The 144,179-nt window shown below is 36.5% G+C and overlaps 1 protein-coding gene across 2 annotated transcripts; it reads right to left on the bottom strand.

Moving 5' to 3' along the window:
* Positions 1 to 69,136: 69,136 nt before the first annotated feature.
* Positions 69,137 to 112,611, bottom strand: LOC6035632 (homeobox protein B-H2). 2 transcript variants are annotated; one of them, XM_038248568.1, is made up of 4 exons: positions 111,115 to 112,611; positions 72,114 to 72,292; positions 71,570 to 71,637; positions 71,095 to 71,217 (listed from the first exon to the last, which is right to left on the bottom strand). In XM_038248568.1, the coding sequence occupies exons 1-4, from the start codon at positions 111,980 to 111,982 to the stop codon at positions 71,211 to 71,213; spliced, it is 1,122 nt and encodes a 373-aa protein (XP_038104496.1). In that variant the 5' UTR covers positions 111,983 to 112,611; the 3' UTR covers positions 71,095 to 71,210. The 2 variants fall into 2 exon arrangements, with proteins under 2 accessions (XP_038104495.1, XP_038104496.1); XM_038248567.1 differs by lacking the exon at positions 71,570 to 71,637 and having other exon boundaries at positions 69,137 to 71,217.
* Positions 112,612 to 144,179: the final 31,568 nt, after the last annotated feature.

The following is a 144,179-nucleotide window of genomic DNA, read 5'->3' as shown; positions in this document are numbered from 1 at the left end:
ATTTTAAAAGTTAGTAGAAACCCTATTTAATTTTAAAAACAGACTAATTTTGTTGTAAATAATTTTGGGATGAATGAAAAATCATAACGATGGGTGTAACAGGCATCTTGGTGAAAAAAGCTCTGGTTGATGTCTAGACTTTTTAAAAAAGGTCCTATAAGCTTCTGTGTTTCATTTGTTAAAAGACCTTTAAAAAACTCTAGATGTTCTCCGATAATATGTGAGTTTTTATAAGGTGCTATCAAGGTGCAATCACGTATAATTTTTGAGGATTTTTTCCTTAAGAAAATTTAATTATTTTGTGAAGAATTCATTGATATTTACGTATAATCAGCTGATTTAGAAATAATTTTAGGTGCATTTCCCTAAGTTATGAATCATCTTTAAAATGTTTGAGTTAATTTCAAAATATCTTGAGTTGCGACTTTTATTTTTTTTTTCGTCTAAATAATATTTTCTTTAAAACATAGATTGTTTGAAAACTGCTGACTGATTTTCCATGCCTTTTTGAATTGAAATGTTGGAATTCTTGCTTGTAAATTATTTTTTAATTTTTTTTATCTTCTTCGAACTTTGACTGCCAATTCAATTCAACGTAAAATTTGATATTGGAGAATGTATTTGCTTAATTTTTTAGGAAAATAACTATTTCTTCAAATGTTTTTACCTTAATAGCAAAAGTATCAAATTGAATTTAAATGAATCACTTAGACACTTTAAAAAGTCCTTAAATATCATTGTCAATTTATATTTGTTTTCTATGAAAACTTTATAGAAAATTTTCTTGTTTTTTTTATTTGTTTCAGAAAAAACGTACTAATGGCTTGCAATTTTTTTTAAAATAATATCACTATATCTTTAAAACAAATGTAATTTGTAATTTCTTTAACGCTCAGAAGAAGACATATAAAAAAACGGAAATCTCAGAAAATGGATTTAATAAATGTTCCCTTTATTTTAATTGGGTTTATCACATCACCTTTTTGACTCTATCATTTTAACGCCATATCATTAATGAAACTACCCACAACTACATGGAGACATATATGAAAAACCAATTAAATGACTTTTTTGCTCATAGGGAAGCTTTTTGATAGTAAACTTCAAATGCCATGAAAACGGAACATTTCGTCATGAAATTCGGAACATTATTTTTTTTAATATATTCAGAAGATTATATAGCTTTTTTAATTAAAAAAATGTGTTGAATAGACAAATATTTCAAAAAAAAAAAAATACTGAAAGAGATGATTTGAAATAATTCAGAACCACCAAACATATTCATCAGCTTACCATCAATAACGCTTACCATACCTAACGCTTGTAGTTCCTCATGTTGAAACACAGAGCGAAGTGCACATTCTCGATTTTCTCCTCCCCTTCGAAACGTTACTCTTAGTGTGCTTGAAAAGTGAACCCTCTAGCAGAGACAACAACCCGGTGATTGAATGTGCTCAGTTTGGTTTATTTGAACTGCGTTGCGTTGAAGCCTTTTCGAGGAGCAGTTCAAAATTCGAGCATTATTTATCCAGTAGCTGGTGTAGTCCAATATTCGAGTGGAAATATTTATGTTTTCCAAATTTTTACTTGGTGGAAATATTTGTTGTATTTTTTTTAATTTCGAATAAAAATATTTTTTTGAAAATGTATCGATGTTTGATCGATGAATTTTGGCAGCAATATGACAATAATTATCTAGTATAACTTTTTTTTATCAAAATGAGAACAGCTGAATTATTCATTTTGAAAATAGAAAAAAAAATTGCAATTATTTTGATTGATACCGTCATAAGGGCCGACAATACCCAGTAAAATTATGCAAATATTGCATCCGGGAAATTTGACAGATTTTTCATGAAAAAAAAAAACTTGTAAATTTACATCAAGAACTGCCGGAACTCGAACCTGTATCTATTGATCTTCACATTTTTACACATTATTTGAGTTAAATTACTCAAAAAGAGACAACATTCAACCAACCAAATTTCTCCCTTCCAAAATAAACTTTTTGTTTCTGTGTAAGTCTGAGGGGTTGAGACTGAGTAAACATGAGTTTTTACGGATTTGTCATTTCTCAGATTCTTATCAATGAAACTTTATTTTGTTTGAAAAGCTGTGATGAGGATAGTTTAAGGAACCTTGCTTAAAAAACACGTTCCTAGAAAAATAATCTGTCATTACGACGAGTGCAGAAAAATCGAGTTTTGCAGGATTTGCATTTGATACAGTTTAATGTTCTATGAAAATGATGATTTGATTTTAAAGTAAAACTTTTGATACACTTCCCGAATAGACGTTAATGACTAAATTCATGCCATTTCGATAACAAATACTGTTAAAATAACAGAAAGTGTTATGGAATATTCTTGCAAAATCCATTTTTGCATAAGAGTTTAATAACAGTTTATGTTACCATAACAAAATTTGTTATTGGTTCGATATTGATTGAAAGCCAAAACAACTATATAATAACATTTTTTGTTATAGAAGAATACCTCCAACTGTTATTGGGATGATCGGATTAATTGTTAAAATAACAAAAAATAATAACAAAGATTTGTTCCAAGTATAACTAAAAATGGTATTATTTTGTTATTACAATAACAATCCAATAACAAAAAAAAAATCATTACGTATATAACAATTCTTGTTATAAAAAACATAATATGTTATTGGTATAGTATTTTCAAAAATCAAAAAACGTTATTCCCACGTTATTTCCGTCTGCTCGGGTTGTGTTTTAATGTCAAAAATAAGGTTTTTTACTCACTTTAATATTTTCAAAATCCCCTCCCACTAACATTTACACACAAGATCCTCTGTAATTATTAAGTCAAATGTAATTACAAAAACCGACTCGGTCATAACCAGGTCCCAGTACCAAAAAGGACCTAATAAAAATAATTTTATGAAAAAAAAAATATTTTCAAAATCATCGATTTGGGAGCCAATTTTAAGGTACGGCGATGCTTATCTAAAATATTTTTTTCAATTTTTTTTAAATACGAGGGTAAAAAGTGCAATTCAAAACATCAAACGGATGAAAGTCGATTTTGCGCTCAATTTGTCAAGTAATTACAACAGTTTTAAAAATAACACAAACAAATCTTAATCTCAAAACCCTGTTTTCAACGACCAAAACAACCAATAACAACCAGCACACGTGGCAGGGCTGATCTGGTTCACCAGCTTTCGTTCGATAATTAATTTCCCTCATTTTCACGATACGGCGCGGGCCCCGTTTTGTTCGGCGGTTGTTTGGCGGACGGATATGTTTACGATGTGGTGATTCGCATAAATTTCTCACTCCTTTGAAGTCATGTTCGACCCGTCGTCGTCGTCGACTTTATCGAAACCCGGGGCTGCTAAGGTTTTTGCCCACTTTATGCACATGGTTTTACGACTTTGGCATCCCCCTCTAAATGCAGTTTATAGTGGAGGCTTATATACTTTGTAGCATTTCTTTTTGCTTTTTTTTTCGAGATCCAGGAGGTCCGAACCGAAAGTAAAACCAGAGTCAGCTTGACTCGCAAAATGGTGATTGAATTTGAAGTTTATTTGCACTATAAATTGATTTTTATGAGCTCTCACCACCACCTCCAGATTGGATCCGAATCGGACCGTTTTACGACATCTGCGAAAAACCACACCGCACCAGCGGCTATACAAGCTGAGCAAACATAACCTCACAATGTAGCGAGCCCAAAATTTAGGGGCCAAGAGCATACACAATGCACATTTTAATTAACTTTTCTTTTCCCCCTAAACCTGGGCTAGGCAGCACAAACTAGGTGTTGTCGGCGTTGTCAACCACCATGTTCCGGGGTTTTTCGTGTAGCAGAACAACCGGGGAAACCAGTGACAGCCATTGGTCACGCTTCTCAGGAAGTGCTGAACTAGAAAGAAAATAACCGAGGGGAGAAGGGACAAAACGGTTTGTGTTTGTGAGAAGATGGGTGCCTGAATGAGTGTCATTTGTTGGTTTTGTGGAAATGGGCGCGAACAGGAATGGTTCAGTTTGAGGGAATAATACACAAAATATTGTGTCAAAACGATTTCTTACTTTAGCTTGACCAGAAAAAGTTGATTTAAATTTTGCACTTTTTTGTGCACGACTCAAGTGGAATTACCCATATTTTAAATGATAAATCTGAAGTAGTAAAATTGCCTTTTTAATTGAAAGCAACACGAGTCAATGTTGCCAAACCCGAGCTTTTGACAATATCGGTAAAAAAAATTCCGTTTTTCAGCCCAATTTTTAAAAGAAATATCGCTTCTCGAATTAGTGACTGAAATGTTTGGTTGACTTTCCAGAAAATTGCAAAATTAAAGGTGGTGCTTCAAGATTGAGCCAAGAAGTTGGTGAAACTTTTTGCAAGCGCTCATGTTCAATTTAAATATTTTTGTTTATATTATCACATTAAAAATGTACAAAAATTCAAACAAACAGCTAAGTTGTTGTCATCTACCCATTAGCACCCCTGGAATTGAAGAGGGTCCTTTTATGGTGGATTACAAATCTGCACATTTACGAACTACAAAAGAAAGACGAAGTAACAGTTTTGGAAAAAGTCCGAAAGATTGTTAAAAGGGTAGTTTTTGTAAGAAAATCCATCATGTCTCATTTTTTTTTAAGAAAGGCATTTTTAATATCTTCTCATTGAGCTCAAATTATTGATGATCTTATAATGCTATCAAAAAGGTAAGAATAGAAACAAGCTAAATAATTATTTTTTCAGTCGGAAAAAGCTGTGAACTTGATTTTTAAATTAATACAAAAATCACGTTGAATGTGATAAAATCAGCAATTTAATTTTAGTATTGTCCCCCTCTCTGTTTTTATCTCTTATAATTATTTTGTACTATCACTTAATAATTATTTTTTTTTTTTTGAAATTTTGCTGAAAGTGATTGAAATTATTTAAAAGATTCATTAAAAAACATGTAAAACATGTCATAGTAAACAATTTAAAATACATATATAACGTATCATAAATGTCATAATATATGAAGGCGTTATCCATAAAGTACGTCACACTCTATGGTTGGAGGAGAGAGGGGTGGTCGCAAGCGTGACAAAGTTTGACAAGGGGGGGAGGGGGGGGGGTCCGTGAGAACGTGACGTCACGCTGAACGTACTGAAAATTTAGTCAAAGAATATGTTGAATCATTAGATTCGAACCCAAGCCGACTGGGTGAGAGTCAACCACGCTTACCCCTACACCACGGTTCCCGGCCTATTTATAAATTATGTAATAATTATTCAAAAAATCAATATGGTGGGGGGAGGTGGGTCAACAGAATGTGACGTACTTTTCGAAGGGGGGTTGGAGCGAGCGTGAAAAAGAGTGACATAGGGGAGGGAGGGGGTAATTTTGGGCAATTTTAGCGTGACATACTTTATGGATGATGCCAAAGCATTTTGTGATAGCAAACAACCAAAGCAGGCATACTATCACACACAAAATAGCGAGTTTGTTTGTATGTTTGTTTGTGTGCTGTAGTGTAATAGCTCCTTAATAATTTGGGACCATCCATAAACCACGTGTACACTTTTTTAGGATTTCTCACCCCCTCCCCCTCGAGGACAATTTCCATAATTTTGACAAAGGACTTTGTCTTAAAGCTCTATCTGCGGTGTCAATGCAAAATTTTTCGAAAATGTAGCGTTACCGTCGCATGCCCTCGGTGTGACATTTTGTTTCTGTTGCGTGGATGCCGTGCCAACTATTTAAGCTAAAAGTTAGCCTCTGGAGGATTTAGTGTCCATCAGACTTTCATCAAAGACGGACCTTACGTTGGGAATTTTATTGCTTACACACACACACACGCACACGTTGAAAGAAACAGGTGGTGCACGAACTTGAGAGGAACCATACAAATTTGGGCAATATGGGTATCAAAATTCATGGTTTTTGATACTGGTGATGAAAATGGCCATTTTGGCAGGACTGGCCACACCCGGAGTGGCCATTACCCTGCGGAAGGTTCTTCCGGGAGGACATTTACGGAACCATACAAATTTGGGCAATATGGGTATCAAAATTCATGGTTTTTGATACTGGTGATGAAAATGGCCATTTTGGCAGGACTGGCCACACCCGGAGTGGCCATTACCCTGCGGAAGGTTCTTCCGGGAGGACATTTACGGAACCATACAAATTTGGGCAATATGGGTATCAAAATTCATGGTTTTTGATACTGGTGATGAAAATGGCCATTTTGGCAGGATTGGCCACACCCGGAGTGGCCATTGCCCTGTGGAAGGTTCTTCCGGGAGGACATTTACGGAACCATACAAATTTGGGCAATATGGGTATCAAAATTCATGGTTTTTGAGACTGGTGATGAAAATGGCCATTTTGGCAGGATTGGCCACACCCGGAGTGGCCATTGCCCTGCGGAAGGTTCTTCAGGGAGGACATTTACGGAACCATACAAATTTGGGCAATATGGGTACCAAAATTCATGGTTTTCGATACTGGTGATGAAAATGGCCATTTTGGCAGGATTGGCCACACCCGGAGTGGCCATTGCCCTGCGGAAGGTTCTTCAGGGAGGACATTTACGGAACCATACAAATTTGGGCAATATGGGTATCAAAATTCATGGTTTTTGATACTGGTGATGAAAATGGCCATTTTGGCAGGACTGGCCACACCCGGAGTGGCCATTACCCTGCGGAAGGTTCTTCCGGGAGGACATTTACGGAACCATACAAATTTGGGCAATATGGGTATCAAAATTCATGGTTTTCGATACTGGTGATGAAAATGGCCATTTTGGCAGGATTGGCCACACCCGGAGTGGCCAGTGCCCTGTGGAAGGTTCTTCCGGGAGGACATTTACGGAACCATACAAATTGGGGCAATATGGGTATCAAAATTCATGGTTTTTGATACTGGTGATGAAAATGGCCATTTTGGCAGGACTGGCCACACCCGGAGTGGCCATTACCCTGCGGAAGGTTCTTCCGGGAGGACATTTACGGAACCATACAAATTTGGGCAATATGGGTATCAAAATTCATGGTTTTCGATACTGGTGATGAAAATGGCCATTTTGGCAGGATTGGCCACACCCGGAGTGGCCAGTGCCCTGTGGAAGGTTCTTCCGGGAGGACATTTACGGAACCATACAAATTGGGGCAATATGGGTATCAAAATTCATGGTTTTTGATACTGGTGATGAAAATGGCCATTTTGGCAGGACTGGCCACACCCGGAGTGGCCATTACCCTGCGGAAGGTTCTTCCGGGAGGACATTTACGGAACCATACAAATTTGGGCAATATGGGTATCAAAATTCATGGTTTTCGATACTGGTGATGAAAATGGCCATTTTGGCAGGATTGGCCACACCCGGAGTGGCCAGTGCCCTGTGGAAGGTTCTTCCGAGAGGACATTTACGGAACCATACAAATTGGGGCAATATGGGTATCAAAATTCATGGTTTTTGATACTGGTGATGAAAATGGCCATTTTGGCAGGACTGGCCACACCCGGAGTGGCCATTACCCTGCGGAAGGTTCTTCCGGGAGGACATTTACGGAACCATACAAATTTGGGCAATATGGGTATCAAAATTCATGGTTTTTGATACTGGTGATGAAAATGGCCATTTTGGCAGGATTGGCCACACCCGGAGTGGCCATTGCCCTGCGGAAGGTTCTTCCGGGAGGACATTTACGGAACCATACAAATTTGGACAATATGGGTATCAAAATTCATGGTTTTCGATACTGGTGATGAAAATGGCCATTTTGGCTGGATTGGCCACACCGGAGTGGCCATTGCCCTGCGGAAGGTTCTTCCGGGAGGACATTTACGGAACCATACAAATTTGGGCAATATGGGTATCAAAATTCATGGTTTTTGATACTGGTGATGAAAATGGCCATTTTGGCAGGATTGGCCACACCCGGAGTGGCCATTGCCCTGCGGAAGGTTCTTCAGGGAGGACATTTACGGAACCATACAAATTTGGGCAATATGGGTATCAAAATTCATGGTTTTTGATACTGGTGATGAAAATGGCCATTTTGGCAGGATTGGCCACACCCAGAGTGGCCATTGCACTGCGGAAGGTTCTTTCGGGAGGACATTTACGGAACCATACAAATTTGGGCAATATGGGTATCAAAATTCATGGTTTTCGATAAAGGTGATGAAAATGGCCATTTTGGCAGGATTGGCCACACCCGGAGTGGCCATTGCCCTGCGGAAGGTTCTTTCGGGAGGACATTTACGGAACCATACAAATTTGGGCAATATGGGTATCAAAATTCATGGTTTTTGATACTGGTGATGAAAATGGCCATTTTGGCAAGATTGGCAACACCCGGAGTGGCCATTGCCCTGAGGAAGGTTCTTCCGGGAGGACATTTACGGAACCATACAAATTTGGGCAATATGGGTATCAAAATTCATGGTTTTCGATACTGGTGATGAAAATGGCCATTTTGGCTGGATTGGCCACACCCGGAGTGGCCATTGCCCTGCGGAAGGTTCTTCCGGGAGGACATTTACGGAACCATACAAATTTGGGCAATATGGGTATCAAAATTCATGGTTTTCGATACTGGTGATGAAAATGGCCATTTTGGCTGGATTGGCCACACCCGGAGTGGCCATTGCCCTGCGGAAGGTTCTTCCGGGAGGACATTTACGGAACCATACAAATTTGGGCAATATGGGTATCAAAATTCATGGTTTTTGATACTGGTGATGAAAATGGCCATTTTGGCAGGATTGGCCACACCCGGAGTGGCCATTGCCCTGCGGAAGGTTTTTCAGGGAGGACATTTACGGAACCATACAAATTTGGGCAATATGGGTATCAAAATTCATGGTTTTTGATACTGGTGATGAAAATGGCCATTTTGGCAGGATTGGCCACACCCAGAGTGGCCATTGCACTGCGGAAGGTTCTTTCGGGAGGACATTTACGGAACCATACAAATTTGGGCAATATGGGTATCAAAATTCATGGTTTTCGATACTGGTGATGAAAATGGCCATTTTGGCAGAATTGGCCACACCCGGAGTGGCCATTGCCCTGCGGAAGGTTCTTCCGGGAGGACATTTACGGAACCATACAAATTTGGGCAATATGGGTATCAAAATTCATGGTTTTTGATACTGGTGATGAAAATGACCATTTTGGCAGGATTGGCAACACCCGGAGTGGCCATTGCCCTGAGGAAGGTTCTTCCGGGAGGACATTTACGGAACCATACAAATTTGGGCAATATGGGTATCAAAATTCATGGTTTTTGATACTGGTGATGAAAATGGCCATTTTGGCAGGATTGGCCACACCCGGAGTGGCCATTGCCCTGCGGAAGGTTCTTCCGGGAGGACATTTACGGAACCATACAAATTTGGGCAATATGGGTATCAAAATTCATGGTTTTGATACTGGTGATGAAAATGGCCATTTTGGCAGGACTGGCCACACCCGGAGTGGCCATTGCCCTGCGGAAGGTTCTTCCGGGAGGACATTTACGGAACCATACAAATTTGGGCAATATGGGTATCAAAATTCATGGTTTTTGATACTGGTGATGAAAATGGCCATTTTGGCAGGATTGGCAACACCCGGAGTGGCCATTGCCCTGAGGAAGGTTCTTACGGGAGGACATTTACGGAACCATACAAATTTGGGCAATATGGGTATCAAAATTCATGGTTTTTGAGACTGGTGATGAAAATTGCCATTTTGGCAGGATTGGCCACACCCGGAGTGGCCATTGCCCTGCGGAAGGTTCTTCCGGGAGGACATTTACGGAACCATACAAATTTGGGCAATATGGGTATCACAATTCATGGGTTTTGATACTAGTAATAAAAATGGCCATTTTGGCAGGATTGGCCACACCCGGAGTAGCCATTGCCCTGAGGGAAGGTTCTACAGGGAGGACATTTACGGAACCATATAAATTGGGGCAAAATGGGCATCAAAATTCATGGTTTTTGAAACTGGAAATGAAATTTTGAAAATGGCCATTTTTGCAGGATTGGTCACACCTGGAGTGGCTATTGCCCTGGGGGAAGGTTCTGAAGAAGTTCCTACCGGACAACCACTTCGGGTGTGGCCAATCCAGTCAAAATTGACATTTGCATTACCAGTATCAAAAACAATGAATTTTGATACCCATATTGTCCCAATTTGTATGGTTCCATAAATGTCCTCCCGGAAGAACCTTCCCTCAGGGCAATGGCCACTCCGGGTTTGGCCAATCCTGTCAAAATGGCCATTTTCTTTACCATTATCAAAAAACATGAATTTTGATACCCATATTGCCCCAATTTGTATGGTTCCATAAATGTCCTCCCGGGAGAAACTTTCCCAGCGCACTGGCCACTCCGGGTGTGGCCAATCCAGCCAAAATGGCAATTTTCATTACCAGTATCAAAAACCATGAATTTTGATACCCATATTGCTCCAATTTGTATGGTTCCGTAAATGTCCTCCCGGAAGAACCTTCCCTCAGGGCAATGGCCACTCCGGGTTTGGCCAATCCTGCCAAAATGGCCATTTTTATTACTAGTATCAAAACCCATGAATTGTGATACCCATATTGCCCAAATTTGTATGGTTCCGTAAATGTCCTCCCGGAAGAACCTTCCGCAGGGCAATGGCCACTCCGGGTGTGGCCAATATCCTAAATGTTTGGTTCCAACCCCATTGCCCCAAATCATTCTGGTTTTCGGGTGACCGTCGTATTAATCTTCATTAGAACAGAATTCCTCCCAAGTTGGTGCACAACCTGTGTCTTTCCATGTGTGCATGTGTGTGTGTGTAAGCAATAAAATTACCACCGTCGATCCGTCTCTGACGGATTTTCAGTCAAAACTAAAATTTCAGAGGCTATCTGTTAGCTTATATAGTTCGCATGAAATGCGGCAACATGGCGCAAATTTTGCCTCGTCTCCTGTTTTCTTGGAACTGTCACGCGAGAATGTTGCACCACTGTTGCCACATTTCATGCGAACTATATAAGCTAACAGATAGCCTCAGAAAATTTCAGTGCTTATTAAGGTTTCATCAAAGACGGATCCACGGTGGTAATTTATTGCTCACACACACACACATGCACACATGGAAAGACACAGGTTGTGCACCAACTTGGGAGGAATTCTGTTCTAATGAAGATTAATAAGACGGTCACCCGAAAACCAGAATGCTTTGGGGCAATGGGGTTGGGACCAAACTGGTAGGATATTGGCCACACCCGGAGTGGCCATTGCCCTGGAGAAGGTTCTTCCGGGAGGACATTCACGGAACCATACAAATTTGGGCAATATGGGTATCAAAATTCATGGTTTTTGATACTGGTGATGAAAATGGCCATTTTGGCTGGATTGGCCACACCCGGAGTGGCCATTGCCCTGCGGAAGGTTCTTCCGGGAGGACATTTACGGAACCATACAAATTTGAGCAATGTGGGTATCAAAATTCATAGGTTTTTGATACTGGTGATGAAAATGGCCATTTTGACAGAATTGGCCACACCCGGAGTGGCCATTGCCCTGAGGGAAGGTTCTACCGGGAGTACATTTTCGGAGCCATACAAATTTGGGCAATATGGGTATCACAATTCATGGGTTTTGATACTAGTAATAAAAATGGCCATTTTGGCAGGATTGGCCACACCCGGAGTGGCCAGTGCCTTGGGAAAGGTTCTCCAGGGAGGACATTTATGGAACCATACAAATTGGGCAATATGGGTATCAAAATTCATGGTTTTTGATACTGGTAATGAAAATGGCCATTTTGACAGGATTGGCCACACCTGGAGTGGCCATTGCCCTGAGGGAAGGTTCTCCCGGGAGGACATTTATGGAACCATACAAATTTGGGCAATATGGGTATCAAAATTCATGGTTTTTGATACTGGTGATGAAAATGGCCATTTTGGCAGGATTGGCCACACCCGGAGTGGCCATTGCCCTGCGGAAGGTTCTTCCGGGAGGACATTTACGGAACCATACAAATTTGGGCAATATGGGTATCAAACTTCATGGTTTTTGATACTGGTGATGAAAATGGCCATTTTGGCAGAATTGGCCACACCCGGAGTGGCCATTGCCCTGAGGGAAGGTTCTCCCGGGAGGGCATTTACGGAACCATTCAAATTGGGCCAATAAGGGTATCAAAATTCATGGTTTTTGATACTGGTAATGAAAATGGCCATTTTGACAGGATTGGCCACACCCGGAGTTTTCCGAACCATACTTGATTTGGCGATATTTTCGTTTTTTGGTAATTTATTTTCACAGAGGTGCCAGTTATTAAAAACATTAAATTAGAATTAATTATTTATGATTAAATAAATCGGCAAAGAATTAAAAATATATATAAAAATGGATTTACTTTTTAGAGTTTTGTACAAAGTTCTTTGTCATATTGGTCATGTAGAACATAACCCCCTGCACCTTTTTTTTGTATGGAGCGTGGACAATCACCATAGAATAACCAATAAAAGACAACAAATAAAATTATGTTAAATCTTAAATAAGTTAAGACATTCATGTTATATAAAAAGAATATTTGAAAAATTCTCTTAAAGTCACTACCACCAACTGAGGGAAAATAGGGACCACAGTCTAAATACGTACAGAAGATAGATTTTAGATCAATCAATTTGAAGATCGGTGAATTAGTTGTTTTCTTCTGTTCCTGTTTTAACCGAAATCCATCAAAAAATCAAAACATTATGCGAAAAAATGACTAAACAGGTATCTTGATTCGATACATTCGTCTTGAATTGCCAAAGATCTTTTATGAACAATATTTTAAAATGATATTATTTTTTAATTTAAAATCATGAATAATAAGTCTTTTCAAAAATTTATAAAATTAACAAGAAAATATTTAAAGCACTTGGCATTTTACGGATTGATACATTTTTAAAAAATTTTCTTTATTAAGTCAAATTAATGCTGAGTTTTTTTATTAATAGGTCCTATAAACAAATGAAACACAATAACTTATAAGACTTTTTAAGAACCCTGGATGTATGCTTAAAATTTTATTTTTATTTTTCTATCGTTGTTCATATATTTCCACAACAAACCCTGAGTTTCCAGATCAAAATTTGATATTTTTTTCCCAATTTTGGGAATTCCGAGTTTTGGAAAAATCCCGGAAATTTCGTCCCGGGAATTCCCGGGATGAATGCACTATCAAAAACAGCTGTCCCTATTAAGACTGTAGTCTCTTGCATGCAGTATTTACGTTTTGGTTTTCAATTCCTTGAGATTGGAATCGTGATTTCGGGATCTGTGAAGGTCAAGGTGATGGTCCGAAACTCAATTTAGCCCGAAATTCACCTGTGACAAGACAGCACAATTATGACGTTATGTTTGCATTTTTGAAGTCGATGTCAGTAAAAGATTCTATTTTGTCATGGTACGATAGATTTGAGCACTCTAAACACGCTCCAATCGACATAGTTGAATTTTATTGAATTCTTTCTCCCTGCCAATAAATATAATTGTAAATTTTGGTATAAATGGTATGGAATCATCTTAAGACACCATGCGCACCCACTTGGTTAGCAACCTAACAAGATAAACGTGAGTCAGCATGGTTGCTTAAGATGATTCCATACCATTTATACAAAAATTTAAATTCAATATATTTATTAACAGGCATTTCTGCATAGATTATATTTTTGGTCCTATTTTGACAGAAATACTATTTTTATATGATTTTGTAAACTTCAAAAATTAGATCAAAATGGCCCAAAACTGACTTTTCCCAATAACTTTCACAAACTCAATTTTTTTTTCACTTTATTTTTATATATACATTAAATTGACCCTAAGACAAGTCGAAACCACATATATGAGCTTTTTTAGGTTGAAAATAAGTATCGCCCATGACTGACTGACATCAACTTCAAGTCGAGTTGTGCTATTTTAAATAAATGTTTTTTCTCCCAGGGTCATTAACCTGTCTGTGATCCTTGCAACACCTGTCCTACAAATCCGGACAAAGTCCTTCCCGATATATCCTCAAATATTTTCGGAGAAATGCTTGCAAGGTGCATTCTGACCAGCACTCGGAAGTGTCGAATATTAATGGTTTCAAGGTGCCAATTTCGCCGCTCCTGGTCGGTTGGTCTTCCAGACATTCAAATAGCTATTAGGTTCCCCCGTGGCCGCGCGATCGCGGCAAAAGGTCACAAAGTGTGTAAACAAAAAGGTTGAAATGCAAGCAGTTGCATAGTATTTTACGTTTTACAAATTGGACTAATTTTATTAGTCTGGAAAATATGGTCAGCGGAATAGAGCAAACGAAATGTTCTTTCAGGATAGTATGTTATTAAAAGTGGCTCTGTTCTAGTCTGTAAGCTGAGGGCAGGGCGCAGCACCACTGATAAGGATCTAGAAATGAGTTCCGAAATTTGAATCAGATATAAAGTTGCAACTGAAAAAAGAACCCAACAAAAGAAGGAAATTAATTTGTTTCTACACCATTTCTATCTCTTCCGAAAAAGGGCAAAATTCGCCCGAGCTCTTCATCATCGTCCTCCTCCCAAGTGTATATTTAAGCTAATTTGTTATGGTATCGCGCCCTCGTGAGTTTTTCCCCGTTTTTCCTCGTCCCCCTTCGATGGATGGATGAACGAATGTCTAAAAGTGAGGTTTAGGTTAGGTTTTAGGTGCCGGGTGGTTGTGTTGAATATTACCATTATTAGTGCGATGATAGTGGGTTGTTTGCTTAAAAGGCGTCTGCTTTATTACGGCCACGAAGGTGCCGCCGCGCCAGCAGCAGCGGTTGATGAACGACACTTGGACGTTGTAGGTGCTTCTTCCTTGCTCAAGCTGCTTGGGTGGTGGAGGAACACCACCTTGGTGAAGAGTCTCTTGACTGGGTTCAGCTCTTTAGTACTACAGACTGGGCTCTGGCTCGAGGAAGTACTACAATGAAACTAAGTGTTTTGCTGCTATACCTTTCCATTTTAAAGTTATTTTCTTTCACATTCTTTTGTTCAACCTTCAACCTTCAATCTACAACTATTTACAGTTTTTAATACAATATCTAATTTAACCTGGGATGAAATGATTTGGTAAAAAAATACTGTTGCACGAACTCAACTAAAACACAGAGGTTTCACATTCACCCCAAAACTAGCACCAATCTGTCAACATTGTCATTACCAACGTTATTTCCCGCCACTAAAATTCGTCCCATTTTTTCACTCCAACGTATCGGATGACAAATCAATCAACACAGCCAAACTCTGGGCAGAATGGAGCAAAAACAACTGTGCAACTTTGCGTAAATATGGGCTAAAATTATGTACTAAAAGAGAACCTATGCAAATTTGCCACGGCTGACCGCATCGGCAGATGATTAAAACATGTATATTAGCATAAGCACGAGCAGAGAGTGGTGAGTGATGTGAGGACGAGCCAGTAATTGGTATCATTCGGAGGGGAATGATGTCGTCGTTATTTGTGTATGAGGATGACAATTATGTTGTGATGAGAAGCTGAAACATTGTAACAGCGTGACATAATTTTGAACAGTTTTATTATGAGTTTTGAGTATTTATAACTAATATCATTACTCCTTTGTTAAATTCTGTTCATCATCTATTTTTTGTAAAATTAAGGCCTCTGCATATATTTTTTGTAGTTTTCAAGTTTATGTCGCCCCCCTCATAATAGACCCAAACAATCAGGGGGCAAGAATTTTTGTTCAAAAATCTTCATAATTGTAATGGAAGTAGAAGTAGTCAACTGAAATTAGTTAAAGTGCATTTGCTTGCGCTGATAATCATATTTATCATGTTTGAGTTCGAGTTTATTTCATGTTTTGACAACAAATGATTGCAAAGCAACTGAGCTGGTGCAAAATGCAGAACGTGGCATGTAAAATCAATGTTTGTATTTTTTGAATACCGTGAATAATGTGGATCCAAATTTCACAAATATATGAAATTTTAAGTTACAAAACACAGGTCAGGTAACGAATCCGTTTTTTTTTTTTGTTTCTCGCATTATTTTAAGAGATATTTTAAAGGTTGCATTATTAAAAAATAGAATGTAGCAATAAATTGACAGTAAAAAATATATTCAAATATTACTAAAACTACACTTTACAGCTCAACCCATGACAAGACAAGCTTCCATAAAAAAATCCATTTTGCAACTATTTGATAGTTTTTAAAGAGCATATTAAGAACATTTTTTGTTTGGAGTTGTATTATATATAAGGTCACATTGCTACACAGAAAAAAATCAAATCCCGTAATCGTGAATTAAGTTCACGAATGTGAGATCCACGAAGGAATTTATTTATGAGTATGGTGCATTTGCACCATAAACGTGAATATATTCCTTAGTGGTTCTCATCATCTTTTTTTCTTAAATTTTAGTTTTTGTATTTTTTAATCCGACTGAAACTTTTTTGGTGCCTTCGGTATGCCCAAAGAAGCCATTTTGCATCATTAGTTTGTCCATATAATTTTCCATACAAATTTGGCAGCTAACCATACAAAAATGATGTATGAAAATTCAAAAATCTGTATCTTTTGAAGGAATTTTTTGATTGATTTGGTGTCTTCGGCAAAGTTGTAGGTATGGATATGGACTACTAATCTAATCTAATCTAATCTAACACAAACGCAGCCAGTCTGATGAAAGCATGCTGGAAAGTCTTGTGATTAGATTACGCCCCAAGCACTTTTCTTGTCATTATTAATAATTACAGTACATCCGAGAACACCCGAAAATGTATTGCAAAAATTAAAGCGGCCAGCCCTACTACGTTGTGTTTACCGCAGAGAGGATTCTGAGAACGGATCACATTTCACAGAATCTACAGGGGAGGAAGGATGCGTGGACATACCGTACCAAACGCTCCTGTTTACAGTTTCATATGTATTTTGTAAAATGTGTTAAGTGTAAAGTATAGTGTGGTTATATAATCAAATAAATATAATAATGCAATATAATGATCATTTAATAAAATCCCTTCACCTATATATAATAACCACGCACCCAAGCACACAAACATCGACACAAAAGAAATGAAAATGAGCATGCAAAAACAAGACAGCGCGTCCCCGTGGTCAGCGCAATAATCAAGTTGTAGGTATGGATATGAACTACACTAAAAAAAATGATACGCGGTAAAAAAAATTTGGTGATTTTTTATTTAACTTTTTGTCACTAAATTTTGATTTGCAAAAAAAACGCTATTATTAATTTTTTTATTTTTTTATATGTTTTAGAGGACATCAAATGCAAACTTTTCAGAAATTTCCTGGTTGTGCAAAAAAACTTTGAGCGAGTTATGAATTTTTGAATCAATTCTGACTTTTTCAAAAATCGAAAAATTGATCGCAAAAAAATTTTAACTACATTTTACGATATAAAATCAAATTTGCAATCAAAAAGTACTTTTGTGAAATTTTGATAAAGTGCACCGTTTTCAAGTTAAATCCATTTTACGGTGACTTTTTTGAAAATAGTCGAAGTTTTTCATTTTTTTTAAGTTGGTGCACATGTTTGCCCACTATTGATAAAAATATGTTTGAAAAGCTGAGAAAATTCTCTATATTTTGCTTCTAGGATTTTTGTTGATACGACCCTTAGTTGCTGAGAAATTGCCATGCAAAGGTTTAAGAACAGGAAAATTTATGTTTTCTCAGTCCCACCCAAACAAAACACCATTTTCTAATGTCGATATCTCAGCAACTAATGGTCCGATTTTCAATGTTAAAATATGAAACATTCGTGAAATTTTCCGATCTTTTCGAAAAAAATATTTAATTTAATTTTTTAATTTTTTAAACCAACACTAACATTTCAAAAGGGCCAAACATTCAATACTACGCCCTTTTAAAATGATAGTCTTGGTTTAAAAAAATTGAAAATATTTTTTTCGAAAAGATCGGAAAATTTCACGGATGTTTCATAGTTTAACATTGAAAATCGGACCATTAGTTGCTGAGATATCGACATTAGAAAATGGTGTGTTGTTTGGGTGAGACTTAGAAAACATCAATTTTCCTGTTTTTAAACCTTTGCATGGCAATATCTCAGCAACTAAGGGTCGTATCAACAACGTTCTTAAAAGCAAAATATAGAAAATTTTCTCAGCTTTTCAAAAAAAAATAATTTTTTTTTGAAAGTGGGCAAACATGTGCGCTAATTTTAAAAAATGAAAAACTTCGACTATTTAAAAAAAATCACCTAAAATGGATTTAACTTGAAAACGGTGCACTTTATCAAAATTTCACTAAAGTACTTTTTGATTGCAAATTTGATTTTACATCGTGAAATGAAGTTGAAAAATTTTTGCAACCGATTTTTGGACTTTTTGAAAAAAACAGTATTGATTCAAAAATTCATAACTCGCTCGAAGATTTTTTGCACAACCTGGAAATTTTTCAAAAGACATCAAATCTTCTAAAAAATATTAAAAAATTAAAAAAATAAAAATAGTTTTTTTTTTGCAAATCAAGTTTTAGTGACAAAACGTTAAATAAAAAATTACCAAAAAAATTTTACCGTGTATTATTTTTTCCAGTGTAGTCCATATCCATACCTACAACTTTGCCGAAGACACCAAATCGATCAAAAAATTCCTTCAAAAGATACAGATTTTTGAATTTTCATACATCATTTTTGTATGGCCAGCTGCTAAATTTGTATGGAAAATTATATGGACAAACTTATGATGCAAAATGGCTTCTTTGGACATACCGAAGGCACCAAAAAAGTTTCAGTCGGATTGAAAAATACAAAAATTAAAATTTAAGAAAAAAGACCGATTTCGTAGAGAATTGCTCAACTATTTGATAGTTTTTAAATAGCATATTGAGAATATTTTTTGTTTGCAGTTGCATTATGTATAAGGTCCCATTGCTAATATTATAAATATGAAGTATTTTTTATGGCACTGAGAAAATGAAAAGCTAATGATAAAAAGAAAAAGGACAATTGGAATGATAAACTAAATATAATGATTGGATTCGTAGTATAAGCCTTAAATCATCAAAACAAAAATAATCAATTCAGGCCGATGCAAATATTATTCAAAAATTTTGGCCGTGGTGGGCCGTGGTCGAGAGGGGGCAACAAATTTTGAAATTACAAACCAGAAATTCTCCATTTCAATGGAAAAATCGATAGACGTTGATATGCAATCATTATTTTGCAAAAAATAGTGTGTAAGGAATAGAAAGTTTGGGAAAAAACACGTTTTGTGGATTTTTACATTGAGGGGAATGCATTTTGAATTGATTTCAGTTGATTTTACTTAAATTTTCATTGAAAATTTTATCTTTTTTGATTTTTTTTTCTTCTGGGAGGGACAAAAACTTTAAATGCAATTTGTACCAGCTTTCACTGAGATAAATAAATTAAGACAAACAAGGAATAAAAGATATTTTTTCGTTTTTAAATACCTGGGCAAAAAGTAAGTTTGATCCACGAGAACAAATATTACGAAAGTCCATACATTTTTGGCAGGTTGCTCAAACGAAACCATAACAACGTTTTTGCCTAGGTATTTAAAAACGTGGGTTTTATAGAAACCCTAGATGTTTTGGTATCAAAAGATCGGAAATTTTATGCCCTTTCCGATGCCACTCAGGTTGACTTGTGAACAGTGGAACGGTTCGGATGCCGGCGGATTTTCCGGCGACGTAATTCCGGGTTGGTACGAAATTCCAACGAGAATCTATTCTAGCGTTACAAAGACCCCCAAAACGGTATTATACCCACTCCAGAATGTTTATTTAGCAATTCTATGGTAATATATTGACCTTTATTTGAATTAAAAGTTTGCAAAATTATGTTTGGATAAGTTTTATACAAAATTTCCAGAGTTATGTAAACTTTTATACTAAGTAATTAGTTAACTTTATATTCAATCCAAATTTTTTTTAATCAGTTGAGGATGCCTATTTGGAGTAGGGAGACTGGATTTATGGTCATTTGTCAACAAATAACATTATTTATGTTAATTTTTCGTAAGGTGTACATACTTTTTTGCACCTTTTTTGATTTCTGTAATAGTATTTGTTATATAACTTTTTTGTGGAAATCATCTTTTCATGAGCTTATTATAGCAAAATGTACGGCATGAGTTTCTGAATAAAACATAGTACTAGGTTTCTGTCAAACTTTAAATTGTTTACATGTTTCATTACACAATATGTGCACAGTGCCCAAGGGGTGTAAATACTTTGTTTACATACTGTATGTATCTATTATTCCTAAAATCATCACAAGTTGAAAAAACTCGAACATAATATTAGTTTTTATTCTCTCAATGGTTTTAAAAAAAATCACGAAGTCCAACGACTGTTGCTTAGAAGTCATTGATTTAGTACTTAGTGCTTTTAAGGACAAAATTTGCGTTTTTTTAAAACTTCCAAATTTTCATGGAAGTACAAGTCTTAATCATTAATAACAATTCATATTGCATTTTCCAGGGTTGTTCAGCTCATTTGAACGAACATTTTTTTTTTGATACCTTATTTTATATTGTTAAGCTTAAGTATTACCCCTGAACTGATTTAGAATTTGTTAAACCAAGATGGCGTCAAATTTGACTAAAGTGAGGTCGCTGAACTCAAATTTGATGTTACAGCAAAAAAAAACGATTTTTTTCATATCTCAATCATCCGGAGTACCATACAAACCTTCGGATAATCGAATTTCGGATAATGGACACTTCGAATAATCGGGGCTTGGGATAATCGAGTCTGGACTTTAAATGTTTGATTTATAAATGTTTAGACACATATGATTTGGAACAGAAATTGCTTCAGTACCTTCAAGAAGAATACAACTGACATATAAAGAATAATTCTGGTGCAGAAGTTTGTAGAACAATTCTATTCATCAAATTTCTGCATCAAAATTATTTATTATATGCCAGTTGTACCCTTCTTGAAGATACTAAAGTGTTTTTTGTTCCAAATCATAGAGAACATTTTAAAGGGATAATCAGTACTCTTTCAAAATGGATGATCGCTTTCACCTTAACAATGGGTTCAACCGAGTAATAAATTCAAGAATCCTGTTTCAAGAGGTCCTATCAACATAGGTAACCCATGGCGTAAAGGACATTTGAAAGGAAATCTTGAGTTGACTCTTTTAGCTTGTCATTTTAAATTTAACACCAAACGCTGAACAAAGCAATCTCAAAAAACGTCTCATTAAATTATGCTTGTCACCCAACAATAAGAAAACGAGCTCACACTTTGACTAACTGTGCACAATAAATATCGCTTTAATTTTAATTGAAAATCAGTTCCCTTGTTCCCATAAAGTGAATGTGCATGACTTCCATCTCTTTCCATCGCAGCAAAACCCATTAAGCAAACTTTATTGCGCCCAAATTGAAGACCTTTCCGCGAGAACATCCGCTCCCTGCGCTAATCTGATCGCAGAGTGGAAAATTGTTTTCTTAGCCACTTTTTCCACCGTCATAAAGCGACTTGACTGTCGATTTTTTCCATCCTCTTTTGCCACCCTCTTCATCTCTATAGCTCGCTCTCACCAACACCACCAAAGCGCAGGCAATTGTTTAGCCGCGAGCGAAGGCGTGGCCTGCTTCGGTTCACCAATCGTGACCCTTTTCTCTTTCGTTCTTTTGTTTCGCTTCCCTCGCTCCGCTTCCGCTGCTGTTTTCCACTTAGCGCGCGCGAGAGCAATTATCTTTCTTTCTTTTTTTCCTCTCTCCCTTTTTCGCTCTTCGTTAGCGCGCTCTCAGCGCGAACACAAAATCACACACACACACAAAGGAGAGTGTGATTAAAGCGCCTTCGTCGGTCGCGGTACAAATCAAAGGGTAATTCGTTGAAAGTTGCTGGTAATTGATGAGGGCGCGCACACGGCCAACTTTGCTTTTCTTGTGGTGTTGGTGGAGTGTGGAGCGAAGGAAGAAAAAGACCACCGGCAAAGGTTAAGATTTTCACGCGCACTAATTTTGCGTTTCTCCGTGTGCGTTTGCGGTGGAATTTTCTAGATTAGGAAGGAAAACCCATTCAAATTCTGTGTAAATTTTACCGTGATTTTTTTAATCATGTAATTTAATGTTTTATTTCGTAGATTTAATGAATAAATTAAAAAAAAAACAAAAAAAAATATTATTTTTTCAAGCAACCCAAATTTTCATCTGTGAGGGGAGCAACCATAATTAAAGCAATTTCGGTGAAGGGGGGCGGCCACCAGATTCGATTGGTGATTTCGGACGCCCGCTTTTTGGAACAAAACACCAACGAAACACATTTTCGATGGAGGTAAGAATTGGGATTGATTTTTCCTTTTGATGAATAAAGGCGAAGCGTGGCACGGGAATTGTGGGTTGAAATGGCGGAAATTGATTTGGCAGTGGGCGCCGCTAACTTGGCCAGCAGAAGAGAACCAGTGTGGGAACCAGGGTGATTTGGGTTAAAAATTGGATTGCTAAGCTGTGAAATTTTCAGTGATAGGTTTTATGGAAGATCGATATTGATTATGCTTTAGTTATGCGTCCAAGCAAATATTTTCGTGATGCTATAAAAAATAAAGAAAGATTAACAAATTAAATTTAATTCTTGCTTTAAACATATCACAAATAAAATAGAAATTTTATGGGAATTAAAATTTAAAAGTTGTTTTTTGAAAATATAAGCAAAAAGAAAAATTAAATTTCCTTTTATAAAATGTTTTTCTGTTTTGAAATTTCAGACAAAGGATCCGCAAAAGACATAAAAGATTAAAAAAAACAATAGGGTCCCAAATGTTTGTGAATATCGATAAAAGGCACTTCCAAAAATTATTTCTGACCACAATTTTTTTTAGGTGCAAAATTGGAAATAACCAATTTAAAAATGATTTTTTGTGGTTGTGGTCATTGCACTTGAATTCTTCAATCTTTAGACATTGTGTGTCAACTTGTATGCAAAGCAAGGTACAAATCAAAAAAAATCAAACCATCCACATTAGAGACCCCGGGGTCTTTTGTGGTCTCTATTGCAAGTTTCTGCTCGAACCTAGGAGTCCGAAGGCTTGAATGGGGAGAGCACCCAAACCTCTTTTTACTCCAAGGAACCTTCCACCCCAGTGTTTGAACTGACGACCTTTGGATTGCGAGTCCAACCGCCGCCAGCGATTCCACCGGAGTAGGCTTGGTTTGGTGTGTTGTTTGTACTTATGGCATGGAGACGACTCCTACACCTGGAATGACTTAACGGCCTAACAACCAAGGCCGGGACCGACATTTTACTTCCTCATCCGATGGAAGGTTGCAGCAGATGGGAATCTGCAAGCAAGGTACATTGCACTCGAAAAACTAAAATGAAATCAAAAACTCGAATTTTCTTTAAAAAATAGTAATTTCAGCTGACAAAATGCTCATGCGCCCTTATCAAATGTTGCTCCGGGAATTAGTGACGCCACTTCAACCCCATTGATTTCACTTGGTATCGTGCTATTGAAAGCTGTCAACCAAATTATTTTCTATCAAAAAAAGAAGGCGATACATAGTTTTTAAATTTCATTTCATTGTCAATTTTAATCTTTAGGAAAACGTACAAAGCGTCATTAAGCTCAGAAAAATAAGCTTGATTGTTTTGAGTAAAAAAATAGCAATCTTAGCTCTTTTTAAAGACTTTGGCAACCAAGAAATTTTGAAATATTCAAAAAAAATGTTATATTTCGTTTCAAATTATGACTGCCATGAACGAGTATTTTAGATAACCTTTTCTATTTTTTATTTTTTTTTTTTTTTTCATTAAACAAATTTCAAATGTTTTTTTTCAAATTTACTGGAAATCTCGAGGGGGTCGTATCAATACCACACTCAAAATTTTAAGTATTCAAGAACTTAAAGTTTTAGAGAATTTGTTTAGGAATATAAGACATGTTTCAAAATGAAACAAACTTAGACTTCAATAAAAAAAATCTAGCCTGATATTTATAAAATAACAATTACTTAATAGGCATTTGCATAAAATAAATCCAAACATTCAAATAGTATTGTGTACAGAATTATCAAGAAAAACTGAAGAATACTCGAAGAAATGGATTAAAACAAAAAAATATCTAAAAAATATATTATTGCAATTACGTTTCAAAACTATTTACTTGCCCTGACAGTGATAAAATGGGCTACTTATCGTCACCAAAAAATAACCAAAAATAAATAATGTTAAAAATAAAATATAAAATATTAAAACTCAAGCTACGGCATTAAGATTTAAATTTAAAAAAAGTGTTTTAAAATGCATTTTTTGCAATTCCGTCGTGAAACAACTAACTTTTCCTGTCATTCTTGAACGACAAAATAGCCTACTTTTCTGTACCAAAAATAACTGAATCGAATAGCAACACTTTTCAGCACTAGTTTCGAAAAGTAACACTTTTCAACATTTTTTTATTTTATTTAAGAGCAACTCTTTACGAAACCGGCCAATTTCAACCATTTTTTGATTTTTTTTTATTTATTTCGAAAAGATCGTAGAATTTAACGAATTTTTCATGTTTTTACATTGAAAATCGGACCATTAGTTGCTGAGATATCGACATTAGAAATTGGTGGGTTGTTTTGGTGTGATTTAGAAAACTTCAATTTTCGTGTTTCTTTTTCTTAAAGCGGTTCTATCTCAGTATCCCGAGGTCCAATCTTCAATGTCTCTTAGACAATTTTATAGCAAATTTTCTGAACTTTTCAAAAACAATATTTTCAGAAATGGTTACTCATGGTCACTATTTTTAAAAATCGAAAAACTGCAAATATTGGTGAAACTTTTGGTGACTTTTGGTGACTATATCTTGAAAACAGAGCCCTTTATCAAAAATTCTGTAAAGTTCTTTTCAATTGCAAATTTAATTTTGCATTAAAAAATAACGTCATATTTGTTTTTGCATGAAATTTCGACATTTTTCAAAAATCACTATTTTTTCAAAAATTCATAACTCGGCGGCAGATTTTTTGACTATGTTTCTCTATGGCTCAAAAGTTGCTGATTTTTGTCCCCTAAAACATATCAAAAAATCTTGAAAATCAAAAAATATGTATTTTGGGAAATTGAGTTTTAGTAAAAAAATAGCTGGTTAAAAAATCTGAAAAAAATAATATTTCCGTGTACCTATTTTTTCTCAATAGTCCTCAACAATACCTACAACAACTTTGCCGAAGACACCAAATTGATCAGAAAGTTCACTCAAATGTTACAGTTGTTTGAATATTTACATACCATTTTTGTATGGACAGCTGCCAAAATTGTATGGAGACTTGTACGGGTGAACCAATGACACAAAATAGCTTATTTGGTCATAGGGAAGACTCTCACAAAGTTTGAGTCGAATAAAAAAATACAAATAAAATCCATTTAATGAACCATCATTCTGTCACAATTCCCTTTCATGAGTTTTTAACGACTTTTGGGCAGTAGTTGTGAACACGCCGTTTGCCACCATGTCATTCAGTTGACAGACTCTAAAAGGGGGCACCTACTACAACTTGGGAAAACAACTAAACGAATGCACCTGCCTGACACAGCCCAGTGCAGCGCAGTGTTCCCGACCATAATTAACGACCCTGGGCCATGATGTTTATGAGAATCGCTCCTCGTCCGCGTCCTCCACGCGTGTTACAGTTTTTTTTTTGACGAATGCAAAGTAGGATCCCATCGCACTGTCAAACCATTAGCCATGCCTGCGGAGTTTGGGTTTTTTAAACGAACTCGACCGCCATTAAGTAATGCGAACAAATGACGAGCGATTCATTCCGGATTCAAGGTTAATTTAGCTTGAATTGCAGCCCTGAAACCATTTTCGGGTGTGTTTTTCGGAAGAAAGAGTGAACTGCACCACGTATTTCATTTTCGGTTGTGAGATTCGAGCTGAGAGATAACAAACATAAAACTGACACTTGCTCCGATGCTGTCACTTTGGCTGTGAGGTGTGGGACCTTAACGCGCAGGTGGTACCTTAAGTGATTGGTGGCTTTTGGACGCAAAGAAGGGAATTAAAATCGTATTTAGCATAAGTGACCAATGAGTTGTACGTTCACCAAAACTGTCGAAGCTTGTAGACACAATTTAAGAGCCAGCGAGCCGGGGCCTGTAACTAAATTCAATTACTGTTATTAGCGATCATTACGTGCAGGCGATCCGTACTACCGAAGGTCTCTTCAAAGTGCGCTGTAAAATGGCGGTATCCATTACCTTATCCTGACTGACTGTCTCAGTTCGCAACTGATGACTGCAAAAGTGCAGCAAGTGCGCACGTTAAGGTCCGGCTAATTGCCGATGCAAGCAAATATCTTGTTCAATGCGTCTTGCTGTTTTTTTTTTATTTTTCATTCATTTATTTATTCACAACTCTCAACTGCACTGGAACAAACAGGCTGGCCATTTTCCTAGCCCACACAAACACACCACACCCAGTAATTACCTGGTTGAGAAGAACGCGATATTGGTTCGCTTCTCGGTTACAATTATTTAATTAGCATTTAATGAGTTGCCGATAATTGCACCGATGGCGAACCTTCTTATCAGCGCTAAGGTTTCAGGTGTAAAAACGGCATAGGAAACGAGCCTCCTTCACGCATCGGTTGAGGGATTAAATGTCTTAATTTGAGCGAAATTACAGACGGAAGATGTCTCGCTGAATGGCGTTTTTCTTATCTTGGAACAAATCAGGCTTGTTTGTAGTTGATTTCAATTGGAGTTTTGTTATTTAAGGGGCAAAGGGCCCTGAAATAAGTTTATTTGGTTTAGAGTAAAAAGAAGCACTTCTTTGCATTCGCAAGCAAGAGTCTTGGTGGCTCAAAATCAACGCAAAAAAATCGCCGAAGAGATACATCTTTTATAATATCAGAATAAATATGTAATTTTACCTCTGAAAATGTGTAATTTTCAGAGGTAAAATTTCTGGTGTAATGTCAATTTTTTCAGTATATATTGAGGCGAAATTACATCATAAAACGATGATTTTTTCAGCAAGAGTCGTATATATCCAACGAGGTTCAACGAGTTCCAAACAACATTTTTTGCAATTCCGAAAAACACACTTTGAATGGAATTGTATGTCAAATGTTCATGAATTTAGGCAATCCCAGGTTCAAAACAAAACATTGTTGAAAAGTATTAAGTTCAAGTAGAACTTTTCAGCATTTGTTTTGAAAAGTGCTTCTTTTCGATTCTGTTTTTTTTGGTAGAGAAAAGTTGACGTTCGAGAATGACAAGAAAAGTAGGCAGTTTCACGACGAAATGGGAAATAGTTTTGCAACGAGTTTCATACAACATCTTTATGCAATTCCAAAAAACACACACTGAGTGAAATTTTATGTCAATTTTTTATTTTTTTTTTTGTCAATAAATAGTTTAAATCGAAAAAATGTTGAAAAGTGTTATTTTTCAAAACAAGTGCTGAAAAGTTCAACTTTTCAGCATTTATTTTGAAAAGTGTTGTTATTCGATTCTGTTATTTTTGGCACAGAAAAGTAGGCTATTTCGTCGTTCAAGAATGACAGGAAAAGTAAGTAGTTTCACGACGGAATTGCAAAAAAATATTTTTTCAATCTTGGGCAAACATACCAGAACAACCAGACTTGATCAACCATACCAAAAATATTCCCGAAAAATCAAACTTTGCCTCGAAAAGACGCTATTTAAATTTAATTCTGTGAGGTACCGTAAACCGGGGTGACTTTGATAGATGACTTTAAATTTGTTTTTTGGAATATTTTCCAACAGGTAAGGTTTTCTCAGGACTACTATTTTTAAAACATGTACTGGGGTAGGCCACACAAAGTCCATGCACTATTTCGGAAATTTTTTTTTTAATAGTGTTTAGAAAAATAAAAACGAGTGTTAACTGCAAAAAAACAAAAAGTACATGACAGAAAATTCGATACAGAACTCCATTTTCAAGATGTATCCACTTAAAGTTAGATTTTTGTGATTTATTTTTCAATTTTTTCGGTCTGAGACATATAAAATTAGAAAAATCATAGATTTCTGAGAACCGCGTTTTTCCAAAAGCAAACCATAAACCATTCAAAAATATTCTTGAAAATGCTGATTTCTGGGACCATGGCTCTTTTGTTACATATATTAGTAATATTAAGCATAAAACAACAATAAACCAACTTCATCACCCTCACTCGTCGCCACCAGCCATGTTCTGCCTGAGTGACAGTTTTAATAGGATCCCATCGCGTCGACACCGCACCTCCCCTCACTTCTTCTACCCAAACCTTACCCCTTTTAATTGTTGCTGTCAAAATTTACCAACCGCGCACGGCGCTCGCGCGATGACAACCAACAATACCAATTGCCATCGCAACTGCTGAGTGCTGAGTGGCCGAGCGCGGTCGTGATTTATATTTTTCAATTAATTCTCGTTTCGTGCACCATGGTTAATGAATTTTCAGCTTACTTTTTTGTTATTATTTCGCGCTGACGATCTGCTTTGTTTGCATCGAGAGCACAGATTAAAATTGATTGAATTTCAAAACAATAAATTTTAACTATTTTGTTCACAAATTTCATGAAAATTTAAATAAAATTATTTGAAATGTTTGTGCAAAATCAAAATGATTTTTATTTCCTAAAATTTTGACAGTGTTCGTCATCAACAACAGAGAGACTAATGTGCGAAGAGTGGTTTCGAAAATAGACTCGTCGTCGTCACCTTCAATAAAGAGCAACAGTTAGGAACCCTATTAGTTAATTTTGTACGGGAATCATAAGCAGAGTGAGGCGAAAATATCATGCTCACCATGAAATCGCACTCTCGAAACTCTTGAAAGCAACCGCAGTGCGAATATCATCTCTCGCTCTGTCTTGCTGTCAATCCGTACAGTGCTGGTTCGATACCCGCCGATCATCAGAATTGGTAAATCGGTCAAAGGCGGCGGCACCCTGCCGAGGACCAGAGGATGAAAAAAGGGGAAAACACCTGTAAACAAATAATTAAGATAGAAATCTTTAATTAACATTACTTTAAAATGGGAAATATGTTTTCGCTTCAGATTTTATCCCCTTCTTCCCTACCCTGCCATCACTTTTTTGAACAGTGTTGGCAGATTTAGTAGATTTATTTGACGGTTACATAAAAGTTAAAAATATGTTGTTTTTTTATTCTTTGGAATTTAATAATCTTATAAATCTAAACTATCAAAAGAATGAAGTTTTACTGTTCAGTAACTGAGATATTGCATTAACTGAAAATATCCCGTTGACAAATACCTTATTGAGCTATGATAAACGTATTTATTGTTAAGTTTCCAAATTGTTGTCCAAGATAAAAAAGAATCGAAATCAAAAAGAATCTCTAACAAATTTTCGAATAAAAACTACATCCAAGGATCTGTGTTCAGGGTTAGAACGAAATTCAAACGAAGTCAATTCTATCGGTTCAAGGGCTGCTTCCAAGTTTTAGGTTCTATTTTGAAATTTACTCAATTGAAAATTCGGCAAACGAAGTTCAAATATATTATACAGATAAAGGATGGCCTGGGATGGTAAAAATTAAATTCACAACCATGGAAATATTACATCTGGGAATGAGAACATTTATTATGTTAGAAAAATATGCGCACTACCTTTTAAAAATGTTAAAATTTACCATCTATTTCGTTGTGAAACATTTTCAGTTTAAATTGGGTTAATGTTACATAATTAAAGTCAAATTTAAACTTAATAATTTACAAATTTTTTACTGTGTGTCTAAACTTGTTTAAATCGTTTAAAAATTTTAAAAGATTTTCTAAGGTACGTCTTATATTTAGAACTAACTATTTTTAAGTATGATAGGCAAGATATACTCAACAAAAAGCGTTAAAAGTTTAAGATTTATTTTTTGTTTGTTGCTGGTTCAACCATTTTGCAACATTTTGCAATGCTTTTTATAAGAAATAATATTTTAAATTATACAAACACATGAAAAAAGTTAAACACAATGTTATTCACAATAGTATTGAAAATAGAATTATAGTTTTTGAAATTTATTTCTTTTCAAATAGAAAAATCTCATAAAGGTATTTTGAGATTTTACAATTTTAATTGGGTTTTCTTTTATTTTTCGTATTAAATTAACATTTGAGAGCAGTTATTTTTTAAAGTTTTAAGTAAATTCCATCCAAAAAGGGCCATAACGTTTTTCGAAAAACATCAGAAATCATCTGCATGAAAAAATATTTATCTAAACACTTATGTTTCAAAACAAAAAATATTCCATTTTTGGACCTTTAAAGTGTTATTCTTGATAAGAAAAAAATCAAATTAGTTTTTTTTTCTTCGAAGAAATCAGCAAATTCCACGAATGATTTTTTTACATAGAAAATCGAACCGTTAGTATCGGAAATATAGGCATTTAAAAATGGAGTGTAATTATGATTATACTTAAAAAACTTTATTTGTATTGTTCATTTATATGTGAGTGGCTCGCAACCAATTTGGAACGAAAAGACCAACCTTCAGTATCCCTGTTACGATTTTATAGGACTTTTACTATTAATAATAAAATAATTTCTGTTGTGAATTCGACTTTACATCAAAAAGTTTATTTGCTTTTGCATAAAATTCGATTTTTTCTTCAGTTCACTATTTTTATTTGCAAAAACTCCTAGCTCGATGGCAGAACTACTGCCCAGTGCCCATACTTTTTTAAGGGTCATAAGATGCATTTGTTGATTCCCCAAATAATATAAAAACAATCAAATATCTTAAAATACCTATAACGAGAATTCAGTTTTCAGTAGTAAAAAATTAATTAAAAAAATGAGTAAGTTTTTGGTCAGTGAATCTATTTTTTGTGAGTAGTACTAATCAATACCTTCAAAAACCAAATCTATCCAAAGATTCCTTCCAAAGATACAGATCGGAATAAAATCGGCCGACTAAGAGGAGAATTGCTCATTTGACCACAATTTAGATTATTTTTAAGATTTTAGTCTGATTATTATGCTTTCTAAATAATACATCTTGATAAAACATATATTTTAATGATTTCCTAATTTAACAAATGATTTACTAATTTTGAGCCATTGCAAAAATTTTCAATTGTAATTTTTGGCTACGACTCAGATTTTTTTCATGTAATGATTGCAAACCTGAGAAACTTGCAACACTGCTGCCAGTCGCGCGGTAAGTCGCGCACGCTGGAACCAAATGTGATTAAGCACGAATGCAGCTGCGACGACGGTGGTAGCGGCAACTTGTTGTCCGGGGATAAATGTCGGAAAACAGTATTAATAGAGAAGAAGCAAGATATTGGCCCCTCTTGAGAAAAGATGAAATAAAGAAACGATTTTCCCCTGGTTTTCCATGGCGCGCCCCCGACAGAAAGAGGTTAGAAGCTGTGCAGAAGCCAGCTCAACCGCCGAAGCAACGAGAGAGAGAGGAAGCAGCTCACTTATAGATATACATGCGATATATTTTTCTCATCCATCAAAAATATGGTTCCCGATGGTGGTTGGAGTCGATTCAGGAAGGAATCCGTTGGAATCAAACAGCTGCTTCGTGGTTTTTCAAGAGTTGGTTGTTTGGTCGGCAAATCAGAAAGCTACGCACACACGCAGCCTGTAAATTAACGCTAAATGAGAGATTTAGTGGGCCGATTTGAGGAACTTAAAGGGGGGAAGACCACCTGCAAAGAGCCCAAGGAGTAGCGCGGTAGAGTTTACCCAGTCAAATCAATCCGAATTCTGAAACGGAATCTAATTAGAATCGTATACAAATTCCGTTTCAAACGCAACAACCGGTTCGAACACGGAACCGGTTGTTGCGTTTGAAACGGAATTTGTGTACGATTCTAATTAGATTCCGTTTCAGAATTCCGATTGAGTTGACTGGGTATGGTTTCACATAGAGGTATAGAGGAGCTTTGCGTGAAACTGGCATGGCGGCAGTAGGCTGGGAAAACGGAAGTTTTATTAGATCTAGCCATGTCCAAGTGGGCCGTGATTTATAAGTGATAAAGCTGGTTTCTACTACTAATTTGATTTATTCGGGCAGATTTATGAGCCTGTAATTGAGATTGAAACGAGAGAACAGGCCAATTTGAATATACAAAAATTAAAATAAACATTAAATTTAGCAGTCGCACTCCTTTTAGTTTTAGGTAAATGATTTCAAATCAATAATCCATTTCACACAGACTGTTTAAAATCAGTGAACATTTGCTGATGGCTTAAACTTTTTGTTCAACATTTCAAATAATTCAAAACTTAACAAAAACCAGGCAAAATATCAAAGTCATCATCATTTTGCTTGTATTTTTACAGTTTAAGAGTTTTTTGAATAAATACAAAGTAGGATTTCGCCTCGTTTGATACCCATATTGCGATTTATAAAAAAAATGAGTATATTCGAGAAAATACGGTATTTTGTGAAAATTTTGAAAAAACGGTATTTTGTCAAAAATTTGAGTACTTCATTAAAAAAAACTCTATGACAGTTAAAATACATGCAAAATTTCGAGTCGTTTGATACCCATATTGCGAATTTAAAAATTTGAATATTTCTGAGAAAATACCGTATTTTGTGAAAATTTAAGCATTTCATTCAAAACCAAGAAGGTGCTGTGTCCTATCCCTCGCCTAGACCAGACCAAAATCCATGATAAAGCTGTCAGACCAAATCTGTCAGACCAAGACTGTCAGACCGAAGAGCAAAAAGTAAACAATCTTGGTCTTCGACGTAGGTGCACACAAATCAAGAAAAGAAACTTTGAAAAAGAATTTTATTTTTCCAATTCAATGACTGGTTTTGGACTGCAAAATTGAACGAACGCCAGAAAATGATTAAACAGTGAGGCGTCCTTCACACCGACAATTAAATAAGCAGTTTAAAGCCTTATTCTTCCAATTTAATTTTGGATAACGTTTTCGGTTTACACCTGAACAATCTTGAAATTACTTTTGCGGATTTGTGATTCCTCTCGTTCCCATCATTCCCTTGTTCAAAACACTTTAAGAGCGAGTCCACGAGCAAAGCATACCCATCTCGCATCGACCTCACCAATCTGCCTGAAATTTTCAGTGGTTGTTTGTACAAATAAACTAGCATCTGGCCAAAATATGAGCACTCTAGATCAAAGGGAAGTGGGGCAAATCGGGACATAAAGTTTAAAGGTTCAAAAACGTCAAAAATCTAAAAAATGCTGTAACTACACTAAAATTTAATTTAATTTCATAATTCAAAGTGCATCTGAAAGGGCTTGAAAAATGCAACAAAATGCCATTTTTTGAACGGTTAAAATGGATGAAAACACATTTTTATGCTTGTTTCTAAAGTGAAATTGTCTCAGGTACACGAATATGATGAAATTATCACCGGAAAATTTGATCTAAGGGGTCCCCCGAGCAAAAATTTACAACCGAAAAATTCACTAATAGTAAAAGTGTCTATTTAATATGTTAAACTGCCTTACCCAAAGCGTTCTCAAACTCAGATGGTAGTCACAGATGTCCCACAGACAAACAGACGTGACTCTCCATACAATTTTTTTTGAAATCCATCGTCCTTCATCAAACCACCATATTACGACGACGCCAGCGCTGTCTGGTGAGCTGATGCCGAAGCGCAGCCCAAACATACCAATACATACCCATTACTGTCATGTGTCATGTCAATGTATGCGTGAGACAATCAAGCCCTAACGATTGTAAACATCAACAGCTGATTGAAATAATTTTATTGTTGCTGATCGTCAGTACTCGATGGAATGGAAACAAAAATTAACACCGACGGCCGAAGATGACGGTGGGTCGGTTCCGTTTTCAATGGCAGAACCTCATGAGCCAAATCATGCGGCAGCACAAGCAACGACGCACCAGAACCGCAACGACAGATACCAAACCACTGGTCCTCTCCGTTGCTTCCAAGTTCTTTCCAATATTCCTTCTCCACTGAAACCTCGAACCATTACACCTGGCACTATCTTCAAGAAGAGGTCACGGAAATACCAGTAGTGGCCGCCGAAATAGAAAAATCCAATTCAAATCTACCGGAATTGATCCCCACGATGGGCGTTTGGAAACATCCGCGTGGAGCGCGTCCACGGCGCAGTTAAGTTGCGCCAAACAAAAATCAAAAAGCGGCAAATGAGGCGAGAAAAGTCGCAAAGATTCCAAAAAACTTTGCCGAAATATTTACTTCGAAACAGTTCAACAGAAACTGAACTGTGAAAGAAGATTGTGGTCGCAACATCGCCAAAAGGCCAAACGAGGCCAGACGACCAGCAGCATCAATCTGAGCAGCAGTCCACGAAGGATAAGCAGGTTGCTCCGAAGGAGATGACTCCACCACAGGATCCGTCTTCCTCCGCAGTAGCGGGCGCCTCAACAGCAGCCTCGACATCGGTAGCCCTACCGGGTTAATAGTTGGGCAAAAGCGGAAAAAGGTATGTCCTCACTAGTCAGCCACTCATCTGACCCTGACCGAGACTGCCCCAATCTTGTCCCGCAAAGCAAAGATTGTGGGCCACCGTTAAAATTACTGAATTCCATCATATCTGTTTTGACTTCATTTGCTGCCACGTGCTCACGCTCAAATTTACAACAATAAAAACACATTACACACACTGAGGAAAGACGGACGAGCTGTCACGACAGCAGCGCCATCAGCACCGGGTGAGTGGATGCCGAAGCTAAAATGCATTTGAAATAACCGTTTTTGGCTCGGTTATTGAAGGACGATGGTTCCGCACTCGAGTGTCCCGTCTGTTTGTCTGTGGATGTCCCCTACAAGCTGCAAGTCGAAATGAGTTGATATCTGGATGGAACACTTTTTTATTTGATTTTGAAAATTATGCTATTTTTTCACTAAAATGCCAATAACTCCCGTTAAATTTAACCAATTGGGATGCTCAACCCTGCATTTTGTTGCATTTTTCAAGCCCTTCCAGATGCATTTTGAATTTTGAAATTATATTTTTTCACGTTTTTGAACTTTTAAACTTTGTGTCCCGATTTGCCCCACTTCCCGTTGACCTAGAGTGCTCATATTTTGGCCAGATGCTAGTTTCATGTGTACAAACAACCCCTGAAAATTTCAGGCAGATTGGTGAGGTCCAAACGACATCCCATACAAAGGGGTCTGCCCTGTTCGTGGAATCGCTCTTAAAACAGTGAAAATGCATGCAAAATTTTAAATCGTTTGATACCCATATTACAAATTATAAAAATTACCATACCTTACCATATTATCAAAAAAATATTTACTAAAAAGAGGAAGAGCAGCGTCGATTTAAGAAATACAGTCCAGACTCGATTATCCGAAGGTTTGTATGGGACTTCGGATAATGGAATCACGAACAAAAAAAACCTATTTTTTCATTTTCATGTTTTCAACAAACAATTTGAGTTCTACGACCCCATTTCAGTCAAATTTGAGTTGTTGATTGCTTTAAAAAATTGTATTTTTTTCAATATTACATCACCGCCATTTTGGCCGCCATCTTGGATTTAAAAATTCTTAATCATTTTAGCGTAGTTAGGGGGTCATACCTAAGCTTGACAGTCAAAAATTAGACAACGTAAATTTTTTTTTTCGTGATTCGATTATCCGAAGAAAAATTTTTCCGAGGCCATCGGATAATCGAGTTTGGACTGTATTTTAAATATCGTCAATAAAATATCGCCGATAAAATTATCGGAATGACGATAACGGTAGATTATCGTTATCGTCCCATACGATAACCATTATCGTTATCGTTAGACGATAATATTATCGATGATAATTCTATCGATTAACAACCTTGAGTGATACCATTCACAGCCACATAGAACACCGCTCGAGATGGGTGAGAGAATTATTCCCTCGAGGTTCATCTGCAAAAAAAAGTTCATCCATCAAAACAAAAAAAAGACCAAAACCGTCGACTCCGGGAATCGAACCAAAGATCTTTGGCACCATGCGTCTCCATTTCGGTTTTGATAGAAACACATTTTATGGAGACCTATGGTGTTTTCTGAAATTAAAATAAAAGAGGTTTTTTTTTCATTTCGTGTCATTGAAAACATTTCTAATCCAAAAATTAAAATTGTACCTAGCATCTCTATAAGAAAACATAGCTGGAAAAAGAGTTAACCTGGTATTTAGATGTTACATTATTTGCAGTTGTTTGTTTGGAAAAAAGATTTTTCCTCAGTATTCACCAAAATGCATCTTCGGAAAATCGAATAGTTAATAGTTTGTTACAAAATTAAAAGCTCTCATCCAGGGCTGAACTCCAGGTCAGCGTTCATTCCAGCATCCACCAAAGCAAAATCCACGAGGCAAATGTAACGCCAAGTGATTCACTTTATTCCCTCTCCAGAAGAAAAAGAAGTGGAATAACGCCAATGCGAAGTAACTCTCCACGGAGAGGAAGAATTGAAGGTGCTGCTGCTGATGCTGCAAGGAGGAAGAAAACGATCAAATTAAAGCCCAGCGAGCTCAGCGAGTTCCCGCTTTAAGACCTCACCTCCACCACCCCCCCATTTGAGACCCCTCACGCGCAATTGGCCGCCCCGAAGTCGTGGTCCACGCGGGGCCTCCGACTCCTCCGGTTGGTCGTTTTTAAGTGGTCAAAAGAAGCCGCGGCCTTAGGTGTCGGTTAAGCTAATTGGTAGAAGATCAAAGGAGCCGCCGATGTGTTTAAGTATAAGTATGTATGAATACCCGGGTGATAAAGGTGCCGCCGCGGCCGCCTCCGTGGCCATGGAGAAGAAATGGAGCCCCCCTCCCCGTAAAAGAGGGAATGGGGGGGGGGGGAGCCCCTTCCAAAGCACGGTGGTCCAAGGTGCGAAGGAGGCGAGGAAAGGTCTGGTATGAAAAGATTGGCCCGCGGAGATCAATGCTTGTAATAACTCTATCTTCAATATGGGAGGCCTCGGACCGCGTCGGTCGTTCGGTTTCGGTCAGTGTCGGGTCCGGTCGGTAATTTGGCGAACTCTCTGGTGATGATGAGAAGGCGAATGAGGGTGAAAAAAAGGTTTTAATAGTGAGAGAGGCTTGGAAATGTAATGCGCGGAAAGTACGAGAATGGAGTGCACTGAGGGAGTATAACTTTAGGGGTTAGTTTTTAACAAAGTGAACGAATGATGGCGTGCTCGTGAATGATTTTTTTAGTGTTTTGAATAGAGTCCAAAATTTATAATCCGAAGCCTCGATTATCCGAAATTCGATTATGTTAAGATCTTCCAACCAATAGTTTGGGATCATTCAAGGTGTCTGTGATTAAAATTAAAATCTGGAGTTTTTTTAAAGGTCTAATAAACAATATTTTAAAAATTTACTTTTTGAGTGTTTTTGAATCCGCCTTGAGTCAGAGGTATTCAAAAACACCCAAAAAGCAAAAAAAAATGTTTGTAGAACCTTTTAAAAACAAACTCTAGAAAAACATCTTGATTGAAAGAAAACTTGTTCAATGACATTGACAAAATTGACAGATTTGACAGAATTTGCAGATATGACAGAATTGACAAAATTGACAGGCACACCCAACAGCACCTCTGGATCGCTCGAACTCAACCGGAAGCAGGAATTCAATTTCCAAGAAATCTTCCGCTCATTTTGACACTCACCCCAGCGATTGCTAAGATCCTGCCAGCAGAATCTTTAACAACCATCGTAAAACGTCCAAAAGCCACACGGGGCCACGCTATAAAACCCAAAATCTCTCATCGTGGTTTCCGCCATTCCAGCTCAAATGTCACTTTCCGTAGCCGTCCTCGTTGCCGTTTTGTCGTTTCACACTTTTGCAGACTCCGGAATTGGACCTGTCTGCTCGGTGTCCTAGCAAAGAAAAAAAATGGGAGGAAGGAATTTATCAATCTTCGAAATTATGTCCCCTTCGTGTGCCGCCTTTTCGAGGGTGCTTCTCGGCCAAAGTTACGACCGGGGTCTCTCCTACTACTTACCAACAGCGCCCTGGAAAGGGCCGGTTGGCAGAAGTTGATTTTCCGAGTGAGTTACTTTGCGTTCCCATTTAGGATAACCAATTTTTCACCAGTCACCAACTTGTTTCACGCGGGCCGCGTGCTTGGATGACTTTTGAGTGTGAGTGTGAGAGTTTTGGGCGAGAACTTTACGAGGCAAAGTGACACTTGGTCGTGGCCACCGAGAGAAAGAGAGGAGAGTGTGTCATTAAATCGAGTGATGATTTGACACTTTGAGCTGGGAGCTTGGCTTCGTTTGTTGTGTTTGTTGAAATGACACTTCCATGGAAAGGGAGGAAGTTTGTCAAGCTGAAAATTGATTGCCGCTAAGAGGAAAATTGGATTTGGGTGATAAAATGTGTGGCGAAGAAAAATTGTGTATTGTACCTTGGGGGAAAATATCCTAAGCTATAAAGCCTAAAAAGTGACTTCCTCCTTTCACATAACCTCATACTTTCTTCCCAAGAGAGAAAAAAAAGCCAGAGAAAGAGCTTGTCGGCATTGGCCCTTTGATCTGCTGGTCGCCGAAACAAATTAGCGCAATTAATTTGCACTATTTTTCACTTTTCCGAAACGGTGGGGCCCCAAATTATGAGTGGCGCGCGGACGGGCCCTTTCATTAAATCACCGCGTGTGCGCACCAGTTGCGAAAAAAGGGTCGTAATCACCCCACACACACACACACACGCATCATTGGTCCGAACTGTCCGGACCGACCTTTAATTATCTACTTATGCGGTGGCAGAGCAAGACACGGCATCGGTTTCGGTTTCGGCGGCATTTGGTCAAATGAGAGAAAGATTGGATTGTGATGGCTACTCGACTTCAAATCTGAATGGGACGACGACTGGGAGTGAGTAAATGAATGAGTGAGGTATCGATCCATTCATTTGTGCGGCCAATTAGCTTCGAAGCCATCCGCCATTTTTGCACCGGTTCAGGTCAAGAAGATTAAGAAAACCACAAATTTGTTAATTGACAGCAGAGTTTATTGAAGACGGGATCAACCTGACTTTGACTTACAGGGAAGTTCGAAATTTGAGAAGATATTTGCTCGATTAGCTGCAGCGTTTTGCGTTTCTCACTGAGGAAAGGATATAAAATCACTCAAAATATTAAACTCTCAAGTCTGGAGCAACATTTGGCCTCCGCAACAACCTTTCAACACTGCGAATTTTGTTAATTAGTTGCCTGTTGTCTTGGAATTGGAAAAATAGTTCCAGCTGTTGTGATGCTTATGCACTAGAGTGTAACAAAAATGACTTTTTGGTGGGCATTAAGGGGCTTGTTTCGGTGGGCGTACTGAGCCCAAATCTCAAATATGAGCACTTCAATTTCAAATGGGATTCAACCCGTAAAACAGATGTTTTCAAAAATGTCAATTATTGAGGCCACGATTGAGGCACTTTGTCCAAAAACATCACTGGCGTGTAGGCCAGATCCTTGCGCATTAGGGCATACCATAAAAAATGAAAAGTTGTCAAATTTTTGGTGCTCACCCCTACAATGAAAAATAAGGAACTCAGGAACAATGTTTTCATAAAACAAAAAAAATCCCAAAAATGGTTTACAACATACATTGAATATTAAAAAAAAGCAAAATGATCTCCGTAAAATTTCCTACCTATAAGCTGTATGTATTAGTATGGCTGCAAAATTTTTTGGCTCGTTTTGGGGAGTGGTTTCTGAAATTTTTTAGCTAAAAAATACATTTTTTCTCCCTAAAAAGGCCCTGCCATGCTCAAACACAAGCTTCAATGGATCATGTCTGTACAGGAATTTGTTCAAGGGACATTAAACTATAACTAGAAGCCCAAGGCTACCAAATTTTAATGACTTTAGTATGATTGTTACGCGCATTACTGAAAAATACTCGAAAAATGCACTTTTTTCATTCAAGCACCGCGCGCGAGTTTTAAACCATTTTTGGGAATTTTTTGTTGTATGAAAACATTGTTCCTGACATCCCAATCTATCATTCTAGGGGTGAGCAAATGATCAGGATTTTTTCATAAATTTCGAAGGTTTTAACACACTTTCATTAAAACTCAAAATGTTCACAAAACTTTGTATTTTCGATAAAATACGAAAAAATTTCAGTTTTATTTCAATATGGGTATCAAATGATCGCGATTTCTTATGCATTCGAATGTTAAAACACTTTTTTTTAAATAAATGATCGGGATTATTCATACATTTCAAATGTAGGGGAGAGTGGGGAGACTTGATCCCCGGGGAGACTTGATCCCAAGCCTGTATCTCGTCAGCATGTGGGTAAAACAATTAGCTTTGTTCTAGAAAGTTGTGCGAAATTGACTAAAACTCATTGTAGAAAACATAGAAAAAAAATTAAAAATGTTCAAATTGAGTTACACACATTTTTCTAAAAAGTGCTGCAAAAAACTTCCAAGAGATCTTTTTTCTTTGTTTTGATAAGTATAGAAAACACTCAAAAATTATTCAAAAAAATATTTTTTATACATGAATTGTTTGATAAACATATCAACTCCAAAACCCTTACGCATTTGACGTTAAATTTATCGTCATACTATTTTTACAATCAATTGTTTAAAAAAGTGCGTTGAGGGAGACATGATCCCTGCATTTTTACAGTCACTGGAATCAGCCTCAAGATTAATTAATTGAGCTGGATTTTCATACATAGTTTCCTTTAGTATAGTTGTACATAACTAACTGCAGTTTGAACCATTTTCAAATGTTTTGTAAACAAAAATTACCAGCTTTTGTAAACATGCTCAATTTTGGTTTAAAAAAGAAAATTTTAAGTTTTTAAATATTTTACATGCTAAACTTGTTATATTTTGAACACAAACGTACAGGTTTAATGTGAAATTGCTGTATCTTATAGAAAATCAAAAGTTTGGATGAATAAGAAACATTTTGCTTAAGATTTCTTCAAAATGTTGAAAGGGGGATCAAATTACCCCCAACATTTTGAAAATGCCGGTTTAAAATATTTTTTTAAAACGCTTGGCATTATTCTAAGAGTTTATCTGATGAAATACCCTTATCAGCCAAACATAGATGAATGTTTAGGCTTTCAATTCATGCAAAAAGATCATAGTTTTGTGAGAAATTGACAGAGTTATGTGCGATACAAAAAAAGGGGATCAAGTCTCCCCACTCTCCCCTACTGTCCAGATTCGATTATCAAAAGCCTTGATTATCCGAAGGTTTGCGTGCGACTTCAAATAATTGAATCAAGACCAAAAAAAAATTTCGTATTTTTTTATTCTCTTACTACTTTAATTTGATGTTAAATTTGTGTTCTGCGACCCCATTTTACTAAAAAATTCAATATTCATTTGCATATTTTCAATAAATTATTACCATCATAATTGCCACCATCTTGGATTTTTAAATTATAAATCATTTTTGAGTAATCTACGTCTTTCAAAACAAATACATTTTTTTTCAAAATGGGTTTAAAATAACTGGGAATTTTTCATACATTTCGAAAGATTTTTTTTAAAAAACTAAAAATTTTCACTGAACTATGTACTTTTGAAAGAATACTATATGAGCAATTCTCGCTGAAACCGTCCCACTAGATGCACATGTTCTCAAATCGTTACGGCAATGTTCTCATTCGATTCAGCGCACCAAAAAACCATTAAAACATCCTTCGAACCAATGAAAATGTCAGCCGTTAGCCACCTGTAAATAAAAACTTGTATTGAACTATGGATTTTTTCGAAAAAATGCCCTAATTTGGAGAAATGATATCTTCCAAAATACATTACCAAACATCAAAAAGTTATATATCGTTGGAAAGGTAATCGCGAGGGCTTTCTATCGCACTTTGAAAAAAATTTCAAAAATTATTTTTTCATGGGTAATTTTAAGGGTTTTTGAGAAACTTACTCTTAATTTTGAATTTTGACTGTGTTCGCAACCACTTATCATTACGCAACCATTTTCATTCGAAAGATTGAAAGATTTTGCATAAAATCAACTTGAGAAAAGTAGTGTAATGAAATAGTTTTCGTATAGTTATTAACGGATGAAAGAAATTGGTAAAATTTCAGTTAAAAATAACCAAAGCTCAGACTTCAGAAATGAACCTAATTTACAGTCAAAACAAAGCAGGATTGTATTAGAGCCGAATGTACAGTCATCTGAGGCAAATCTGGACAAAAAGGATGAATAGGGACAGCTATATCAACTATACTTTCACTCATCAGATCGTATTTTTAAATTGTTTATGTAAAAACATACATAAACAAACAAGTTTCTAAATTTTAAGCTTTTAAGTACTCTGAAAACTAATGTCCTTACTTAGACTTGATTCGCCACATTTCACTGAAGTAATATTTTATGCACAGATTTTTTTGGGAAGATCTGCTTTATTTGTATAACCTCAATCGTTCACAAAATAGTGCAAAGTTCAAATCAATATTTTTTGATCAAGTTAAAATTGTATGGGGCTATTGATACCATAAAAACAAGCAAAAAACTCGTTTTTAGTCCAAATTGGACTAGGTCCTTTTATATGACACCACCACAAAGTTTCACTTTTCTGCAAACAATTTTAAAAACCTTCATTGACAAACTGCAATATCTCTGAAACCGCAAGCCGTACAATGTCTAGTCAAAACTCACTAGAAAGATAATTAGACGTGGAATTAATAAGTGTTGTCTGTTTTTCAATTAAAACTTTTTTCAATGTATTTATGTTGCACAAATGAAAATTTTAAATTTGGTTTTTATATTGAGAATAATTAAAAATTAAAGTTAAATGAATCCCAATTTTTTTACAAAGAATAAAGAAGAGCGGGCCAAACCTAGTGACAATCATTTTGTCACCGATGACCATACAATATTTTTGATTCGTTGTATATACAAAATGGTACCCTTATCATTTGCTTTCAAAACGAAGTACTAGAATTCACATCAAATTGCTTTTTTGTCGAGAACCAGGCAATTACCCTGTGTGTGGGGTAAAAGTTTTTTAACTTTTTTTTTTTGTTTTAATTTTAGTTATTTTTTCATTCAGTTTTCAATTGGGGGTAGTTTTTAATCTCAAATTGAGGTAAATTTATCGTAAATTGACCGGTGTCTTATGAAAGGGCGTAGTCCAATTTGGACGAAAAACGAGTTTTTTGCTTGTTTTTATGGTATCAACAGCCCCATACAATTTTAACTTGATCAAAAAATATTGATTTGAACTTTGCACTATTTTGTGCACGATTGAGGTTATACAAATAAAGCAGATCTTCCCAAAAAAAAATCTGTGCTTAAAATATTACTTCAGTGAAATGTGGCGAATCAAGTCTAAGTAAGGACATTAGTTTTCAGAGTACTTAAAAGCTTAAAATTTAGAAACTTGTTTGTTTATGTATGTTTTTACATAAACAATTTAAAAATACGATCTGATGAGTGAAAGTATAGTTGATATAGCTGTCCCTATTCATCCTATATGTCCAGATTTGCCTCAGATGACTGTACATTCGGCTCTAATACAATCCTGCTTTGTTTTGACTGTAAATTAGGTTCATTTCTGAAGTCTGAGCTTTGGTTATTTTTAACTGAAATTTTACCAATTTCTTTCATCCGTTAATAACTATACGAAAACTATTTCATTACACTACTTTTCTCAAGTTGATTTTATGCAAAATCTTCCAATCTTTCGAATGAAAATGGTTGCGTAATGATAAGTGGTTGCGAACACAGTCAAAATTCAAAATTAAGAGTAAGTTTCTCAAAAACCCTTAAAATTACCCATGAAAAAATAATTTTTGAATTTTTTTTCAAAGTGCGATAGAAAGCCCTCGCGATTACCTTTCCAACGATATATAACTTTTGATGTTTGGTAATGTATTTTGGAAGATATCATTTCTCCAAATTAGGCATTTTTTCGAAAAATCCATAGTTCAATACAAGTTTTTATTTACAGGTGGCTAACGGCTGACATTTTCATTGGTTCGAAGGATGTTTTAATGGTTTTTTGGTGCGCTGAATCGAATGAGAACATTGCCGTAACGTTTTGAGAACATGTGCATCTAGTGGGACGGTTTCTGCGAGAATTGCTCATATTTTAGTTTTGTTTTTTGAAAATAGTAAGCTTATTTAAAATATCGAGCGTTTTAAAAACAAATATGTCATTACTTTTGAAATGTTTTCATAAATCCTGATTATTTGATACCCATTGCATAAAAAACTAAATCTTTCAGTTTTTTTTTTTTTTTTGAAAATAAGTAATTATAAGAAATTTATAGTAGGGGAAATTCTCGTATGTTTGGCAGGTTAAGCACTCGCTCCTAACTCCATCCAATTTGCTGATTTTCACTATTCAAACAACTAATTTTGCAAAACTTTTGATAGAAACTTGCTTGCTCACTTCTTATTGAGCTATTTATCACTCGATTTCAGATGAAAACGCTTTTAATTAGCATTAATTGAATGTCAAAGTTCTGACCTGCCAACATTAGAGGCACGCTGGAATTAGATGCTGTTCCCCTATTTTCAAAAAAATGTGTTATAGCTTTTGAAATAAGAGCAGTTCTCTAGGATTTCGGTCATTCGATTTTTTTTGTATTTTTTAATCCGACTGAAACTTTTTTGGTGGCTTCGGTATGCCCAAAGAAGCCATTTTGCATCATTAATTAGTCCATATAATTTTCCATACAAATTTGGCAGCTGTCCATACAAAAATGATGTATGAAAATTCAAAAATCTGTATCTTTTGAAGGAATTTTTTGATCGATTTGGTGTCTTCGGCAAAGTTGTAGGTATAGATACGGACTACACTGAAAAAAAATGATACACGGTAAAAAAAAATTGGTGATTTTTTTATTTAACTTTATCACTAAAACTTGATTTACAAAAAAACACTATTTTTAATTTTTATTTTTGATATGTTTTAGGGGACATAAAATGCCAACTTTTCAGAAATTTCAGGTTGTGCAAAATCATTGACCGAGTTATGAATTTTTAATCAATACTGATTTTTCAAAAAATCGAAATTTTGGTCGCAAAAATTTTCAACTTCATTTTTGATGTAAAATCAAATTTGCAATAAAAAGTACTTTAGTGAAATTTTGATAAAGTGCACCGTTTTCAAGTTATAGCCATATTTAAGTGACTTTTTGAAAATAGTCGCAGTTTTCATTTTTAAATTAGTGCACATGTTTGCCCAGTTTTGAAAAAAATATTTTTGAAAAGCTGAGAAAATTCTCTATATTTTGCTTATTCGGACTTTGTTTATACGACCTTTAGTTGCTGAGATATTGCAATGCAAAGGTTTAAAAACAGGAAAATTTATGTTTTCTAAGTCTCACCCAAACAACCCACCATTTTCTATCTTCAATATCATAGCAACTAATGGTTCGATTTTCAATGTTAATATATGAAACATTTGTGAAATTTTCCGATCTTTTCGAAAAAAATATTTTTGGAATTTTCAAATCAAGACTAACATTTCAAAAAGGCCAAACATTCAATATTACGCCCTTTTAAAACGTTAGTCTTGATTTGAAAATTTTGAAAATATTTTTTTCGAAGAGATCGAAAAATTTCACAAATGTTTCATATATTAACATTGAAAATCGGACCATTAGTTGCTAAGATATTGAAGATAGAAAATGGTGGGTTGTTTGGGTGAAACAGAAAACATCAATTTTCCTGTTTTTAAACCTTTGCATTGCAATATCTCAGCAACTAAAGGTCGTATCAACAAAGTCCGAATAAGCAAAATATAGAGAATTTTCTCAGCTTTTCAAAATATTTTTCAAAACTGGGCAAACATGTGCACTAATTTAAAAATGAAAACTGCGACTATTTTCAAAAAGTCACTTAAATATGGCTATAACTTGAAAACGGTGCACTTTATCAAAATTTCACTAAAGTACTTTTTATTGCAAATTTGATTTTACATCGAAAATGAAATTGAAAAATTTTTACGACAAAATTTCGATTTTTGAAAAATCAGTATTGATTAAAAAATCATAACTCGGTCAATAATTTTTGCACAACCTGAAATTTCTGAAAAGTTGGCATTTTATGTCCCCTAAAACATATCAAAAAATAAAAAAATAAAAATAGTGTTTTTTGTAAATCAAGTTTTAGTGATAAAAGTTAAATAAAAAATCACCAAATTTTACCGTGTATCATTTTTTCCAGTGTAGTCCGTATCCATACCTACAACTTTGCCGAAGACACAAATCGATCAAAATTCCTTCAAAAGAAAGATTTTTGAATTTTCATACATCATTTTGTATGGACAGCTGCCAAATTTGTATGGAAAATTATATGGACAAACTTATGATGCAAAATGGTTTCTTTGGGCATACCGAAGGCACCAAAAAAGTTTCAGTCGGATTAAAAAATACAAAAATTAAAATTGAAGAAAAAAGACCGATTTCGTAGAGAATTGCTCATAAATGAAAAATCGCGATAATTTTATAACCATATTGTGTAAAACTCAAACATTATATGTTTGTCAAAATACGTAGTTTTGTAATTTTTTTTTTTTTTTTTGAGTACTTCACAAAAAAATATTATTACTATCGAAATGTATTAAAAAATCTCAATCATTTGATAAACATATTGTAAGAAAATTTAATTTTTATTTTGTAAAGAATAGTATTCCTCAAAAAATATAATTACGATTGAAATGCATGAAAAATTCCGCCCAGCCATATTGTAAAAACAGATGTGTTCGGACGGTGGCAAATAAAACCAGACAACACTGCCGCCAAGTCGACATAGGTTGCGAAGACACGGCAGGGTCACGGCACAAAATGTTTTTGTATATTTCAGAAAATTCGTAGTTTTGTGAAAATTTTGAGTATTTTCAAAAATTTGTGTTGTAATGTCTAAATGTACGAGAAACAAGGCATTTTCAAAATACTGGAAGAATACGTATTTTTGTGAAAATTATCATGTCATTATATTTGCAATAAATAGCTGACATCATCACGATTTCTAAACAAATCCCATAAGCTCTGTGCTTTGGTTAAGCACTGGGTCGTGCTTAACCGAGGCAGCTGAACTGCAAAACCAAGGCGTGCAAAACCGGGGCATGACTGTACATTACAATATAAGAATATGTTTTTTATATATTTTCTCTAAACCTCGCTCCACAAGCTGAATATTGTTCCTTGAGCTATTTTAGGACTCTGGGCCAGATATGAGTCGGTCAACATTTACCCATTCAATCTTGAAGGTAAAGTTTGTATGGGAAAAATAAAAAAATGTATGGAATACGGTTTCTTACGGTTTGGTCTGCAGGGAGCGCTACTTCCATCCGAGTATTCCCAAAAGTGAGACTAATTTTGAACGGGGTGACCAAAACTGAAGAATATTTGCAACGGCCAAAATACCGGAATAGATTTTTTTTTCGTGTCCTGATTTTTGGTTCTTTTATCACATTTCGTGCTTGCCATTTCATTAGGGCACATAACTTTTGTAGACAAGAGTGTGTCCCTTTCACACCTTATGCAAACTGTCATTTGAGGGAAAGGGATACACTATTGTTTACAAAAAATATGTGCCCTTTTGAAATGTTAGGCCATCTGAAAAATGTTCAATTTTAAGTGTCATCGAGATAATGTTTGCAAATGTTTCCCAATTTAAAATAGGAGATTAAAAGAAATTTCATCTGGCTTCTTATTTTGGCACAGCATTTTGAAATGCGATTAAAGCTTCTCAAAAGCGTTTTCAATCGATTTTAACTAATAAATTGGTTAAAAGTAAGTGAGCAATAGGGTGACAATAAAAAAATCGACATCAGAGATACCCTCTGACTCGATTCCTAATGCAAAAATAAGTATTTGTGCCAATTTTGAGCCAAATCGGTTAAGGCTAAGGGGTCGCTTTTCATCGTTGAAGTTTATATGGGGAAATCACGAAAATGTATGGGGAAAAACATCGTTTCAGTAATTTTCTGCTAGGTGGCGCAGGTCTCGCCCCAAAATTGTACAAGTGTGAGATTCTTATAGGAAATTTAATTCCCTACAACTTTGTCGAAGGGTGCAAAACGATCCGAGTTGATCCTGATTTTTGGTGATTTTTCTAGAAATTTTTTTTCTTATATACTTCCTATATACCCCTTGTATACTTTCAAGTATATAAGCCGATTTCTTTTCATCGCATTGCTAATAACTCATCAGGATCAACTCGGATCGTCTTGCACCCGTCTACAATCTTGTAGGTAATTAAATTTCCTACAAGAATCTCACACTTGGACAATTTTGGGCGAGACCTGCGCCACCTGCTGCAAAAATCCTGAAGCGATGTTTTTTCTCATACATTTTTGCGATGTTCCCCATATAAACTTCAAAATTGGCACAGGTACTTGTTTTTGCCTAAAGAATCGATCCAGGGGGTATCTCTTGCGATTTTCCAAAATTTTCCATTTTTCTTGTCACCCTAGTGAGCAAGCATGTTTCTACCAAAAGCCATGCGACACAATTTCTTTACACAATGATAATCTGCCAATTCTGATCTTCTGTATTTATGTTTGGCTATAAGAAAACTGTAGGACCCAAGTAAAATAAGCAAAGTGGTTTTGTGGTCTCTGTTGCAAGTTTCTGCTTATTTCTAAGCGTCCGAAGGTTGTGCGTGGTGAGTCACGCAAAACCTCTTTTACGCAATATGGACCAACGTTTTACTTCCCCATCCGATAGAAGGCCAGGAGGATAAGGCAGGAATCGAACCTGCGCCCCACAGTAACCCAATTACAATAATGTTATGAAAAAAACAAAATCTGCGTTCTGATTGGAAATACAACTGAATCCCTAACTCAACCATACGAGATTTTCCAGTAAATGGAGATACTAATAATCTGAACTCGAACAAGCAAAACAAAATACGTAAACGTTATCAAAGTTCGTGGCATCAGGAACCAAGAAAAACTCATTTTTTTTGCGTGAATGTAGACGATATTTCTTACCCAAAAGGTAGTGCAATTAATTCTAACTTATGCCAAATAAAAGACAGTCAGTCGTTGTTAGACTGTAACCCGAGTATCACCAAGATATTTCCAACAGAGCATTGTTTGAACAAACAGCGATTAATTTCAATACACCAGCTCGATTTGTCCTCCTGGGCAGACTTCGATTTGGCAATAAATCTCGCTATCGTGGTATCAATTTCTCGGCGCTTCTCGGTCGGCAATCCGTCTTCCTTAGCAGCAGCAGCACAGAGCAAATAATCAGGAAGACAAACGGCCCGTTTAAACGTTCTTAGTCACAGTGCGTTTCGATTCGGAGATTTACGAGTCTTTGTCCCAAAAGTCCCAGATCGCTGGAATGAATCGTTCGGAGTTTGGTTTACAGTAGGCTCTGAAAGAATCAGAAATCCACGCAGCGGGTTACTTTGATTAGCAAAACAGTAGTCGCTCTCATTATTTACCTGGATGAAAACAAGCCTACTTTGCATGCAATTACGGCGGAGCAACACGTGTAGCGTGCGTGTTACCAACATTGCTTGTAATTACAGTAAGTAAAGAGGTTGGCTTGCTTGAACGGTAGAACCCATGCTGAGATAAGACACGTGATCAAACGACTTCCGGAAATGTTATGATTAGGGGAAATTTCGAAAACTGAAAAGTAAATAAGGGAAACCAAAAACCACAGCAAGCATTTTGTGACGTTTCGCAAAAGTAAACACCATCGCAGCTTCGAATGGAGACGTCACACCAGCTGTCACCGGTGACCGCAAACGTCAAAGGGTGACTACGCCAACTGTTGGTGATCCTGTCATAATCGAACCTATAGAGACATTCACCATCTTGACTCTACTTTCCCGAAAACCAACAGAATGCCAGCGTCAAGATCCCATTTCCCCTTCTGTCAAAAAAAAAAATTGTGGTGACGGCGGACCCCTTTGCCTGATGATAGGGTTTCGATTGGAGGGTCAATAACGCGGCACACTCACACGCACCATTATCGGCAATTAGGGGAGTGGATGGCGGCCCTAAATTACGTTCCATTTTTTTCGGTTCGTTACCGAGAGGCTCAGCTTCATCCCGAGAGCGGAGGGTAAACAAACAACCCGCAGAAAGTGGGGGTTTTGGCTTTGCAAGAGAACCATGTGTTTTTTTGGGTATCAAAAGAAAGAAAAATTGGGTAGTGTAAAAAACTAAACGATTAAAAATATATTAATTCTTCCAGAAGAGAAACTGCCTACCAATTTTGAGACATCTGCTAGTGATCGCGGTAGGCGCCACGATGGTGTGATCTGTTTCAGACATCAGGAAGTGGTTCCAGACAAGGGTGACAATAAAAAAATGTCGTCAGGGATAGCTTCTGTCTCGATTCTTTGGGCAAAAATAAGTAACTGTGCCAATTTTGAGCAGTTGAGAAGTTGATGAAAAAAATCTTTTCATACTAAAATGTCTTCTTTAAGTTGCTAGTAGCTCGTCAGGTTTTACTTGGATCATTTTACAATCTTCGACAAAGCTGTTTATCATAAAATTGGACACATGAATCTCACACTTGATAATGATATGAGCAATTCTCTACCAAAACCGGAAATGGATTTTATTTGAATTTTTTGATTTGGCTCAAACTTTGTGGGGGCCTTCCCTATGACCAAATATGCTATTTAACGTCATTGGTTCACCCATACAAGTCTCCATACAATTTTGGCAGCTGTCCATACAAAAATGGTATGTAAATATTCAAACAACTGTAACTTTTGAGTGAACTTTCTGATCAATTTGGTGTCTTCGGCAAAGTTGTTGTAGGTATTGTTGAGGACTATTGAGAAAAAATAGGTACACGGAAAAAAAATTTGCAGATTTTTTTATCAACTTTTTTTTCACTTAAACTCAATTTCCCAAAATACGTATTTTTTTGATTTTCGAGATTTTTTGATATGTTTTAGGGGACAAAAATCTGCAACTTTTGAGCCATAGAGAAACATGGTCAAAAAATCTACCGCCGAGTTAAATAATTAAAAATAGTGATTTTTGAAAAAAAAATCGAAGTTTTATGCAAAAACAAGTTTGACATTACTTTTTAATGCAAAATTGAATTTGCAATCGAAAAGTACTTTACAGATTTTTTTATAAAGGGCTCCGATTTCAAGATTTAGCCACCGAAAGTTTGATTTTAGCGAAATATTTGCAGTTTTTCAATTTTTAAAAATAGTGACCATGAGTGACCATTTCTAAAAATATTTTTTTTTTGAAAAGTTCAAAAAATTTGCTATAAAATTGTCTAAGAGACATTGAAGATTGGACCTCTTTTTCACATGATGACGAATAATATAAAATTACATTTTCATAATAAATAAAACACTTCCTTATCCATATTCTGACAATCCCAAGTGACCAGTGATAAAAACAAGACTTAATTTTCACCTAAATCCCTATTAATCACACCAAGGGAGGTCAGTCAGCAAAGCTAATGTTTATGTTATTGGGAAAAAGAGTGGAAAATATGTACACAGCACAACCCCTAATAACAGCTCAGCATTGCGCACATGTTTTTCCTGACGCAACAGCAGTACTTTAATGCAGTTTTATGTTTCCAAAACATAAAAAAAAACTTATCATCTAAAAAAAACCCTCTCAAAAAAGAGAGGAAAACAATCGGCTGAGCAAAGAACGTGTAACGAATCGTTATTAAATTTGATAATTCCTCGCCTTTTCAAACACTGGAATGATCGGGGCAGGCCTTGAATGATGCCGTTCTCCGTTTCCTTCTTCCGTCCAAAGGGCCCAGGACGCGGGCAGTCGTGAGGCAGCCATCAGAGGCTCTCCGACCGCGTGTGGTCCAATTTGATTAAAACAGTTGGAGTTCTCAACCCCTTTTGCGCGCCCGTTCTGTTGATCCGCTGTTGTTGTGGGCCACCCCGGAATCCCTGGGGGCACGTAATAGAGCTATCATAACCTCACACTTGCGAGCGAGGCCCAACCAGCCCGGGTACAAGAAGCGACGAACCCTATTATTTTGAGGCGACGCCGCGCACGACGACGATGCCTGCTTGGATCGTTCCAAAAAATGTTTTTTTTTTTTGTTGTTTGGTGAGGATGTGGATTAATGATAAACTTGTTTTGATCTTCTCACGAGCCAATTAGGCATGGTGTCGTCAGCTGGTTAATGGCCGCCATTAGGTGGTATTTTAATTTCGGCATTTCTCATGTTTTTGTGAGTTGGTTTTTTATTTCTTTCGAGAGAATTATATTCGAATTTCGATCCCAGCTTTGTGAGAACTCTTTATTTGCTGTAATATGAACTAATGCGAACTTATTGTTAAAGTTGTATACAAAACTTCGTTCGCTCATTAGCACTGCTGAAAACTGAATAGCTTTTAGAAAAGATGTTGAAAATTGAAAACAGATGATGCTTCTGTTTCCAGACAATCGCGTCACGATTTTCCTTTAGCATATGTCTGCATTCTGCAATCAGGGACATTATAAATATGATGTTAGCTTTTGAATAATTGGTAATTTCAGGCTTGCACATCATATGCATCAATATTTTTGTTTCTCAAAAAAAAACCGTTGCAAATATGTTTTTATCTATATATATAAAAAATTTTGACGGTTTTGTTCGAACGCGAATCAGTTCAATACGGAGCGTCGGATCGAGGTGCTCTTTGTTGCGTTGGGTACGTTTAAGCCCAAGGAAGGTTCTTACGACAAAAAGTGGCAACTTTGGCCACTCTGGAACCGATTCCGGAAAATCTGCAGATTGTATGGAAAAAGTGGCGTAAAATCAAATTTTGATCATAGGATGCTGATAAGGAAAGAGGAAAAGGGGTGTGGCCCAATGCTTTCTCGACTGATTAGAATCCATTTGGGATTTTTTAAAATGCTTGTAAAAGGAATAGAATAAGTTTTAGTAAAAGTGAAAATAAGCAGAAATGTTTAAAAAAACACGTTGCTCTATTCGTTGGTGTACTTGGTTTTAGTAAATTTCAAGGAACACTCCAGATTATCCAGCATCATTCAATCGAGACCGATTATTAGGCTTAAAATGGGTATATTTCCCCTATATATTGAATCGATGAAAATTCGTATTTTGAAATGCAGAGTGAATTTGATAGTCATAGTTTTTCTCGTGAAAATCAGATTTATTTATTAAAACAACTAAGTTTATTTGCATTTAAACAAAAAACATAAATTGTCTAAAAGTCATAATTTTACATAAATTTTGTCAAACCTAGTTTTGTTCATAATATTATCGATTTATTTTGCATTTTTTCATAATTTTATAATTCATATGATATTTGTACTACTGAAAAAAGTCTTACATTTGGAGATTTTTTTAGCTATGTTTCATAAACCCATAAAATAAATTATAAACAAACTTATTTTACCTTGAGAATTGTCCAAAGAGTCCAAAAGTGCACTGCGTTTAACGATTCAATAATATTTTTATTAAGAAAATCATGACACTTTGAGAATATTAAACGACGAGTGCTGAAAATATCGAGTTTTTCTACATTTTTTGCAATTAAACAATACTTTTGAATTGAATTTCTGGCTAAAATTGATCTTTCCAGCACTCAAATGAGTGCTGTAATGAATTTTTCAACATTCTTATTTTTGGAGATCATTAGTAAGCAAGTTACCGTGATTTTACCTAAAAATGTTTTTAAAAGTTAATTTTTTAAATTTATTTCGTAGTTTGTGTCTTTTTTGGCATTTGTCTGTTCAACAACTTTGTAGAACATTGTTACACTATAAAAAACCCGATTTAATCCCACCAGGGGTGAGATAGAGCCTTTCTTACTAAAGAATTTTACTTCTTTCAATTCATAACATCGACTTGATACAAAAAAATCGTATGATGAAAGCAAGGTATTATTAATGATGTGTTTTCCAAAAGAAATTGAAAACGCAGTTTTCACCAAAAGAATATTTTTAATCGTACAAAATCTTAATCAAACAAGCGTTTATGACAAACGCGAGCATAGCAAGCTTCCCATGCGCCAGTGACGACGCACACTGCGGTTTTGGTTTTCTAGTTTTGGTACGAGCCCAAAAACCGAACAAAGCAGGCGCAAAGCAAAACCGAAGAACAAGTTAACCGCACAGTGGGAAGCTTGCCATTCAGCATCTACGAAAATGAGAGAGTCAGAGATAGCTATTTTTACAACCGCACCACTACTCACTCAACCGCGAGAACCTTAGGTAGATATCCATTGGCGTTGCGAACATTGAATACTTTGAAAACGATATAAAGCTTAGAAGCTTAGAAAGCTCCTATTGGAATCCAATGAACTCTGTTGAATAAACTTACAAAATCACGACAAAATTAAGCCTACTTAAAGGCGATTTTAGGAGCACACGAGAAACAAATTGTTTGTAGCGGGATGAATGTCCTAAGTTACAAAAGTTTTTGCATAAACATTGGGCAGTTATGCAAAAAACGGACAGTGCAAAAGAAACCGAAAAGCTACGATATCTTACATGTTGAAGGAAACATCGGTAGACAAGCTACTACAAACAAGTATAAGTCGAGCCAAAACTTATATGCGCCAGCATTCTCGCGCCAGTATTCGAAGCTCAACTTGACGACTTGGCAACGAAGCGTCGAAAATCAATGCAGTGTGATTTTTTAGCGATTTTTCCGATTAATATCCATGCTGTATCGTCTTATTTACGAAGATAAAAATGACGTTCAGTCATAAAGGAAACCCTATACCTTTCTTGGCGAAGGTCACCAGGTGGGCTTTTACCTTTTATAGGGGTTTCTTTCTTATGGTAGGTTAATCAAACGGCTCTAACTCCAGCACCATATTACGAATCTGGATGAAAATTTGGGAGGTTGTAGAGCTCAAAAATGCAATTTTTGAGATAAATAAAAGATATGAAAATGAAAAAAACTGACAATATTTTCATTTGAAAACTGTGTATTTTGTTGAAAAGTCTGTCCACATCCGAAAACAGATGGATATTTCGAAATTTGAGCGGCAACTCGCCCAGGTTCAGCACACTAGCTTTCATCTGCATTCAGAAGAATCAAAATCGGATTTAGGGGAGCTGAGAACGATGCGACGCAAAATTTGGGGAAATTTTACCACATACGAACATCACTCGATCTCCACGGAATTTATTTTCTCAAAATTCGAGGGTTGGAGATAGACGAGTTCTGTCAAAATGAATCGATAGAGCATCGAAAATCAACGGAGTAAGATTTTTTTACGATTTTTCCGATTAATATTCATGCTGTAAAATGAAAATGACGTACAGCCATAAAGTAAAACCTATACCTTTCTTTAGTAAGAAAGGCAAAATAAACTTACTTACAACAACTTTAAAAAAAAACAAAATTTTAAAATGAACCATTTTGTTCTAAAAGAAAAAATGACCCTGCTGGGTTATTGCAGATTCGAAAAGTAAACATTAAATTTCCCATAAAATAACATGTCCCAAATAAAATTACAGTCAAGTAACGCTAAATAGCAGACTTTTTAAATATATTTTCGAATCTGTTTCGATAAAAAAATACGTTTTATTTTTATTCTTGATAACAAACGAATTGATCATTAGAAGAAATCGTGTTTCACACTGCATGAAAACAATTTGGTTTAATTAATTTTTTATTTCAAAATTTGCTACCGATAAAAATTCAAGATGAATTTCAACTTTTCTGCTCGAATTTTCAATACCAAACCATAAACATGTTAATCCATGCACCGCTTAAAGTTCCACCTCACACCACACAAAATAACCGACAAAATCTCATTTAATTGCGCTCGTACCAGTACCTCGCTCCCCTGCACCAAAAAGCAACCTCATAATCCCTAAATTGAAAGAATAACAAACCACTTCCCATCTTCATGTGAATGCGTGTACAAAATACTTATACGATTATCCGCCGTGTTCCCCCTTCTGCCATTCTGCCGGGCGGTTTAAATTTCAGTTCTACCGAAAACAACTAAAATACCAAAAAAAAACAAGGCGGCAGCTAAATGTGCACAATCACACAGAGAAATAAACATTGAATTTCGCACTTCACTGCGCGCCCTTTTTTCCTCCGTCGAACGTTTCGTCCTTTTTTTATTATTTTCGCACTTCCCCAGGGTTACAAGGGAGGGAGCTTAGCGCCGGTTTGTTGTTTTTTTTCCTCTCTCGCCCTGGCAATCAAAACAAAAAGTTGACAAATTTGGGGCGGCAAAAGAACATAAATCTCGCTGGTACAAAGCAGATTTATATGGATAACACGTCGCCGGTGTTTTTTGGGAGGAGAAAAGCGAAAAAAAAAAACAAATCAAAGCAGCCGACGACAGCGCCGCCAAAAGAGGGCGCATTGCTGGGTGCCTTGAGAGTGGTTGCCGCCAAACGGGCGCAACTTTGGGGGAAAACGTGAGTCATTGTCGTCGGGGTAAGGAGGAAAAAGGACAATAAATTAAGGTGACAAAAGTTGCTCGCTTAGTAGGCGCGCTTGTTTTTCGGGATGAAGGATGAATTCAGGTGAGCAGTCATGCGTTTGTTCAATTTAGAACGGCTATGATTTGCAATGTTGTTTTTGGGGATGAGTTTGAGGAAAGGGAGCGATAATTGTTTTGCTTGAATTTGGATTAATGAGATTAAATACGAACCAAATTAAAGGAGGAAATAAATTACATAACAAAAAATATCTTGACTAAAAACTAAAAACTAAAAACTAAAAACTAAAAACTAAAAACTAAAAACTAAAAACTAAAAACTAAAAACTAAAAACTAAAAACTAAAAACTAAAAACTAAAAACTAAAAACTAAAAACTAAAAACTAAAAACTAAAAACTAAAACTAAAAACTAAAAACTAAAAACTAAAAACTAAAAACTAAAAACTAAAACTAAAAACTAAAAACTAAAACTAAAAACTAAAAACTAAAAACTAAAAACTAAAAACTAAAAACTAAAAACTAAAAACTAAAAACTAAAAACTAAAAACTAAAACTAAAAACTAAAAACTAAAAACTAAAACTAAAAACTAAAAACTAAAAACTAAAAACTAAAAACTAAAAACTAAAAACTAAAAACTAAAAACTAAAAACTAAAAACTAAAAACTAAAACTAAAAACTAAAAACTAAAAACTAAAAACTAAAACTAAAAACTAAAAACTAAAAACTAAAAACTAAAAACTAAAAACTAAAACTAAAACTAAAAACTAAAAACTAAAAACTAAAACTAAAAACTAAAAACTAAAACTAAAAACTAAAACTAAAAACTAAAAACTAAAAACTAAAACTAAAAACTAAAACTAAAAACTAAAACTAAAAACTAAAAACTAAAAACTAAAACTAAAAACTAAAAACTAAAAACTAAAAACTAAAAACTAAAAACTAAAACTAAAACTAAAAACTAAAAACTAAAAACTAAAAACTAAAAACTAAAACTAAAAACTAAAAACTAAAACTAAAACTAAAAACTAAAAACTAAAAACTAAAAACTAAAAACTAAAAACTAAAACTAAAACTAAAAACTAAAACTAAAAACTAAAAACTAAAAACTAAAACTAAAAACTAAAAACTAAAAACTAAAACTAAAAACTAAAACTAAAAACTAAAAACTAAAAACTAAAAACTAAAAACTAAAAACTAAAAACTAAAAACTAAAAACTAAAAACTAAAAACTAAAACTAAAAACTAAAAACTAAAAACTAAAAACTAAAAAAAAACTAAAACTAAAAACTAAAAACTAAAAACTAAAAACTAAAAACTAAAAACTAAAACTAAAAACTAAAAACTAAAAACTAAAAACTAAAAACTAAAAACTAAAAACTAAAAACTAAAAACTAAAAACTAAAAACTAAAAACTAAAACTAAAAACTAAAAACTAAAAACTAAAACTAAAAACTAAAAACTAAAAACTAAAACTAAAAACTAAAAACTAAAACTAAAAACTAAAAACTAAAACTAAAAACTAAAAACTAAAACTAAAAACTAAAAACTAAAACTAAAAACTAAAACTAAAAACTAAAAACTAAAAACTAAAAACTAAAAACTAAAAACTAAAAACTAAAAACTAAAAACTAAAAACTAAAAACTAAAAACTAAAAACTAAAAACTAAAAACTAAAAACTAAAAACTAAAAACTAAAAGGTAAAAACTAAAAACTAAAAACTAAAAACTAAAAACTAAAAACTAAAAACTAAAAACTAAAAACTAAAAACTAAAAGGTAAAAACTAAAAACTAAAAACCAAAAAACTTCCAAATAACGCGTGTACTCGTGAAAATATGCGCCTAAATCGCATCTCCCGGGCAGACGGTAATAACAAGATTCATGCCATTTCAATAACAAATACTGTTAAAATAACTGAGAGTTTAATGGAATCTTCTTAAAAAAAACAATTTTTACACAAGAGTTTTATAACAGGGTAATTCTCTACCAACTCACACGAAATCGGGAAAAGTTGCCCCGACCCCTCTTCGATTTGCGTGAAACTTTGTCCTAAGGGGTAATTTTTGTCCCTGATCACGAAACCGAGGTCCGTTTTTTGATATCTCGTGACGGAGGGGCGGTACGACCCCTTCCATTTTTGAACATGCGAAAAAAGAGGTGTTTTTCAACAATTTGCAGCCTGAAACGGTGATGAGATAGAAATTTGGTGTCAAAGGGACTTTTATGCAAAATTAGACGCCCGATTTGATGGCGTACTCAGAATTCTGATTAAACGTATTTTTCATCGAAAAAAAACACTAAAAAAGTTTTAAAAATTCTCCCATTTTCCGTTACTCGACTGTAAAAAATTTTGGAACATGTCATTTTATGGGAAATTTAATCTCTTTTTCGAATCTACATTGTCCCAGAAGGGTAATTTTTTCATTTAGAACAAAATTTTTCATTTTAAAATTTCGTGTTTTTTTCTAACTTTGCAGGGTTATTTTTTAGAGTGTAACAATGTTCTACAAAGTTGTAGAGCAGACAATTACAAAAAAATTGATATAAAGACATAAGGGGTTTACTTATAAACATCACGAAGTATCGCGATTTTACGAAAAAAAAGTTTTGAAAAAGTTACTTTTTGCGTTTCTCTTTGTTTCGTCGTCCGTGTCTGTCGCGGGTGACCATGAATGGCCATGATCGATGACGACCAACTTTTTCAAAACTTTTTTTCGTAAAATCGCGATAACTCGTGATGTTTATAAGCAAACCCCTTATGTCTATATATCAAAATTTTTGTAATTGTCTGCTCTATAACTTTGTAGATCATTGTTACACTCTAAAAAATAACCCTGCAAAGTTAGAAAAAACACGAAATTTTAAAATGAAAAATTTTGTTCTAAATGAAAAAATGACCCTTCTGGGACAATGTAGATTCGAAAAAGAGATTAAATTTCCCATAAAATGACATGTTCCAAAAAATTTTACAGTCGAGTAACGGAAAATGGGAGAATTTTAAAACTTTTAGTGTTTTTCGATGAAAATACGTTTATTCGAATTCTGAGTACGCCATCAAATCGGGCGTCTAATTTTACACAAAAGTCCCTTTGACACCAATTTCTATCTCATCACCGTTTCAGGCTGCAAATTATTGAAAAACACCTCTTTTTCGCATGTTCAAAAATGGAAGGTCGTACCGCCCCTCCGTCACGAGATATCAAAAAACGGACCTTGGATTCGTGATCAGGGACAAAAGTTACCCCTTAGGACAAAGTTTCACGCAAATCGAAGAGGGGTCGGGGCAACTGCTGTGTGAGTTGGCGGAGAATTACCCAACAGTTATTGTTATCATAACAAAATTTGTTATTAGTCTGATATTGGTTGAAAGCCAAAACAAGTTGTGAATAACATTTTTGTTATGGAAAAATAACTCCAACTGTTTTTTTATGTTTAACTTCATCATCCCGGTACGAGAATCGAACTCACGACCTCTGGATTAGAAACCCAGCACGCCGCTAGTCGAAACCCATCCCCTACCGGTCAGTATTCCCAGTGAGCATATTTACTCTTTTAAGGGATCTGACTTTGTCGAGCCAGACAGGAGTCGAACCCATCACCTTCCGCTTACAAGGCGAAACCCGTAACCTCATGGCCACGGAAGCTCGGCTGTTATTGGGATGATCGGATTAGTTGTTAAAATAACAAAAATAATAACAAAGATTTGTTCGAAGAACAACTAAAACTGATATTAGTCCGTTATTACAATAACAATCCAATAACAAAAAAAAATCATAACGGTGAATAACAAATCTTGTTGTAAATAACATAAAATGTTATTGGTCTAGTATATCCAAATACCGTCAGTGGGGGTGACTACGGGTCAAAAAACGATACACCTATCGAAATTTCTTTAAAACAAAAACAATTTAAATAACATCGAAAATCTTTCAACGTAGATTTGTTCTTAGATAGTTTACTAACATTTTCCCAAAATATAGTGGATTTTGATGAACACTACCTTAACGTGAAGACTTCCATCATCGTCGTGATTTTTCGTTCAAAGATATAAATTTTGCGTCGCTTTCAATATTTTGACAAAATGCCTTCAACAAGTTGTTTAGAATAGTGCCTTACACATGCTGATTCCTTTTGGTAACGATTATCCCATTCCTTGTAAAGTTACTGAAATCGTCATTAATCAATGATTGCCAACTAGGACGTCAATGACTGTGCCACAAAATTATATAAATTTTGAAGCACAATTGATTTAGATCAAAAATTCTTTCAGTGGCTTCAAGAAGGCAACAACCGGCACATGCTGATTCATTTTGGTGCTGAAATTCGTAAAATTGAATTTAATACACATTTTTTTATAGTGATGATTAATTTTCTTTGAAAATGATCAACGGCTTCACCTTAAATGCCAATAGTTTGAAAATTGACCCTATCTCACCCCATAGAGGGGGTGACATTGGGTCAAATGAAACTAAAATTATGCTCAAATACAACGATATGGTAAAAACAAGTCATCCAACAGCGTTCGAGGGAATCGTATTGACACGCTACAATGTTTGAAGTGGAGATTTTCAAACATTTGGGTACTTTTCGAGCAATTTTAACAAAAACGTAACCCAACTTTAGACATCTGCCAAAATAACAGGATTTGTTCTAGGAACGAGATTTTTTCAGCGAAGTCAATGTCCCCTACACAACCCCTTTTACAAAATTCAGTTTCATTGCGAATAACCTGAGAAATGGTAAACTCCGTAAAAAATCACTTTGACCCAATCTCACCCCTACTGACGGTATCAAAAAATGTTATTCCCAAGTTATTTCCGTCTGCTCGGGCTATCAGATCGCCATAAAGTCAACGACCCTCTTAGAAGCTCATTTCTCGTGATAACGATCGCTTAACTTAACCTTAACACGAGCTGCTTGCATCGTGATAACTACCATAACTCACACGAGACCCAAGTCATCGTGCCGAGAAGGTGATTCGCTCAAAATCTATCACACGAGCTAGGATATGGGCGCCTTATTAGAACGCGGGAAAATGGCCCGCAAAGTAAACAATCCTCCTCAAACCTATGTTGTGCTGCCACCCTTTAGTGTGTGTGTGTGACACGAGAAACAAGGCACCAGAGCGCTTCGTTAAATATGTAAAATATTGAGTGAATACATGTGATATCGGTATTAATTTGATGTTTATTCATACGATACACATGGAATGGTTTCCAACGTGGAAAAGACGTAAAAAAAGCTTGTGCAGGAGGAGTTGAGAAGTTATACACACTTGATACTGGAGTTACTTTGATATATTAAAATATTTTTTTTTTTTTTTAATGTTGATCTAATTTGGACCGTATGATAACATTCTAGGAAGCGTTCAGAGGTTTACCGAAATATACTTAAACATTTTAAAAAAATCTTTTGAACTCGTAATATTGCGATAAATTGAACATTTACCCTTATAAAGAAAACCAACTCGAGACACTGTAGAACGACTTCCCCACCATAGTCGTTGTGCGCCATGGCCTGCTACCTCCGTAATGGGTAATGACGGGGGGGGGGAGTTTTTCCTCATCTACCAAGACACAGCCACGACGCCACGGCATACTTCTTTAACCAATTTTTCTTTTGACGTAGACTTACGTCTTTGTCGAAGGTACTGGGGTGTCATTCCAAAAAACCCGGGCCGAAGGCCCTGGATTATTGCGTCATCCGTCAAACGCTTATATCTTTCTTCCCTCTAATCGAATCGACACGATTTATGTTCCATTCGATTCGAAAATTATTCAGCAATTTGCTATAAAACTTTCATTGTTGGCAAAATAGTTTAACTATTGAAACAATTGAATCTTTTAAAATGTTTTCAAAATGCACAGATTTTGCAAGCAAAATGAGCGCTTCCCACTCACGGACGGGAATGTCAAGTACCTATTTTGAGGGGAAAATCATCCGAGCAACGCGACCGAGTGTCGGTCGCGAAAAAGGAGGGGAAGTAGCGGGCCGAAAGGCTATATAAGAACGCGCGCCAGAGCCCATTCTATCATTCACGTCTCAGACGTCGGACCGGCAGCAGCAGCAGCAGCAGCAGGAAAGCTCAGCCCAGAGCAGCAGCAGGAAAGCTCAGCCCAGAGCAGCAGCAGGAGAGAGGGACCAGAACTGGAAAAGAAGCGCGCATCGCCTTCTCGTCGTCACCGTCAGCCAGTTGCCTCACGATGGCCGGACCGTTTGGATCTTTCGTGGTTGCCGTGGTTCGGAGTTGCCTCACTCCTCGTCCCTCGTCCCACCCGGGACGAGGCATCAACGAGATGAGGCGCGCGCCTGCTGCCTTCCGCTGAAGAGCCTCTCGTGGGTCAAGCCGTGATTGTGAAACAACAACTAGCTCGTCGCATTCGCGGCGAGCGCTTCTGAAAGAATTGCGTCGTGTCCAATTCCAAACTGTTGAAAGAGTTGCCTAACTCCCCGTCTCTCGTCCCACCCGTGATGAGTCGGTGAAATGCCTTTCAGGAACTAGTGTTGGTCTTCGGGGGTGACGGATTGCACAGCATTCTGAATCCCTCTCTCCCCCACATTATGGTACCAAATTTTCATTCGGTTCGCGAATGAATCGTTTTTCGTTTTTCTTTCCTCCATTCGATGTTTCCATTGTTTAAATAAGGCTTTCTAGTCAAAGATTTACCAACACATTCAATGGTTACATGACAGTTGAGTTGACTGGAGTGTTAAGTTCTGTTTTGTCAGGGGGTCCATCTCCCATTTACGATCTTATTCTGTTAATGTATTTCAAGTATCTAGCTAATTCTTCAAAATTAAGATATGGAAAACTCAATGTCCACATCTCAAAACTTTACGTAGTCTACGCCATTCCGGTTATGTCTATGACATAACTACTTTGACTTTTTTTTACCTTTTTCACTCCAGCCAACTTCGATTTGAATATTCAATTCCAATTAGTAAATCGATATTTTCTGTGCTAGTCGAGTTTCTCTTGGAGCGTTCCCCACGTTTTTTTTCTTTCATTTTGCGGGAAAAAAGGGAATTATTCATTATAATGATATTGCGGGGGTGGTTTATTGGGTTAATTTTCCGACGAGCTAGGCTAAGAAGGGTACCTCCACACGATGGGATCAAACCGAAGGCCACCCACTAACACACGCGGTGTGGATGAAATTTATGGCTTTGCTTTGGCGCAGGACTAGTTTTATGTCTCGATTACACTATACAGTACCTGAAAATGGTGCTTACGGGGAGGCAAAGCCGATGTGTAATTGGAGCCTTTCTAATGGACGCAAAAGGGTAAGAATTCGTTTGATCTGTAATGAGAGTGGTAGACTTACCATTGTAGGTTAGTGTGTCTTGACGAAACTAATGAAATGATGACGATGGGTGGGGGGAGATGTTTTATAATTGCAGCAATTGACAGAGCTCAACTTTTAAACTAGAGCAAATTAGAAATGTTATTGAATGATTTAAAAATCCGTCGATACTCTACCAAAATATAAAAAAAGATAATACTGCTATACGCTCATTTTACAGCAAATTTAAATTTTAATGCATTTAGTAATTGGAAAAGTCAATCATAGTGGGAAACAGTTTTTGTTACATTGAAAATTGAAGTTTTCTCAAAAATAACCATGAAATTTCAATGTCAAGTGTTTGGCCTCGTACCAGATTACTTTAAAAGATTAATGGTTCGTATCAGTCATCGCTTCAATTTGCATCTCAACTGGAAAAAGCGTGTAAATTCAACTGTTACAAGTGTTTTTCTACCAAACTGATAAATAAAAAACGCCCAACCCTATCTTATCGAAAAACATAATGTTCGCCGCCCAATGTGTGACCAACGATTTAATAGACTTCCCTTTATCAACCCAGTCTCATGACAACTAGCAGCCTAGCTCGGTCCGACGCCGAAAGATAGAGAAACGAGAGGCCGAACCAGACCCAATTCGATTGGTTCTGGACACTTGTGAGCAGGCCACCACCAGGCACTCTTCAGCTGAATGTTCCAGTTTTTTTTGGCACCTTGACTTTGATTATCCTGAGCTGACGATGATTAGGGCTTGATTGTTTCCCTTCTCTATCTGGCGTTCTGTTCGGAAAAACACTCGTTCGTAACTAATCACATTAGTAACAGTATCATTTATTGGTTTCCAAAGCCGGTTCTTGCTTGATGTTCTGGCCGGGTGATTTATGGGCTTCCGACTGTTTTCGTAATAAAGTCCTGATTTTTGCTTGTTCTTGGGCCAGATTTCGGGACGTCTGGAACCGAAACGGAAGTTTATCGGTTCCGATTGTTTGCCTGCGAGGAATTTAATTAAGTTGTTCGCATTCGGGCGAGGGGAGTGAAGACACGTAGATAGCTGGCTAATGATCGGACACGTGTGCTAGTGGGGTGGTCCAGGGAGGACGGTGGTGAGAGGTAGAGAAGAGCTCAGTAAGAACGTTTGTGTAACCAAATTGAAGATTCCACTATTTTGAGCGTAAATTTATTTGTGGTATTAAGAAGGGCTTTTTTAAACTAGTGTTATTATCACCTGCTCGGGAAACTACAAATCCGATAAAAAGTAATTAATTTTCGACATTACCGAAGACTTCAAATCGATAAAAAATAATCCCTTCGTTGAACATAGGTAGGGCAAGTGATTTTGCGTAATACGAGATAATTGCCTCGCGAAATTCGAAATAATTCACTTTTGAGCAGTTCTCTCAGATTTCGGTCATTCGATTTTTTTTTTGTATTTTTTAATCCGACTGAAACTTTTTTGTGCCTTCGGTATGCCCAAAGAAGCCATTTTGCATCATTAGTTTGTCCATATAATTTTCCATACAAATTTGGCAGCTGGCCATACAAAAATGATGTATAAAAATTCAAAAATTTGTATCTTTTGAAGGAATTTTTTGATCGATTTGGTGTCTTCGGCAAAGTTGTAGGTATGGATATGGACTACACTGGAAAAAATGATACACGTTAAAAAAAATTGGTGATTTTTTATTTAACTTTCTGTCACTAAAACTTGATTTGCAAAAAAAACACTATTTTTAATTTTTTTTTTTTAATATGTTTTAGAGGACATCAAATGCCAACTTTTCAGAAATGAATTTTTGAATCAATACTGATTATTTCAAAAAATCGAAAAATTGGTCGCAAAAAATTTTCAACTTCATTTTTTGATGTAAAATCAAATTTGCAATCAAAAAGTACTTGGGTGAAATTTTGATTAAGTGCACCGTGTTCAAGTTAAATTCATTTTTAGGTTACTTTTTTTGAAAATAGTCGAAGTTTTTCATTTTTTTTTAAATTAGTGCACATGTTTGCCCACCTTTGAAAAAAATATTTTTGAAAAGCTGAGAAAATTCTCTATATTTTGCAGTTTTAAACTTTGTTGATACGACCCTTAGTTGCTGAGATAATGCCATGCAAAGGTTTAAAAACAGGAAAATTGATGTTTTCTAAGTCCCACCCGAACAACAAACCATTTTCTAATGTCGATATCTCAGCAACTAATGATCCGATTTTCAATGTTAAAATATGAAACATTCGTGAAATTTCCGATCTTTTCGAAAAAAATATTTTCAAATTTTTTAAACCAAGACAAACATTTTAAAAGGGCGTGATAAAATTCACCTGAAAATGGATTTAACTTGAACACGGTGCACTTTATCAAAATTTCACTAAAGTACTTTTTGATTGCAAATTTGATTTTACATCGAAAAATGAAGTTGAAAATTTTTTGCGACCAATTATTCGATTATTTAAAAAAAAATAGTATTGATTTAAAAATCAGGGCTTGCGAAATTTCGACTTTGTTTATGATAGCTGACAGAACACTCCAATCGTCTTCACCACGATAACCTGATTTTTACATTCTGCTTTCGTTCGTTTCACACACCAAGGAATGAGTGCTACGCAAAGTCACTCACACAATCATTGACTTCCTCCAGGAGAAAAATCGCCTAGAGAGCGGTCGTTTGACATTCAACCGAGATTCCGATCATCTCTCCAATGATAACAATCATATGATTTCTGTCACCACGCAGCATACACTAGGAAGAGAGAGACAAAACGAGAGAAAGAGAAAGAGCACGTTGTCTCGTTCGGGCGGCTGCTTGAGCGGTGCTCATTTTTCGTTCGTTTCGTCTTCGGGTTTACGTTCATCGCCCGTCGCCAAGCAATGACGGTCATGATAAGCGTTGTGTGTCAGGGATCAAATATCGTTTTGGGAAATGATCGCTGACAGAAAGTTCTATCGAATATCGAGCAGTCGCGTTCAGTGATAGATCGCTTTTCAAGGATTGTCAAAAATTCATAACTCACTCAAAGATTTTTTGCACAACCTGGAAATTTCTGAAAAGTTTGCTTTTGATGTCCTCTAAAACATATCAAAAAATAAAAAAAAATAAAAATAGTGTTTTTTTGTAAATCAAATTTTAGTGAGAAAAAGTTAAATTAAAAATCACCAAAAAAAATTTTACCGTGCATTATTTTTTTTCAGTGTATTCCATATCCATACCTACAACTTTGCCGAAGACACCAAATCGATAAAAAAATTCCTTCAAAAGATACAGATTTTTGAATTTTTATACATCATTTTTGAATGGCCAGCTGCCAAATGTGTATGCAGCAATTCCATTTGAAAAGAGCCTAAACCGAAAAAAAGTTCTCCGATTGTTTGGCCATTAGGGTGACCTACATCGTGCTAGGGTGGTTCGAAAAATGGCAATTTTCGTCATTTTTCGCAAAAACCACTTTTTCGAAAAATCATATTTCATCCGATTTTAGCTGTCCTAGACGCAAAAAGGTGATGAGTTTGGCTATTTGGGAAAAATAGTAAGAAGTTCAAAATCTAGCTTAACTATTGAAAAGTCGTATGAAAACATAAAATGGCGTTTTGCCCGTGTCTGGACCAAAGAGCCTATGTCTGAAAATATTTTATCGGATTTCTCGAAAAACATAACATATCAAAATTGGCGATGTCGAACCGTACATTTCAGAGATATGATTTTTGAAAATAAACTGAGTTTTCGACGCGCCACGCGCAAAAACAGGAAAATGACGAAATCGGCAAAAAATCAACTTTTTTTACTAAAACTGTGATAACTTTAAAATTTCAGCGATGACCTATAGATGTTATGGTACCAAAAGTTGCGTCTTTCAATTACGAAAATTTTGATACCCAAACATCTATAGGTCATAGCTGAAATTTTAAAGTTATCGCAGTTTTAGTGAAAAAAGTTGATTTTTTGCCGATTTCGTCATTTTCCCGTTTTTGCGCGTGGCGCGTCGAAAAACGCAGTTTTTATTTTCAAAAAATCGTATCTCCAAAACGTACGGTTCGACATCGCCAATTTTTTGATATGTTATGTGAAATTTTCCGAGGAATCCGATAAAATATTTTCAGACATAGGCTCTTTGGTCCAGACACGGTCAAAACGCCATTTTATGTTTTCATAAGACTTTTTCAATAGTTAAGCTAGATTTTTGGAACTTTTTACTATTTTTCCCAAATAGCCAAACTCATCACCTTTCTTTTGCATCTAAGACAGCTAAAATCGGATGAAATGGCGCGGAGATATGATTTTTAGAAAAAAGTGGTTTTTGCGAAAAATGACGAAAATTCCCATAATTCGAACCACCCTAGCACGATGTAGGTCACCCTAATGGCCAAACAAAAAAATACGGGTCTAATTATTTTGGCCAAGGAACCCCCAGAAAATTTTTGAGCCCGATCGGAGAACTTTTTTTTCGGTTTAGGCTCTTTTCAAATGGAATTGCTGTATGGAAAATTATATGGACAAACTAATGATGCAAAATGGCTTCTTTGGGCATACCGAAGGCACCAAAAAAGTTTCAGTCGGATTAAAAAAATACAAAAATTCAAATTTAAGAAAAAAGACCGATTTCGTAGAGAATTGCTTAATTAGCTTTAATTGAATGTCAAAGTTCTGACCTGCCAACATTAGAGGCACGCTGGAATTAGATGCTGTAACCCTAGGATGTCTGGAATCGATAAAAAAATATGTTCATTTTTTTGTGGAATTTTGCTGGTGGTCATCCACGAATGCCGTAATCTGACATTTTGCTATACGAGTGCCCTTGCTTCTGCCAGAGTTTGGGCAAGCTACACTAATTGCCGGAATCCCGAGTCACATTCAAAAATGTATAAAGTAGTCAGGCGTTTACATGTCGTCGCTGTCGTGCTAACTTGTCGTACGTGCATTTTGGGCCAAATTAAGTTAAGAACGCCATTTTGTGCACCTCACAATGCTTCACCTTTTGACCTTCATAGTTCCCCAAAATTCGATTCCAATCCTGAGGAATTTAATAAACACAAAAAACTCCGTGCATTTTTGTCACTTTTCATATGAAAGATGTTTCAATCTTGTCGTGCTATCTTGACACTCTGAAAATCGATGTAAGTGCGACCACTGGCCAAAGGGCTGTTTGAAACAGTTACACGCCTGACTTGCGTTTTTAGCATTTTTAATCATAACTCGGGACTCCGACAACCAAAATTAACCAAACTTCGGGACAATGCACAGAACGGACAACCAAACAAATCGTGTTTGTTATTGTTTACATTGCGCACTTTGGTTTTTGTTTATTCAAGGTTAAACATTAAAACTTCCCTTTGGCCAGTTGTCGCACTTGCAGGGTGTGACAAGATAGCACGATCAGATCGCAACTACTTTCTCATCTAGAGTGACAACATTGCACGGGTTTTTTTCGGGTTTTGTTGTATATTTCAGGATTAAAATCGAATTTTGGGGATCTGTGAACACTGCACGAAATGGCCCGAAATCGACGTGCGTCAAGATAGCACGCTCGTGACGATCTTATAAGCGCGCGTTCTTCAATCTATTTAATCATTGTTGTTTGTGAGGCAGGGACTTTTCTCAAGTTTTCTTGTATATAAATTTAAAGACCATATCTTTAAATTTGATTTTAGTTTTATATTTTTTCATCTCATAAATGATTTCCCCCACCGAACCGCGCAGCACTCGCAGCGGTGGCGGCGACGGACAAGATTTATCTTACACATCATAATTTTTGCTTCTTCTTCTCTCCATTTCTTTAGTACAGACCATCTCGTGTGAGTGAGTGAGTGTGTTTGTGTGTGTTCATTGCATAGTAATTACATGACAGTTCGTTCTCGCTTCGGTAGCGCTCTTAAATTGAATAACTCCACGCCCCCCGCCCAGACCCTTTTTGTTCGTTTTCGAGGGGTCCACAAATGGTGCGGGAAACAATTACAAAAAAAAAACGAGGACCGTTTTCAATACTTGTTAAAATATGTACAATAATCATTCTTGTGAGTTTCGCTTCCTTCGGTAGGAACAACAAGCTCTGTTTTTAGCACTCGCTCAATCACACCAACACAACGGAAAGATAGTGATTTTATTTAAAAGTTTACCGAGTGCGCCCTGAAAAGATATTTTCTCACACCGCACAAGAAGCCGCCGCCGCTACTGCTGGTAATCACACTGTTAATTAAACTACACTTTTGCGGGCGCCGCTTTTTAATTACACTATAGGAAACACATTATTTAACATTTCATTTTTCAATTAATACTCGATTTTTGCCGGCAAAAAGTTTCGCGCGGTCACGGTGGCGGCTTCTGGCACGACGCATCCCATCATAACCTCAAAACAGTCGAAGGTAAGTGCGAGAGAAAAATATCTTCTTTTTGTGGTTGTGTGTGAGAGCGAGCGAGTAAGTGCTTTGAAGAGTGCGATTTCTCAAAAGTGCGATGACGTTGCGGAGAAAGAGAGCGGAATGAAGCAAATGGATTTGGGGTTTGAAGGGTTCCCTAACACGGACGTAGGATTTGAGGTATCACATAGGAAAGTAGTGATAGAGGTGAACGCAATTCAGGTAAGTACAAAAAGTGCAGTGTAGTGTAAGAAGTGTTAAATCTGTCAACTCTTAAGCTGTCAAAACTGTCAACATGAGAGACTTATGCTTTCTCTTTCTCAACACAGTTTAATTAAATCGAATATTGCCACTCGTTTCGTTTTTTTGTTCACCACTTTAATTAAATAACTGTCCTCCTGGTAAGCGGCTTACCAAACTTTTATTTACGCGAGTGTTTACTTTCGGTTCACGAAACGCTACCGATGAGAGAGACAGGGAGTCAGGAACAAACTTTACACTGGTTCTGGTTGCGAATAACGGAATTACACGTATATTTACAAGTAGTAGTAGCCGTCTTGCCGCACACGTTCAAAAAGACAGAGTGCGGTTTGACTGGGTTCATTCTTTACAGGAAATTTGTGAAAATCACACACGCTTACGCACAACTTTGACTTACACTAGCTTACGACCTAGGAAAGAGCGTTGAGACTTGAGGGCGTCCTCACTAAGTCGAATAAATTATCTACCACGGGTAAGCGAATAAAAAAACTAGGAAAACTCTAACATTAAAACAAAAATAGAGATTCTTTAATAACTATATAAACACTGTACGTTTCTCTCTCTCCTGTTCTGCGGGTCACAGGTTCGGTTTCTCCAGCGATAGTTAGGAATTGGAACGTCGCCTGCGCTCTCTATATGCTACACTGAGTTTGGTGAACGGCGACATTCTACGGCGGCGGGTTTCTCTAGATAGGTTCAAGTCTTGTCGGAGGCAATCGTTTGCAGCAGTCTGCCGTAGGTGGTGAGATTGATCAGCGTTTTGGTGGCGGCCTGCTGCTCGGCCGGCGTCGCAGGACACGCCCCGATCACGGCCTGCAGCCCGCTCGAGGTGCAGGTCGAGGTCGAGGGAGGAGCGGAAGTGGAAGTGGTCACCGGCGCCGGACGCCGCTGGGAACTACTACCACCGGGTGGCCAGTATTATTTCTGCGGGCTGAGGCTGTCCTCGTGCATGATCTTCTTCTTCAGGATGTTCATGTCGTTGACGTTCTCGAGGAAGGTCTTGTGCGCGGACAGCACCTTGACCGTCTCGACGTCCTTCTTGAGCTCCTCCATGTCGCGCTTGAGCTTCGCGCGCCTGTTCTGGAACCAGGTTATAACCTAAGGAGTGAAGAGAAAGAAATTGTTAGTTGAATCACCTTGAATCAAAACTCATTCAAGGGCTATTAACCATAAGGTGCCCGACAACTCTAGCAAAACAATGCAAAAGGACCGTTGTGGGTTTGTAAACAAATAGTGAATCCCTTTCATGCCAGATGTAAACATCCTCTAGTGTGAGCAGGCCACACTCTTTTTATTGTTTTGATAGAACTGTCAAAGTAACCCGATGAAGTTGTTTAGAAAAGCTAATGTAACGTTTTGTAACGGAACTCAAATCGTTAAGGTGACTTCATTGTTAAAATAACCAATTTCACCGGCCAAAATTGTAAAATAGAAAAAGAAGATAAATTACGTGTATTTTCTCAGCTCCTCCAGGTCTCGTTTTCCCTTCGCGCGGCGGTTTTGGAACCATGTTATGACCTTGAAGGGAGGAGGAGAGAAGGAGAACGAAATGAAAATTCACATTAAAATGTGTGTGTGGGAGGAAAATTTGACAGAAAATTTTCCTAGGCTGAATTCTGAAGTTTGAACGTTTTCTGAGTTGAAAAAAAGTTGTTTAAAAGACAACCAACAGGGACAACAGGTTGATATTAGAGTCTATGAATCATCCTAGTAAGTACTATGGAATATCTGGTAGTTTTGTCAAACTCTGTCAATTCTGTCAAAATCTACAAAACTTAAGTAAAACTGTCAACAATTTCCAAACCAGTATCGATAACCTTGAACGTAAACACTCACTAGAATAAGTGGAAAGAACTATTTGTTTACATCCAAGGTAACGCGCTTTTGAAATGATTGTTTTGAAGTCAAATATTGACATTTCTGTCAAACCTGTCAAACGGCATCGTTACAAAGCGTTACACCCTTTTTGTTTACGCCCCTGTCAGTCAACTCACCTGCGCATTCGAGAGGCCCAGCGCGGCCGCGATCTCGTCCCGGTCCGACGGGGACAGATACTTTTGGTACAGGAACCGCTTCTCGAGCTCGAAGATCTGCGTGTTGGTGAAGGCGGTCCGCGATTTCCTCTTCTTCTTTGGTTGGGGCCGGTTCGCGAACAGGTTCAGATGGGATTGCTCTGGGTAAACAAAGAAAGAGAGAGGGAGGAAAACAATTTGTTAATTAGCTTGCTAAAAGAGTTGAAAAAATATTCAAAGAGCCGCCGATCGGCGGCGACCAAGTCCAATGAGACCAAAACTGCCATAAATCCATAAATTTTTATGGTGATTTAATATTCCGTTTTGGAAGCACAAAAGGCCTACTGTTCCAGAGTACCTTTTTACGCGGAGGTCGGACGATAATGTCTGTTAATGTTGATTTCCTCCAAGTAGGCGGCGGCTGACGCGAAGCGCGGGTCGTAAAATGTCAGCCGCCGGAAAAAAGCACCCATCAAGTGGTGGCGGCGGCGGCGGTGGGGATAAATTAACACTAATTCATATTTTTCACTGATGAGCGTGAACTTTTTTCTTTAGTTTCCTCCGAAATCAGCGCGCAGTGTTTTAAGTGGATTCTGCTTAGCCGCCGCACCGTGACGGGGCGCATATGAAATATTATGCACGACGGCGGCTGATTAAAAATGCCAAAGTTGAGCCGCGCGCGAAGCGCTGCGTGGTGATAAATTTTCATAAAATTAACGAATTTACGAGCAAGCCGTAAATTCTGCTCATTTAATTTAATTTACCATTTTGGCGTCATAGACCGATGGGCGGCTAAGGAAAAAATAATAACAAGAAGTACTTCTTAATTGATGTCTTCACGGAACAGGGGGAAAACGCCCCAAATTTGCATTTTTATTCCGTTGTACAATTTTTCACGGACCCTGACAGTCGAGCGGCCATTACGCCCCTTTCGATAAAAAAAAAATGTCGTGCTCAGGTGCAATCTCATTAGTAACAATCGCGAAATGAGTCCCACTCTTTTATTTAGAGCCGCCAACTTTTGACAGCTGCGAAGCAGGCGGCACAGCCGCCCAATTGTCACTTTGACAGTTTGCGCGGCTTTTATCAAAAAACAATGGCTACTCGATAACTTCCAAAAAACGAACTAATTAACTCTTCCAGCCCTCGCAGCCAAGTGGAAGGAAATGTTAAATTAAATGATAATATATTGGACCTCTTTCTTCGGATTCTTCTTCCCGGGCGGCGGCCGTCGCAACCTTTGAAGAAGCTATAAAATTATTAAAATGAAATGATTTCTTCGCAGGAAACGACATTAGCAACAACAACAACAACAATTATGACGGGCTCGGACGAATGACGAACCAAAGAGGAACCGACAGTTGACAGCAATTGAAAGATCAGAAGCCGCGGCGCGAACGAGACTTTTTTGCTCCGTTTATGCAAATACACAATACAACGACAGTGGACGGCGATCCGCCGCGAAGCAGATTTTTAATCGCCCCCGATGCAAATTGGCCGCAAAGTGAGAGGCGGCTAATTAGCCCAGCAGTCGAAATCGTCACTTCTGGGAAATTGCGTACTGGCCGACCGACGGGCGGCTAAATGAGCCGAATAACTGGCGCGCTTTGATCTGTCAAGTTTCTGCGAGCGGCGGCGGTTTGATGACAGGCGGCCGCTGTGAATCTTGATGATGCCACTAATTAGCTTCCAGAATCTTCTCGGTCGGTTTGATTCGGACGAAGTTTTTGAACCGAAGCCGAACTCGAGCACACAGACACAAAAAATTGGAAACGTGTTTATGAGTGTGATAATTAGCTTGGAAAACTATGAAATTATTAAATTTTATTGCAGCCGCCGCCGACGCAACGCACTGAAGAAGGCGAAATAGATTTGGTGCGTTGGTTGAAGTAGTGATTTTGAAATGAATGTGTGTAAGTGGGCGAAAGAGATCGTTTGTTGATGTGAGGTGGAAAGTTGAAGGCAATAAAATACAATGATTGACAGCTGACGGTCTTTATCTGGTCACTAAAACCGGATAAGTGCTTTCAAATTTCAACACAATTGAAGGTAAGTAAATCTGTCACTTTTCTGTCAATCAAACTGTCAATTGGTCAACCTGTCAAACAATAAATCTGTCAACTTCCGCAACAATTCGATCCGAAACTCAACCGTGTTCCACTTTCCAGCCGTTCCACGCCCTCGCCTGTGTTGGTGCGGCGCGCACACCTTCGATGTCATTCTTCCACGCACATAACCATGGGGGCAGAAGCGCACAAAGTAAACATTGAAAAAACTGCTCGATGGGGGACCAGCAGCGGCCAGCTTTGATCCAGTGTTCACACTAGTGTGCGTGTCGTGTGTCGAGACATGGGCGAAAACCAGGCAGGGGTGTGCGCGTGAGTGGCGTTGCCACGCCCCACGCGAGATGGCGCTTCGCTGTGTGTTTACGTCGCTTTGACGTTTCGCCTCGCTCTCGCGAGAGAGCTCTAGGGAAGCGTAGGCGCTGCTGTGAGGGCTCGCTCGTGTTTGTTTACGGGCGAGTTGTGTGGGTAGCAGATTAATTGAACGGAATTAAGCTGGCAATCGTTTTTCACTTTTAAAGTTCTGTCGAGCAGCGATCGTTAGTACGTGTCATAATTTATGGCCGCCGGAATCGATTCTCTGTTCTGTGTGTTTGTTTGGTCGGTCGGCAACTGACAATTAGACCGCGTGGTAATTACGCTGACATAACCTACAAGGCACGCTGGTCCGCTGTGCCCACACGTGTGATTAATTAATTAATAATGCATTGGCAACCGCAATCGGTTGATAAATGACACCTCGCTAGCTGTCAAAACTGCTCGGTAAACGTCATTAGTGTCATTGCAGTAACGGTGCGCGATTGATTACTAACGAGAGTGCCGGGCAGTAAACCGCAATCGATAAACATTACGGTGTCAAATGAAATCGACTATCGCGAGACTTTGATGTGACAGTTGTAGGCCAATAGTGGAAGCCACCTCAGAAATCAATTACAGACGCTTTCATTTGGTTTCGGTGTGAACTTTCTTCTCCTAAAATAACAATGAGAGACAGTAGTGCTGTCATCTGTAAATTCTGTCAACCATCAATTTAAATTGCGGTGAAATGCATCTGCTCATCAGTTCCTCGTTAGCTTCAATTGTCCCGATCCTGCCGAATTCACCTGCTCTTGCAGCTGAAAATGCCGTCGGCATTCGATTCCTTCACCCTTCCCTCGCAGTAACCATTAAACAATAACGCGTCCGCAGTTACAAGCCACGTGGAACGCACGCAAACACCCTTTGACAAGCCCCATCCCGAACACAATTAATTACCCGACGTTGAACGTGTGGGGCTCCCGAAAAACGGGACCAAACCCCGTCACTTCCAGAAGCTTACACGCCCAAACACGCACGCACGCAATGATCAATTAACGCTGTAATTAAAGAAGTTGCCGGCACACCCCTGCGGACCTTTGACAGTCCGTGACGGTGGCACAGCCCTGCGCGATCCAAGCAACCGTAGGTAATTATTTTTATGACACACGGCCCGAACGCGTCATCTTCGTGTAAATTTTACGTGTCTTTCGTGGAACGACACGAAGCTAAAGAGAACGCTAAACAAAAACAAAGACCAGTGGCCGGTTTGACGCGGGCACGTTGGAACAGGTTGAAACGTCAGGTTGATCGATTCCGGAAAAAAAATAAAACTTTTTTTGTATTGTTTCGCCCGTTCCCGATCTCGTCGTGACTGGTGTATTTAACGAGCTTGCCTAGTTTTTCGCGTCGGTGGATAATTTGCCGCAAATTTTCAATAATAACGGGAAAAATGGGTAGCTGCTGGAAAATAAGAACACGGTGGGGCAGACAGTTAAACGGTTATCACGCGAAACGGCGCGATTCAAACGATTGTTGGGAGGGGGTGGCGGGGCGCGGGTCTGGCAATCATAGCTAACAGCTTTGATGGTTGGGGGGAAAACGAGCATAGGATTATGCTAACTACAAATAAATTGTCGCGCACGAACCAGAATAGCGAACAGGAGCGCGTCGATTTAGCAAACGAGCCTTCTATTACGGACTTCAAAGTGGAGGTAGCTGGAGTATCTGGTTAGGTTGGCGATAACAAATGGTAAGTACGAAAAAGTGGTTCCTGATCTTCGTGATTCCTCTACAAAGTTGAAGTGCAATTCAACTGGTAAGTATATCTGTCAATCTGTCAAATTTTGTCAAACAAGCTCATCCGAAATTAACCCAGTTTTACGCTGGGACTCAATTTCGGATAGCTCAAACCAACTGTTAAACATGCTCATCCGAAATTAAGCCCAGCTCGAACTGAGCCTCAATTTCGCATAGCTCAACTCAGTGTTCGCACCGTCGGGCACTCCCTGTACGCGCGCGAACACGCGAGTCAAAAGTCATTAAATTTGCATGCAAACTGCCCCGGCCCACCGGCCGGGGGACCTCCCAGGAGACCCCGCCGCCACGCAAGACAGCAAAGCGAAATCTCGTTAGCCCTCGTCCCCGTAATTATGAAGTGTAAATAAATAATTCCCTTTCTTTCGCCGTCGGTCGCCACTGCACTGTACACACTTCCAGCGGTCCGAGAGCTATTATTACCAACTGCTGAGGTCCGTGTTCCGGGGTGATTTAGGCGTGGGGTCACTTTCGCCTGGGTGGTCACCGGGGACCACCTCCGTCGGAGAAATTCGTCCTCGGATCGGATTGCACGGTCCGCTGTTGTCCCAAAACATGGTTACGACAATTTGTAACCGAATTCTTCAATCTTTTGACGTCTAAAAAGCAAACACATGGCAGCAATTTCCTAACCTACACAAAAAAACAAACGCAACAGGACAGACACTTGAGAGGCGCACCATGTGGAAAGCAATTACCATAATTTGGGAAGAAATGAGAGCAATAAATTATGCCGGGAGGGTCGAAAAACATCGGTTTGTTTTGAGACAAACTGTCACCCGGGGGCGGCAGTACTTGACTCAAGAGCGGCTTAATCACAAGTACTCGGATTTGAGAGCTTATCGGAGAGACAGATGGCGCCCCAAACGGAGCTCGCAGAGCTCAACAAAGTGGCCCAAACCTCGACTCTCTCAGCGGCACAGATCAAAGGCTCCGCTCATCCTTAAAATTGAAAGTTAATACATCCCACCATCAGCGAATGTTTCGTCATTATCATCGTATAATCATCATAATAACAATAATGAACGAGCAGCTCATCTATAAAAGCTTGATCATCATCATCATCATTTGGCCGTAACCACGACCGGAGAGCGAGCCCGGCCCGACTCGCCACAACTCTCAAAGAAGATCGCTAGAAAGCAAAAGTGCCGACGCGCCAGGGCACCAACGAAAAAAAAAGGAGCAACACTTTTGTTAAAAGTAAATGATTTTTAAATTAATAAACCTCTTTTTCCCCCTATTTCGGAGCCCGGCAATAATGACCGACAAAAATGATTGTTATTTGTGTCGAAAAGAGCGCCCGCTTCGATAAGGGGTTGAGGAAGGAAAAATTAATCACATTTTCCTGAGCGCGGGACACGCACGCACAAAGTCACCGGCCACCTGGAAAGTCTCAAGGGCCGCAGTCGGAAGCTTAAGCGAGAGCATTGGGTACTTGAGCAGGAGCGAGCAAATGCGAGCGAAATTTGGTGGGAAAGAGAGCGGGGCGAAACTAAGCCAATGTTTATGTTTTGAAAATATCATAATTACGGCCGCTTATCGGTGGTGTAGTATCTTAAAGAGGGGGGCATTACTTAAGCCGGGTTTGTTCTGCTGAAATTTATCGTTGTTAGAAGGAAGAGCGTTGGGGTTTCGTTGCGCTTTGAAAATGTTTGAGGTTCCCAATTACGGACTTCAGAGTGAAGCTATGCTTGATGAGACAAATTCAAAACTCGTGGTAGGTAAGTACAGTGAAGGTGAGTTTAAACAACTGAGCTGGTAAGTACTTCTGTCAAACTCTGTCAACTGTCAAATTTGGAAAAAACCGTCTACCGTCCAGGTTAGTGTGTTGAAAGGCAGACCAACCCGTCATCTTCGACGAGGTTAGATGAATCTACCTTTTTTGAGGTTCCCAACCACGTACTGGTAAGTACTTCTGTCAAACTCTGTCAACTGCAAATTTTGTCAAATCTGTCAACCGTCCACGTCGGCGTGTTTCAAGGCACTGCCAGGTGGATTAACCCCCGTCGAGTGCGACGCAACGCAGACCATCCCGTCATCGTCGACGAGGTTAGATAAATCTGCCGCGATCCACTTATGAGTAATTACCTCGCACGGCGTCGGCGTGACTCTTTGAGGCAAATATATTTTATTAACTTTATGGCTTTTAAACGATAGCAAATTGATGCTTCAACCCAGGCTAGCAATACTCGATTCCACATTTGTTTCCCTTTTGGAATTGAATTGCCAAGCATTCTTTCAAGAACGGTCGTCACCACCAATGACAGTGAGCGGAACGAAACTGTGGAGGCCGCACCGCGGCCAACAGACGGCGGAACTAAAGACCCCTCATGAGAGAGAAACATGCGGAATGCAAATCGACCAACTGCATCGGCAAGATGCAACGCAGCGAAGAAGAGACGGACTCGCCACGGACGTCAAACAGAACTCGGCAAAACTCAGCAAAGAGTGAGGAAGAGAGCTGATCTTGATGGTTCAAGGTGAGCGGTTTCGCACATGTGTTTTTGTTCGACCCTCTCTCTCTCTCTCGCTTTCGGAGGAATTTGGCCCACCCAGACGGTGGCCAAATTCCTACGTGTTGGACCCACCGCAGTTAATCCGAGCCGAAATTGGCTCAATTACGCCAGCCGCGCGAAAGTAATTAATTATGGAGCTGAAAATTTCAATCAATATACTAAACGATGTAACGGTACTCTCGTCACTAATTTCTCGCCCATTTGAGCGGGGCCCCGGCGAGGGGGCCAATGCGTGTGGTCCGCAGCGGTACCATTTTCCAATTCATTGGCTGATTTATATCCACGCGAGCGTCACGCTTCGCTAGCGATGGCTAACGCTGAATGTGAGTCGCCACCGCCATCTTGAATTTAGCGCTACTGTCCACCGCGCGCGCTTATCGCGCCCGTCGGATCTTCTTTCATTAATTTTATTAATGGCATTTGTTTGTTTCTCCCATTCTCTTTCAGCCGCGCGGAGCGAGAGAGAGAAAGCATTCCGTCGCGCCATTGTGTGCCGCTGTCATCCATCGGGAAGCGTTTACCAAAAGTAAACCGAAAATTAGTCACCTCCTTTGGCGTCCACCGTCTTTGTGCTAACCGGTTTCGGTTGACGGAATTTAATTTCCTGTGTGTCTTCCACGTGGTAATCAATCTTGGGCGTACGTGAGAACGAAGGTGCGCTCCCGCGAGACAACTGTCATTTTGACAGCTGTCACCGCACGCCGCGATAAATTCTCATTCATCACACCCCCCGTCGCAAAAGTCAATAAAATAATGCCGCTCGATTATTGGCCAATTAATTTTCCTCCTCCACCTCCGAATCAGTAGCCGTAATCGATACCCGCAGGGCCCGGCGATCCGGCTGGCCCCGATTCCCTAAAACACGCCGGGAAGGGCCATAAATCAATCTTCTCTCACTTTGCCCCCTCTCTCTCTCGCTTCTTTCACTCGCTCAATTGTCAGTCAGTCGGGTGGAAAAGCCGCTGCTGTGTGTGTGTGTGTCACTTTCGTGTTTATTGTTATATTTGTTTCCATTTAATAAATCCCCAATGTAAACACGACAAGCGACTACTGCTCTTTGGAAAATTTCCAAACATAGGGAAGGAGAGGAGCAGTCAATTTCAAGCGTCACCGAGCATGGTTTACTTTCCAGTCTAAGCAAGCGGGGCATTTGTGTGAGTGTCACCGTAATCCCGTTTGCGGGCAATAAAGCTTTACATGTTGTTGTTATTCCCCTAGCTGTCAAATGGGAGCACAGAGTCGTGGCGCGGTGATTTATGCCCACGGCGGTGATTACACAGCGTAACAAAATATTTTTTTTATTTTTTGGCAGCACGAAAAAAAATGCTCCTCTAGGGATCGGCTTCCTGAACAAAATGCAACCTGGCGCATATTTTTATTGTTATCCTAACTCGAGATATTCAATGCAGAAGTTTTGCATATGAATCACCCCCGTCGGAATATATTTTTAATTTTGTTTTCTCTGTAACTTCTGATCAATTAGGTCTTTTTTGACGCTTCCGGTGTCATTCGACGGTAAATTGTTAGAAAAACTCAAGATTTGGTCCCATTGGCCGGTTCCCGTAACCGGTTCCGGAGGAAATCCGGAATATTGACCAAAACTGTGAAAAAACTTCAAAAATTTGAAGTTTTTTGCTCTTAATGCGAAGTGAACGCACTATAGCATGAAACAATCCATACAAACTAAAAAAATGTTGGTCCCAGCATGTTTGAAGGTGTTTAATTGAAAAGGTGGCCATTGAGAACCGGTTCCGGTCAATCCGGATCCGGAAACTCCGGAAAAAATTAAGCAATATTTTCACAATTCCCATGTGTCAGACAGATATAAATAAAAGTGTTGTTGAAGCATTCTTTGCTACTTCATATTCATATTACCACAAAAACATGGCCAAGTGGCCAACGGGAACCTGCTCTGAATGTTCTGGATCATGGAACCAGTGGACACTTGACATTTTTTAATTTAAAAGGCAGATTTTTATTAAGAAATTTTCAAGGTTTCTGGAAAAAATATGAATTAATCCGAAATCAGAATCAGAAATGTGGCCAAGTGGCCAACGGGAACTCGTTCTGAATATTCCAGATCAGAGAACCAATGGTCACTTGATATGTGTATTAATTTAAAATAGCATAATTTAATTAGGAAATTTTCTAGTTTTCTAGAAAAATCAGAATCAGAAATATGGCCAGGTAACCAACAGGAACCCGTTTTAAATGTTCTGGATTAGGGAACCAGTGAACATTTGAAGTTTTTATCAAGTTTTCAAAAAAATATTTAGATTAATTAAATTTAAAAATTCCTGTAAAAATTAAGAACATATTCGATATCAGAATTAGAAATATTGCCAAGTGGCCTACGGGAACTCGTTCTGAATGTTTCGGATCATGTTACCAGAGGAAACTTGAATTTTTAATTTATTTTAAAATTGCATATTTTAATTAATGAAATTTTTAAATCCCTGGAAAAATCTGAATGTATTTAAAATAAGAAATAAAAATGTTGCCAAGAGGCCGACTGTTCCGGATCAGGGAGCCAGTGGTCACTTGGCATATTTTAATTAGGAATTTTCTAGATTTCTAGAAAAATCTGAATTAATTTGAAATCAGAATTGAAAATGTTGTCAAGTGGCCAACGAGAACCTGTTCTGACTGGTCACAATTTTTATTAATTTAAAAAATATATATTTATTTTACTGATTTTTTTTAAAGTTTTGGAAAAATCACAGTTTATTTAAAATCAGATTTGAACATATAGCCAAGTGGCCAACGGAAACCCATTCTAAATGTTCCGGTTCTGGGAACCAGTGGTTATTTTTAAATGTTTATTAATTAAAAAAGCATATTTTAATAAGGAAATTTTCTAGTTGTCTAGAAAAATCTGAATTTATTCAAAATCAGAATCAGAAATGTGGCCAGGAACCCGCTTTAAATAATCCGGATTAGGGAACCAGTGAACATTTGAAGTTTTTAACAAGTTTTCAAAAAACATATTTAGATTAATTAAATTTAAAAATTCCTGTAAAAATTAAGAACATATTCGATATCAGAATTATAAATATTGCCAAGTGGCCTACGGGAACTCGTTCTGAATGTTTCGGATCATGTTACCAGAGGAAACTTGAATTTTAATTAATTTTAAAAACTTTACTTTTTTGTTTATTTTATAAAGCATATTTTCATTAAGATTTTTTTAGATTTCTAGAAAAATCTAAATTTATTTGAAATCAGCATTAGAAATGTTGCCAAGTGGCCAAGTGACTGATCACAATTTTTATTAATTTAAAAAAATATAGTGGTTTATTTGAAATCAGAATAAGAAATGTTTCCAAATGGCCAACGGGAACCCGTTCAGAATGTTCCGGATCAGGGAACCAGTGGTCACTTGAAATGTTTATTAATTTAGAAAAAAGCATATATTAATTAAGAAATTTTCTAGTTTTCTAGAAAAATCAGAATTAATTCAAAATCAGAATCAGAAATGTGGCCAGGTGACAAACAGTAACCCGTTTTAATTGATCCGGATTAGGGAACAAGTGAATATTTGAAATTTTTATCAGGTTTTCAAAATCATATTTTGATTAATCAAATTTTAAAATTCCTGTAAAAATTCAGAATTTATTTAAAATCAGAATTAAATATGTTGCTAAGTGGTCAACTGGAACCCGTTCAGACTGATCCGGATCAGGGAAACAGAAGACACTTGATTTTTTTTTATTAATATTAATGAAGCATATTTCAATAAATGACATTCAAAAATTCCACTTATAATCTTAAAATTTTTATATTCCTTTAAAAATTCAGAACATATTTGAAATCAGAATTAGGCAAGTGGCCGACGGAATCCGTTCTGAATGATTTGGATCAGGGAACCAGTGTTCACTTGACTTTTTTTTTATTTTATAAAGCATATTCTAATTATGAAATTTTCTAGATTTCTAGAAAAATCTAAATTTATTTGAAATCAGAATTGAAAATGTTGTCAGGTGACCAACGAGAACCTGTTCTGACTAGTCACAATTTTAATTAATTAAAAAAAATATATTTATTTTGCTGATTTTTTTTTTTAATTTTTGGAAAAAAATCACAGTTAATTTGAAATCAGAATTAAAAATATTTCCAAGTAGCCAACGGGAACCCGTTCTGAAAGTTCCGGATCAGGGAACCAGTGGTCACTTGAAGTGTTTATTGATTAAAAAAGCATATTTTAATTAAAAATTTTCAAGTTTTTAGAAAAATCAGAATTAATTCAAAATCAGAATCAGAAATGTGGCCAGGTGACCAACAGGAACCCGCTTTTAACAATCCGGATTAGGGAACCAGAGAACATTTGAAATTTTTATCATGTTTTCAAAAACATATTTTGATAAATGAAATTTTAAAATTCCTTTAAAATTCAGAATTTACTTGAAATCAGAATTAGATGTTGCCAAGTGGCCAACGGGAATCCGTTCTGACTGTTCCGGATTGTAATATCTCAAACGTTCGACAGTGCGAGGCGTAAGAACCGCGGGGAAACCTGCAGGGACTTTCTTTGCATTAAGAGCTATCCAAGGTGTGGTAGACTGCGAGGAGCAGTAACCAGCTCGGAGCTCGAAATAAAGTAGACAAGTCGCCTTGATGTTCCAGCCGAAAAGACTCCTCTTTGTTTATTTGAACTCGGGTATTTATACTAGTCAAATTTGTTGCATCACATGTAATTTGAGTGGTGACACTTACGTGCTACAGTATAGACTTCTGGAGTTGGCTTGTACTGGGTTGAACCCTTGCGCTGGCTCAGCAGGAGTCAGCGTCCCGGCCAATTGTCGATGAACCGAAATATGGTTCGAAAAGGCTATACGCAAGCATCAGCAATTATGCTTGCGCCAAGTGGTTCTAACTGTGTGTGGGCTCTACAGCCAGGCAGGGTTTGTGTTTTGAAAGACAAAACCTGGTCTTGTTGTGCGAGGTCCGGGCATGGTAATAAAAATGGAAATTAAGTGTGAATGGGTATGTTGGGAATGCAGTGGTGTTCAGACTATTACAGGATCAAGAAACCAGTGGACATCGCAGGGTTGTTACGGGAAAGTCGAAAGAAAATCCGCGCCAAATCCGCGCTGACCGAAACCTCAATCCGCGCGAAATTCACGCCATATAAAAAAATCGCGACAAACATTCAAGAAACATAATTTCCAAAGAAAACCTAATTAAGAAAGTATTTGATAAAAAAATTAAACTCGTTTTATGTTTGAAGGAATGATAGCAAAAAATCCTTTTAAAAATACCTAAAGAGACATCAAGAAAAGTGTCACCAAAAAATTATTTTTGCAAATCAGAAAGACACTACAATAATTTCGACTAATATAAATGAAATAGAAAATTATAAACCAATATAAACAAAATTTAAAAATCTAATAAATGAAATTTAACTTCAAAAATATAAGCTCAAAAAACCAAAATCTAAAATTTTAATATAATTGAATTTTAGATTTAGAAATTCTAAACATTCAAAATCTTTAAATTTTAATACAGATTGTATTCCATATTCCACACTTAATTTCGAATAATTCCGAAACAAATTGCATTTCCAATATTTGACATATTTTCTTCCAAAATTAAAGATTTTAAGATTTTAAGAATTTAAGAATTTAAGAATTTAAGAATTTAAGAATTTAAGAATTTAAGAATTTAAGAATTTAAGAATTTAAGAATTTAAGAATTTAAGAATTTAAGAATTTAAGAATTTAAGAATTTAAGAATTTAAGAATTTAAGAATTTAAGAATTTAAGAATTTAAGAATTTAAGAATTTAAGAATTTAAGAATTTAAGAATTTAAGAATTTAAGAATTTAAGAATTTAAGAATTTAAGAATTTAAGAATTTAAGAATTTAAGAATTTAAGAATTAAGAATTTAAGAATTTAAGAATTTAAGAATTTAAGAATTTAAGAATTTAAGAATTTAAGAATTTAAGAATTTAAGAATTTAAGAAATTAAGAATTTAAGAATTTAAGAATTTAAGAATTTAAGAATTTAAGAATTTAAGAATTAAGAATTTAAGAATTTAAGAATTTAAGAATTTAAGAATTTAAGAATTAAGAATTTAAGAATTTAAGAATTTAAGAATTTAAGAATTTAAGAATTTAAGAATTTAAGAATTTAAGAATTTAAGAATTTAAGAATTTAAGAATTTAAGAATTTAAGAATTTAAGAATTTAAGAATTTAAGAATTTAAGAATTTAAGAATTTAAGAATTTAAGAATTTAAGAATTTAAGAATTTAAGAATTTAAGAATTTAAGAATTTAAGAATTTAAGAATTTAAGAATTTAAGAATTTAAGAATTTAAGAATTTAAGAATTTAAGAATTTAAGAATTTAAGAATTTAAGAATTTAAGAATTTAAGAATTTAAGAATTTAAGAATTTAAGAATTTAAGAATTTAAGAATTTAAGAATTTAAGAATTTAAGAATTTAAGAATTTAAGAATTTAAGAATTTAAGAATTTAAGAATTTAAGAATTTAAGAATTTAAGAATTTAAGAATTTAAGAATTTAAGAATTTAAGAATTTAAGAATTTAAGAATTTAAGAATTTAAGAATTTAAGAATTTAAGAATTTAAGAATTTAAGAATTTAAGAATTTAAGAATTTAAGAATTTAAGAATTTAAGAATTTAAGAATTTAAGAATTTAAGAATTTAAGAATTTAAGAATTTAAGAATTTAAGAATTTAAGAATTTAAGAATTTAAGAATTTAAGAATTTTAGAATTTTAGAATTTTAGAATTTGAATTTAAGAATTTAAGAATTTAAGAATTTTAGAATTTAAATTTAAGAATTTAAGAATTTAAGAATTTAAGAATTTAAGAATTTAAGAATTTAAGAATTTAAGAATTTAAGAATTTAAGAATTTAAGAATTTAAGAATTTAAGAATTTAAGAATTTAAGAATTTAAGAATTTAAGAATTTAAGAATTTAAGAATTTAAGAATTTAAGAATTTAAGAATTTAAGAATTTAAGAATTTAAGAATTTAAGAATTTAAGAATTTAAGAATTTAAGAATTTAAGAATTTAAGAATTTAAAATTTAAGAATTAAGAATTTAAGAATTTAAGAATTTAAGAATTTAAGAATTTAAGAATTTAAGAATTTAAGAATTTAAGAATTTAAGAATTTAAGAATTTAAGAATTTAAGAATTTAAGAATTTAAGAATTTAAGAATTTAGAATTTAAGAATTTAAGAATTTAAGAATTTAAGAATTTAAGAATTTAAATTTAAGAATTTAAGAATTTAAGAATTTAAGAATTTAAGAATTTAAGAATTTAAGAATTTAAGAATTTAAGAATTTAAGAATTTAAGAATTTAAGAATTTAAGAATTTAAGAATTTAAGAATTTAAGAATTTAAGAATTTAAGAATTTAAGAATTTAAGAATTTAAGAATTTAAGAATTTAAGAATTTAAGAATTTAAGAATTTAAGAAATAAGAATTTAAGAATTTAAGAATTTAAGAATTTAAGAATTTAAGAATTTAAGAATTTAAGAATTTAAGAATTTAAGAATTTAAGAATTTAAGAATTTAAGAATTTAAGAATTTAAGAATTTAAGAATTTAAGAATTTAAGAATTTAAGAATTTAAGAATTTAAGAATTTAAGAATTTAAGAATTTAAGAATTTAAGAATTTAAGAATTTAAGAATTTAAGAATTTAAGAATTTAAGAATTTAAGAATTTAAATTTAAGAATTTAAGAATTTAAGAATTTAAGAATTTAAGAATTTAAGAATTTAAGAATTTAAGAATTTAAGAATTTAAGAATTTAAGAATTTAAGAATTTAAGAATTTAAGAATTTAAGAATTTAAGAATTTAAGAATTTAAGAATTTAAGAATTTAAGAATTTAAGAATTTAAGAATTTAAGAATTTAAGAATTTAAGAATTTAAGAATTTAAGAATTTAAGAATTTAAGAATTTAAGAATTTAAGAATTTAAGAATTTAAGAATTTAAGAATTTAAGAATTTAAGAATTTAAGAATTTAAGAATTTAAGAATTTAAGAATTTAAGAATTTAAGAATTTAAGAATTTAAGAATTTAAGAATTTAAGAATTTAAGAATTTAAGAATTTAAGAATTTAAGAATTTAAGAATTTAGAATTTAAGAATTTAAGAATTTAAGAATTTAAGAATTAAGAATTTAAGAATTTAAGAATTTAAGAATTAAGAATTAAGAATTTAAGAATTTAAGAATTTAAGAATTTAAGAATTTAAGAATTTAAGAATTTAAGAATTTAAGAATTTAAGAATTTAAGAATTAAGAATTTAAGAATTTAAGAATTTAAGAATTTAAGAATTTAAGAATTTAAGAATTTAAGAATTTAAGAATTTAAGAATTTAAGAATTTAAGAATTTAAGAATTTAAGAATTTAAATTTAAGAATTTAAGAATTTAAGAATTTAAGAATTTAAGAATTTAAGAATTTAAGAATTTAAGAATTAAGAATTTAAGAATTTAAGAATTTAAAATTTAAGAATTTAAGAATTTAAGAATTTAAGAATTTAAGAATTTAAGAATTTAAGAATTTAAGAATTTAAGAATTTAAGAATTTAAGAATTTAAGAATTTAAGAATTTAAGAATTTAAGAATTTAAGAATTTAAGAATTTAAGAATTTAAGAATTTAAGAATTTAAGAATTTAAGAATTTAAGAAATTAAGAATTTAAGAATTTAAGAATTTAAGAATTTAAGAATTTAAGAATTTAAGAATTTAAGAATTTAAGAATTTAAGAATTTAAGAATTTAAGAATTTAAGAATTTAAGAATTTAAGAATTTAAGAATTTAAGAATTTAAGAATTAAGAATTTAAGAATTTAAGAATTTAAGAATTTAAGAATTTAAGAATTTAAGAATTTAAGAATTTAAGAATTTAAGAATTTAAGAATTTAAGAATTTAAGAATTTAAGAATTTAAGAATTTAAGAATTTAAGAATTTAAGAATTTAAGAATTTAAGAATTTAAGAATTTAAGAATTTAAGAATTTAAGAATTTAAGAATTTAAGAATTTAAGAATTTAAGAATTTAAGAATTTAAGAATTTAAGAATTTAAGAATTTAAGAATTTAAGAATTTAAGAATTTAAGAATTTAAGAATTTAAGAATTTAAGAATTTAAGAATTTAAGAATTTAAGTATTTAAGAATTTAAGAATTTAAGAAAAATGTTTAAATTTAGAAAAAAAACATTACTCAAAACTCAAAAGAAATTACATATTCAGAGACAGACATATTAAGAAATGAGTTAAGTGTAGTACTAATTTTATTTGAGAAATTCTCAACCATACATTTAAAAAAATAATCTCTACATAATCTTCATCTTAATTTTTCGACGGTTCGTATTAAGAAAATACAAACATTTTCAGAAAAAAATCTATTAATGAGAAATTTACATTGCAATCAATAGAAAAACAAATTCGCGTAATTCTTGATAATATTTTTCATAATATCTTGAAAGTAATTCTATATATTAAATTAATAAACATTGTGACCAGTTAGAACAGGATCTCGTTGGCTACTTAGCAACATTTTTAATTCTGATTTCGAATATGTTCTGAATTTTAACAGGAATTTTAAAATTTCATTAATCAAAATATGTTTTTTGAAAACTTGATAGTAATTTCAGATGATAACTGGTTCCCCAATCCAGAAGATTTAAAACGGGTTCCTGTTGGTCACCTGGCCACATTTATGATTCTGATTTCAAATAAATTGTGATTTTTTTGCAAAAATTAATAAAAAAAAATCAGTTTTTTTTAAATTTATAAAAAATGTGACCAGTCAGAACAGGTTTTCGTTGGCCCCTTGACAACATTTATATTTCTAATTTTAAATAAATTTAGATTTTCCAGCAATTAAAAAAAATAAAATATGCTTTATTAAAATTAATAAAAAACAAATGTTCTGGGACTGGTTCCCTAATCCAGAACATTTAATACGGGTTTTTTTTTGATCACCTGGCCACATTTCTGATTCTGATTTTGAATAAATTCAGATTTTTCTAGACAACTAGAAAATTTCCTTATTAAAATATGCTTTTTTTAATTAATAAACATTTCAAGTAACCACTGGTTCCCTGAACCGGAACATTCAGAATGGGTTTCCGTTGGCCACTTGGCTATATTTTCAAATCTGATTTTAAATAAACTGTGATTTTTTCCAAATCTTTAAAAAAAATCAGTAAAATAAATATATATTTTTTAAATTAATAAAAATTGTGACCAGTCAGAACAGGTTCTCGTTGGCCACTTGACAACATTTTCAATTCTGATTTCAAATAAATTCAGATTTTTCTAGAAATCTAGAAAATTCCTAATTAAAATATGCCAAGTGACCACTGGCTCCCTGATCCGGAACAGTCGGCCTCTTGGCAACATTTTTATTTCTTATTTTAAATACATTCAGATTTTTCCAGGGATTTAAAATTTCATTAATTAAAATATGCAATTTTAAAATAAATTAAAAATTCAAGTTTCCTCTGGTAACATGATCCGAAACATTCAGAACGAGTTCCCGTAGGCCACTTGGCAATATTTCTAATTCTGATATCGAATATGTTCTTAATTTTTACAGGAATTTTTAAATTTAATTAATCTAAATATTTTTTGAAAACTTGATAAAAACTTCAAATGTTCACTGGTTCCCTAATCCAGAACATTTAAAACGGGTTCCTGTTGGTTACCTGGCCATATTTCTGATTCTGATTTTTCTAGAAAACTAGAAAATTTCCTAATTAAATTATGCTATTTTAAATTAATACACATATCAAGTGACCATTGGTTCTCTGATCTGGAATATTCAGAACGAGTTCCCGTTGGCCACTTGGCCACATTTCTGATTCTGATTTCGGATTAATTCATATTTTTTCCAGAAACCTTGAAAATTTCTTAATAAAAATCTGCCTTTAAAATTAAAAAATGTCAAGTGTCCACTGGTTCCATGATCCGGAACATTCAGAGCAGGTTCCCGTTGGCCACTTGGCCATGTTTTTGTGGTAATATGAATATGAAGTAGCAAAGAATGCTTCAACAACACTTTTATTTATATCTGTCTGACACATTGGAATTGTGAAAATATTGCTTAATTTTTTCCGGAGTTTCCGGATCCGGATTGACCGGAACCGGTTCTCAATGGCCACCTTTTCAATTAAACACCTTCAAACATGCTGGGACCAACATTTTTTTAGTTTGTATGGATTGTTTCATGCTATAGTGCGTTCACTTCGCATTAAGAGCAAAAAACTTCAAATTTTTGAAGTTTTTTCACAGTTTTGGTCAATATTCCGGATTTCCTCCGGAACCGGTTACGGAACCGGCCAATGGGACCAAATCTTGAGTTTTTCTAACAATTTACCGTCGAATGACACCGGAAGCGTCCAAAAGACCTAATTGATCAGAAGTTACAGAGAAAACAAAATTAAAAATATATTCCGACGGGGGGTGATTCATATGCAAAACTTCTGCATTGAATATCTCGAGTTAGGATAACAATAAAAATATGCGCCAGGTTGCATTTTGTTCAGGAAGCCGATCCCTAGAGGAGCATTTTTTTTCGTGCTGCCAAAAAATAAAAAAAATATTTTGTTACGCTGTGTTATTCTTCATTTCGGCTTGTTGGAATTCGTTCGCAGTAGGCTAATAAAGTTTAGCGGTTGGATGCGGTAATTGCACCGGGGGACGACGTTTTACGAACTGTTAATATTCGGAAGTGTACTCTCGACATCGCTGTCAATCTGTCAACTGTCAATGTCACCATAACTGTCAGCTAAGTCAACCTGCAGCAAGGTGCAACCAATTTAATGGTCACCTAATCGGCCCCCGGCCACCTCTTGACCCGGAAACTTCGCCAAAACAAACACCGTCACCGGCGTGATGAACGCGGTCGAGGAAGCCCGGTCAAACAGCCTCCGGGCACCTAACCTAAAATAAACAACCCGTCAAAGCGATCGCTTTGCGTTGTCGCCGCCTGCTTTTCAGCCGCCGCCAAGCAATTAAACCAGAATCGATTCGTCATGGCCTCCGTCGCGGTTAAACAAATACACGCACACACACACGCGCGCATCAATAATGACTCCACTTAGGTGGTAAGTTAATTTTCGCACTCTCATAATAGCTCATTCTTTAAAGTTTCTTTGTTTGGCGGCTTGCGGCTCATAGAGCGTGATTCAAGACGCGGTAGGGCTGTGCCAAACACGAAATTTTCCTATCGTTTGACACTTCCGTGCAACTGCCTCGACAAACGTCATTTTGACATTCTAGAAATTTCGGCCCCTAAGGGGCAGCTCACATCTCAACCTTCCAAGTCTATGCCCCACCGCTCCAATTTCCCCGCGCGGTAATTGCTTAATATCGATTACTACCGTGCAGAACTAGGCGTCAGCTGCTGGCCATTGCGAGCCGACCACCTCCGACGAGCTCTCGTCGGCCAAAGCCCGGCTCTTTGAAGTCTCTCTCTCTCTGCTCCGCCGCCCATCCGATTCGGACACTTGGTTTCGATTACCACGGTTACCACGGTTTCGATTACACCGCGGAACTTCGGATGTTCAGCATGCGAAAAAATAACACACACACAAAATAAATATCCGCGCGCCTCGAATTGATGAATGAGTTCCGAGCAGAGCTCGTAAAAAAAGAGGCCGAGCGCGCTCTTTTATTAATATCATGGCATGCTGCCTCGGCCGTTTTTCTTTCTCTGCCCATGTGGGCACAGCTCTACGCACCTCGTCGTACTACACGGGGGCAGGTCATAATTTTATGTGACGGCTAGCAGCAGCAGCAGGCTCTGCCTTGCCCAAGTCGGTCGTAAACAAATGGGCAGACTAAAAAAAGGTAAACAGAGGGCGCGGAAGGAAGTGTACTTTGGACGCAGGTTCTGTCCGCCCTCCCTGTTTGAGAGTGAGAGTGCCGACTTCCGAGCCGCGCTACCGGTGCGTCGTAAATTTGACGTTTATGGTTGTGTCGGGTTTTGTTGATTTTGGGAGCGTTGAAAGTTGCAGCAGCGGACATCAAAGGTAAGTAGGATGGGAGTGAATCTAATCGATTGATTCTGTCAAATTGCCATTCTGTCAATCTGTCAAAGTCATATTGTGTTGAGCAAATCTAAGCAAAAGGTGGTTGTTTACAACACGATTAAGGCCCTCTCTACTTGTTTCGCTTTGTGTTACAGAAAAAACTTCACAAGCTCATCCATTCCCCAACCGTACCGAGTCCTTTAGTTAATTGCTCACAAATGACTCATAAACACCTCCATCAACAGCACATTTTCACCCAACCACAGCGTGACCTTCCTCTAGTCGTAACCTCGGTACTTGCCCCTCGGTGCGAGTCGTGATCATCGAACGTGCCCTCTCCATCCAACCGAATCCTCCAACGTTCAACATGTTGCACCGTAAAAATCATTTAACACCCACTTAATCTGTCATCGGACACTCATTTCTCCGGCTCTGTCTCCCTCTCATTTCAGTCCCAACAAATTCCCAGGAGAGTCACTTTGCTGTTTACACGCTCGAACTGTCAAAATTGAGCTCCGAGGAACCACCCAAGCATTCGAGGCGAGCTCTCCAATTACAGACGGCCGAGTCTTGAGCAAACAAAGTAACCTTTGCGAACCGGAAGTTCGCCGTCTTCGACAATCGGTAGCCAAACGTCAAACTGATTTTTCGATGGGAAACGGACTCGTGTTATTGTTGTGCAAGTTTACTTTTTGTTTTGTTTACATGTTTACCTGCGCCGCTACCGAAACCCGCTTTGAGGTGGCTTATCCGCGCGAAACGTCAACAATCGGCTTTGTTACCGAGAAGCCGCCGCCGCCGCCGCCAAAGGTGTTTGCGAAGCTCATTTACATAACAATGTTAATGGTAAGTGCTCATAAATAAACATAATTACGGTTCGGCTTTTTTTTCTGCTGTTCCTTTCAGGGGGCCGCTCCGCCGAATTCATTCATAACGCTCACGCACACTCATCAATTTTCGGGGGGCGAGAGAGACAGACTGATGGAAGAAAGCGTACACAAAAGTGTAGCCGGATCAATTGTAGGTTTCCGACTGCTTCTTTGGGGAGTGGTGCAAGGAAATGCAAATTTCGCAAACGGCGCAAATTGCTCTAATTTGGGTTGTTTTTTTTTTTATTTTTTGCAGGTCAGAAGGGGACGTCGGTGGAAGAGGCTCCAATTACGGTCATAAACGTCAACACGAGCCTGAGTGGCCTTTTTGGAGCGGCTCCCAGTTAGTGCACGAAGCAATTCCAGGGCTGAACTTAGGAGGAGATCAAATGAGTTTGTTCTGTCAACTGTCAACTTGTCAATCTGTCAATTTTTCAAACTGTCAATCTGTCTACATACAACCCAGTTGAAGGTAAAATCCGCTTGGTTGAGGGTCAAAAACAATCTGTCAAACCCCCGTCCGTCAAAGAAAGCCGCCGACCTTCCCAGGGCCGCTGGAGCGTTCCCATCGCACCACTTTGGACGAAGCCCCGGATGATTAGCGTAATATTCAATTTGTAAGCCTTTGAATGCTCTCCTCCGGAGGAGGCTGCGGTGTGTTCCAGAACAAATTGAAGCGGGCCCTCGTCGCGCGGTCACTTCTTCGCCGGGGTGTTAGAACTCAAGCCCGGGGCCGGCCACATAATTACAGGCCGCCTTTTGCCGCTATTGCATTAAATGGATTTATAACCATCTTCCGAACACACACATCCGAGCAAAGCTGCCAGATTGAGAGCCGGAGCGGGAGCGCCGCTCATATTTTTGAGCGAGCACCACCACCAAATTTTCGGCCAAAGAGGAATCATAAACGCATATCATTACAACGTGGCCACTCTCACGCACGCACCGCACAGCTTCTGCGGTTCTGAGAGGTGGTCAATCCCGGAGGAAGATCAAACGAAGTTGCCGCGGAGGTCGAGCCCTGGTTTGCCCCTTTTCTCCGAGGAGAGCGCCCCGCGAGTGATAATAATGATACTTTGCGCTGGAGAAGGCTGCTCCGCGCGGAGTTCCGTAATTCCGTGCACTTTACGCCGCCGCGCGGAAAATAAGGGGGGCCTCTTACGTCGATCAGGGCTGCCAACTCTCTCGGCGGCCACGAAGAAAGAAATCAATTAACAAATCAATAATTGATGTTCATTCACAAACCTCTTCGCGCCCGCGCGATCAGATCATCCTCATGTGAGAGACAAAAGCGAGAGAGAGAGGGAAGCCTCGCGGATAACTGATTTCGATAAGATTAATCCCCTCTGCGAGGTGGTGGGCCTGAGGGATTACGAGAGCCGCGCGCGCGAAGATTACAAGCCGCCGAAGCCGCCTCGGCTCTTTAATGAGTGGGAGCGGGCGAGAGAGCGAGCGGAGGAGGAGGAGGCGATGAGAAAAAACAACCGCCACCAAAGCAGGCTTCGAGGTGTCTTTGGCCGGAGAGCCGCCCGAGTGACAGGTGAGTGTATCGTAATCTCGTTAAAGTGTGAAGCCCTCTCACCTGCGGACAGTTGGACACGGTGACAGGTGATTCGGATGAGGACAGCGGCGGGCACTCTTGGTTAGAGGTTGTTGTGACGGGACGCTGTCAGCGGGAGCGGCTCCGGATTGACAAACAAGCCGAATCAAGCGCGCAGTGACAAATGGAGCCGATTAGGTGTTGATCGCAAGAGGGAGCAGTTATCACAGATAACTGCTATCTTCTGTAGTAAGTGGAGTACTGTCAACTGTCAAATACTGTCAACTGTCGTGTTCTATCACCTGTCATGTTCTGTCAACTATTTAGTTCTGCCAACTATTTAATTCTGTCAACTGTCAAAATTTGACAGTATTTCACACTGTCAATTTCCACATACAGTTCAGACTCGATTATCCGAAGTTCGATGATCCTAAGAACATTTTAGTCAAATTCGACTATCCGAAGTATACGAAAAAACTTGAGTCTGAACTGTACTGTCAACCGTCAAATGCTGTTAAACGAATCTGTTTAGCCCAAACTTTCAAATATTGTGAACTCTCACTTATTTTTTCATGAAAAAAGAACAGAACTTGTAACTGTCATCAAGAAGATCGCACTGACAGTGAGACCTTAAACTTTTTTGACAGCGTTTGTTTAACTTGCTATAACAACGTATTTGGGATCATTGACTTCAACGAATCTATGTTGAACTTGCACTATTCAGCAATGTAATCAAACAACTTTTCATCCAATCAATTTACCACAAAACCCCCATTTTGCCGTGACGAACCTGCGTCGATTCCCGAAGAATGGTCCCCCTAATGTACCTCGTCCGAATTCTCACAAAACCCGCCAACCAACTTTTAATTTAATTGATCATTACGTGCAGAATGGATTCTCCCGCGTCATCTATGTCAATCTTCTTTCAACTCGAGCGCTTTCAAGTCTTCGAGTCACCGGAAATTTGAACGCCCTTTCTTAGCGGTCACCAGCCGACGACGATCCGCCACCAATTCAACGCTCTTTTAGCGTTACAATTAACAAATTTACATTCACATTACCTAATTTGAGTCTCCCCCCGGTGCGCGAGAACCTGTCCGCACACAAAAGAAACTCCAAACCCTAGCCCGCCGCGGCGGGGAAGCGGCGAGGCGGGAAAAACCTGTTAATAGCTATTAGCCCATTGATAATTCCATTGAAATCTAAATCATCGCCTCTTTTCTCCGCCGGCGCGGTCTCCTAGATCTCCGAAATTTTTTGGAGGTCGTCGTGGACACCGGCCGGCGATGATCAGAAGAAGCCGCGGGCACAATAACTCATTCAGCTATTAGACACCAACAATAAACGTCATAATAGCGTTACAAAGGGGAGGCCGCGCCGCTCCGCGGCTGCGGGATCATCCGGGGGTCTCCTGGAAGCGCAAGCGCGGAAAAAGGATTTCGGCTCGGTTTGATGATTATCTTCTCCGAGGGGCCGCTGGATGGGTTCTGGAAGACCGCGAGGAGCGTATTATGATTGAAGGGAACAAAGCGGAGGCGCAAAAGCGGCTCGAATTTGGCGAGAATCTGCCGCCCAAGAGAGGGAGAGCGAGAACTGGTCCGGACGCCCAGTGTGGTCCAGCAACGAGGGGTCCCTCACGCGAGTGTGCGTGAGTCTCTGTCGAAGTGTGCGCGCGCGAGCTCGATCCAAGAAGGCTGCTGCGAGGTGCCCACGAGAAGAGCTGATCAAAGGCCAGTGCCGACCGAGCCTAAGGTGTCGGCTGAGCTAATTGGAAGGAGATCAAAGGAAGCCGCCACACCATATAACGCAAAACGAGCCTCGTCGGCGGCTTCTCTCCTTCTCTCTCTCGCACTGCTTCCAGCTTCTTCGCGTTGCTTTAGAGCGATGGGTACCAGAGTGTGGTGGAGCCTCTTTCTGCCTACTCATCATCATCATCAGTCCCGCGGGACGCGGGCGGTCAGGGTTGAGCGCGCGGGGTTGAAGATCAATGCAGGAGTAATAACTCTATCGCACGCCGGTTCTCTCTCTCTCTCTCTCGCCGGTTAAAGTGAGGCCGCAGCAGCATGGGAGGCCCCGGACAGTACAGTCGAACCCCCGTATTGCCGGGTGACCTGGCAGATTTTGGGTCACCGCGGTTTCAATTAATTTCCCATTTTTCAAGCGGGGGAGCAGCAGCAGCTTCCGGCAACCCGACACCAACCAGCCGGGCCCGTTAGTCCGACTTCGGGGTGGTCCCACTGTAGCGGTGAGCGGGCAAATTATAAACCCATTTTGGACCCCAGAGCTCGGGTAGATCGCGCGAGGCTTTCAAATCTAATTTGTTGCCGGCGTTAATTAGTTTTCTGAGGAGCCGCCGAGCAGTGGCGGCGGCTCGGACGGGTTCGATTGCGCCTGTGTGTGTGATTGATTGTCCTGTTTGTGGTTTCGCACACAACGGATGAGGTCGGCTAACGACATCCGGCTTCGCGTGGGGACGATTCAAAAAATGACGGTGTTGTTCTGCACTCAACTGTTTGACTCGGACTCTCCAAAAAACTTAAAAAGAACCGCGCGATTTTCTGAATGAGTCGACATAGTCGACATAACAAAATAAGGCTTCTCACAGTTTAAACACAGCGGAAGTGGACAGATGTGGCTTGCACTGACAAATTCATCATTTTAAACCACTTAAACTCAAAGTCGACGTAGTCGACATAACGAAAACAGCTCCCCAAAGCTACAAAACGGCTCAAAATAGGTTTCGCCGACCATTTTTCGACTACTACAAGTTCGTCTAGCGCCCCAATTCCCGGTGGGAAATCGGCGCGGCCGCCTTTGATTGAAACCAATTAAGGCCAATTTTCACTTACACCACTTTGCCGACTGGCGCCCAAGCTCGGCTTTTTCGGTAGCGCGCAGTTTTCAACCGCCGACACGGCGGAGGCCAATAAACTTTTGATTTAAATGAAACAAAAAGCCGATGGGTTCGGCTTCGTGGAGCTTCTTTCCTGAGTCGATATTGGGAAACGATTTAAATAAATAGCCGCGCGAAGCGCTGGGATCCGGGGCGAAAAATTATTAAAATATATCATCATAATTAACTCGATTCCCGGACTCGGATTTTTACAACCCTATCAAGGCTTATTAGCGAGCCCCCAAAATTTAAACAAGAAGGCGCGCCAAAGGAAGAAGAAATCAGCGCTCGGTCGACTACGTCGACTGCGACGACTTCAAAGCGACTCGCCGACAGATCATCAATTTTTCATTGATTGACTTAATCACTTTAGTACCGGTTGATTATATTCCCCGACCCGGTTTCACCGCTTGCTTCGTCGGGCTGCTCATTTTTTTTTTTTGCGCCGAGAGCGAGCCGGGCTCTCCGAGAGAGCGAGCGAGCGGATCTCTTGCGTGTTTGAAGGTGTGAGGGCCTCCACCTTTCCTTCTCACCATTATCCGTTCGTTGGCCGGCTCTTTGAACCGCACCGCGTCAAGCTGATGAGCGCAGCTAAACGGCGAGCTGTCAGTTTGGTCAGGCACTCTGCGGTCCAGAACGTTGTTTTGACAGCTGACAGTGCGTCATTTTTGCGTTCCCGGTTGAAAGATGAAGATGTTGGCGAATTTGATTTGAGTCGACATAGTCGACTTTGCCAACTCGCGTTCTTACCCTCCGATTGGCCATCTGTCGGCCGTTCTTTTCAACAATTGAAACAATCTCCGAATCTTCGCGCTGTCAAACATTAGTGTCAGTGATGCGCTCATTAGAGCGAGTTGCTTGAAAGATTCCGCTGCACTGACATGCGCAACGTGCTAATTTAAAGGCGCGCATTTGAGTGACTTGCACTGACAGCGTGTTGCAGTGTTGCCAGCCCGATTCGGCGCGCACCTTTTCCAATTGATTTCGGCGGTACCTGTCCGCGAGGGGTTTCCGTGTGACGAATGCGAAACCCGGCATTCGTTCCGGGACGGTGTACACGTCAGGATCACCTGATTAGGTCGGATCAACAACACCTTCCAAGAGGAAGTGTCAGCCCGTTGGAATTCCCAAATACACAACGAAGAGGGAATCCACAAAAAACGACCGCAAAACGAAACCGACAATAACATAATTGTTGGATCAATCTAAATCGGGTGTATCAAATTGAGTATAACGTGTTATTTTCTCGTTTTCCCGCTCGTTCACCTTGCATTCGTCTTGTTGCCACCCGTTGCACCGAGACTTGCTGAGACAAGGAATTCGACCAGTCAATAACTTACCGACTTAGTTGCCCTTGCGCGACGCACACTAGCTGTCAAATGTTGCGTTTCTCGCGCGGAACGCAAACTTGTGCGTTTCCCACGCGGCTTGGGACGCCACCAATTTTTCAATCTTGCGGTCAGCTTCGACGACCTTGCCCGGAATCGATCCCCGCGGACGAGCGAATCATCATATTTTCGGTAATTGGATTTTGATTTATCACCCCCCGTTGCGCAGCGGCGGCGGCTGCAGAGACGCCAATTTGGCTCAGGAAGGGGCGCGCAAAATGCAAATTTTCCCTCGTTGCGTGGTTAACCGAGAAACCAGAAGCTTCTGGAAGTGGAAATTTAATCTCGATTAAAGCGATAGCTGCGGTGGCCGTGGCAACGCCGGCCAGAACCCGATCCCCGATAATGATGATCCGAGGTGGTACGTGATTTTGCTTCTGGTTTTGCCCTGATTCTTGTTGTTGTTGCCGCTGGCAACCAGTGAAAAGGGATCGGGTTCCGACCCCGAGACGAGATTCTCATTATCGGCGAGTTTGGAAAATTGAAGGACGCGCAAAATTGGACCGCTTGTTTACGTTTTCAATTACGCCGATAATGGAATTTCGGGTGTGAAAGTTAGCGGCCATCGGTTCCCAAAAGGCATCCGTAATTGGATTCCCAGGGAATTGAGTTCACAGGCGCCAGGTTGAACCGCAGGGCGCTGGAAACAAAGTAGGCATTGGAAAGGCATGCATCGCTAGCGCGTCGTGTTGTTGAGAGTACAATCTGTCAACTCTGTCAATCTGCCAACTTTGCCAATCTGTAAACTCTGTCAAATCTGTCAACTCTGTCAGTCTGTCAACTCTGTCAATATCTTCAGTGAACAAAACGCCCTTTGATCTGTTCCGCCCTCCAGCAATTCCTGAACCCAAATGACTTTCTGGAATTTCCACAAGGGTCTTCTTAAGCCGCGATGAGTCATGATGCCTCGAATACCACGCCAGATTGTGCGGTATTACGAAAGACAACTCCAGCAGCAGCGGCAGCCACCGCCAGTTAAAGATTATTAGTCAGAAATTATGATGATTTATTGCACCCGACCGTGGCAAGCCAATTAGGGCCACAGCAGCCCAGTCCATCCGTTCGTCGTCGCCGCGGAACCGCTGACTTTGCAGCACCGATTCCGCGTCGATCTAGTAGGCCCGCGCGCAAATCAGCGTCGCCTACTTTTATTGCCACGCCAAGTGACACTCTGCGCGATCCTTTATGACAGGTGATAATCATTTCGACCTTGGCCGCGCCGCGGCCCAAAGTTCAACCAACTGTCAAAAAACCAAGGGGCCCACCGATGCAGCAGACAAAAACAACTCGCTCGAAACAAAAACCAAACCGCGCGCTTCACGCCTGTCATTTTATCGCTTGTTTTCGCACTGACGGCCGAGGGGTAGGGCAGTGGGGCGGCAATTCGCAAAAAAAAACCGAGCCGCCGTGCCGCAAAAGATCAAAAGGATTCGGCTTGCCGAAATGAAAAGGAACACGAACCTGGTGTTAATATTCATGTGTGTAAGCTCTGAAAAGGCTCAGCAGCCTTCGGTTTGACGTTTGCGCGAGGGGCGTTGCGACGGCGGCGGCGGGTATTGAAGCGATCGCCCAGTAATTACCTTATTAATGCAGTCATATTTATGCACGCCACACACTCACACATTATGAGTTTGTGCGGGTTCTTTTTTTTCGGGACACCGAAACGCGAGAGCTCGCACAGCAGAGCTAATTCCGCACACAAATTCTTTATCTTGATTGGGAGACCCCTCGACGCGAAGGGTCTCCTTCCTTGGGTATGCAAAACAATGACGCAGCGACGACTCTTCTTCTGCAGGAGAAGATTTTATCACCCCCAGAGAGGGAGAGAGCGCAGACTTTGACGGAACGCAAATAAGCTCAAATGTCACTCTTTGTTTACATCCTGCAACAGTCAGCTCAGCGGCGTGGTGCTAATTAAGACAGTCCGGTTGAAGTTGCGATGGCGATGGCAGATGGGGTTTTCCCTTACCGGAGAACGTGGCAGGCGCTGACTCAGTTGGGGTGGTCTTTAGCGAAAGGTCAGACAAAACAGAGAGCACATGCAGATATTTGGGTCTTAAAGCCCTAACTGCTCTATAAATCGGTTGCATATCGGTCTAAAACAATCAACAACAGTGATGGAAGAATCTTCATCAAAAGAAAATCTTTTGACGCTCATCAACAGAAAATAATCGGAAAGGAACATGGCTCTCCTCTCTCGCGAAAAAAGAACGGTAAAATGAAACTCACAAAAATCATCATCTGGGTTAATCGTTGGAACACAGATTTCACTACTACACTTGTGCGTGTAACGTCACACGTCACCAAATGGCCTGTCACTTTTCGTAGATGAACAACGTTTGTGAACAAAACCTAAGACAATTAATTTAAGTGGCGCTAACAATGAGACTCACAAAAAATCATTGACTGATTGCTTTTCTTTGCAAAGTTCGGACGCGATTTTCTTTTGCTTCTTTCGTCTCCTCTTTCTTTCGCGCGTGAAGAAAGTTCGCAAGCGAATAAGATTTTACAAAGTAGGTGCCCAGCTGTAAAACTGCACCGTTGCATTTTAGTCGCTATGTTATAAGGCCGATGCAAATATTTAAAAAAGTTTTTGTCCCTCGGCCCTGGCCGAGGTCAAGGGGGGGGCAAAAAAATAAAAAAATATAAAAATTTAAATAACAAGCCATAGTCTTCACATTTAAATGTAAAAAGTGTTTTAAAATGCATTTTACACTAGTTCAGTTGTTTTGCAATCATTAGTTTTCAAAAAATCTAAGATCTGACAAAAACAAAAATTGTATCGAAAAAAAAGATTTTGCATCGAAAATTTTCAAAAAATCTTAAGATTTTTTAATAAACCCAAACATGCTAAAAATGATTTTAAACGCAGGAGAATGTATTTTAATTTGATTTCAGCTGGTTGCACTTGAATTTTCATTGAAATTTTGAAGTTTATTGTAAAAAATTTTTTTTTGCCCCCTGATTTTTCGGGCCAATTTTGAAGGGGGGGGGGACAAAAACTTTTAAAAATATTTGTACCAGCCTAAAAGGGCATTAAAATGAGTGAATTTTGAAGAGCCATTGATAATCTTCTCTGTCAAGAAAGAACATTTTTTCAAATATTATGAACGCTTCAAACCAAAATTCACATTATCACGTTTAGTAAGCAAAAATGCATCTGCTCCATAAATTATTTAAAAACGGAATTTTAACTAAGATTTATGGTCCAAATTTTGCACTATTTTGGTAGAAGAAATAAAGGTTTTTGTTGATTTTAAAAAATCAATATCATATCTCCGCGCCATTTCGTCCGATTTTAGCTGTCTTAGGCGCAAAAGAAAGGTGATTAGTTTGGCTATTTATGAAAAAAGTAAGAAGTTCCAAAAATCTAGCTTATCATTTGAAAAGGTCGTATGAAAACTTAAAATACTATTTTGAAGGTCTCGGGACCAAAGAGCCTATGTCTAAAAATATGTTTATCAGATTCCTCGGAAAATTTTAAATAACATATCAAAAAATGGTGAAGTTATGTTTTAAATACTCTGAGATACGATTTTTTAAAAATAAAAACTGGGTTTTTCGACGCGCCACGCGCAAAAATGGGAAAATTACAAAAACGGGAAAAATTGACTTTTTTCACATGTTAGGGTACCAAAAGTTTCGTATTTCAATAACGAACTTTTTTTTCGAATCATGCTGTTTTCGTGGGGAATTGCTGTACAACAGTAAAAAACACGATTAAAACCCATTTTGGATCACTTTTTTTCATTTTAATGCAAAAAAAAATGACAAGCCAACATTTTTTCGATGGATCAACTATGGTCCCCTTGGAACGAGCTGTCAAGTAGGACCTTTTCTGTCAAAAAGGGCCGTGAAGTTAATTTTAAAAAAATGAACTAAAAATACATTTTAAATCCTTAGCCGTTGTTCAAAGGGTCATTGTACTCAGAAAAATAAGCTTTATCGTTGTGATCAATAATATCAAAAATTTAAGCTTAATTTTAGGACCCAATTCGGTGAAATTAACAAAGTTCAAATATGACCGAATTTCAGTTCAGTTTTTGTTAACATTTTGTTTAAATTTATTATCATAATACATTAAAGACAAAAAATGCCTTAATAAATTACAAGCTTTTTTGCTGTGTTGTATACACTTTTGAAATACTCTTTCGAGTGTACTGAACCTTAAATAAACTCAAATGAATGTTTGGAGACATTTTTTTTTTGTTTCCTTCTGAATTTCTGATGTTTTTATTAATCAAATCCAATAAGGTTAACAACTTCTTTATGTTTTGAGCGGAAGCGGATTCTGTTTGGGATTTGGTTTGATCAGTTAAAAGTTTACTTTTTATAGCTAATTTATTTGAGAAGAAAACAAACTTTTAAAACAATAAAGAACATGTATTTTGTATTTCAAGTTATATAGAACACCTATGAGCTATTAAATAATGTTGGGACCACACATCTATAAAAGTCGTAATTTTTTTGGAAATAAATAACTTTTTTTTAATTTCAGTAATATTTTGTGCGTCTTGTACAGCAGCACAACTGTTTTTATTTTGTTATACTATTTATTTTAAATTTTGAGAAACTGACTTGAAACTTGAAATTATTTTTTTTTACGAACTTACGATATATATTAGTGAAAAGTGAGCTCAAGAGTATAATTAGGAACTTTAGTTCCTCAACGCCTAAATAAATCTAAAAATTAACATCTGAATAAATCTATATCAGAAATCTTATAAAAAAAATGTCCGAAATTATTTTTCAACCCGCTTTTGACTTCCATAAACCACGTGGACTTTTTAGGGGGTTAAGCGATTGCCCACGCTTCATATAAAAAATATTTTTTACCAATGTCGTCATGAAAGCTTTTGTTTAGGAACAAGATTTACCATGCCTTGAACTAAATATTTTTTTTTTGTTTTTAAATTAATGAGAAGCCATTTGTACACAATTTGTACAAAAATCAAATTAAATTAAAACAAGATCAATAAAAAATTAGTAGCACAAAAGTTGATCTAAATTATATATCCAAACAGAGGAAAAAATTGAAAAAGTGAGCTCAAAAGAGTAAAAATGTATTGAATAAATTTGTATAAGTTCTATTTCTTCAGTTTTTTCAAGTCAAACTAATTTATGTTTTATTCACAAATAAGCAACACCCCTCACTCTAATCACGTCCAAATCACAAACCGATCTTCAGACGTGCAAGTGTACAAAACGATGCACTTAAGAGGAGGCTCAGACACGAGACATGTCTCTTGACGCGCACGTCTCGATCTTGATAAGCCCTAATGCTGCTGCTGCTATTTCGCTATAACTAGAAGCTCGTTACTGGCTTGTTTTAGCCTAAGCTGCTTGGCTGCACTATGCTAATCTACATCAGATCGCAACAGACACTAGGCAAAATGGTTTCAATTTTCGCGCACGACGCTGGCAACACTGCAGCCAGTTTGTAATGTCAGAAAACAGGTTAAATTTAAGCGCGCGCGCGCGCACATGATGATTTCGATCACGCAACACCCGAACCAGCCTTAAATAAGTTAACATTTTTAATTACAAGTAGAAAAAAACAACCTCATTGCTGCCGCTCCGCGGCCACCCTTAATCAAGCTTCTTTTTTTCTCTCTCATGTTCGCGCTGGAACAAAATATATTACAACAAACCCCCTCTGGCTCTGTAGGGTGCTCTCCGTTTTGGGCCATGCCCCGGCCGTGATAATCATATCTCATTTGTAAATCACTAATCTAATTTTAATTCACTTTTTTTTTGCGCCCTGCTTGCCGTTACACACCTAGGCAACCGCGCGAAACCATCATGAAAGTTGCATGAGCAGGGCTAATAAATTTCACAAGAAGGAGGTAGCGCAGGCTGTGCTGGTACAGGGCTGACAAGATAGCGCAGCAACAGCAAAGTTGGCACCGAAACACGGCACGATGTGAACTTTTGAGGCTGCCATATTAGTGCTAAGTTGGTGCCACTAAACGCACGCCATCGCGCAATCAGGGACTGGCGCGATATGTGAGCAGCACGTGGCAGGGGGGTTGTAACGGGTTGCAATGATTTGTAAAGGAGTTTTAATTTTCTTTCTTTTTTAAGGAAGAAACATTTTATGAAATTCTAAAATAATGTTATTTTAGATTTGTCATAAAAAACATATTTGTGAATAAGTTGATGGTCAAAGTTGATAATTTCAAAATTGCCTAATAAACAAGAGTCCTTTTTTAACTGATTTAAAAATTGAAAATGTATCTTAACTTTTAACACATTTCAGAGAAAATTGATGCAAGTAACTTTTCAGGGAAATAATTTTGCATAATTTTTTGAACTTCAATTTCAAATACTCAATCTAGTTTTTTTCCTTCAACATATTCAAGTAACTCTCCTATTCAAAAAATCCTCAAAATCCGAAAACATGAAATCTTCTACCGTGTTGCAACAGTAACCCAGAACTGGGCATCGGCATACGAGAGGATAAAGAGCACGGTTCGGTAGTAAAATGTTACTGTGTGCGGACGAACAGGATAAATCCCGAAATTACCAAGAGTACATTACTCATAGGTTCATTTCCAAAGAAAGTTCATCTGTCAAAAAAAGTACCGGTGCCGAGACTCGATCCCAAGACCTTCGGCATATTGAACCGGCATAGTTCGGTGACTAAGTGGCGGTCATTTGTCCATATAAGCCACTCAATAGGATGAACTGTTTCAGTGAACGAATGAACACGCGAGAGGCCTATACTCTCGCAAAATAGTACTTTCCTCACGTTTCCTATAAGCTAATGTGTTTCATATGTTTTGAGGATCTAATAAAAAAAAGTCTAGAATTCTCCCTTTGTACTAAACTAGAATCGAGGGATATATCTTCAAAGTATTTGCAAAGGCGTAACTTATATGCTACACCCAAAATTTCGAGTCGAGTGTATCGTTCCCTCAAAACTATTTGAGGGCTCAGCGCCAAAATCGAGAGAATAATTCTACCAACTCACCAACCACCATAAAAAATGAGTTCATTCGCTAATTCATGCAATAAATCTTCAACGAGTGTCATACATCGACATCTAACCACTCCTTAGCCACCAAACTGTGGTGGCCGAGCCAGTTAAGTCATTGGGTTAGTATGCCAAAGGTCTATGATTCGATTCCCGTACTCGACACCTTTGGTTTTTGTTTTGACGGATGAACTTTTTTTTTGCAAATGAACCTCGAGAGAATAATTCTTTCACCCATCTCGAGCTGTGTTCTCTGTGTCCGTAAATGGGATCACTGTTCTTTCGTCTCGAGGCCATTATTCTCTCGGACAAGCGTTGCCCAGTTTTGGGTGTAGAAATATGAGTTGTTTCTGATACCTATATAAATCGATGGAATGCACTTGAACAACTTTGATAAGAAAAAAGCTTGAAATTCAGTTTTTGCATGCTTAATTGAACTTATATTTGTTTGTCGAGCTATCATGGCCGTGAGGTTACGGGTTTCGCCTTGTAAGCGGAAGGTGATGGGTTCGAATCCTGTCTGGCTCGGCAAAGTGAGACCCCTTAAAAGAGTTATTCTACTCACTGGGAATACTGACCGGTAGGGTATGGGTTTCGGCTTGCGGCGTGCTGGATATCCAATACAGAGATCGCGAGTTCAATTCTCGTACCGAGATGATGAAGTTAAAAAAATAGTCCGCCAGTCAGAAATATTTGCCACTTGTCCCATAGAAAACTTGTATATAAGCTTTGTAAATAATTGTATTTTGAAAATTTAATGTTTCCTCCAAGAATGTGATGTTTTAAAGATACTTATTTTTTTAAATAATTGATTAAAAGAAAAAAGAAATGTTGAAAATGTTTGATAACATTGCAAGTCGCCTTCTTTATGTGATTTTTTTATTTTCTTAAATTGAAATTAAAACATTTGCGAAAATAATTATTTTTACAGAAAAACTGCAATGTCTTAAATTTATTAAAAAAGAACAAGTGAAATTGTCATTTAAAAACTGTTTCTAATTAAAAGCGTACATAATTTTTTGAAAATAAACGCAAACGTTCTCTGCCTTTATGGTTCTCAAAAATTTGAGAGCAAGATATTCTTTTTTGCTAAACACAAATTTTTATTAAAAAAAAGACTTGTACAAACGATTGTAAAATATATGAAATAAATTGCTCAACGTTTGTTACTGAATTTGTTATATAAATTTGGGTACATTTCTGGAGTTTTTTTTTTTGAAAAGGTCCAATAAATCAAATTTGCAGTTTTTGCTTTTTTAGTGTTTTTGAAACCGCCTTGAGTCAGGGGTATTAAAAAACACCCAAAAAGCAAAAACATAAAATTTGGTTTATTGGACTTTTTCAAAAAAAAAAAGTTCAAGATGGTATGTCAGAGACATAACCGAAAGACATAGGACCAAACAATTTGAATGTGTTTTTGGATTGCTAGTGAAATCTGAAATAAGATTATTTTATTTTGTTTCATAGATTTGTCGGCAAAATTGTCATAAATGTTCTCCCAAGGTGAACCTCCTATGAGGGCACCGGCAACTCCAGGTTGTGGCCACTACGGTCGAAATGTCAATTTTCATGTTCAGTATCAAAACCATGAATTTTGATATCCATATTGCCACAACTCGTATGGTTGTGTTAAAGACCCTCCGGGCCCCGGGGAAACCTGCTTTGAGATCACCGGTCACTCAAGGTTGTGGCCACTACTGTCGGAATGGCAATTTTCATGTACAGTATCAAAACCATGAATTTTGATACCAATATGCCTCAACTCGTATGGTTCTGTAAAAGTCCTCCGGGCCCCGGGGAACCTGCTTTAAGGGCACCGGCCACTCCAGGTTGTGGCCACTACTGTCAAAATGGCCATTATGTTCAGTATCAAAAACCATGAATTTTGATACCCATATTGCCACAACTCGTATGTTTCTGTAAATGTCCCCCCAGGCCCCGGGAACCTTCTTTGAGGGCACCGGCCACTCCAGGTTGTGGCCACTACTGTCGAAATGGCCATTATTATGTTCAGTATCAAAACCATGAATTTTGATACCCATATTGCCACAACTCGTATGTTTCTGTAAATGTCCCCCCAGGCCCCGGGGGAACCTTCTTTGAGGGCACCGGCCACTCCAGGTTGTGGCCACTACTGTCGAAATGGCCATTATTATGTTCAGTATCAAAAACCATGAATTTTGATACCCATATTGCCACAACTCGTATGTTTCTGTAAATGTCCCCCCACGCCCCGGGGGAACCTTCTTTGAGGGCACCGGCCACTCCTGGTTGTGGCCACTACTGTCGTAATGGCCATTATTATGTTCAGTATAAAAAACCATGAATGTTGATACCCATATTGCCACAACTCGTATGTTTCTGTAAATGTCCCCCCAGGCCCCGGGGGAACCTTCTTTGAGGGCACCGGCCACTCCAGGTTGTGGCCACTACTGTCGAAATGGCCATTATTATGTTCAGTATCAAAAACCATGAATTTTGATACCCATATTGCCACAACTAGTATGTTTCTGTAAATGTCCCCCCACGCCCCGGGGAACCTTCTTTGAGGCCACCGGCCACTCCTGGTTTTGGCCACCACTGTCGAATTGGCCATTTTTCATGAGAACCGCCGCATCATAGCGACTTCCACGCCGTCCGCTTCGCTCGAATTTCCTCCTTCTGCTGCCGGTGGTTCTTCCTTCAGGTTGCTGGTCCTCTTCTTCTATTGGCCGCTGCTGCTGCTCCGCGCCGGCCCGACGTGCACAGTTCGAGTGCTCGTTCCAAAGTGACTTGCTTTTGCGAAATTTTCTGCTTAAATAGCGGCACAGCCGGAGAACGGCACAAAAGGGGCGCGGTCTCGAATGCATACGCTCGCTCTGATTGGTCATCTGTCCAATTTGTACTGAAAAATTCCTCATTTTGATTGCATGTTTTAAGTGCTTTAACTATGTTTAGTCAGACTATCTATGTAGTTAAACAATAGCTGAAGTCTTCCTCTTTCGATTGGTGGTCCAACCATCTGGATTGATTCACAGGGAAAAAAGATATAAGCGTTCAAAATGTCCCCTTTTTTAACGCTTAAAAGTGACGCTTTGGATCGAATTTCTGAACTGGCCCCCCAATATAGTAAGTAAAGACATAGTCCTATGTCAAAACTACAGATTTTTACTTTTAAGAAATGTTTAAAATTTTCGAATAGTTTCAAAATAGTCGAAAACCTTTAGAATAAAATTATATTCATTAATTTATTGATATTTTGCAAAGTTTCATAACTGTGCGAAATTTAAATTTTTCTCAACCGGGAGAAAAACGTTTTGAATAATGCTTGTAATAGCCATAATTTAAAATAATTGTCTAATAAACTGAATATTTTACGATTTATTCTGATGATTGGAAAATTTATATAAAATTCGATTAAAAAGAAGTAAGCACTTGAAAATTCGGAATAAATGCTAACATTGTCAAATAAAACCTGAGCGTGTTAAGTCAGATTTGTCAAATATAAAAATAACTTCATACTCTGAAAAAATATTGTATTTCATTATGATTGCAATAAAGATTGTATTTGGATATGATTCGTTTAAAATATCACTTGCAGTTTATTTTTCCACTTTGCATAGGATTATGTGTTCAAAACTAAAACGAAATATTTGCAATATTGAATATTTATATTGGAATAATATGAAAATTAAAACTCAAAATCCTACAATTTCTGAAAACATCTTTGGATCTCAATAAAAGGAAATAATATACATCACAAATTGAGACTTATTTAATCAAAAATATAAAAAAACACCTTTTGAATAAATTTTATATTTTAACTGTAATCAAATGTATTCAAATGTTTGATAAAATGAACTGCTTGTTGAAAAGTCGCATTCAACAAAGTGGATTAATCTTCAATTTCCACCCAAAGCCTGCACTGTGTCTTAATTCAGCACCAATAAGTCACGGCTGACGGTTTGGCCTGGCTGGCTGGCTCAAGCTTTGCAATTGGCGTTGCAGGCTGCTAACAATGCTTGCTTGCTAGCGCAAACATGGCCGCTACTAAAAAGTGACATTGTCGTTTATTGTGCATGGTAACGAACTTCTCCAACTCCAATAATCGGTTGAAGCAGTTGAGAGTGTAGTTAATTTGAAAGGCGTGTAGTTTGGGCTGTGGTGATTATCGAACTGTGAGCACAGTGAAAAAACTTAAATTTATGTTTCAAGTAATTTTAGTATTATTTTAAAATAAAGTCTTCCGATAAAAAAAAGATTTTTAATTTTAAAAATTCTAAATTTCGCAAATTTAGCAAGTTTTTTTTAACTGTTCAACATAACCCCCATTGTGTAATGAACGTAAAGTTTCAGTGACAACTACAATTGTATAAAACATCAAGTGGGATAGCTGGAATTGAAGCTCACACACCGGAAGCTGCCTGTCACGGACGGTAATGGTTAAAAAGTAAGTACCTTATCATTAGTGTGATGTTATTGCGCTCTCATGTTGGAATTGTCTTGCGCGAAAGTTTTACAGCTGCACAATTTGTTGCAAGTACCTTCCGGAGTTTTTCTATTGTGAACGAAAACTTCCCACCGCACAAATTGCAAGGCCATTCAAATATTGAATGGAAATTGAACCATCGCAAAACACAAAGTGGATGTTTAGTAAGGTACTAAACAATCGATAAAAGTAACAAGGGACAAATTAGTGCGCGAATGATGTCAATATTCTCAATTACATAATAGTTGGTTGGACACTCGTCTTCGACAGTGATTGGATTCCTCACACAATTATTTAAACGAACGAGTTACACTGGTGTTCAATTCAATATTCTTCTTACAGTGGAACTTCAATTTTAAACCTTAAAAAATTCCATTTTGCTTTCCTCTCTGAGGTAAGAATATTATCTTGCTCAAAAAACCGACTCGGTTTAGGGTCTCCTACATCGCTTTTGAATTGTTTGAAGTTTCGATAAAAGGTTCAAAATGTGTTTGCATTTATCAGGAAGTTAGACAATATTCTGGAAATCCCAGAAATATCATTATTAATCAAACGACCTTTCAAACTAGTATTTATGTATTTTTTGAAAACCGAATCTAACTTATCTGTGTGAAAACTATTTCCGGATCAATAATCGTTATCGTTGAAAAAATATTTCAGAGACCTTCCAAACGAGTCTGAAACATAAAAGATCTGGCAACCCTGACTCAAGTTTTATCCACTTATATTTTATTTATGTACTTTTTTGAAGCCGGATCTCATTCAATGAGTCTTCAATTTTAAAGATCTGGCAACTTTGTCACAAGTTATCCCCCCTTAAGTTATGTTTTTGTACGTTTGTAGAGGCATAAATCTTTTGGTTTTTGTGGATCCGTTCCAATAATCAAGTTAGATGTTAATTATTTCTGTTTTTTTATATGAGTAATTTTGATAAGACATAGGTTCAAAACTCAAAAAAATATTAATTTATTTACCAATTTTTAACTTTTGATAATTAAAGATTAAATTGTGACACTCAACATTATTTTGAGACAAAATTAAACCATCTGTTTTTGACAATCGGCCAGACCGACTGTGTTGCATTCACCACATCGACGATTCTTTGTTACAACAAAATGAACCACAACAATGATAACTTACCCCCATCTTCGTTCGCCTCGTCAAAGTTCTTGTTGGTCATCTGGAACAGCGCATCCAGTGGCGTCCCGTTGGGCGTTGTCTTCTGACCAGACTTGCCACCACCTCCACCACCGCCGTTATTGTTCCCCGATCCGGACGAGGACGACTGCGACGACTGGTGCTCCGAGGTGCGTCCAATCTCGGGCGAGCAGCAATCGCCGCTGGCCGCCGAACTGGACCGTTCGGATCCACTTTCCGAGGGGATGATGTCCATGTTCATGTGGCGGAGAAGCTGGACCTGGGCATGGGCGTGCGCCCGAAAGTGCTCCTGCAGTTGGGCGTTGTAGTCCAGCATTAGCCGGTGCTCGTAGTGGAGCAGGGCCGGGGGTAGGAACGGTCGCACGGGGATGGGTCCTCGGAGGTGGTCCCATGGCCGCACGATCTTGGTGGCCGCCGCCTGGAGCGTACTGTGGTGGTGATGGAGCGCCAGGGCAGTATCACGATTGCTGCTTTCGGTGTCCCGGCCGAGGATGTCCGCTATCGAGAAAGATTTGACACCTTCGACGGTGGCGGGCTTGGGTAGGGTAGGAGCAACTGCCACGGGTGGAGGTGCCGGGGGACTTGGTGGGGTGATTCGCGGGGGTGGGCTCGTTGTGTCCGATTTGGGACTTGTACTGGGCTGCTCCATGCGGAGACGCTTGAGCGGGCTGAAGTAGTCGTCGCCTTCGGCGGATCTTCGACTGCTGCTGCTGCTGCCGCCAAGATGCGCTGGATGCAGGGACAGGTGGTGGAGGTGATGATGGTGATGGTCTACCGGAGGTGGACTCGGCGATCCGACGGAGATCTCCGACACGGCCGGACTCGCCGGAGGGGGACTTCTGCACAGCATGATTAAAACTACTTGCACTACACGTTTTTTGCTACTAAATCACAGAATACAGCGTTGCTGCTGAGCCGGTTTTGTTTCGTTTGTTTTATGCACACACGTGTTTAGTACCGCTAAGTACACACCCTGCCGAAGGGGTTGTCACTGTCACTTGTCAGCCTCGGAACTCGGGAACCGTTTTCAATACACAAAACACTTGCCGCACGTGCGTGCGTTGTCACTCAACGGGAACTACCCACTGCCTACTACTGCTAATAATCCTTCACGCCGGAACTGCGTTTGTTCCATCTCTTCTTCCTTTCGCCGTAACGCACCACTCAGTTGTCTGCACTTGTCAAACACGACGACGTACCGCGAAACGCACCGCACCACGACTGACACCACCCTCGCACAACAATGAACTGAACGAAACTCCAACTCGCCCGGACCAGACACGCGGCTCAGGTGCGAGAGTGTGTGCGTTCAAATCAATCAATCAATCAAGCCGCTAATGGCAAGTCAGCCGCGCTCTTCACGCCACCTTCACCTGTGTGTGCAACTCTGGGCAGCGCTAGCAAGCGTTGACCTACGAAAAAAGAGAGCCACGACACGGCCTACTTGGAACACGAACAACAACACACGGCTCTCGAAGACGGCGGACACTGACAAACTGACGGCGAAGCGCTCTCCTACTCTCCGGGCCAGCAGTGGCGGCTTCCAAACCAATACACTCGCACACTGGCGACGGCTGCGCAACGCTGTGGCCGCGCCTGTGTGAGTGAGCCGGCCCGGAGAGAAAGGAACCCGTTCGCACGAAAACGGAAACGAAAAAAAGAGGGCGGAGCCAGCGGAGAGCGTCCAATCTCCGCTCGACGGCGGCGGCTTCAAAGGAGAATTAAAAATGTCGGACCTGTCAAATGCGAACGCACTCACACCAGCAACCGCGTTCGCCACAGTGAAGGCTAATTTGTTAGGTTAGTTAATTGACTTTTGAGCGCATATAGTTAGGCTAAGTGTAAAAGTATTTAGAGTTAAATGTATTATTTATTGCCGGCGGTGCCGTCGTTTCTTGTTTCTCCATTAACACATTTCAACGTCGCGGCCGCCCTTGTTCCCCGATTCCCGGCCGTTCCTTCGGCGCTGGGTGAAACAACGAAACGGGCGGCGGCGGCGGCTAAAGTGGTGTGCGTCCTGTCAGACCATTAATATAAATCAATGTGGGTGTCACTCACTTTTAAAACACGACCACGAATTAGCGATGGTTGAGTGAGCCGTCGACGGTGTGCTTTTTTTTGCCGCCGTCGCCGCCGCCGCCACTTTTCTCTTTTTTTATTTTTTGTATTATTTTTGCTTGCCTCAATCTGCACATTGAAATTAGTTTGAAATCCTGAGACGGTGCAAAAGCAATTCCGTCCCGTCCGGGAACGGCAGGGCGAAGCGAAGAAAAGGTATTAATTAATTATCGCGTAATTTAGATCGATTGGAACGGATGCCGCCGCCATTATGGCGCGCGCAGGCAGGATTTGACGGGTCGCGCTAAATAATGAGCCCGAGCTGAGGTTTCGTAAAATAGCGAACCGCGGCGCGAACTGGAGCATCGAAAAAAGCCGTCGCAGTTTGGTGAGCGCTAGTGGCACAGGAAGAAAGAGACCAGTCCCTGGTGACGGAATTCGATTTGTTGAGCTGTCCCGGCGGCAGTCGCAATTTAATTGGACTCGCAAATTTGTTCGTGATATGCCGCAGCCTTGAAGCTGGAAATGTCAAATTTGAACTTATCAATGCTACCCCGGCGGCATAAGTTCAAAAAGAGAAACGTCCAGAGACGCTGACTTGCATGAGCTAAAAAGCTATTTTTTTTTCAATTTGTCAGAGTCTCTGCAAATGGATGTCTAAAGACGACGCTATCACATCCGACGTTAAATCAGCCCCAAATTTGCAGTAGATAAGTTATAAAAAAGTTTTTTTTTTCATTACCCATGATAGTATCGGGACCACATTTACAAAGCGGACTCAGTGGCTATTTCTTAACTTAACATTCCATAGGTCGCCTTCCTTACACCCAAAACTGGCCAGCGCTCGTCCGAGAGAATAATAGCCTTGAGTCGACATAAAAGTGGTACCCAGCAATGGAAAAAAAATCTTTGAACGTCCGAAGGGAACAGTGCTCTCCTTCCTCGCGCACAAGAGAGAGATTTTGGCACTGAAGGGAACGATTCTCTTGACTCTGAATTTTGGGTGTAATGTGTCATATGACAACAGTCATATCAATTCTAGATTACTTTTTCAAAACAACCAATGCGCCATGCACAGCTAAAAAAGCTTAATCCAGCTGCGTGTAAAAGGCCTGGGTGTAAAATAAATATTGCATTATTTTATGTAATTTTACACCCTAAAATATGTAGTCCATCAGTATGGGAAACCTACTTGACAGAAATGTCAAGCTGATATATGCGTTTATCCTTACAAAGTTTCTTCGGTTTGATGGCCGAGTGGGCTAAGGCGCCAGTCCTCACTGTTGGTGCTGGGTTTGATTCCCGTCGGTTGCTACTTTTTTTGTTTTTGCAAAAAATTTACATGCAGTGTGTAATATTAAGTGTTTATTATGACGAAGGTGATGTGCATGCTTTTGCATGCGAATTTACCATCGGATTTTTTGCTGTGTGGGTTTCCTATGTACATAGGACCTTTTGAAAACGTAAACGAGAATTCAGAATCATATGCCCACAACTCCCTTTATGCGTACATCGAGATTCGATCTATATCACTTTTATGTGAGTTTACCTCTTTTCCACTGCGCCACGAAGTCTTGTTGGTGTCTTTTTGGTATTGAAACAGTGGAACTAACGTGTAAACATCTACGCTGCACGGGTGGTGGGTTTATCTCATAATTTATTTTCAGTAATGCTGCAGCCAAAACTGGCAGCGCTAGTCCGAGAGAATGATGGTCTCGAGTCGAGAGAATAGTGGTACCATTCACGGACGCATATAACACAGCTCGAGATGGGCGATAGAACTATTCTCTCGAGGTTCATTTGCAAAAAAAGTTCATCCGTCAAACAAAAAACCAAAAATGTCGACAACGAGAATCGAACCAGAGACCTTTGACAAACCAATCCAATGACTTAGCTGCCTCGGCCACCACAGCTTGGTGACCATGGAGAAGTCAGAAGTCGATGTAAGACACTTGTTGGAGATTTATTGATTCAACTAACGAATGAACTCATTTGTTATGATGGTGTGAGTTGGTACCATTATTCTATCGATTTTTACACTGAGCCCTCAAAAAATTTTGAGAGAACGATTATCTCGATTCTGAATTTTGGGTGTGCAATCCAATTTTATTTTCAAAATAAATCTTTTTGGGATACTGTACATAGGATTTTCAATAAAAATCTAAATATATTGAAAATGAGCCCAAACTTGCTTATATGATTGAACTAACCTACAAAAATTGACAAAAATGAATGCCTAGGTTCAACTCGAGGGGAAGCATAAAGTTTAGGGTCCCCACACCCAAAACTGGCAGCGCTAGTCCGAGAGAATGATGGTCTCGATTTGAGAGAATAGTGGTACCATTAACGGACACAGAGAACACAGCTCGAGATGGGCGATAGAACTATTCTCTCGAGGTTCATTTGCAAAAAAAGTTCATCCGTCAAACAAAAAATCAAAAGTGTCGACTACGGGAATCGAACCAGAGACCTTTGACAGACCAACCCAATAACTTAGCTGCCTCGGCCACCACAGCTTGGTGACCATGGAGAGGTCAGAAGTCGATGTATGACACTTGCTGGAGATTTATTGGTTCTGACGAATGAACTCATAGGGACGAGGCGTTACATTGTGCTACCATCTGGTTTTTTTAAGCGCAAGAGTGGAAAAGTGCTGAGTCATCGTTTGAAAATAGACGGCGTCCTATCTCGCCCAGCAAAATGAAGTCGATAAAGTAGTCGGTTTAAATGAGAAAAAGTGGAAAACGTGGTCTAAAAATAGCGACGCCATCCCCCTATTTGTTATGATGGTGTGAGTTGGTACAATTATTCTATCGATTTTGGCACTGAGCCCTCAATAAATTTTGAGAGAACGATTCTCTCGACTCTGAATTTTGGGTGCACCCTAAAACCACGTGTACGAGCAATTCCAGCTCAAATCAGAATTTTTTCTATTACTTTTGTACCCGACCTTCTCCGATTTCCCCAAGCCATTTATGTGTATATGGAGTCAATTGAACTCGAAAATAACATTTGAGAAGGGCGTAAGTTATTTAAATATTTTTGTATTTTGCAATTTAAAAAATACTTTATCTCGAAGCCGTTGCATCGTATCAAAAAGTGGTCAAAGACAAACTTGTAGGAAAATCAACGGGCTTTCTGAAAAAATACACGCCACTTATTTGAGATTTTTTTATTTTTAAGTAAAATTTTAAGGCGATGTCACAATTTTTTTTCGTTCAAAATTTTTGAGGAAATAGCCCAAGATGTTACAAAAAAACCCCATACCCACACCCAAAATTCAGAGTCGAGAGAATCGTTCTCTCAAAATTTATTGAGGGCTCAGTGCCAAAATCGATAGAATAATGGTACCAACTCACACCATCATAACAAATGATTTCATTCGTCAGAATCAATAAATCTCCAGCAAGTGTCATACATCGACCCCGCCGAGGCAGCTAAGTTATTGGGTTGGTCTGTCAAAGGTCTCTGGTTCGATTCCCGTAGTCGACACTTTTGATTTTTTGTTTGACGGATGAACTTTTTTTGCAAATGAACCTCGAGAGAATAGTTCTATCGCCCATCTCGAGCTGTGTTCTCTGCGTCCGTGAATGGTACCACTATTCTCTCGACTCGAGACCATCATTCTCTCGGACTAGCGCTGCCAGTTTTGGGTGCATACATCCAAGAAAAACTGTCAGAAGCAAACTCATGGGAAATTGAACGAGCTTTCCGGTAAAAATATTTTCGAAACTGAAAAATCAAGTCTCAAAAAAAATCAAACCATCCACATTAACGACCCCCGGGTCTTTTGTGGTCTCTATTGCAAGTTTCTGCTCGAACCTAGGAGTCCGAAGGCTTGAATGGGGAGAGCACCCAAACCTCTTTCTACTCCAAGGAACCTTCCACCCCAGTGTTTGAACTTTGGATTGCGAGTCCAACCGCCGCCAGCGATTCCACCGGAGTAGGCTTGGTTTGGTGTGTTGTTTGTACTTATAGCATGGAGACGACTCCTACACCTGGACGGCCTAACAACCAAGGCCGGGACCGACATTTTACTTCCTCATCCGATGGAAGGTTGGAGCAGATGGGAATTGAACCCAGAATCATCCGCTTACAAAGTGGACAGCGTAACCATTCGGCCACGCACACGCAAAAATCAAGTCTATCATATAGAAATTGCTAAAAGCCACCACAAAACCTATTTTTTCGACATTTTAATTTTTTAAACCGCTGTATCTTCCCAAGGATTGGACATAATACATAGTCAATATGGAGACTTTTATGTAAAGTTTTCTGACAAATCGATTCTTACACGGATAGAAATCCTGTCCGTGAAATCGACAACATTGTTCTCGATTCGTTCTAAAATTCGTTTCGGAATGTTTTCGACCAGTCGTCCGGTAACAATTGCAACGAAATCGATAAAAAATGTTGTCGATTCCGTCAACATCAATTTCACGGTTTGAATGCGCCTAGATGTATGCAATTTGCAAAGTATCGATATAGCGTCGATATTTTGCTTTCAAATTGGCCGTTATAGTTCAAAACTGTTCCGGAATAGTTAATCATATCAGAAAACTACTGATTTGCTTAAAATTTCTTTTATTTTCGTTTTATAATCAAAAATTAACTTGCACACAAAGGTGTACACTCGATTTAGGTAAAATGTGGATTGACATCTTAGAGACTAGTGGTAAATTCCGTCAGTTTTGGGTCCACGCTGGACCAGCACAGCACAGGCGGACGGTCTAACACCCAAATTGATGCCGGAACGTGGCTTGTCGCTGCGTAGTCGGGTTGACGATCTCCTTTGCCGAGGACAGAATCACTATGACATTCTGGACCGACGGAGCGGAGCCCTTAAGTATTCGCGCAGTGTAAGTAGGTGTTTTGTAGTCATGATGAGCTGGCATCCAAACATCAGCTGGCATTTCAGACTTTCAAAGAGCTGAATGGATTGGGAGAGAGATTAGTGAATGTGTAAAGGAGTTTGAGATTGAGAATCTTACCCGCTGCCCTTTCAGATCAGCACTTGGAGCAAATCAGATGCGACGTACTCATCGGGCGAGGTCAGCGTGATCGCGTCGGTGCGCAGCTGCACATCCGGCCAAGGTGATTCGCCGACGACGTCGCCGCAATCAACCAACAACATGGCAGCGGTCTCTGGACAACCGCAACGGATCATGGTCATCGAATTAGACCACATGGAATGGCACGAGCTGCATGCACCAAGCTAGATATAGCCAAACAAATCTCGTCCCGCAACCCCTGCAGAAGAAAGCAATAAATTAAAAATCTTAAAATCTAAAAATCTAAAATTCTAAAAATCTAAAAATCTAAAAATCTAAAAATCTAAAAATCTAAAAATCTAAAAATCTAAAAATCTAAAAATCTAAAAATCTAAAAAAAATCTAAAAATCTAAAAATCTAAAAATAAAAATCTAAAAATCTAAAATCTAAAAATCTAAAAATCTAAAAATCTAAAAATCTAAAAATCTAAAAAATCTAAAATCTAAAAATCTAAAATCTAAAAATCTAAAAATCTAAAAATCTAAAATCTAAAAATCTAAAATCTAAAAATCTAAAAATCTAAAAATCTAAAAATCTAAAATCTAAAATCTAAAAATCTAAAATCTAAAAATCTAAAAATCTAAAAATCTAAAAATCTAAAAATCTAAAAATCTAAAAATCTAAAAATCTAAAAATCAAAAAATCAAAAAATCTAAAAATCTAAAAATCTAAAAATCTAAAAATCTAAAAATCTAAAAATCTAAAAATCTAAAAATCTAAAAATCTAAAAATCTAAAAATCTAAAATCTAAAAATCTAAAAATCTAAAAATCTAAAAATCTAAAAATCTAAAATCTAAAATCTAAAAATCTAAAAATCTAAAATCTAAAAATCTAAAATCTAAAATCTAAAAATCTAAAAATCTAAAATCTAAAAATCTAAAAATCTAAAAATCTAAAAAATCTAAAAATCTAAAAATCTAAAAATCTAAAAATCTAAAATCTAAAAAATCTAAAATCTAAAATCTAAAAATCTAAAAATCTAAAATCTAAAAATCTAAAAATCTAAAAATCTAAAAATCTAAAAATCTAAAATCTAAAAATCTAAAAATCTAAAAATCTAAAATCTAAAATCTAAAAATCTAAAAATCTAAAATCTAAAAAATCTAAAATCTAAAAATCTAAAATCTAAAAATCTAAAATCTAAAATCTAAAATCTAAAAATCTAAAAATCTAAAAATCTAAAAATCTAAAAATCTAAAAATCTAAAAAAAATCTAAAAATCTAAAATCTAAAATCTAAAAATCTAAAAATCTAAAAATCTAAAAATCTGAAAATCTAAAAATCTAAAATCTAAAAATCTAAAATCTAAAAATCTAAAAATCTAAAAATCTAAAAATCTAAAATCTAAAAATCTAAAAATCTAAAATCTAAAAATCTAAAAATCTAAAATCTAAAAATCTAAAAATCTAAAAATCTAAAAATCTAAAAATTTAAAAATCTAAAAATTTAAAATCTAAAATCTAAAAATTTAAAAATCTAAAAATCTAAAAATCTAAAAATCTAAAAATCTAAAAATCTAAAAATCTAAAAATCTAAAAATCTAAAAATCTAAAAATCTAAAAATCTAAAATCTAAAAATCTAAAAATCTAAAAATCTAAAAATCTAAAAATCTAAAAATCTAAAAATCTAAAAATCTAAAAATCTAAAAAATCTAAAAATCTAAAAATCTAAAAATCTAAAATCTAAAATCTAAAATCTAAAAATCTAAAAATCTAAAATCTAAAAATCTAAAATCTAAAAATCTAAAGATTTAAAAATCTAAAAATCTTAATTTTAAAATCTAAAAATCTAAAATCTAAAAATCTAAAATCTAAAATCTAAAATCTAAAAATCTAAAAATCTAAAATCTAAAATCTAAAAATCTAAAAATCTAAAATCTAGAAATCTAAAAATCTAAAAATCTAAAAATCTAAAAATCTAAAAATCTAAAAATCTAAAAATCTAGAAATCTAAAAACCTAAAAATCTAGAAATCTAAAAACCTAAAAATCTAAAAATCTAAAAATCTAAAAATTCTTAAAATTCTTAAATTTCTTAAATTTCTTAAAATTCTTAAAATTCTTAAAATTCTTAAAATTCTTAAAATTATTAAAATTCTTAAAATTCTTAAAATTCCTAGAATTCTTAAAATTCTTAAAATTCTTAAAATTCTTAAAATTCTTAAAATTCTTAAAATTCTTAAATTCTTAAAATTCTTAAAATTCTTAAAATTCTTAAAATTCTTAAAATTCTTAAATTCTTAAAATTCTTAAAATTCTTAAAATTCTTAAAATTCTTAAAATTCTTAAAATTCTTAAAATTCTTAAAATTCTTAAAATTCTTAAAATTCTTAAAATTCTTAAAATTCTTAAAATTCTTAAAATTCTTAAAATTCTTAAAATTCTTAAAATTCTTAAAATTCTTAAAATTCTTAAAATTCTTAAAATTCTTAAAATTCTTAAAATTCTTAAAATTCTTAAAATTCTTAAAATTCTTAAAATTCTTAAAATTCTTAAAATTCTTAAAATTCTTAAAATTCTTAAAATTCTTAAATTCTTAAAATTCTTAAAATTCTTAAAATTCTTAAAATTCTTAAAATTCTTAAAATTCTTAAAATTCTTAAAATTCTTAAAATTCTTAAAATTCTTAAAATTCTTAAAATTCTTAAAATTCTTAAAATTCTTAAAATTCTTAAAATTCTTAAAATTCTTAAAATTCTTAAAATTCTTAAAATTCTTAAAATTCTTAAAATTCTTAAAATTCTTAAAATTCTTAAAATTCTTAAAATTCTTAAAATTCTTAAAATTCTTAAAATTCTTAAAATTCTTTAAATTCTTTAAATTCTTAATGTTCTTAAATTCTTAAAATTCTTTCAATTCTTTAAATTTTTTTAATTCTTTAAATTTTTTTAATTCTTTAAATTCTTTAAATTCGTTAAATTCGTTAAATTCGTTAAATTCTTTAAATTCTTTAAATTCTTTAAATTCTTTAAATTCTTTAAATTCTTTAAATTCTTTAAATTCTTTAAATTCTTTAAATTCTTTAAATTCTTTAAATTCTTTAAATTCTTTAAATTCTTTAAATTCTTTAAATTCTTTAAATTCTTTAAATTCTTTAAATTCTTTAAATTCTTAAAAAAAATTAAATTCTTTAAATTTTTTAAATTCTTTAAATTCTTTAAATTCTTTAAATTCTTTAAATTCTTTAAATTCTTTAAATTCTTTAAATTCTTTAAATTCTTTAAATTCTTTAAATTCTTTCAATTCTTTAAATTCTTTAAATTCTTTAAATTCTTTAAATACTTTAAATTCTTTAAATTCTTTAAATTCTTTAAATTCTTTAAATTCTTTAAATTCTTTAAATTCTTTAAATTCTTTAAATTCTTTAAATTCTTTAAATTCTTTAAATTTTTAAATTCTTTAAATTCTTTAAATTCTTTAAATTCTTTAAATTCTTTAAATTCTTTAAATTCTTTAAATTCTTTAAATTCTTTAAATTCTTTAAATTCTTTAAATTCTTTAAATTCTTTAAATTCTTTAAATTCTTTAAATTCTTTAAATTCTTTAAATTCTTTAAATTCTTTAAATTCTTTAAATTCTTTAAATTCTTTAAATTCTTTAAATTCTTTAAATTCTTTAAATTCTTTAAATTCTTTAAATTCTTTAAATTCTTTAAATTCTTTAAATTCTTTAAATTCTTTAAATTCTTTAAATTCTTTAAATTCTTTAAATTCTTTAAATTCTTTAAATTCTTTAAATTCTTTAAATTCTTTAAATTCTTTAAATTCTTTAAATTCTTTAAATTCTTTAAATTCTTTAAATTCTTTAAATTCTTTAAATTCTTTAAATTCTTTAAATTCTTTAAATTCTTTAAATTCTTTAAATTCTTTAAATTCTTTAAATTCTTTAAATTCTTTAAATTCTTTCAATTCTTTAAATTCTTTAAATTCTTTAAATTCTTTAAATTCTTTAAATTCTTTAAATTCTTTAAATTCTTTAAATTCTTTAAATTCTTTAAATTCTTTAAATTCTTTAAATTCTTTAAATTCTTTAAATTCTTTAAATTCTTTAAATTCTTTAAATTCTTGAAATTCTTTAAATCTTTAAAATTCTTGAAATTCTTAATTTTTTTAAATTTCTAAAATTCTTTAAATTCCTAAAATTCTTTAAATTCCTAAAATTCTTAAAATTCTTTAAATTCTTTAAATTCTTTAAATTCTTTAAATTCTTTAAATTCTTTAAATTCTTTAAATTCTTTAAACTCTTAAAATTCTTAAAATTCTTAAAATTCTTTAAATTCTTAAAATTCCTTAAATTCTTTTAATTCTTTCAATTCTTTAAATTTTTTTAATTCTTTAATTTTTTTAATTCTTCAAATTCTTTAAATTCTTTAAATTCGTTAAATTCGTTAAATTCTTTAAATTCTTTAAATTCTTTAAATTCTTTAAATTCTTTAAATTCTTTAAATTCTTTAAATTCTTCAAATTCTTTAAATTCTTTAAATTCTTTAAATTCTTTAAATTCTTTAAATTCTTTAAATTCTTTAAATTCTTTAAATTCTTTAAATTCTTTAAATTCTTTAAATTCTTCAAATTCTTTAAATTCTTTAAATTCTTTAAATTCTTTAAATTCTTTAAATTCTTTAGATTTTTTAAATTCTTTAAATTCTTTAAATTCTTTAAATTCTTTAAATTCTTTAAATTCTTTAAATTCTTTAAATTCTTTAAATTCTTTAAATTCTTTAAATTCTTTAAATTCTTTAAATTCTTTAAATTCTTTAAATTCTTTAAATTCTTTAAATTCTTTAAATTCTTTAAATTCTTTAAATTCTTTAAATTCTTTAAATTCTTTAAATTCTTTAAATTCTTTAAATTCTTTAAATTCTTTAAATTCTTTAAATTCTTTAAATTCTTTAAATTCTTTAAATTCTTTAAATTCTTTAAATTCTTTAAATTCTTTAAATTCTTTAAATTCTTTAAATTCTTTAAATTCTTTAAATTCTTTAAATTCTTTAAATTCTTTAAATTCTTTAAATTCTTTAAATTCTTTAAATTCTTTAAATTCTTTAAATTCTTTAAATTCTTTAAATTCTTTAAATTCTTTAAATTCTTTAAATTCTTTAAATTCTTTAAATTCTTTAAATTCTTTAAATTCTTTAAATTCTTTAAATTCTTTAAATTCTTTAAATTCTTTAAATTCTTTAAATTCTTTAAATTCTTTAAATTCTTTAAATTCTTTAAATTCTTTAAATTCTTTAAATTCTTTAAATTCTTTAAATTTTTTAAATTCTTTAAATTCTTTAAATTCTTTAAATTCTTTAAATTCTTTAAATTCTTTAAATTCTTTAAATTCTTTAAATCTTTTAAATTCTTGAAATTCTTAATTTTTTTACATTTCTAAAATTTTTTAAATTTCTAAAATTCTTAAATTTTTTAAATTCCTAAAATTCTTTAAATTCCTAAAATTCTTAAAATTCTTAAAATTCTTAAAATTCTTTAAATTCTTAAAATTCTTAAAATTCTTAAAATTCTTAAAATTCTTAAAATTCTTTAAATTCTGTAAGTTCTTTAAATTCTTAAAATTCCTTAAATTCTTTTAATTCTTTCAATTCTTTAATTTTTTTTAATTCTTTAAATTTTTTTAATTCTTCAAATTCTTTAAATTCTTTAAATTCGTTAAATTCGTTAAATTCGTTAAATTCTTTAAATTCTTTAAATTCTTTAAATTCTTTAAATTCTTTAAATTCTTTAAATTCTTTAAATTCTTTAAATTCTTTAAATTCTTTAAATTCTTTAAATTCTTTAAATTCTTTAAATTCTTTAAATTCTTTAAATTCTTTAAATTCTTTAAATTCTTTAAATTCTTTAAATTCTTTAAATTCTTTAAATTCTTTAAATTCTTTAAATCCTTTAAATTCTTTAAATTCTTTAAATTCTTTAAATTCTTTAAATTCTTTAAATTCTTTAAATACTTTAAATTCTTGAAATTCCTTGAATTCTTTCAATTCTTTTAATTCTTTAAATTTTTTTAATTAAGTTTTGATACAGAATGACTATTTGGGCAATTTGAAAGGGTTAGATATGTCGCATGATACATTTTGAGCCAGAAATGGTCAACCGTTGCAATTATTGAACAGCTTGGATGAACCGGTTTTGAAACAGAACGTTCAAACATGAACCAGTTTTGAAACAGAACGACTATTCATGAAATTTTGAGAAGTTAGATATACCGCATGATTATGTGTCTGATGAAAAGTCATGATTTATGTTCTCTTACTGAAGAAAGTATAAAGAACAAAAAAAGTTTACCAAACTTTTTTTTAGTGACACTTTTTTGAAAACGTACTCTTTTTATATTTTAAACGCTAAGTGTAGATTAAGATCTATCCAAAACAATATAAAACTTTGAGTTTTGGTTATGTTTTGCATGAGATATAAATTTTACAAATTTACTGTAATATAACGCATTTTGCTATGATATTTTTTCGTTCAGCCCCTCTCCCCCGAGCCCCACTCAAAATCCACTAATTTGCATATTTTCTCCTTCAAGTAAACATCCTGACGATTCCAAAGCACTATAAAACATTGAAGTTGCAATTATGCCTATTTATTCAAGCCTGCGAAAATTTACTTTAACGCATTTTGCAGCCTTCGGGTTGAACAGGGTTTTTTTTTCTTTCGGGTTGTCCCGTAGGTAAGAATTGTTGGTGGTAGCCAATGTGGTTTACTCTATAACACTCACTTGGCTGATCCGGGCTGTTCCGGCTGAAACTCACCAAACTAATCCATCCAAAACTGCGTTCAAAAGTAAAACATTGACAAAAGCACAACATTTCACAGCCTAATAATTTCAATTGCCGAAAAAGCTCACCGCACCGGGACTTTTCCGTATCCGAAAACGTGGACAAGGAACCGGTCGCGTCTTCCGAATTCACCAATACAAAAACGAACACCGTAATCAAAACTGCGGAAACTTTGACGACGTTGGAGATACCTGGTCACGGTAATAGAAAAACGGCCCGGGAACCCGGCGCGACGCGGCTAAGTGGCCAAAAAGTTTGTTTTGATCTGTTTGCTAAAATAAACAAAGTCCCGAAACGTCATCACTGTTTACCGTTGTGGTCGATATTATGTAAAGCAGAAAACGGCGGGCGCCGAAATGTAGGCAACAAAATCACCGATTTCGTCGACATTGTAGACATTATCGAAAACATTGTTTTCAAAATCGAAAACATTCAATGTTTTCGATTTTATCGCCTAATGTTTTCAAACACACGGACAGGATTTCTATCCGTGTACTATGAGTTTTTAATATTAAAAAAACAACAGTTTAAGTAAATGATTTTTGTATTTTTTTTAGGAGAGACATACTTTCCTGGAGGTGGGTCTCGTGGCGCAGGGGTAGCGGCTTCGGCTGCCGATCCCGATGATGCTATGAGACGCGGGTTCGATTCCCACCTTATCCACTGAGCTTCTATCGGATGGTGAAGTAAAACGTCGGTCCCGGTTTCTCCTGTCTCGTCAGAGGCGCTGGAGCAGAAATCCCACGTTAGAGGAAGGCCATGCCCCGGGGGGCGTAGTGCCAATAGTTTCGTTTTATACTTTCCTGCATTTTTCGTCAGATTTTTTGAAACATCTTGGGCTATTTTCTCAAAAAATTTAAACGAAAAAAATAGTGTATTTTTTCAGAAATCCCGTCCAATTTCCTACAAGTTTGTCTTTGACCACTTTTTGATACGATGCAACGGCTTCGAGATAGAGTAATTTTTAAATTGCAAAATACAAAAATATTTAAATAACTTACGCCCTTTTCAAATGTTATTTTCGAGTACAATTGGCTCCATATACACATAAATGGCTTATATGGGCCTAGGATAACATGTCTACAAAGTTTCATTGAAATCGGAGAGGGTCGGGTACAAAAGTACCAGAAAAGTTCCTGATTTGAGCTGGAATTGCTAGTACTTTGATATTTTTAAAAATATTTAGACCCAAATGGGTTTTCTCCAAAGTTTGTATGGATAATTAGGGCGGTTCGTCGATGTTGCACACAACCAAATTGCATGCTATATGTGGGAGTAGCAAACAGCACAGTTCAATTGTATTTTGTTTAACATTCAAAAATCTGTTTATAAGGAGGAATTTTCGGATCAATTTGGTGTCTTCGGAAAAGCTGTTGATATTGATTAGAAAAATACTAATAAAAGGTTTTATACAACAAATGGGTAAATTTATGCTAGAGTACGGTGTGATTCGTAGAACTAACAAATATAATATGTGGCACAATGAAAAAAGTTTTCTTTCCCAAAAAATTGCGAGTGGATAGAAATAATTTCTGGGAGGTCTAAGTAATTATTTTTAATTTTGTTTAAGGCCGTTGCAAATATTTTTCATAGTTTTTGTCTCCTCCCCTTTAAAATCGGTTCGAAAAATCAGGGGGCAAAAAAGTATTATTTCAAAAAACTTCAAAATTTTGAAGGAATTAGAAGTCTAACCAACTGAAAACAATTATTAAAGCAAATTTAGCATGTCTGGAATAGATAAAAATAATTTCATTTTTTTGTGGAATTCCAATGTACAGGACAGCAAAAAGTTTTTTTTTTCGACGAAATCACAATCTCTTCAATACTTGGATATTTTGAAAACTAATTATTGCAAACAACTGGGCAGGTGTAAAATGCACACTTATTTCATTCAAATGTTGAGACCATGGCTTGTCATTTCAATTTTTATTTTATTTTTTTTGTCCCCCCTCTACCCCGACCATAGTCGAGGGACATAAACTTCAAAAAATATTTGCAACGGGCTTATATGATAAGATATTTCTTTAGAAAAGTCGTCAAAAATCGAAGGAGTCATGTACATATCAATCAATTGTCTTATAAATATGCCTTGAGAAACTGAGAGAATGAATACAAAGAGACGAGTTGTTACTTTTATTTCCGTTATATATTTTTTTGATATCTTGACAGATACGTATTACAAGATTTGTAGACAACGTAAAAAAATCTTTGCTTTGCACAATTTGTCATTAAAATACAGCAACGTATTGCTTGGATACAAATATGAGCATTGAAAAATGCAAAACTTATTTTATTTAAATCAATTTATTGCCCAAAAATTTCCTAAAATGTCTCAAAAAATGAGGGGACAAAATATTAATTTATGCAACAAGTTGCAAAAAGAAGTTTTTTTCAGCACGAGTCGTACATTTATCAAACGAGGTTCACTCAGTTGAATGAATACGACGAGTGATGAAATAATCAAGTTTTGCAACGAGTTCCATACAACGTTTTTTTTTTTTGCAATTCCGAAAACACTATTTGAACAGAATTATAGGACACATGTCCATAGGGGGATGGCGTCGCTATTTTTAGACCACGTTTTCCACTTTTTCTCATCGAAACCGACTACTTTATCGACTTCATTTTGCTGGGTGAGATAGGACGCCGTCTATTTTTAGACGATGCCTAAGCACTTTTCCACTCTTGCGCTTAAAAAAACCAGGTGGCAGCACGATGTAACACCACGTCCCTATGGTAGGAGCGGCCGTGGCTGACTGGTTACGGGGTTCGCTTTGTAAGCGAATGGTCCTGGGTTCGATTCCCATCTGCTCCCAACGAGAAAGTATAGGAAACATAGATTTTGAAACTCTGAACATGAACGAAAAATCAAAGTTGCTCGAGTCGAGGTTCGATCCCCCGTCCTTTGGATTGGTAAGCAAAAATGTTAACCACTAGGCCTTGGCGACTTGGTGAGCTAAGATTGGAATTATTATTATTACTACAAACTATATACGTGCTGGGTCTTTGTCCATAGGGGGATGGCGTCGCTATTTTTAGACCACATTTTCCACTTTTTCTCATCGAAACCGACTACTTTATCGACTTCATTTTGCTGGGCGAGATAGGAAGCCGTCTATTTTTAGACGATGACTCAGCACTTTTCCACTCTTGCGCTTAAAAAAACCAGGTGGCAGCACGATGTAACGCCACGTCCCTATTTGACAAGGGTTCGGAAGTTCTAAATAACGTTTGAATCCGATTGATGCAAACGTTCTTCAGAGCGGGGCTTGTCGATAAAGCTGAAGTACCTCGCGCTCGGCTAGCCAGCGTAGAAATGGGTCACCAATGCTCGGCAGAGCTAACACCTTCCAAATGCCTATGCGAGTTATTTGCATGTATAGAATGTAGATCTAAAAATACATGGAAACAACTCAATTTGTAAGAAGCGACCGCGTGGTCCCGTTTGGTTGGTTACACACACACACACACACACACACACACACACATACACACACACACACACACACACACACACACACACACAATTATAAGACACATGTCCATGCATTGAGTCAATACATCGTTTATATTTAAAAACATGTTCAAAAGTATTACTTTTCGAAACAAGTGCTGAAAAGTTCAACTTTTCAATACCCATTTGAGTGCTGAAAAGTAGAACTTTTCAGCATTTATTTTAAAAAGTGTTGCTATTCGATTCTGTTATTTTTGGTACAGAAAAGTAGGCTATTTGGTCGTTCAAGAATGACAGGAAAAGTAAGTAGTTTCACGACGGAATTGCAAAAAATATATTAATGACTTAAACGAAATTTTTGATGAAAAAAATATTGAAATCAATTGTAAATTATTCGTAAAATATTTTTTACGCTTATTTATGCATTTTAAATAACATAAAAACAATTTAATCTTTTCACTAACATTGAATTTTGGGACCACATATCGGTACAAGACAGCAAAATTTAGGCAAAATTATTTACATGAATTTGTTGTAATTTGGAAAATTTTCGTAGTAGCATAACTGTAACAGTTCAAAGAATTTCGTAATAATTTTTGTTCCAAAACTTTGAAATTCAGGCTTGAAAATTGTTTTTATTTTACTTTGACCTCGACGTTGACTTCGATCTTGACCAGTGTCGAAGATCTAAATTTTTCAATAAAATTAGTAGTAACCGAATGAAGGGGTTTATTTTTTTTGTGAAATTCCGCTGTGAAACAGTCAGTTTTTCCTGCCCTTCTGGAGAAACGAAACGGCCAACTTTTCCTTCTACTTGTCAGCACTTAGCAGATGGTTAAACCTCGTTGGAAATCTTCTTTTTGCAACTTGTTGCATTAACAACTATTAGTAACATTTGATAAACTCATCCAATTAATTGATTAACTTCTCAAAGCACTGAATACTCTTTGTATTTCCATTCTTCCCCCTGTTTTTATTTTCTCGCACCAACAAAAAAGGGTAAAAGCGGTAGTAATGAGCACAAAATTGCTTGGACAAACAGCCCTAAATCCGGATCCGACGAATTGCTCCCTGTGTGGTGGCGGATCCTTTAAGGTTGGTTATTGTTCTGCCGATCCTTTTGAGGGACCCCAAACAAAGTTCAAAGAAAGTACCGCTCTCAACCTCAAGCCGAAAAGACACCCACCCACTCCGGTGAGCCAATAGACCAATATAAATACCTGTGTGTTTTGATTTCGTATTAGACCGAGCATAATAAAATCTGGCTGGAACAAAAAAGAGAGAGAGAAAGGTCCCAAAAAAAGTTCCAGAAATTTTCGGAAGCCACAAAAGTTGTTTGATCTCAACCGATCGTCGCTTTTTTGATGCTGTTGTTTCACTTCATCTGCTAACCGAAAATGGCTACCGAATTTTTCCGTCAGTTTCCTCTTCTCAGGTTGTTGATTCTGGGCTCATCAAGCCAAGCACTCCAAATCTTAGCGACTCGAGATGAGACCCCGGCTACTGTTTTAGCATGGCTAATGACTTAATTTATTTTTCAACTTAGTTCGGGCCGGAGGTGTTAATTTTGACCTATTTTTCATGGGTACACACCGGGACGACTGTGGGGAAATGTGCTGCTGCTGCTGCTGCTACTGTTAATGAGGTTCTGAGGCGGTATCCGGGATTGGATTTGAACCCTTTTTTTTGTTTTTCTGTGTAGAAAATTTCATGGGTTTTGTTTCATGGTGGGATACAAGTTCGTGGAAAATCAACCGGAAAGGAGACCCACCTGATTTCGGTTTGAATGGAATTCTCACGACTTTGAATCGATGATGATTCAATTCAAACCAAATTGATTCTGTTCAAATTCGAAGCAATTGTGATTTAGAAACAAGACAATGTTAGTTCGATGAAAATGCTGATTAAGAGCGAGTCCACGAACAGGGCAAATTTCTTTGTTATGGAAGATCTCAGGAGTTTTAAAAACCTCAGAAATATGAAAACGGCTGTAACTAAGGCAAAATTCAATAAATGGTGAAGCATACCAATTAATTAAATATAAGGGAATAAATCAGCGTTTTTGTGAAAAATAGTAATGTTTTGAAACTCAAATAAAAAAGTGTTCCATCCAGATATTGACAGAGAGCTTGTAGAGGACATCTGGGACTACCATTTAAGACTAAGAATGGTTTCGGTGAGGCAACATTTAAAAAAATCTGAAAAATATCGATTAGAGTTCTTTTTTTCGTTTTCAATTAAATTCGTTCATTTTAATCAAAACGTTGTTCAAAATGGGCATAAAATGAAAAAAAAAAAAAAAAACTGGCAAAACTTTCAATATCTGGCACAGAGAAGGGTGAATCTTTATTTTGGGTTGCAATTGAAAAATCTAGTATTCCCAGATTTATCTGGTAACCTGGCAACCCTGGCGAGGCAATAAAAGTATATATTTTTGTTATTCAATTCAGATCTAAAATTGTCTAACAATCGACATATTGACACATTGTTTCAATTCTGAGGGAAGATTAAGATTCAACTTGAGAAATTACATGGAAAAACTTGTAGTTCGACAATTTTTGAATTTCATTAGAGTGATCTTATGCACTGTTCCCTTAAAAATTAGACATTTTCAAATGAGCATATCTCGAGTTCAAGGAAAACACTTTCCTTCCGAGTGCAACTTTGCTCTTAATATTTAGCATGTGCTATTTCCCAGTCAAATCAATCCGAATTCTGAAACGGAATCTAATTAGAATCGTATACAAATTCCGTTTCAAACGCAACAACCGGTTCCGTGTTCGAACCGGTTGTTGCGTTTGAATCGGAATTTGTATACGATTCTAATTAGATTCCGTTTCAGAATTCGGATTGATTTGACTGGGTTCGAGTAGTGCGTCCATCCCGAGATTTTTTAAAATTTGTCCCGGGAATTCCCGAAGGTGAAAAAAACAGATTTTGGTCTTGAAATTCAGATTTGGCTGTGGAAATTGATGAAAAGTTAAATACATAATAATCGATAAAAAATTAATGCATTATAATTGGTATTCGGCATAAATCAGCATTAATTTGGCTTATTAGGGAAAATCGAAAAAAAAAATTAGTTTACAGATCCTGTAAATGACTAGCGCTTTAAATACTTTACTTTAACAAAAAAAACCGGGTATTACATCAACGTACATTTACGATTTCAAATTTGAAAATATACATCATATTAAATTATGTTTCATCCAACACCGGGTTTTGGGACATATCAAGACAAGCCAAATATTTAAGGCAAATTTTAAACATAATGTTTTGAATGACTTCGTTTTAAAAAGAAACAGAACAAAACAATTAGTGGACGATTTTCAAATTTATTGCTCTAAAGTCTCCTTTACCTATTCCGTCTGTAGTCCCGATTTAAATTATAGATAATTTGTTAAATATGTGAAACATAAAACTTGAAATTCAAAAGCTATCTAAAATTTTGCTTTGACTGGTATAGTTTTATTTGTTGTTGTTTCTTGTTTTTAAAGACATTTTCAAACAAATTTTTAAGGCTTCACTAGCTGCCGAGCCACGTAACCCAGTGGTAACGCTTCCGCCTCTCAAGCGGTAGATTGGGGTTCAAATCCCAGCTTGGACCAACACAACTGGTGATCTTTTCCCTTCTGGATCCGATTTCTTAGTAAAGGGAAAGTAGTGTATCGTCACAAACTGGGCCTTATTAAGAAACCTTAGGAAGGCAACCTATGGAATGTTAACATCAACCTTGACATGTTTACATTAAGCTAATTAATAAACTTTCACTTAATCCGCTTTGTAAATGCCGGCCCGGATACTCTTCACGGATGTTCCCCCCAGGAACAGGAAAAGATTTACTTTTTACTAGTCATATAAAAAAATATACCAAAGAAATATAATCATAAAAAACTGATTTAATTTGAATCACATAAGACAAAAACAATTTTAGTTCCTTTAAAATCCAAAGCACAACAAAGATCAATTTTTAACTTCTTTTAAGCTAGTTATCAACTGTCGTCCTTGTTTAGATTTAAGTGTAGATTATCACCAATTAATATTATTGAGTTAATTCTATGATTTTAGGCACGAACAAAACACAAATGTAATGAAAACATAGATTTTATCAATATTTCAAAAATTCCCGGGATCCCGGGAATTCCCGGGATTTGAAAAATATTTTTCCCGTTTCCCGGGAAATTCAAAACCCGGAAAAATTGGACGCCCTAATTTCGAGATATTTGCTTTTTTAAAATTGCATCTTATTATCCTTAAAACTACTTTTGCTTTTGCCTGTTAAGTCCAAATTTATTTTAAAAATAACGAAATTGTTTTGTTTTTAAATCTAAAAAAATGCCCTACCACTTTACTCTAGAATTTTACTTTGAATTACTATGTTCAAAAAACTTTTTTTTAAGTTTGCTCGAATTATTTTTTTAATTTATTTATTAATAGATGGCGAAGATTGCGAATAAAATTTTGGTGTCTCCTGCAAATTTCTTTAGATTAACAACAACTTTCAAGTAGAAAAAAATCTCAAAAATAATCCTGTAAAAAACACATCAAATCGAGGAACCACCCTAATTTTCAATCTAGCCTAAAGTTGCCTTTTTCTATTTACAACAACTCTTCTGAAGACACTGAAGCTCCAGAACAGAACAATTTCTGGAACAGGATTTTCTTATTGACACCAAGTCTACGGCAAAATTTTGGCATATAGTAAGGACTCTTCAAAATATTTTTTTATACTTCTAACTGAAAATGTTTTTGTTTGAAAAGCTGGGACAATTTTCTACAATTCGCTATCTGAGACTTTGAAAATTGGGCTATAAGTTTCTAAGATCTTTATTTTTCTGCAATTTTTACTGACGATAATTAGAAAGTCATTTAAAAATTGAATACATTTTTTAAAGTCAATGTGTTATAGAATAAAATTAGATGTAGTTTGTTGTTCCATATAAATTCTTATGACAGTTAAGTCAACATAAAAAGTTCAAAAAAAAAAATGCGGCTATGCGACATACAAAGCATTTCCTAATCAATTGTTCTCCAAAATCCCACTTCAAAAATTGAGTACCGTATCGAAAATGGCTTCATTATCGACTCCGAAGCCCAAATGAGGCTCAAACCGAAAAGTCGATCATTTATTCGCCACAGCCAGCATACATGTCAGCCCCCGATCGATCTGTTTCACAGTCGACAAAGACCAAATTAACCGTGGCAGCCGGCTGGGCAGAGCCGGTTTGCATTTTTGCAGTGTTTCAGAGCCTGGAACCGAACCGAAGGGGGCTTGACAAAACTGAGCGTGACCAATCCCGGAAAGGGTCCCGTAATTAAGGCGATATTCAATTCGTATTACCATTATTACCATAGGATGACAGAAGTGGGTCTTTGGTGACAAAGCTGTCAAAGCCGCGCACGAGAGAGAAAGAGTGCGTGGCACGCTCTTCATCATCATTATCGACGAGAATAGGAAAAGATTGACAGCTAGCTCGGTGGTGGCAAGCCATGAGGACCTACTGCTTGCCAGGCAAAACCTAACCTAATGATGGATGATGAGTCGATTTGATGACATAATAAATACAAAATCATTACCCAACGGTTCGTTGTCGGAGCAATTAATTTACAATCACCCTTCTGTAACGTTTTCCTACAGAGTCTAGTCTGTAAAAGCCATTGCGCCTTACAAAGCAATGTAATAATTGTCAGATTATTTTTCAGCTTCTTCTTCTTCTTCATAATTTACTCAATTGCCGGGAACCTTTTGCGATGACGGGCTGAGGGGGGGAGGCTCTGAATGAAGTGATTTATGACTTGACAGTTTTGCGGTCGCTGCCATCTTGGCAAGCCGAGTGTGGTAGAAAGAGGCAATTTGTTGCTCTCTCTCCCCTATAAGCAACGCAGAGTGCCTTGGCTGCTGGTCTAGAAGTGTTATAACGCAACTCCGGATTGACAGACGGAATGGGTTTCGTATGCATGAGTTGACGAATTAGTTGAGATGAGAGCTTCGATGAGTGACATGCTGGTGGAAGCAACAAACTGTTTTACATTTTGGAGGTTAATCAAACAAAAGTTTTTCTTAGCATTTATTAAATCAACAATTTAATATTTTTCATGTCAAAAATTATCGCATTATGCCAAAAATTTTGAGCTGATATATTTTCCTATAATTGTTTTAAAAACACGTAATTGTAAAAAAATCACAACAAGCAATCTATACAAGATTTTTTCCGTTTTTATTTTTTAGTTATTTAGGCTTACTAATGTTTCAAAAAGTGTTTTAAAATGAAACGATCAATTAATATGATTAAAGCCCTTTGGAAATGTAAGTCTCGATTTAAAAGAGTTAAAATATGTTTTGAAAAGGATTGAGAAATTTTACACAAGTTTTACATTTTAACATTGAAATACCTTAAATTTATTTTTTATTTTTTATTGTGTGCATTTATGATATTTTCCCAAAAATCATTTTTCAAAAAAAAACATAACTTGACCAAAAACAAAACTTCTGTCAAACCTTGGGTTAATGTATTTTCAAAATTTGGCGGACAGCGTAACATTCGTTAGCTTTAAATTTCCGTCTAATTTGCCAATTTTCTCAAATCAATGCTCAAAAATAACAACTTAAAAAAATATCTATTAATTTGACAGTTTTTTTAAACAGATTTTGAATTTATTTCTGAATATTCCGTTGCCTTTTGATCTGCAATGATGTTTTTAAAAGGGTGACGAAACATTTGAGGATATTTTTACCGGGCTTTCAAATGTCACAGGAGATTCAAGTTGTCATTTTTGCAAAAACTGTTCAAATCTCTTTTTGCCTTCCTCACTGAGGTAAGGCTATAATCCTGCTCTAAAATTGAACTTTTTATTAAAAGCTCGAAAACCCACCTTGATGTATACATATCGACTCAGAATCGAAAACTGAACAAATGTCTGTGTGTATGTGTGTGTGTATGTGTGTGTGTATGTGTGTGGGTATGTGTGTGTGTATGTGTGTGTGTATGTGACCAATAATGTCACGCAGTTTTCTTAGCACTGGCTGAACCGATTTTGACCAAACCAGTCGCATTCGACTTGGTTTAGGGTCCCATACGGTGCTATTGAATTGTTTGAAGTTTCGATAAGTAGTTCAAAAGTTATGTATAAAAATGTGTTTTCGCATATTTTCGGAAGATGAATAAATGGCAGTAAACTGAACCAAACATCATCATGCTATACATCGTTATTTAGGTAATTGAAAGACCTTTCCAACGAGTCCACAACTTTGAAGATCTGGCAACCCTGTCTCGAGTTATAACCACTTAAGTGATATTTATGTACTTTTTTGTAGCCGGATCTTATTAAATGTATGTAAACAATGTCCGGATCCATCATCCGACACATCGTTGGTTAGATAATTGAAAGACCTTTCCAACGAATCTACAACATTGAAGATCTGGCAACCCTGTCTCGAGTTATAACCACTTAAGTGATATTTATGTACTTTTTTGTAGCCGGATCTTATTTAAATGTATGTAAACAATGTCCGGATCCATCATCCGACACATCGTTGGTTAGATAATTGAAAGACCTTTCCAACGAATCTACAACATTGAAGATCTGGCAACCCTGTCTCGAGTTATAACCACTTAAGTGATATTTATGTACTTTTTTGTAGCCGGATCTCACTTAAATGTATGTAAACGATGTCCGGATCCATCATCCGACACATCGTTGGTTAGGTAATTGAAAGACCTTTCCAACGAATCTACAACATTGAAGATCTGGCAACCCTGTCTCGAGTTATAACCACTTAAGTGATATTTATGTACTTTTTTTGTAGCTGTATCTCATTTAAATGTATGTAAACAATGTCCGGATCCATCATCCGATCCATCGTTGGTTAGGTAATTGAAAGACTTTTTCAACGAATCTATAACATTGAAGATCTGGCAACCCTGTCTCGAGTTCTGACCACTTAAGTGATATTTATGTACTTTTTTGTAGCCGGATCTCACTTAAATGTATGTAAACGATGTCCGGATCCATCATCCGACCCATCGTTGGTTAGGTAATTGAAATACCTTTCCAACGAATCTACAACATTGAAGATCTGGCAACCCTGTCTCGAGTTATAACCACTTAAGTGATATTTATGTACTTTTTTGTAGCCGGATCTCATTTAAATGTATGTAAACAATGTCCGGATCCATCATCCGACCCATCGTTGGTTAGGTAATTGAAATACCTTTCCAACGAATCTACAACATTGAAGATCTGGCAACCCTGTCTCGAGTTATAACCACTTAAGTGATATTTATGTACTTTTTTGTAGCCGGATCTCATTTAAATGTATGTAAACAATATCCGGATCCATCATCCGACCCATCGTTGGTTAGGTAATTAAAAGACCTTTCCAACGAATCTACAACATTGAAGATCTGGCAACCCTGTCTCGAGTTATAACCACTTATGTGATATTTATGTACTTTTTTGTAGCCGGATCTCATTTAAATGTATGTAAACAATGTCCGGAACCATCATCCGACCCATCGTTGGTTAGGAAATCGAAAGACCTTTCCAACGAGTCCAAAACATTAAAGATCTGGCAACCCTGCCTCGAGTTCTGACCACTTAAGTGATATTTATGTACTTTTTTGTAGCCGGATCTCATTTAAATGTATGTAAACAATGTCCGGATCCATCATCCGACCCATCGTTGGTTAGGTAATTGAAAGACCTTTCCAACGAGTCCACACATTAAAGATGTGGCAACCCTGTCTCGAGTTCTGACCACTTATAATGCCACTTATGAGCCCTTGAGTGATATGTGTGTTTTTTTGGATCAAATTTGTGTCCAAACCCATCATATTACATATCACCCATTGTTGGAAAAGAGTGAGGAAGGCACCAACCACATAGGTGGATTAAGGTAGTTTTTTATTTGGAATTATAATATGTAGAATTGATAAAATGGAAGCAAATCAAAGAAATCAGAAATTATAAAAAAAAACACTTTTCAATAAATGAAGATGCGCATACCCACGCTTCTTTTCAAAATATGGTAAATATCATTATTATTGAACAAGATCAAACTATTGTTGCAATGTCTGTTATTAGTTTGTTTTCATATTTCACCAAACACCGTTGTGTTAGTTCTATTCTGTAGATAACTAAATATCAAGAACGTTATCAAAAAGAATACCCCAGTTTACGGGGTCAATCGGGACACATGGGGCGAATTGGGACAGCAGTTTAAGCCATGTTTGAGCACAATATTTTGATTTTTCTGGTTGGTTTCAGTTAGAACAGACTCAGACCAACAAAATGTGTGCATCCATTTCCAAATTTAAAAGCTTTAAGTACTCTAAAACATGCTGTCCCTATTCAGACTTAAGTCCCGATTCGCCCCAGATTACGGTCAAGAAATTATGAAAAGGTTTCTTTTATGTGTCACGTTCCAAATTGATTGAAAAAAATTATAGTTTATTGAAAAATGTGTTTTATGATGCATAAAAAGTTTATTCTGTAACATTTGCAACATTTGCGTGCAAAATCACTAAGCCTCATACCATATAGCTCAAAAGTAAGCAGTTTTGCACATTACAACATATCAAAAATGTAAAAAATGAAAGGGGTCAAATTTATCAAAATCGAGTTTTTTGATAAAAACGTTTTTGAAATATGGGTAGAATTGGTTTCGACAACTTTGCCGAAGACATCAAATAAATTAGAAAATCCCTCCCGAAACACAGGTTTTGAATGTTTGCGAAATGACTCACTTTAACATTAGGAATCGATGGATAAAGTTTCAAACAAATAAAAAAAAACCTAAATTTAAAACAAGGATTTTTTGAAAAATATTCTATACAAAAATGCTTTTTAATTTTTTTAAAATATTTATCTTGAGAACGGTTTGATTTGGTGTCTTTGGTATTTTTTTTCGTTCTTGACTTTATTTGGTTGTAGGTATTGCTTAGGTTTGGACTACTCAGAAAAAAAACAGTTACACTCAAAAAATGCTAAATAGATTTGAAATAGTAGTTTATGCAACAAGTTGCAAAAAGAGGATTTTTTCAGCACAAGTCGTACATTTATCCAACGAGGTTCACCGAGTTGGATAAATACGAAGAGTGCTAAAAAAATCAAGTTTTGCAACGAGTTCCATACAACATTTTTTGCAATTCCAAAAAACACACACTGAGTGAAATTTTATGTAAAATTTTCATGTATTTTGTCAATAAATCGTTGAAATCAAAATAATGTTGAAAAGTGTTATTTAGCAACACTTTTCAAAATAAATGCTGAAAAGTTCAACTTTTCAGCATCCATTTGAGTGCTGAAAAGTAGAACTTTTCAGCATTTATTTTGAAAAGTGTTGCTATTCGATTCTATTATTTTTGGTACAGAAAAGTAGGCTATTTCGTCGTTCAAGAATGACAGGAAAAGTAAATAGTTACACGACGGAATTGCAAAAATAATTTTAAATCATGTTTTAGATGACAATAAAAATTAGTTAACCAAGTGTTTTAAAATTTATTTTATGCCAGTCCCGTTACATTGCAATGATATGTGTTCAACATATTAAGAACTGACCTTACTTTTTTCTTGAAAAAAAAGATCTTTTTGCTTATTGTACATTTCAATTGTAGGTTTGGTAGGATTGTAGCAAAACTTTTAGTTATAAAAATCCCATTTTTGCACAGTTTTCAAACATATTTTTTTATTGGCATCCCTTGCAATTTATTTGGCCTAGTGGTAAAATATTTCAAACATGAAAAAAAAATTTTTTAAAATCTTAATCATATCCAAAAAAGGGAATATTTAAAACCATTTTTTGTGTTTAAAGACGAATAAAAATGGGTATTTTTTAGGAAAGTAATTTTTTTCGGAGCAATCTTAAGCATGCCAAAGACATCAATTTGATTAGAATGTCTGTCCTCATGACCCAATTTTTGAATATTTTAATATCCATCCATTGTATGGTCAAGCTGCAAAAAATGTCAAATCTGCATTACAAAAAAAATCATTGTAGTTTGAAATTTTAGATAATTGCTCTATTTAGTACTGAAACAGGCAATTGGTCAATTTAATTTATTTGTTTAGTAGTCGCTAAATTTTGATTCGATTAAAATTTCCATTTTTTTTATGAAGAGTTTCTGGTTATCGACTTCGGGCTGTTATTTAAATAAAAAAAAACAAAGTTGTCTTTATAACTGACGGCCACTATTTCTAGCATCAACCACTAGTGTCTTTCTTATAACTATAAGGACTTCGCCGCCCTGGGCTCCTAAGTGTTTGAGTACGGCACGGAGCGACGGCGCCGGATAGCCATATTTAAACTTTTAGAGCGCCCACCGCGGGATTCAAACCAGCAAACTCTGGATTGTGAGTCCAATGCGCGGTCCGATTGATCCAAACGGGCGAACTAAATCAAAAAACCTTTCTATAAATTTGCTACGAAAATTTGGATGGGACATTGTCAAGTTCGAAAAATTATAATTTATGTCTATATATGAAATATTCCAATTCAGTTTATAGAAAACTCATCAATTTTTAATAGTAGTCTAATTCACAATATCGACCTCTTTTCTGTCCAAACAACCATTTTCAGGCTTCATTTCCTTCGTTTTCACAAACCCAATCGGCTCGAATGAGGGTCCACTTTTCTTTCCCGCGCTTCGATTTGATACACGGGTGCCAATTACACAACTTGGTGAGAACGCCATTTCTCGCCGCGGCTAATGACTTTCAGTTTTTTCCCTTTATTTTGTTGGTGATTTCCTTACGATTAGCAGCCGTTCCCTAGTTTCTAGGTATTTTTCCCTTATAGAAAGTACACATTTATTTCTACTGAACGGTTTTAGGGTTGATGAAGTAGAGGCGTCATTCACAGGACAAATAATCTTCAATTTTATACAATTAAGTAAAATTGAAGCACTAAGCAGTTTTTTTTATTGATATCAATCCAAAACAAATTAAAAAAAAATTAAAAAAAATAGTGAATTTTCGAAGTATTTTTTTTACTGTGACCCAAGGCAAAGGGACCTACACTCTGATTGATTTCTCGTCACTTTCCCAGCGAACAAAACAGTCATAATATCATCGGCCAATATGATACACTGAGAGTGAGAATGGGCATACAAGTTCAAAAATTAGGCGGTGGCCGAGCATATAATGTAGACATAAAAAGAAGGGAAGCGATTGGAAAGGCAAAGGAAATTACTTTATAATAACTTCTTTATAAACATATTTATTTTGATTGTCGACTCTTGCTCGATGAATGCGACTGTGTGTGTGTGTTTGTATTTGTTTTGATGTTGCTCTGGGAAATAATCATCGATTGACTGGTTGTTTTACGTCTATATTTACAGTTTTTGATGGTTTATTTAATGTTTATGCGGTGTCGTAAAAGTGCCTCAAAAATACGAGGAAAGAAATGCTTCCATCGCCAGATGTGTGTTTTACGAGCGTGTAATGTTATGACAGATGCAACATAACGTGACGGCTGATGAGCGTTCAGTGACATTCTGATTACTTTGACACTTGCGCGTACACGGTAAATGTAATCGCCCCCCGAAGCTCGCTTTGATGGACAGATAATTATAATCGAATTAATTTTTCCACCATCAACCCGGCTAGATCGTCATCACCGGCGAGAAGTCGTGTCGATGCTAATGGCGGCGGCCATTTTGACAGCTGCTGTCAATTTGCGTTATCAAACGAAGCAATCGGCGCGCTTCGAGTGGAAACTTTTTTTTTAATCGATAATTTCCGTGCGGGGAAAAATGGCCGCCCCGTCAGGCTGTGGGTGCACGCAGCAGAAATGGAACAAATCGGCTCTTAATTAATTTACTTTGCAGTCAATGTGTGTGTGCGTGTTTGCGCGAGTATGGAGTGACGTGAGGGAAACACTTTGTAATATTAAAATGTGTGCTCGTCAGCGTTATCGCAACGTGTCCATCGTTGATTCGTAAATGATTGAGAAGACACCATCAAGGGATCGTCGGAGGAGTTACACGTTTGTGAAAAATAAGCCAAATTAAAGTTAAATTTATTTAATTTTCTTGATTTTTTTTTAAATTAGACTACACCTAATTTTAACGTTTGTTTATACATAGGACCTTATTAAAATAGACCAGAATTTTTCATATAATAACAGTTTTATTTGAAGGAAACAAAACAGTTAAGCTCAACTTATTTCACCTCAGTTATCTTTTCCTTTCGCTACGATCAACTCATCACAAAGTTGTCGCAAACATCACCCAACTCATCCACCTAATGAGTTAGTGCACATTGCTACCTGTCATTGAATCGATAAATTATGGACATTTTCCGCGGGCGCAGCAATTTCACTTATGGAAGAAGATAAAACTTTAAAATTGTGTACTCAAACAGTGAACGCTATTAAACTGATATTGTATGCCCACAGAGTGGCCGCTGCTGCTGGAAAACGTATTAATACGATAGAGTGAGTGATGGCAAAATGTTGACTGGTCGAGGTCATTTTGAGTAATTACTATGCAAACAAAGCGTGTCTGTTTGGGGAGGGGAACCCGAAATGGGTCGGAACAAAATTACCTAGTGTCAACAGGTAATTTGGAGACAGCTCTTCCTCGGGCGTAAAATTGTCATTGGCGAGTGAACACGATTGGGATCTTTTAGTGAGGTAATGTGATGTGGTACAATCTAGGAAGCGGTGCACGTGGATCTCAAACAATACATTATACTGATTAAGGGTCATCAGTTTCCGCCATTTTGTCGGGACATTTCAAACAAATTGGATACATTTGAGGTTATTATTTATTATAGAGGTTGATAACGTTGAGGTTTTTTTTACATTGGATTGATAAAAATTTTCGATGAGTCTGCGACAATTTGACAATTTGACAATTTGACAATTTGACAATTGGACAATTGGACAATTTGACAATTTGACAATTTGACAATTTGACAATTTGACAATTTGACAATTTGACAATTTGACAATTTGACAATTTGACAATTTGACAATTTGACAATTTGACAATTTGACAATTTGACAATTTGACAATTTGACAATTTGACAATTTGACAATTTGACAATTTGACAATTTGACAATTTGACAATTTGACAATTTGACAATTTGACAATTTGACAATTTGACAATTTGACAATTTGACAATTTGACAATTTGACAATTTGACAATTTGACAATTTGACAATTTGACAATTTGACAATTTGACAATTTGACAATTTGACAATTTGACAATTTGACAATTTGACAATTTGACGATTTGACAATTTGACAATTTGACAACTTGACAATTTGACAATTTGACAATTTGACAATTTGACAATTTGACAATTTGACAACTTGACAATTTGACAATTTGACAATTTGACAATTTGACAATTTGACAATTTGACAATTTGACAATTTGACAATTTGACAATTTGACAATTTGACAATTTGACAATTTGACAATTTGACAATTTGACAATTTGACAATTTGACAATTTGACAATTTGACAATTTGACAATTTGACAATTTGACAATTTGACAATTTGACAATTTGACAATTTGACAATTTGACAATTTGACAATTTGACAATTTGACAATTTGACAATTTGACAATTTGAAAATTTGACAATTTGACAATTTGACAATTTGACAATTTGACAATTTGACAATTTGACAATTTGACAATTTGACAATTTGACAATTTGACAATTTGACAATTTGACGACTTGACAATTTGACAGTTTGACAATTAGCTTTTTGCGCGCGTTTTGCTTTTGCTTTTCATAAGCTTTAAGCATTTCTTAAAACTTGTGTTTTTCAGAGCTGAGGTAAAAAAATACATAAAAGAGTTCATTCCTGCTCACAACAAAAAATACGTGAAAAAGCTCATTCCAGTTCCATCGATTATGAACACTATTTGAGCAGAAATAATCACTTTAATCTTGCACCTTCGCAGGGCCTTCACAATTGCACCCAAGATTAAAACGATTGCACTTAGACTGGCGCCATGACAGTCTTCTGCTTCTTTTGTCTTCTTTTTCTTGCTCCCTTCCTCCTAGACCCCACCCTGAGCGACGCATTCGGAACCAAGCCCACTTTTTCCTTGTCTGCCCACCGCACCTGGAATGCTTGGGGTCCGTCTCGTTCGCTGTCTCTGTGTGAGTGTGTCTTTCTCGCCCTCTCTCAGTCACTAGCTCCAAGTTGGTGGAGGGGGGGAGCCCTTTCGGCCCCACAGCGCTCTCTAATGCTCATTTACGAGAGGTAATTTATTTTTTTCGCTTTTTTTTTCGTCTTGTTCGCCCTTTTCTCCTTGTGCAGCACCAAATTAGCTCTCGCGCGACCAACACTTCCCAGCTCCGAGGCCACCTCACCAACATATCAAAGAAGGCTTTTAACCGCTTGATAAGCAGAGACCCAAAGCAGATCGCATCGCGAGAGAGAGAGAGAGAGAGGGATCCACAAACCAAAGAGACCCCAAAGAAAGAGAGCAAGAGGGAGAGAGGGCAAAGAGGAAACCACCCAAGTGTCGGCATTTTTCCTTTGATGTTATTGTTATAAGCAAAAATAAATACATCATCATATTAATATTATAATTTTCATTCTTTCGAGAAGAGAGAGAGAGGTGATTTCCGCTCCCACTTGTTCCTCCCACCTTCGTCTCGTTCTCCTTTCCTCACCAAGCTGTGTGGTGGCGGAGCCAATTGGATGCTGGGTGGAAAAAACTGAAGAT

The sequence above is a fragment of the Culex quinquefasciatus genome, chromosome 1, assembly GCF_015732765.1.
Source record: "Culex quinquefasciatus strain JHB chromosome 1, VPISU_Cqui_1.0_pri_paternal, whole genome shotgun sequence".
Classification (NCBI taxonomy): Eukaryota; Metazoa; Arthropoda; class Insecta; order Diptera; family Culicidae; genus Culex; species Culex quinquefasciatus.
This window is presented reverse-complemented; position numbering and strand designations above follow the sequence as displayed.

What these genes read in the sequence shown, in the direction of transcription:
- LOC6035632 (XM_038248567.1), bottom strand. Translation starts at nt 111,982, where the DNA reads ATGCTGTGCAGAAGTCCCCCTCCGGCGAGTCCGGCCGTGTCGGAGATC. An exon ending in CGAGGCGAACGAAGATGGGG is followed by an intron (nt 72,293 to 111,114) that starts GTAAGTTATCAT and finishes TTGTTTACCCAG; the next exon opens with AGCAATCCCATCTGAACCTG. An exon ending in TGGGCCTCTCGAATGCGCAG is followed by an intron (nt 71,218 to 72,113) that starts GTGAGTTGACTG and finishes TTCACTCCTTAG; the next exon opens with GTTATAACCTGGTTCCAGAA.